Below are 144,179 nucleotides of genomic sequence, written 5' to 3'. Positions count from 1 at the left end.
CTCTCCCTGTTTCCTGTCCGTCTCCACTTTCCACTATCCCAATAAAGTCAGAAAAGCCCCAAAAATATATTTTAAAAAAAAAAAGATCTTAACGTTTTGCCAATTATTCGGGGGCCCCACTTTCAGTATCCTCTCGTCCCACCATGTGGGCCCTGGCCCACAGGTTGGGAAACCCCTTTCCTATAGACCGAACCTCCTGGAATCCATGCACTCACAGACACACATACAGGGCATACAGTACAGACACAGGCTGTGTTACTATAGGCCAGGTATGTGCTCTCAAATGTGTGCATTGTATAGGCCTATGTGTGTTTGTGTGTGTGAGTATGTGTGTCTGTGTGAGCATGTGTGCATCTGCATGCGTGTGCGTGCCTACTGTATATGCAGTGGTGGAAAAATTACTCAAATGTTTTACTTAAGTAAAAGTATCAATACTGCAATGTAGAAGTACTCTGTTACAAGTAAAAGTCCAGAATAAAAAATGTACTTGAGTAAAAGTACAAAAGTATTGGTTATCAAAATGCACTTAAAGTACCAAAAGTACTAAAATGTTTGAAAATAGCCGATCTACAAGCTCACAACGCGTTGCGATGCGACGCGTTGTGAGCTTGTAGATCGTCTATTTTCCCTATCTTATTCCTAGGTATAAGATAGGGATACAGTGGTTAATGTATGTTTTGTAATGTAATGATATTAATTAATGTAATGTAATGATATTTCAAATGATTGTAGTGGAGTAAAAGTACAATATTTGCCTCTGAGATGCAGTGGAGTAGAAGTAAAAGTACTGAAAATTGGAAATACTCAAGTAAAGTACAAATACCTAAAAATTGTACTTAAGTACAGTACTTGAGTGAATGTACTTTGTTACTTTACACCACTGCCTATATGTATTGTCTCCGCATGTGTGTGTGTGTGTGTGTGTGTGTGCGTGCGTGCGTGCGTGCGTGCGTGCGTGCGTGCGTGCGTGCGTGCGTGCGTGCGTGCGTGCGTGCGTGCGTGCGTGCGTGCGTGCGTGCGTGCGTGCGTGCGTGCGTGCGTGCGTGCGTGCGTGCGTGCGCTGGAGTGCATAGGACCACATAAGATGAGAATCGTGCTCACTTGGCTGTGGAAAGCGAGGGTCTGGAGGGGACTAAGGGTCCGTGGCATTCTAGGAGCCCCCCATCCCCACCCGGCCCCATTCTTCCCTCTTTCGGGTTCCTGACACAAATAAAAGGATTAGGAGCCCCCGTTTCCGTCAGACCCTCCATTCAGGACAAAGCTCTGACCAGCTTAGTGTCACACTTAATGATAAAAGTGCAAATCTCTGTCAGCCACTTCGGGCAGAAATACCAGTGTTTGGGAGGGATAATCTCGTTTGATGAAGAATAAAAGAGGTGGGGGTACAAAGACAGAAGGAAATGTGTTTTATGATATAACATAACAATACTTATACCATCAAGCCATGTCGAGAGGGTCGGATTTTGCTTTTGGTCTGTGTGGTATATGTCTACGGACACGACAACAAAAGGCCATTTCACAAGAAAGACACTGAAATGTGTCTGTCTTGGTCTTACAGCAAAGCATGTCGGAGAGAACAGAAAGAGACAAAGAACGACACACTGAGCAAGAGAGAGGATAATGTCTATGCACATATGCGCGCTCACACACACACACACACACACAAACAAGCGCGCACACGCACACACACACACACACACAAACAAGCGTGCTCGTGCTCGTGCTTGTGCACGCACACGAACACACACACACACACACACACACACGCGCACACACACACGCACACACACACACGATGAAACCTCGGAGCGTAGTGTAGAGATAAATACGCTCCTCTGCCCAGATTCCCATGTAGAGATAGAATGTGTGACGTGAGTGTGAGAGTGAGCCTTGGGCACACAACAGTCTGAATGCAGCACTTGCCACCGTGATGCCAGTTCTCTCTAGTGTATCTGCGAAAAGCCTACGTGTTGGAAAAACATTCCAGAGTGGGATCACATATACAGAGCTGTGGGGCCAGCAGCGATACTGTGCGCCAGCAGCAAGAGGCCATGTCTCAATTCCTCATGCACGTTCGACCAGACCCCCCCACCCCCCTGGAACAAGACGTGGCCCACTTCCAAACTAATTCCATTTTTAACAGCAAAAACGAAACGGAGCAGAATCAGACCTGAAAAATAATTAGAAAGAAGTATGTACATACGTATATGCTATTACCGTATGTTGCTTTTCTTTTTACGTATTCTTGCCAACACTCTAAATGAAGCTAATTTAAGATGAATAATTTCATCACATGGATGGGTACAGTTAAATCCAACCATTTCAAATAAAAACATTTTGATTCTCTTCTTATAAACAACGAACACTGGCTAAAACCGAGAAACTGAAAACATTCGCTGAGTGCGTTGTATTTCTCGGGCTGGCTACTTAAACAACCTCAAACCCATTACAGTATTTCACAGATTTGGGCCAGAATCTAATTTGTAAATTGCATTTAAATGGTTTTGCGGTGAGACCTTCCTTCTTGTTATGAAGAGTTGTCACGCTGTGAAAATAAACCTGAAGGCCTGAGGGGAGGTGAGGCTCGGGATGAAAATCACCGCATTGCCGCGTCCAGGCCTTCTCCCTCTACTGTCACTGATTAGCATTCCCCATTGACTGACATGTCCCACTGGCTGACTAACAGCCGGCTTTAGGAGATGAGGTTAAATTGTGGCTACCAACAAATTGCATGCTTGAGTTCCTCTGCACCCCTCTGCTATCATCCAGTGTAATGTGAGCACACCAGGCAAGACCCCACCTCCCCCGCCCCCACCTCAACACACACACACACACACACACACACACACACACACACAAAGCCACAGAGCCCTCTTTCCACATCCCTAGGCACCAGCCTAGCCTCTAAAGTGGTGATGGGGCACTGCCGTGGCTGAGCTTCTGTGGCTTCCCATAGAGTCCTGTCCCAAAGTGTTTTGTGTTCCAACTGCTGCTGCAGGAACACACTCACTCTCTCTCTCACACACACACACACACACACACTGCTCATCCACTCCTACCACTCTTTACACACACACACACACACACACACAACACTACCATTATTTTCAACGCACGTGCACACAAACATGGATACCACGCACGCACGCACACACACACACACACACACACACACACACACACACACACACACACACACACACACACACACACACACACACACACACACACACACACACACACACACACACACACACACACACACACACACACACACACACACACACACACACACACACACACACGGTGGCTTTACAAAAATCCTCGATGAAATCACGCAACATATAATGATATTATTACTTAAGATTTCATTACTTAAGATGATTTAGTGTGGTCAAAGTGGCCCACAAATTACAAATTAAATATTAAATGAAACGGCACACTGTTCCGCTACTGTTGAATCTGTAATAGCATGCTATCCATACACAAGTGTTTTGTTCAAATGAGCCGTTTAATCAAATATTAATCACTCAAAGTGGCTATAAGGGGAAAAACAGGAAGGACTAAAAGAGTGAATTAATGTAGTCTTTTCTTGAGCGGCAAATAAACGCTGCAACGTTCCAACAGGTCCTTAATGGTTCCAAATGTGCTGGAGGAGGGGACGGTTAGCAAGGCATGAGATGACAGATGATGCATCCTCGTATGCTGCTGGGACAGGCCGAGCCATGTTGACATAGAACCCAATACTTCCTTACAGAGGAACAGGCCCGAGTCCAGCCAGCTCCTTGCCGAGCAGTAAAAAAATCCTTGCAAGCTGAAGCAATATTATCCAGCTTAGTGTTGCTAACATTAGATTTGTCTCTCGGTAGAGGTCCTCCTTTATTTACCCAGGAGAAGTGGCTATAGACCTGTTTTCATGATTTTTTTAGACTGAATTAGACAAAAGATGCTAGCAGTTAGCATAGAGCATACACAACTGGATCAATATTCCATTACTCCTTAGCATGATAGACAAAAAGAAGCATCTCTGTTGTTTACAGAATGAGTGTTCTTTTTAACTCTGAGAGTGTGAACATGGACGCTGGGAGTGTGAAAATGGACACGTTACGGGGACACTCTCTGAGTTAAATTAAAACTCAGGGTTTTTACTGTGTGAGGGACGAGGCTGTGAGGACAGAAGAAAAAACGTGTCCATTTTGTGTGCATGTGTTTGTAAAGTAGCAGGCCACGCGGGAGTGTCCCGGGGTGAGGAAAAAACACACTGTGTGAGCTAACAGCGAACCCCAGTCGTCAGCATCTATCCAACACACTGGCTCACTACGGCGTCCCAAGCATGGCTAATTAAAAAACAACAATTTCACAGGAGGGCACTACTAACAGTTCTAAAACGCACCTCTCAGCACACCGGGGGATCGTCCAAACGCTGAGAATTACAAGGGAAGTGAGACAGGTTCTGGGGGCTCGGGTTTTATGACTTCATCTGGTCTGCTTTTCCAATATTCATAGAAACCATAACTTGAACCTCATTTCTGACTCCAAAAGCATGAATTACCAAATTAACCCATTCAGACCGGGAACGCATCTGTGTCATTTTACGATTACTTTGGCAATTCAAAAATAGCAGATATACAAGCTCATGAGCTTGTAGATCTGCTATTTTTGAAAAATTGTGAAAATCTTTGAATATATATATATTTTTAAGCGTTAGGATTTAGGAAAATAATGTTTTAATCGGCCTCAGGTCTTAATGGGTTAAGAAAAAGGGGAAAAAATATATAGAATAATCTGCATGCTGGTGAATTTTGATGAACTCCCTGTGAGCCAATTTAAATCAATATATTGCATAGAATGCAAAGTTATATGCTACCAGTATTTACAGTATACAGTGTGTAGTGATAGGTGTGAACTATATCAATACACCACACAAATTAGAACTATTGTTATAGTTACTCCTGAACAATATTAACCTCATAGTTACACCCCATCACTTGAGCGTGTCGTGCTCTAACAAGGCAGTCAATTAAAGGGGTGTTTTCCAACACTTTGGTCAAGTGATAGCCTTATTACACAAGCCTCCTTTCAAAGCATCTGCTCCGGTTAGGAGAAAAAAAGTCCCTCCAGGGGGAAGAAGAAAAAAAAAAAAGATCTCCCACTTTCTAATGATGTATAATTGACCTCTAAACACCAGGACACAACAAACTCTCCGGGGGTGGTGTAATTCCACTCCACTACCTCTTACACACCGTCCGTCTCGTTTAAGCTTGTTCCCCCTCACGGAGCTCTCGGCCACGGCGCCCATCCAGCTGACAGCCCCTATTTACCCATTCTCAATCTAACCCCATATGGAATACATGGAGGAAAAAAAGAACGCACCGACATCTTCATGTTTTGCCTCCTTTTTTTCAAAGTGTACAAATATAAAGGAACTGAGGATTTGATCTATGTATCTTCCTTTTCCTCTCTTTGACTTACAGACTGAAAAGTGAATCTATGTTTGTCAAAATAGTGCCAGGAAATAGTTTCATCAGCTTCTGTGCATCGGCATACAGTACTGTATCTGATTTATTGTTCTCCCTTTACTATAAAAAAAAGTCAAATCATAGCAATAACAACAACTATATTACCTTCATAGAAAGCCGGCCAACCATTTGCCATTTGTCCTTGCACTTAAGCTATAAACTATAAAATGTGTTTACCTCCAAAATCAGTAAAAACAACAGAATAAAAACATCAAGGTCAACTGTCTGACATGAACAGAGGAAATCCAACCAAAACATAGGCTGATAAATTCTCACATTTACTACCACATAATCATACTATTTGGAGGTGTGCTTAAATGTGTCGGTGAAGTATGAACACATACTGTACGCAGTGTTTTTTTTTTTTTTTTACACAGCACACCGTCAGGCTCCTTAACCTGTTCAAAAGGTGTGAAAGAAAGACTGCTTGCCAATTCCTTGATTTACGGCATGCTAGCTCGAGCTGATTACGGGGTATGAATCAGTTTGCTGTAGGAATGTAATTAGGCACGTAGACCTCTGTAAGTCTAGCAGCTCTCCTCACAGCCCAGAGCACTTTGTGGGCTGACAAATGCATCTTAAATGGGTGTCATAAAAGTCAAAAAGGTGGCAATTACATCTTTAAGTATCCCATCAGTGCAAATGAAATAAACAAAAAAGGGATACTTTTTGTCTAAGGTGAAGTGGGACCCTCCAGCAAGGTTATTTTTGATCATTAAATATATATATATATACTTTTTAACCTGGGAGGGATCAAGGGGAAATAAGGGGAGGAGATTTGAGCAATTAAAAGATGGAACGTGTGATGAATAACGCTGTGAGAGAGCATGATGGCGCCTAGCAGGTTGCTGTTTTTGGCGTGGATGTTTGGACTTGTCACATAACCTCAACATGCAAAATGCCAGAGGTAGCAAAGCGAGGGAGGGCTGCTGCATGCGGATATGCTGAGCTCATAATAATAATAATAATGTAATACGATATATTACGATATAATACTTATACCAAATATGGTGTTTCTAACACAATATTGTGTGTAAAAATATATAGTATGCAAATTGAGATATTTGCCAAGATATATTTTCTCTGGCTTTCACACACACACACACACACACACACACACACACACACACACACACACACACACACACACACACACACACACACACACACACACACACACACACACACACACACACACACACACACACACACACACACACACACAATAGATAAACAAAACAAGTAAGAAAGACAATATGAAGCAACAACAAAATGGCCAGGGTAAAATAAGCAAAAAAGAAAGAGAGATCCCTCTCGTTGCTGGACTATGGTCTCCCTTTTCCAGCCAAACTCTAAGCCGTGAAGCCGTGACACCGGTATCCCTTAGTTACTGCTATGAATTTCCCCATTGTTATCAACTGACTACACTGCTGTCACAAAGCTGGATGAATAGCACGCATGGCAATAGATGTAACTCATTGTTGGTTGCAAGGTATCTAGCAGAGAGCTATAATGTCCTGGTAATCGAAGCCGAATTGTTAAAAAGCCCCGACACAAAAAGCTGAAAATTCAATGACAAGCATGAAAAGCACTCATGCAATGAGAAACACAAGGCACCCCATGGTCTACGGGGCAACACTCCACATCTAGCCTTCAGTTGCTAGAAAATAAAACAAAACAAATAGACTTTAACTTTCTTCTGCTTATGTGTGATACATAATAATGTATTAATTTGATATTTCAATTTACTAATTTCTTCATCACATGATGTCTTTTTTTGCCTCATCAATTACATGAAGATGTTATTTTAATTTTAGGTTATATTTTTTTTAAAGAAATACAATGGACCTGAAATTGATTACTGCATAATTACATGATAAAAAAAATACAGCCACATTATTACTATTATTCTTATTATTACAGTTATCATAAATTTGACATATTGTGATCAAAATAGCAATATAATCTTTATTTTCACATTAGCCTGCAATATAGCAATACTGGCTACTAGCTAGGCCTACTGGGCATTTTACTGCTGTTTTAGTTCAATCTAGCAAGTTAAAAAAATAAAAAACACAAAAAATAATAAGAACAATTCTAACTGCAATTTTTTTTAAATTTAATATTAAATTGAGAATGTAGGCTATGTGCATGCATTATGTGTGTGTGCGTGCGTAATAGTTTGTGCGCGTGTGTGCGCACGCGCGCGTGCGTCGGTCTCTGTGCTTGAGTTTCTTTTTTTCATAATTCTCCACCGCCATTCAATATTTAGGCTATAGCACAGGGCTATCACAGAAATTGCCTACTAAATGACTGCCGGATGCGCCAAATGCAAAACTTAAATACAGGCCTAACATAAAACGCACAAACAATATTATTAAATCGCCCAAATAATTTAAATCAAATAGAATAAAAAAGTTAAAACAACTAACAAAACAACGTACAAAACGTAAAATTGGGTCGAATGACGCACATTAAATGTGTTCAAATTAGGCTTGCTTAATAGCAAGTCACTGACAGCATATACATATATCATCCAGACTCAGAGAAGGTGCGTTGTAGCCTATACGCTAATACACAGTAAAATCCTCAGTGTTCATTTATACATTTGTAACTCAGAGTTAAATGAACACTCAGGATTTGACTGCGTAGGCTACTTACAGCGTAAGTACTTTCTGGCATTTTCCTCCTTTTTGTGCTTTTGAACTCAACGTGGCCTACGATATTATTACTGTTCGTCACATACTGTAGAGACGGTGAATGGACCATCAACGAGAACTGAATTAAATGGAGAATCCTTCTCCAATTCCCGCACATATTCTTCCTCGGCCTGGTTCGTTGTGACCACATAATAAGCCCTAAACTATTATGAATGCGCTCACTGGTCCAGTGGAAATAAATATGGAAATATCGCCAACTCTATGACAATAATATAGCAATAAATATGACAATAAGATATAAACCCAGTAATGGGATCATCCGCCAGCCGTGGAGTGAGTGAGACACATTGAAAAGTATGAAGGCCTGTAGGCCGACTGTAGAGAAGGGATACAGGATTGGTGTGTGCACTAATAGGGACATCTGGGCACCTCGATGTAAAATTGGCTATTTTTGCCCAAAATGTAAAAATATTTAATATTTGAAAAATGGTCTTAAGTCATGTAAAGTATGCATGATGTGAACATGCACGGTACATCAGACTTAAATATATCCTTCAACTTCTCGTTGATGCCCCAAAATGACTGGAATATACAGGTTTTGTAGCCATTTGTAGCAATTGTAGAAATATTAGACCTTAATTGTTGAATGTCTAAGCATGTTCTAATCATGTATACTTTACTCGACTTAAAAACATTTTCCAAATATATATGTATATTTTTTACATTTTGGAAAAAAATGCCGATTTAACACAGAAGTGCCCACTCTTCCTTGGTGCCCAGTGCCCACCTATCCTGAGACACATTGAAAAGTAAAGGCCATGCACTTGGAGCATCGGTCGGGCATATAGTAGATCAGTGGTTCTCAACCAGTGGTCCGGGGACCACCAGTGGTCCTTGGGGGGCGGGGGGTTACCAGGGCAGGCTTTAGCTGGTCAAAAATAATCAGATAATTCAGATATACAAGCTCATAGCGCGGCACCGAGTACCGCACTATGAGCTTATATCTTCTATTTTTGAAAAATCTTGAAAATGTACATCTTTGAATATACATATTTTTAAAGCACATTTTTTAAAACTCCAAATATTTGCTTCTGGGGGTCCCTCCCTAGCACAAAACATTTTCAGATGGGGGTCCGCGTGGCCGAATGTATATCAATTTAGGGGTCCCCTTGGCATGGCAAAAGGTTGAAAACCACTGTAGATAGATAGATAGATGGTCAGATGCATGTGCTTACTGTTGGTAGTCATGCTTGCAGTAAAGTTTCCTCTCTCTGAAGTAACAGCTGGTGGTGAGAGGCTGTTGACACACGGTGCACTGCAAACACTCCTCATGCCACGAAGAGTCGTTGACTCTCATCAAGAAGCGGTCAGAGATGGGACGCTGGCAGCCCTCGCACACTGACGGATGGTGACAGTCAGACCCTAGAACATATTTGCTTGTGTGAGTCAATTGTATAGGCCGGTCAAACACACACACATATACATACACACACACACACTCAAAGGGGGGGCTTGTATAGTTTGTAGGCCTACAGGCCTATAGGACATATTGTCAGATAGAAGAATACACAATCACATGTAAATGTAAGTCAATAATAAACTGGCATTAATTAGAATAAAGTCGTTTGACTCGTTCTTACCAAAACGAGACACTTGTAGCTGTATAAGCTAGCCATAGGCCTATACTGGTATGTCTATACTACACCATCTGTATAACGAGTCCAGATACGATCATATATCAATCCATCATCAAGTTATTTGATGTCACAATCATTAGACTACTAATGCAAAGAGGATGCCAGCCCAGCAGGCTTTTTAGAGGGCATAACGATACACATTTTTAATTTTTTTTGGGGACGACGACGTTGTTGTTGAACACAAATCTTACTTTTCATCTTTTGTCAGCAACATAGCATCAGATGACAGAGCAAATTGGCAATTTAAGGAAGTAATCAACAAACTATAGCCTACTGTAAAATCTTTTCAAACATTGGCCAAATTGTCAAATAATATAAGAAAGAGGCAACATTCGTGAAAATAGCAGATCTACAAGCTCAATGCCATTAGTGAGCTTGTAGATCTGCTATTTTCACAATATTCATCCGTGGAACCGAGTCAAACTAAATGTAATGGAAAAACAAAAAAAGCTGCAAAGGCTAAAAAACATGCCAGGAGAAAAGGAAGGGCTGCAAGCATTCACGCGTAAGCTAATGGCATATGCGTACAGACAGGCCAGGAAACCAAGTCAAACATTCTTTTTACATTTATTTTTTAAATCCCGGACATTTTGTTAAGCTATGATGAGTGATTCCGCATTTAGTTTCGAGTGTGTAATGTCTATAAATATCAATCATCTTACCAAGCATGAGTCCAAGCGTGGCTTGTCCCGAACGCAGGGGGTGATCTTCAATTTTGATGCCGTCCAGCATGATCGAAGAAGTCTTGGACACTTTTCTGGTGGAGAGGCGCTCTAGTGACACCAGACCTGTTGCAATATCCATGATTACGATATGATGATCTGCTAGATCGTTCGTATCCCCACAAAAAAAGAGGCTCCTCGAAGATGCTGCCACTCGTCTCGTAACCGTAAAACCTGTTGAGAGAGACGGTAGGAGTCCCGATCGAGAAACAGCCTTGCTGGAAGAACAAACTTGCACTAAAACACAAGCAACAACTCGCCCTCTGATGCTCACAAATCTGTCAAAGCCACGCAGCCTAAACAAATGGTTGATCGGTCAGAGTAAAGCGATAATAAACCTGGCAAACTCTCTGAACAAGTCACCTGTTTATTCAGAACGGGAGGAAGCTGTATCTTCCTGCAGCGCCGCGCCGACGGAGAGAAGCTTATGGTTCCCTATAACTTTGTTATAGAATGTTTCTGTTTTCTAATCAAGAAGAAAAAATGACAAACAAAATCCCAGATTTGTGAGTTGAAATGTCCCGACGGTGACTCTTCAAGTATTAGAGGGCTGGTGATGTGCCCCTCGGACCCCTGTCGCTTGAAAAAGTCTGAGTTGGAGATTGAAGGGATCGACTGGGATCCTCCCACTGGCTGCTTGACTGCATGCATGAACACACTGTGTTTGAGGCTCTCTTCACTGCCATTGGGATGCTATTGGTGCAGAGTAGTGTATAGGCTACAGTGGTTCTCTAAAAAGTGGGTTCCAGTCCAGGGACTCTCAGGGTTCCTTGATGTGTGGGGTTCTAAATTGACCCTTGCGAGTCTGTAACTCTGACAGTATACAAATGGAACCAAATGGACCCTAACAGGTACATTTGGTTCCATTTGTATACTGGGAGGGGGTCCTTGAAATGTTAAAGTTTGTGAACCTCTGGCTCCACAGAGCCGCCCCAACACACATGGATAGTCAGACATAAATAACAATTTAACAATAACGAAGTAAATCGATTAATAAATAATATTATATTTGGGGGGGACATCACATAGCATAAGATATAATAATAATCATAATAATAATAAATAATAAATAATAACAATAATGCAACTATAATCGCAATAATAGCCTACTATTACGTTTGAATATATCATAGGCTATCAATATACCTTTATTAACAATAATATATATTTTGCCTCACATTATATTATAAAACGGGGCCTTGTAATATTACAGTATCCTAGGATAATTTAGCTTCATGGGGGGATGTTTGAATGATGAAATGGGCCTAGAATAAAGAATAAAAATAATACTTTCGTGTGTTATAATTAGATTAGACTATTCTTCCGTTGGATTGTCATCGCGGTTTTCGGTATGTAGCCTATAGTAAAACAGGCCTACAGTAGGGCTATATTTGAAAGGACTGTTGTTTGGACACTGAAAATTAAACGATGGTACCATTTCAGTGGACGGCTGCCAAATGTCATTTCTTTATTTTATATTGTGTTCGTTTTTGTGTAAAATAAAAAAACGAGCTCTGTGCTAAGGACTGCGTGATTAGTTATGACGTTTAGTTGTGTGTGTGTGTGTGTGTGTGTGTGTGTGTGTGTGTGTGTGTGTGTGTGTGTGTGTGTGTGTGTGTGTGTGTGTGTGTGTGTGCAGTGCGCTGAAGCATTGGTTCTCAAAGTGGGGTCCGGGGACCCCCAGGGGTCCTTGAGGGGGTACCAGGGGGTCCCCAGCAAAATGTGTTAATATAGCGTAACAATCATTTTAACCACTTAATCCATATTTTTTTATACTTTGGCTATTCAAAAATAGCAGATATACAAGCTCATAGCGCGGCACATCTGCTATTTTTGAAAAATCGTGAAATGTGTGCAAATCTTTGAATATGTATATATTTTTTAAAGCGAACATTTTAAAGTCAAATCTTTGCTTCTGTGGGGTACCCTGGCACAAAACAATTTCAGATGGGGGGGTCCGTGGCCAAATAAATATCAATCTGGGGGTCCGCGGCAGGCATGAAGAACGCTCTGACCCCACAACTGATGATGATAATGCACCTGGCGATCACAGCGGTGATAACACAGTGCTGCTGCATGTGTTCGGCAGTGAGGAGGAGGGAGCCCGAAATGGAGCCAAAAACAAACATATTTCCATCTAATCCCGGCAAGAAATGTAAAATATGCACCGGGCTTTGCAGTGAAGGCCTGGGCTGCCCCATGCATGCAGTCAGATCAGTTGTATTTGACAGGAACAGCGCGTATATATGAGAAGTAGGCTAATACTGGCCCTGTGTCTGTCTGTCTGTCTGTCTGTCTGTCTGTCTGTCTCGGAATCAACGGGAACTCCTGTCATCTGAGCTGCTTTATCGGCCGCGGGGTTGAACGCGTTCCCCGTTTAGATCAGAGTCCCCCCCCCAAAAAAAAATTAATATAGGCCTACGGACCCCCTCTGAAAATAATCTACAAGATGTGTGTTGTTAAAATGTTACAAAAAAAATTCCAAATGTTTCCACATTTAAAAAAAGAAAATGAATTGAAATTAGCCTATAGGGTTAAAGGGGTTAAACTGATTTTGATGCTATATCAACCAATTTTGCTGGGGACCACCAGGCACCCCCCTCAAGGACCCCTGGCCCCTGAGGGGGATCCCCGGACCCCACTGAAACCACTGGTTTAGATCACAACCTTGGCTCGCTGAAAATGACCACCACCCAAAATATAGGCTACATCGTTAAAACATGCAGGCAACATTGGTAGTGTTGTTCATTAATGTATATGCTAGCTATAACAGTAGCCTTAGCCTATAATAGTTCTAAAATATCAGTCGCTTTGTGTTTTTACCAATGGCTATATGCATGCGTGTGTAAAGACGAAAGGAATAAATGCTGACGGGCAACTGCTGAAATAACAATAGCCTAATTGGATTTATTTTCTGATGTTTTCCATTTCATGTTTTTTTTCCTGGATATTATTAGCGTATTTTAAATGCTATAGGCCTCGGCTAATACTTTTAAAAGGAGCTACCATCCAGACACCATCAAACATTTTAATTCCAAGATCTATCTGGAGGACAAAATTAGGTTAACCTATTCTGCTCAAATTAACGAATAGGCTGCAAATCACACGGTGCCACGTTCACGTGTCGGTGCGATTTTTTAGATTGTCTAAACCTATAGACAGGCTACTGTTTTAAAATGATCTCACTGACTGCGCACTAATGGAGACAAAGCTAAACGAGCCTATGCATTTTAAGGTCAACACACCATGATAACGAATGTGGTCATTCTGCTCAATAATAGTAATAATAATAATAATAATAATAAAAATTAAATAATAATAATAATAATAATAATAACAATTAAATAATAATAATAATAATAATACAAATAATTATAATAGTAATTAAATAATAATAATAAAAACAATAATAATAATAATAATAATAATAATAATAACAATAATAATAATAATAATATAATAAGAATGAGAATAAGAATAAGAATTAGAATAAGAATGTAATAATTTATTCCATGGCCTACTGCTGACAAAAAAATAATATATAAACTGGTTTATGTAGGCTATATTTTAAATAATTCGACACATATTGAAGAGGCAGATGAGAAAAGGTTTTTAATCATGTGCAACACCTTTGTGCTGCTATTTACCTCGTATCCATAGTGCACAGGCCTGTGTGTTTGTGACATCCTTTGTGAAGCAGCATCAAGCCTATATGACCTGTAGCCTAGATTGGAACACAGAGAATAGATTGTTGGCTGTGTTGCTCGCGTTGCCCTCTGCTGGCCCGTGGGGGGAATATAAGAAAAAGGCAAAACATTTGATCTACAAGCTCACAACACCTGGCAACGCCAGGCAATGTGATCTTGTAGATCTGCTATTTTCACAATATTTATCTGTTCAAATATTTGACCCCAGTTCAAGTATTTGAAGCATCTAAAGAAGGGGATTGAAGAATAAAACAATAACTGACTAAACAGGCTTGAACGTAGGTATGGTATGTAATCTTATAGCTGCCACACCATTCTGCAGGTTATCTTACCCTATCCAGGGGTTCTCAACCTGTGGGTCGGGACCCCCAGGGGGGTCCCCACATGATTCGGTCCCCAGATGGCAGTAAAAGTGACAATTTAAGGGTTTTAAGAACTATGTAATCCCTAAAAGAAAAGAGAGAAAAGAAAAATAGCATTGCTGCATTAAAAGTAATCAAACAAACCATACTATAAAAACTGCTAAAACATTGGCCAAATTGTCAAATAATATATGAAAGAGGCAAAAATTGTGAAAATAGCAGATCTACAAGCTCACAATGTCTCACGTGTGAGCTTGTAGATCGGCTATTTCCACAATATTTATCTGTGGTGGAACCGAGTCAAACTAAATTGCTGAGCAATTTATTCACACAAAGTGAGGCAAGTGGCCTCATTCACCAATTACAGACAAGCTCAACGGCGCGAATGAAGGGGACCGACAATCTGTAAGCCTATTGGCTTAATCAATAAATCAATCTAATAAATGTGGCCCGCGGTGTTTAATGGGCCTCTACGTGATGACCCCCCCCCACACACACACACACACACACACACACCCTCTGTAACGAAGAAAAATCATTCAGCAGGTGTGCAGTGTGGGTGTTGTTGCGCCCATAACAGGCCCAAAACATAAAGCACATACCTTTTAAGCCAATGGTTCTCAAACTTTAAAATGTCAAAGACCCCCCTTAACTCTGACAGTATACAAATGGAACCAAATGGACCCGTTACTGTCAGAGTTACAGACTTGTAGGGGTCCATTTATAACCCCCTCAAGGAACCATGGACCACACTTTGAGAACCACTGTTTATAAGCAACCATTCTTATTGCATCCAGCATAAAGGTAAGATCAGATGTCATTATAATGCAGTCAATATGTATTGTGCTGGTGAAAATCTGCTTTTAAAAAAAAAGAAAAAAGTTAATTGACCCTGAATGATGATAACGAAATAATGTGAAGGAAATAGTCATCCAAGTTTGGGATAACGATAACAATCAACCAAAAACGGCGGCAGGATATTTTCTTTTCTTTTTCAAACTTGAATGATCGGTTTAAATATTGTTTACCATATTGTATCGAAAACGTTGAGAAAATAGTTTCTCCTTTTGACGTGAAACTTATCGTAACGAGTCACGACTAATATGCACAAGTTTGAGACGTCACTGCATTAGGATAACTTTTTCTATTATTTTATTTCCGTTAGCTTATTTATTTATTTAATTAACCATAACCTCTGCATATAGATATAAGTTATTTGAATGGCAGTCACAAATAAATCGTTTGAAACTAAACCAGAATAATTATTAAATCGAATTCAGATTTCGTTTAATTAATTTTAGAGTAATCTTTTCATAAACAATAGCCTACATATTGTCATAGGTAACTTGACCAGGGAGGGGAGTAGCCTACTGTTAACTCATTATTCATGAGCATCACAGCATCATTAATTAATTAGAATTTCCTTAAGAAATGCTGTTGGCCAGGCTATAAGCCCCAGGGTTTCAAAAATAACTAATAAATAAATACATTAAATAAATACCCTAAAATGTGGTAGAATAGGCTACGACGAGAATGCCTCAAAATGGACCAGCTATTAGGACTTTGATCTTGTTGTGATGTTAATCTGATATTGGATACTGATAATGTTTCAATTATGCATAAACAAAAACGGACTAATGACCTGTATTTAACATTCTTTAATGAGGAGTAACTCAACACACCAAAGACATAATGGTGTAGTCTATTATAGTCTATAGTCTAAATTGCAGCGGTGGAGGTCGGACTTTGTCAGTTAACTCACTTTGATCTTTTAATGAGTGTTTCTAAAACGCTTTAAGCTCTCCATGATGCTTCTGTAAAAAGCGTGTACAGCAAACATACAGTCTGTCTTGTTTTCTCAGCCCGACGTGCAGTTGAACACCTTCAAAAAGCTTGCAATCGAGTAGAAATGATAGCCTATAGCACAGACATGTTATATTAAATTAAATTATTTTCAGTCAAATGGATCAAACAGGCCTAGGGAGGCTATTTGATAAAGTGGAGCTCCTTCATTCTTTTTTTCTTTCTTCTTTTTAAATTTCAAGCCTTTACATTCCCACGTGAATAGCCTAACTTAAAATAGCGTCCGAATGGCTTTTGTTTTCACGTGAAATTCCAGGCGAATCGTTTATCTGGTCAATTCAGGGTGACCCTGAGACCCTGACCAGTAGAGGAGCACCAGAGACGCTTATTGAAGGTGAGGTGAGATTTGCCCCCCCAGCATCACTATTGCAGACAAACTATACTTTATATATATATATATATAATATGTATATATATGTGGATACAGGATACAGTAGGTGCACTAAAGGGACATCTGGGCACCTCGATGTAAAATTGGCTATTTTGTCCAAAATGTTAAAAAATATATATTTGAAAAATTGTGTCATGTAAAGTATACATGACATGAACATGCACGGTAAGCCTACATCATTATCAGACTATCCTTCAACTTCTTATTTATGGCCCAAAATGACTGGATATACAGGTTTTGTAGCAATTTGTGGCAATTGTAGAAATATTAGACCTTAATTGTCGAATGTTTAAGCATGTTCAAATCATGTATACTTCACTTTACTTAAGACCATTTTTCTAATATTCTATTTTTTAACATTTTGGACAAAATAGCCAATTTTACATCGAGGTGCCCAGATGTCCCTAGTGCCCACCTATCCTGTTATATATAATCTACGTGTTGCATGCGTTAAAGTGTTTACTTTAGGCGTACTTTTTAGTCAGTACAGTACAGCAAACATGGAATGATTGCATAGTGAGAATGGGCTATAGGCTATATTTTCTGCTGGTTGATCAAAAGCTATACCATTATGTGACAAAACAAATGCTGGTCCACCCTATAGGCCTGGTGTATTAGATCAGGGCTCCCAATTGGCTTATTATGGGCCCTTAGATAACAAATATAGGAAATAAAATAAAAATAATAATGATGCAAAAACAATATTTTGACTTTAAATGAATATGTTATGTCTTAAATGTAGGCCTACGAGTACTATGTATTATTTACTATTGCAAGGGCAAACTTTCATAATGTATTGGTGCTTTCTTATAGGCTTGTACATTAATTTGAGCTCACTCCCATGCATTGATCTGAACTTTCTTGCATAGACCTCTATAGCCTTGGATCAAGACTGACTTTCTGACTTTTACTTAAACGTAAAACTCGATAAAATACATCTACGATAGTCTTGATCCAAAGCTAGCATAGACCCAATGCACTTAACACAGTGTGTACGGAGCTTTTTTACCCCCCCAACCCCCACCACACCCCACTCCTCCCCTCAAATATTCTTTTGCCTTTTCTCCCAAAAACAGTCTTTCTCATCTTACTGAGACCTCTGGGAATGTCACGGCCAAATAACTCCAGCAGCGGGATAATACCAACAGAACCCAAGGAGCCAGGTAAAGTAACACACCACTGTCTGCTCACTGCTGGCTTTGTTTATGTTTTGATGTGCTGGATTGATCGGTTTTCTTTTTTCTCCCTCTCAAATGTACTGAGTTCTTGACATAATGGCTGACAGTAGGCTTATACTGTATGTCAAAGTCTGCTGTGAAGGTGAAAATTATCTAACATAATTTGATCTGTCTGTAAACACTTGAAGTTGAAGTTATGTGGGATAGGATCTGAATTTCTAACACCAAGAAAGAAATCCAGAGTAGACTACTTCAAATTAACACTAGTCATAATTTCTCAGCAAAGACATTTAGAGAGCGTGTGTCATTATTAGTGGTATAGCCTACTATATTCTTCCAAAGGTTTCTATTGTTGGATGAAGAGAAAGAAAGAAAGATCAATTGACAGATACATTTAAATTGTCAAAATAATTTAAAGCTGGTGTTTTGTCTATTTTGCTGTTACACTGTAATCTGTATAATAATACAGAATTAATAACTTCATTTTAAATGCAATGTTTTGGTCTAAGAGTGGAATCTTGTATGATTCATAATAAGGAACAGATGCAAGCAAATTATGTGCAAATCAACTTGAGTAGTCATACTCAAGTCATATCAGTGAATGTTCAAATGAACATCGTCATGTACGTACAGTAATATAGTCAGCAAACAACTACAACAATAACGTAAAGCCATGAAAGTTGAACTATCCCATCATGAAAAATGACTAAAATTGTAGTAAACATGGCCACATTACTACAGTATCAGTCATTACATTTGACTTTATACTTTCTTTTAATAGACCAGAAGATTCAGGGTCAGGGATACTCATTTTGACAGCATTACTCATCAAGATTCCTCTTTGCAAACATAGCCAAAACGTCAATTCCTGCAGTTTAAGAAACCCAGTGAACATAGCCTGAAAATATGGAGCACTGTGGGACACGTCAGGTTATCCAGGATGCAGATATATTTACACACCTGGTCCAGTCATTCATGTTTGCAGCTCTTGGTAACCCACCACTACTCAACACTTTTATGGACTGTGTATTATACCTGAGGCTGGGATTCCTTTATCTGAATTACAATGTCATCCCCTGGTGGACGTTCACACACATTACACCCGGTTGTGCTTCTTTAAACCATAAAAAAATCCCCAAATACCATTTAGATCGCCAATGTTGTAGCGCAGGGGTCTTCAACATTTTCCAGTCCAAGGACCCCCTAAGCTGAGAGAGAGAGAGAGAGAGAAGAAGCAGGGACCCCCAACACCTAATATTGTATAAAATAATGCTGCAGATTAAACTTCTTCATAGTAGATAGCTTCATAGACTTGTTTGACAGCACTATCATGTTGTATAAATTAATGTTTGTTTATTATTTTTACACATTAGCTTCTCTGTTAATTCATGTTAATGTGTATTTTCAGACATTTAACCACTTGAAGCCTCAATACTAAACTTGACCATTGGCTCTGTACTTGGTTTGCTCTTTTTCCCCGCTACCCCAAAAACTCTTTGCCAAACTCTTTGCCACTCTTTGCCAAAAATAGCAGATCTGCAAGCACAGAACGCCTCGCAGCGTGAGGCGTTGTGTGCTTGTAGATCTGCTATTTTTGGCTAATGTTTCCCTCATTCCCCATCACACAAAAATTTGGAGGACCCCCTGTTGAAGACCCCCTGTTGTAGAGAATTAACAGTACAGATTTGAATAATTGTAACAGCATTAGTTAGATTTATCTTTCACTTAATTTCATAACTCTTGATATTTCCAAGTGATTTACAGCCAGAATGAAGTAGTATCAATGATTATGCTTTTAGTATACAGTTATACACAGTAATTCGTCTTTTTTTCTTGTGCATGTCATTGTTCTGTAACGTAATGTTTTTCATATGTACATGTGAGGCATTTCAATTGTTTCGCTCATATTCATTGTTTTATTATATTGTAGAAATTGCTTTCATGCTATATAAACAGTTGTCACTTAATATTTAACAGAAATGTTGGTATAGGGTTTACCAACAATCTCATACTTACTCGTGTGCTAGTGTAGAAACTAAAGAAAGAAAGAAAGAAAGCATACCTTTTTGCAATGGGCTACCCAGATTATAAAAATAAACCAAATTAATTATGTCACATTCTCTAAGCATTTGGATCCATATATTTATCATCATCATTATATGGAATATTTAAATCCTATCTCAAGATGATGAGAATCCATATTATACTGTAATAAAAGAATAGTATGAAAGCGTAAAGATATTGAACAAAATGAATTTAATTTGAGGCAACCAGAGGAACTTTCTACCTCACTTTTATCAGTGTGTGTCAGGCTGTGCGTGCGTGTGTGTGTGTGTGTGTGTGTGTGTGTGTGTGTGTGTGTGTGTGTGTGTGTGTGTGTGTGTGTGTGTGTGTGTGTGTGTGTGTGTGTGTGTGTGTGTGTGTGTGTGTGTGTGTGTGTGTTGAACATTTCAAAAGGAAAAGATAGTGACATCCATTTAAAACTAAAGTTTGGTTTTATATATCATGTAATAAAAAAGTGCAACGAAAACAATAACTTTCTCTTTGCAGTGCTACTTTCCTTGTTTGTATTGACAGTATTAATTTGATATGCTCTAAGATGAAACGCCTCCCCACCCACCAAGTCTTGACAAGGTTAATGTAAAATGATTTATGAAGACAAAACTAAAAATATTTTTCCTTCACAAATGCACACCTCCAAAACATTTAAAATGATCAAAGCTGGCAACAGATGAAACAGTTGAATCCAAGAATAACTGAGAAAAAAGGCTTTCATGTGGCATCTCCAGGGATCTCCCATACCCCTGTTTTACTTAACAGACACAAACACTTGGCAAAACAAGGTCTTCATTTAAATGGTTTCCAAATCCAGACACATCAGTCATTTCAAAATAAAAGTATGTCACCAATTTCCTCTTAACACACACTATGTCTATGTGTCTCTCTTCAGCTGTTGGGAGATGATTAAGATGCAATTATCGTCAGACACTTCAAGCCTTTCATAAACATATTTCTCCAGCTAAGAAATCTACATTGCACATTTCAAGGTGTCGAGTGTAGGGCGGGATGTATAGCGAGACACCATCTGGACAAAGTTGCTCACAGAGAAAAAGGGAAGTTGCGTCTGTAAGTGGAAGATGATAGGGCAGCACAGAGCATACACAGCTGAAACAATCGAGAGTTCATAAAACAAACATTTGTTCATCGGAGCACAACAAGGGGATGGGAATTATACCCTTCATGTGGCATAAATTTGCAGCAGGGACATGGAGCTATGATGTTGTATTGTATTGTACTGTAACATGTGACCTGTTTTTATCATTAGCAAAAAGCGCCTCGGCCCAGGCAAGATTTGCAGTGCCTTTCAGCGGACGATCATGTTATTCATTGGATTTGTCTTCAGAAAAATAATGTTTCCCTTGATAGAAAGCAAGGCTGCAGGAGGCCAAGTGCATGATTTTAGGATGCGTGCCATCAACAACAAGCACAGGCCCTCGCTGCCCATTCCTCATGTGGAATGGATAAATTCTCCCTCCGCTGTCTAAATTGCATGTGGCCGCAGATTTCGTGGCTAAAGTAGAGAGAGAGAAATTCTGAATAGATCTACATACTGGCTATGTCACAGAACTACAATTTAATATCTACATAACTATAGCAAAACACCAGTCTGGAGAATCATCTAGTATGTATAGTGACCAGCATTAATCCTAAGTACATATATGCAGTAATGTACACCAGAGCCATTTAAATGAGCACCATGTGGCCACTGATATACTGACCAAACATAATAATAAAGAAATTATTTGCCATAGAAGACATGTTTTAAAGAAACTTAAACAAAACAGGCAAATGGCAATAAAACGGCATCAGTTTCAGACATAACTCATTCAACTTTGGTGGTGACCATTACAAAATGCTCAGGCATACTTGTGCATGTGTGTTCCTTTCTCACACAGACACACACACACACACACACACACACACACACACACACACACACACACACACACACACACACACACACACACACACACACACACACACTATATATATATATATATACTATATATATATATACATATATATATATATATATATATATATATATATATATATACTTGTGCATGTGTGTTCCTTTCTCACACAGACACACACACACACACACACACACACACACACACACACACACACACACACACACTATATATATATATATATATATATATATATATATATATAGCGTATGCGCACGTGTGCACGCGCACTCAGCACATATATGAATGTAAGTGTGTCATTAATAGGCTGCACTTCAGAGAAAAGGTTTGAGATCCTCCAGATGTTTTGCAGCTGGATGGATCTGGTAGTGAAGATCTAGACAGCGTCTGTCACAAGCTAGCATTTCTAATCTGTCCTGAACATTAGGCAGAGAATGCTACAAGGCAAGCCCATTGCTAGCAGCAGCACATGCGGCTCTGTACACAATATGCTCAACATGCTAACCACACAGAACAATAGGTTCTGGAGTTGGGATTATTTGTCAGCTCCAAACAAAACAGGAAATGTCAAATTTGATCTTTAAATTTGACATTGAATTTGATTTTTAAATCACAAAATGGTAGATACAACACTGAAGTTATTTTATCTTCAGTAGTGTATCAGTATTTGCACTCTTGTAACTGAGAGTGCAAACATTTACCCTAAAGGTAAAAAAAAAAAAAGTAGTAAACTTAACCACTTGAACCCCAAGCATCCCTATTCTGGGGGGAACATTCACCAAAAAATAGCTGACCTACAAGCTCACAACACGTTGCAACACGATGTGTTGCAGCGGTGGAAAAAGTATTCAAATGTTTTACTTAAGTAAAAGTATCAATACTGTATTGTAGAAGTACTCTGTTTCAAGTAAAGGTCTGGAATTCAAAATTTACTTGAGTAAAAGTACAAAAGTATTGGTATCAAAATGTACTTAAAGGGATACTTCACTTTCGGCGGGGGGAAACATTTAAAAAATATATTAAAAATAAATGAAAAAAGTAATGGAAAATTCATGGCCCCCTCACGCATTAGAGTGTCCTACTAATGTGTGAGGGGGCCTTTATTTTGCCATAACTTCTTTCATTTTTTTAAAATATTTATTTTTAATGTTTATTTTATGTGAAAGTGAAATATCCCTTTAAAGTACCAAAAGAAAAGGAAAAAGGTTTGAAAATAGCAGATCTAGAATCTCACAACGTTTGTTTTATATACTGAATGAAACCTTGTATTTGTCATACAGCTGATGAACTTTCACAAAGCAAATCAAAGGCTGATGGGCTAAATGAAGTTATTAGGGTAGAATGCCTGGGGCAAAGAGAACAGGGCTTTGAACTAAGGGGTCTCAGGGTGCTTAGTGAGGTCACACACCCCAGCAGAACAAACATCACAAGAGCCCTGGTCAAGGAGGATGATTAGATTCCTAAAACCTCTCTCAAATGGAGGTCAGTTCAGTATAGTACTACTGTGCAATATTATAAGGTAAAAACATTTCCCACAATGCTGCAACCAACCCTAACGCACTATATATAAAACACAGGGGAGCCAATCTTTAAATACAATGTTGTGAATGAGTTAATCAACCAATACTGACTCAAGTTACCTACTTACATTACTACATAAACTGCGTATCAATACACTAATCATCATTTGTCAATATACTTCAAATTGTGGATATTTCATTTCTGTATCAATACTCAAATACAGTCGCTGAAGTGCCACATACACAGTCTGCTTAGTTTTTCACTGTTTCTTCAGCCACAAGTGGTACTATTTAATGTTTCTGTAATGCTAAAAAAGATATATTATGGACCAAAAACATCTCAAATGGCTACCACTGTATTAAAACATAATGCAAAAAGAAAAGTCTTTAAATGGCTATCACTGTATTCAAGAACAACAAGGTGTTTCAGTAACACTCTTGAGTTTGTATGACTATATAATGTGTAACGCTCCTCCTTCGGTGTGAGATGGGAATAACTCCCAAGTTAACCTGACCTTGATGGTCTCTAGATATTTCCCCTTCCTGGGTTCATGTAGCCTAGTAACCAGCCGGGGCCAACCCCATGCCCTGTGAACTGACCCTGTCCTCCCTCTGGAGATTTGAAAGGAAAAAGAAAACCCAATCCTCTCGGGAGCCTCTCCGACTAACAAGAAAACCCGCTCGCCCGAATCTCTCAGAACTGGCTGTGTTTTCCCAATGGACCACTTTCAGCTTAATAAACATCTTAACCAGCCAGCGGTCCCACGGGGGCTGCTGGGAAATCCTCTGGGCAGCCCAGAGCTCAGGGGCTGGCCCTTTATTGCATCCAGGTGGCTGTTAAAAAATGCTGGCCGGCCATAAATGTCCAATAAAATGCATATGGCACCTCCAAGGGTGGACAGGGTCAGCGCACCTGTCTGTGTATGAAGGCTCCCTCCCAACTTCCATGTCCTCTCACATCAGTTTGAGACCCCCCCCCCACCATGCCAGCCATGTCCCTGTACACCGACAGCTGGTAGCATGAAACCCTCCCCAAGGTGTTTGTATGTGTGTATACCGTATATATTTGTATATTTTTCATATTCAATAATTGTACACCAGATGTCTACAAGAATCAAAACACGTTCTCTTCTTCCAGCCTGACCCACTGAGAGGCTGTCCACCCACCTAGGGATTCCAAATATTCAGTATCACCCACCCAAAATCAATTTGTTAACCACAAGAGGTTAACTATATACGTGATCATTTTTAGGTTCCACAATAACTTATTGTTAGTCAATATTTGAAAGCAACACGGAATGGTATCAGATCAAGCACACCTTGAAAAAAAAAAATGCCGTTGGTACAACATGATACAACATACCAAGTTTTCTTCTTTTTATGCACATGTACATTTGAATTGATGATGCTTTTTTTTAATTCTCTTTTTGCCCTCTCTTTTCTTTAAATATTTTTACGTCATCATTATTCTATTATTGTTATTACCTATGCTGCTGCATTGTCTGAAGGAAGCCGAACCAAAATAAGTTCTTACTCTTATGTACCTGTAAACAAGATAGTACAATAAACAACAATAAAGTACAACCTTGAACCTTGGCCATTCACGATGAGAGCTGAGGTGTGTCTCAACAAATCTGCTTCCACCATTCAGAGTGTGAGGAATGTCCTGCAGGCAGGATAGATGAATAGAGTTGCTTAAAGTGCCAAACAGTTTTGTACAAAATGTAAAACAAAAAAAATAATAATGTGCAAACATCATGAGTGGTATTGTTGCCATAATACATATTCAGGGACGTTTTTTTTTACAAATGTATTTATTTTCGATATATCAAGCAGCAAGATTGCTTGTTAAGTGTCCTATCCAATCACCACAGCCTTGTTTATGGCCACTTCTCACATAGAAGACCAGTGGCAGCAAGTTCCCTTCATCTGTCCAAAAAAGTGGGTGCTAGCTGTCCTACTAGGCCCCTAGTTAATTGTCCCTCAGGTTGTGGAGAGGCCTGGATGGTGTATTGGGCCTTTGATCTGACTTGAAAGGAGTTAATTGATTTCTGTGTTGCAGGCACTTTATGTTGTAGCCTACTTTCCCAAGAGAGAGAGAAAAAAAGAAAAAGATTCTTACTGGTCATCTCACAACATGTGGAGAAAAATCCAGGAGAAAGAGAGAGAGAGAGAATGGGAGAGAGAGGGAGGGGATGAAGAAAGAGATCACCTCACACCCTGCTCCATCCTTGCTCAATTACAATAATTTGACTCACATGGCCGTGGTCGCTCGCTGCAGCATACAGAGAAGGAGAGAGAGAGAGAGAGAGAGAGAGAGAGAGAGAGAGAGAGAGAGAGAGAGAGAGAGGAGAGCCGCTCCTCTGTGGGGGAGGAGGGGGGGAGGGGGGTGTCCCAGCACTGAGAGATAACTCATCTCTACTTTCTGGCTGAGGTAAGACAAGAGCGTTTTGATGTGCTGCTGTTCCCCCACGGAGCTCAGTTGGGGCTTGTTAAGGTAGCATGGAGGGGAAGACCACACGTTCAACCTCCCACTTAAAGTCTCATTGAGACTCTCCACCATGAGATGACATCACTACACCACGAGAGAGTGTGAGAGAGAGAGAGAGAGAGAGAGAGAGAGAGAGAGAGAGGGTGGGGGGCTTCTAAAGTTCACTGATAAGCTAAGTGAGTCCGTCTCTGTCAAAATGGCTTCAGATACATCAGGGGAGAAATACAGAAATGATGCATGGCACGCATAGTTTGCCGCTGATCCCTGGTCTGCCAATAGAATCATGAATCATTCTAGAATAAGATGTAGTCGCAGTCTTCACATCCTTGTGGAATAACAGTTGCCTCCATGTGTGAAGATCAAGTAACGGATCTGTTATATCACCTGCCTGCCAGTCTATATACTATGGATCTAGGGTCTGCGCCTTGACTTTGACAGGTCCCCTGTCTTAACTCCTTCACCTCTCTCTCTCTCTCTGGTCAGCCCAGCTCATAGGGGAAGCAGGGCCTGTCAGAGGCTAGAGTGGCAGGCTAAGCCTGTCTTAACACAGCACCTCAAACCACCTCATAAATACAGGCTTCCTTTTCCAATTTCCAAGCGGCCCATCCACCTCTGTCTACATGCTTACACACCGCTCCATGTCATGCTTCAGGGGTGTGAGTTTAAAAATGACCATGAGACATCTGGCAGGGCCTCGCTTAGGGCGGGGCTTTGATGTGCTGCTTGCTGCTCGCTCTGCAGCTCAGCCCCCACTTCAGTATGAAGCCAAATCCTCCTCCCATGTAACGCTAGTAGTGACTAGAGGAATACGAAGAGAAGGCCTTCTGTGGAGGAGATAGCGAGGAGGGAGTTTAAAAAAAAAGTTGCTTGGGAACGAACGGGTCAACAATAACGTGCGACGCACAACAACGGGCCCAGAAGTCCTTCGCTAAGTACACATGTGAATAAGTCTTGCCTTAGTTAACCCATTAAGACCCGGAACGCATCTGTCATTTCTTTTTATTTCTTTGGCTATTAAAAAAATTGCTGATATACAAGCTCATAGCGCGGCACTGAGTGCTGTAGATCTGAGCTTGTAGATCTGCTATTTTAGAAAAATATTTGCAAATCGTTGAATAGAACATTTTTTACTCAAATCTTTGCTTCATGGGGGTAACTGGAACTTAATATTTTGAGATGGGGGTCGGCAGCCAAATACATATAATTTTGGGGGTCCTTGACATGAAAAGGTTTGAGCACCACTGATATAGAAACATACGTTTTTCAAAAAACTGTTAGGATTTAGAAGACATTTGTAGAATCCTCAGAAGCAAAGATTTGAGTCACAAATGTTTGCTTTAAATATATATATATTCAAAGATTTGCACACAGTTTTACAAAAAAAAGCAGATCTACAAGCTCGTAGATTGTAAATCTGCTATTTTTGAATAGCCCACAGAAATCTTAAAATGACACAGATGCATTCCCGGGCTCAATGGGTTAATGCATGGCCTTCGTGTAATAGGGACAAAATGAAGGCCTTTGCCATTTTCCATTTTTACAATGTGGTCTCTCTGAATATCATTATTATTTTCTATATCATAAAGTGGAACCGATGGGAAAGTGAAACCATGTGAGCCAGCTTTTTGATGGGCTGGGCACGGCTCCTAAGGGCGTTGTGGTTCCCAGAGCTAGATTGCACGGTGCCCATCTGGTGGGTTTGGCTAGTGCTGCAGCAGTTTGTCCAATGCAAAACTCTCTACTTGGCATTTAGCTACAGCCTAAACGGCACAACATCTGAACTGCAGAGCAACAACCACACTACCTGGAGTGAGTCCATGTCAGCTATTCATAAATAACTCGAAAAGTCTGAATTATGGAATATACTGTAGTCAGTGGTGTAAAGTAACTAAGTACATGTACTCAAGTACTGTCCTTAAGTAAAACATTTTGGTATTTACTGGAGAATTTCCAAATTTCTTTACTTTTACCTCTACTCCACTACATCTCAAGAGTCAAATATTGTACTTTTACTCAACTACAATTTTTAAAAAACTTTAGCTCTAACTTCAGCTCTATATACATTTCGGGCCATTTGAAAATAGCCGATTTACAAGCTCACAATGTGTCGCTATGTGACACATCGTGAGCTTGTAAATCGGCTATTTTCAAATGATTTCTACCGTATGCATTTTATACATTTGAAAACTTGTGAAACGGGACATTCTGCATAGTGAGTACATTCTACTTTTGGTACTTTAAGTACATTTTGATACCAATACTTTTGTACTTTTACTCAAGTCAATTTTGAATTCCGGACTTTTACTTGTAACAGAGTACTTCTACATTGCAGCATTGATACTTTTACTTAAGTAAAACATTTGAGTACTTTTTTCACCACTGTACTGTAGTCTATGTATGTACTGTATGGATGAAAGTTAACATGGGCAATACATTCCTTTACATAATGTATCTTATAAATATGTTGCAAAATATTGTGAACAGTCAAAAAACTGCATACCTGATCTACTGCTATTTTTCTAATGTTTTGTATATCTTATACAGTAATTATTTAATGTGCTTTCAGGCAATGCGTACACATTGCCTGAAACTGCATCGCCTCTATTATAATGAACCACATATGCATGCAGCAACTTGCGGTTTAAATATTACGGTATTGAATATTACTTATCGTGGTAATGAGATGTGACAACATGACTTATCTGAAAACTCCAAACGGACTTATGTGGTTCTCTGCCTGAGGGCTTCCACTGAGTGAAATGGCAAAAAAATATTTTCATGATTACTTTGAGGCTCCTCTCTTCATAATAACTTAAAGAGCAAATTAAGCCATAATTGATTTTGAAAACAGGAAGAGTTAGCGAGCCATATGTGGCAAGACAGTGTGTACTCTATGTCAGGGGTCTTCAACGTTTTTCAGCCCAAAGACCCCCTAGCTGAGAGAGAGATGAAGCAGGGACCCCCACTATTGTATAAAATTGTGTTGCCGATTAATCATTTTCATAGATTTCATAGATTGTTTCATAGACTTGTTTGACAGTGATGTGTATTGTCAGACATTTAACCACTTAAACCGTCATCAATACTTAGTAAACTGTTCTGCTCTTTCTTTCCCCCTACACCAAACCTCTTTCTTTCCCTCTACACCAAACCTCTTTCTTTCCCTCTACACCAAACCTCTTTGGCAGAAAATAGCCCACAATGCCTCGCGCTGCGAGGCGTTGTGAGCTTGTAGATCGGCTATTTTTGGCTCACGTTCTCCTCAGAATAGCGATGCTAGGGTTGAAGTGGTTAATGTAAAAAATAAATAAAAATCATTTCACACAACAAAGATACGGTGGACCCCCTGTAGTAACTCTGAGGACCCCCTAGGGGTCCCGGACCCCCTGTTGAAGACCTCTGCTCTATGTACAAAGGAAGGGAGGGCAGTATATATGGCCTGTCACTGCATGATAGGACATTACTGACATGTATGTCACATACATGAATGAACACAGAGCTGCCTCCCTCAACAGAGGATTCCTAACAATATCACTGTGACGGAAGAGTTTGTTGAAATAGTGGGAGCATTGTCATCTCTTTCTTGTGCACATTTTACAGTGGTGGAAAGTACATTTACTCAAGTACTGTACTTAAGTACATTTTTTAGGTACTATTACTTTACTGGAGTATTTCCAGTTTTCAGTACTTTTACTTCTACTCCACTACATCTCAGAGGCAAACATTGTACTTTTACTCCACTACTATTATTTGAAAACTTTAGTTACTAGTTACTTTGCAGATGTAAATCATTATATTATAAAACATACATAGGCTATTAAAAATAGCCGATCTACAAGCTCACAACGCGTCGCGATGCGATGCGTTGTGAGCTTGTAGATCTGCTATTTAAAAAAAAATTGTGTACTTTAACTTTTGGTACTTTAAGTATATTTTGATGCCAATACTTTTGTACTTTTACTCAAGTAACATTTTGACCACAGGCCTTTTACTTGTAACAAGAGTATTTTTGTATTGTGGTATTGCTACTTTTACTGAGTACTTTTTCCACCACTGACATTTTACACCTGTAAATACCAAAATCCATTACGAAAAAAAAAAGAGTAAAATAATAATATAATATTAATATAATAAATAAATAAACCCCATGCAGAGTTCATAAATTCACAAGCGTGGCAGGAAAGTCTAATTAACAATGGGGAATTAATTCATTAGGGTGTTTCTGAGGCTAATTAGACCTACAGAAATGTGCAAATAAATTCTGATGGCTTCATTAGGCTGGGTATGACACGCCTGAGCGATAGTGAAAGGAACATGATTTGACTTTGACTGGAGAACAGGTCCTTCAGGGGCTGACAAGACACTGAGTGTGTTTTACACTCATTTCAATGCGACAATCTTACCCAAAATAAGGCAATGCATTAAAATGTCATTGAAATGGTCATGAAAACACAATCTGATGTGATTTCCAGAATTATTCTGTGGCCTTAATCAGGGTAAGCAAAACATGAATAACCTCATTTAGTTTCAGTTTTGTTTGTTTGTTGTTGTTGTTTAGGGGGCAATGTTAACACATCTTTAGATTTCTGTTTAGCCATAAGTCCTTATATGATCCATGGGCAACTGGCGGCCCAGGGGCCCCCACCTTCACTTAATGCGGCCCGCAGGTTAATATCGGAATAGTGATATTATTGATTTCAGCTCGTACAATTCCAAACATGCAAAGATGACCCACTTTAATTATTTCAGCTTAATGACTAGTATTACAATTCTACTGTCTGTTTTATGTCCAATGTAATTGCATTTAAGTTCATAAAGTTAACATAAGTATAACTAAATGCATTTGAAATGAAATAAAAATGTTACTTTTCAGGATTCCAATTAAAAAATAGCAAAAAAAAAATCAGGATTTGAATTCAAAAATAGCAATAACAAAAATCAGGATTCCAATTCAAAAATAGCAAAAGTGTACGATCTACAAGCTCAAAGCGCATCGCACTCCAACTCATTTTGAGCTTGTAGATAGGCTACTTTTGCCACTTTTGTGTGACATAGAATGGCGAAGTACGGCATTAATTTACAAAAAAAGTTAAAATACGTAGATACTAGGTGTCTGATCGACAGTATATGCAATGTGGCCCTCTGGAGGGAGTGAGGAAATATAGTGGCCCTCTCCATAATCAAAGTTGCCCGCCCCTGCCTTATATAGTAAGAATTTACAAGCAACGTTGAGTAAAAAAGCAAGCCCATATTGTTGCTACTGTATGCATGTACAGTAAATAATTTAATTTAATTATTGCCGTAAGCTAATTAATCCCAGTAATCTGAGTATTAGTGTGCATGTAAATGGATTCAGTAATGTTTAGATCACTGACTATGACTCATGCTAGGCCTATATATCTTACATTACTGCTGGCCATCTTCCAAAGCATACAGCCATGTGTTAGATATTGTAATAATTCTTCCAAACTTTCAGATGATAAACCAAACTTAATATTTTCTGCTTTTCTGGCAAATATTTCTGATGACAAATTGACAACATTTTACAGTGAAAGCTGACAGAAATGTCAATGTGTTGGATTACCCTGCTGTCTCAACTCTCAAGTAAGTTTCAACTCAGCTAGTTGATTTTATTTTGTTCTGAAATTGATGAAAACAAATGGCTTCCTCAAAAATTGAAAATAAAACAATGATATGCTGTGGAAAAGTATGAGTCATGAGTTGTGGTCATAAGTCTAAACATATAATACCGTCAGGTTTTGTCCTTTAAACCAAGGGGGAAAGTGGTTGGAGAGTTTAAGAATGTTCAGACAAAAAATGGACAATATTGTGACATATCAATATTTTGTCCTAAAAACCCCTTTACACCACCAGCACAAATATATGTAGACTAGACACCGTGGACACCCGTTTCACAAGTTATCATGTGTCTAAAATGTATACAAAATATTTTGAAAATAGCAGGTCTACAAGCTCACAATTAATTGTTAGCTTGTAGATCGGCTACAAAATAACCAAAGTTTAAATAGGGCTGTAGGGGTTAATGTATACAAATCTACAAAGTAACTAGTGACTAAAGTTTTCAAATAATTGTAGTTGAGTATAAGTACAATATTTGTCTCATGGGATTTAATGCAGTAGAAGCAAAAGTATAGAAAATTGGAAATACTCCAGTAAAGTAAAAGTACCTCAAACTTGTACTTAAGTACAGTACTTGAGTAGGCCTACATGTACTTAGTTACTTTCGACCACTGCAATATAGATAGCAAGAAATCAAGACTCTAATCTATGATTTCACAGAGGAGCACTTTTATGTCGATACCAAGGACTGGGATTTCATACTCGTGCACAAACATATTAAGATACCCACAACTCATGACTTTAATCTATGATTTTATAATGGTGCACAAAGATATTTAGATACCAAACGACTCATAATAAATCTAATCTATGAGTTCATACTGGTGTACGGTTATAATCTATGATTTCATACCGGGACTAAAAACCTCTAATCTATGATTTCATATTGGAGCACATGCAGTCAAGAGCAGTTTCATGGGCGGTGAGAGACGTGACTTTATGGCTTTAGACATTCTTTCCCTCTTTTACAATCAAATGAGCTTTATATTACAGTAGTGACAGTAAAGTGTGCCTGAAAAGAGAGAAAATGTATTCTTATACCCAAGACTATCATCTGGGTTACTGTCACAGCCAACCTTTTCCATCCCTTTCAAATTCATTCTCTCTAGGCAGCTGTATATATGGGAATGATGGCAAGAGTGGAATATTTCAAGAGTGGATTTCCGTGGCGTTCTCTTTTAAGACCTGGCTCAGTAGAGGTGTTGTATTAGAGTAGGGGTGGGTGGGTGGGTGGGTGTCTGGGGTAAAAAGAACTCATTTCTCAAAGCTCTGCTGCTTTGAGCTTCTCCTGCACCACAGTGCTCATGATGAACTTTGTGATGGAAAGCTGGCATTACCTGAACACAGAGCATCAGAGGGGACTATCTGTGCGTGTCAGAGGGAGCGTGACAAGGCTGTCCCCTATTCCCTGTTGTCTCAATCACACCGCTACCCTCTGAGGCCTGAATGCTCCTGTGTTACTCTTGATGAGCAAAAACAAAACACAAATATGAGACACAGTTTATGCAATTATGTTAATTTGTTAACATACATTTATTTAAAAAATAAATTAAATAGCTTCATTAATCAAGCATAAATTAAGTGTACTTTAGAATAAGATAATCCATAGGGTGTTCTACACATGCAAAAGCTCATATGAACCGCTAATGTTATTACATTATTATAATCAGTAGTGGAAAGTAACTAAGTACATTTACTCAACTGTACTGTAATTTTGAGGTGCTTTAATGGAGTATGGAGTACTTTTACTTCTACGCCACTGCATCTCAGAGGCAAATATTTACTTTTACTCCACTACAATTATTTGAAAACGTAAGTTACTAGTTACTTTGCACAAATTATTACGTTATAAAACGTACATTAACCACTTTAAACACTTTATTTTTCATTTTTTAACTTTGTCATGTGGACATGTCCTCACATTAACCACTTTAGCCCAATATTATACCTAGGCTATTTGAAAATAGCAGATCTATAACCTCGCGACGCGTTGTGAGCTTGTAGATCTGCTATTTTCAAACATTTCACTTTTACTTTTGGTACTTTAAAGTACATTTTGATACCAATACTTTTGTACTTTTACTTGTAACAGAGTAGTTCTATATTGCAGTATTGATACTTTTACTTAAGTAAAACATTTGAGTACTTTTTCCACCACTGATTATAATTCATATGAACCACTACCATTGAAATTCAGGACTTCACTGTCAACCAGTTATTTTCATTATGAAAAGACAACAATCATCATCATCATTGTGATTTTAAAGATCAGTGTGTGTTTCAAGCTGTTTGGTTGTACTGTAAATGATCCCAACAGCTATAGTTCTGCAGACCTGGTGACTCGCTTAATGCTGGTTTTGTGCGAGCCGGGTGGGAGGAAACGGGCAGATGCTTCGCTCTGCGCTGAAGTTGTAGTGAAACTGTAGGTGCAGAAAAACACACACACAGAGAAATACAATGATAACTAAATACAAATACAAATCTCCAGCTTATGATATGTAAAATCCTATGAAAGACGCGGTAATAAGTCCAGAGATAATAATAATAATACCGGATACTATTATCCGGATATATATTATATATATATATTTTATATTATATATATTATATCCGGAATAATAATAATACCGGATCGGTACAAAATGTCAGTGGTGGAAAGTAACTAAGTAGATTTACTTAAGTACTGTACTTAAGTACAATTTTGAGGTATTTGTACTTTAGTATTTCCAATTTCCAATATATTTACTTTTACTCCACTACATCTCGGATCCAAATATTATACTTTTACCCCACTAAATGTATTTAAAAACTTAGTTACTTTGTAGATTTTGATTATTATTACAAAACATACATTAACCACTTCAGCCCTACATACATTTTGTCCATTTGAAAATAGCCGATCTACAAGCTCACAATGCGACGCATTGTGAGCTTGTAGATCTGCTATTATCTTGCCACGCATGTGAGCTTGTAGATCGGCTATTTTCAAAAGATTTTTATACATTTGAAAGCTTGAAATGGGACATTCTGCATAATGAGTACTTTTACTTTTGTCACTTTAAGTACATTTTGAGGCCAATACTTTTGTACTTTTACTTAAGTACATTTTGAATTCCGGACTTTTACTTGTAACAGAGTATTTCTATATTGCAGTATTGATACTTTTACTTAAGTAAAACATTTGAGTGTTTTTTCCACCACTGAACTTAGGTTAATAGTTGGGTGATCGACGAAAAAATAAAATTAAAAAAATCTAACAATATTGTACATATTCTACAGTCCTGTAACTTCCAATCAGAGTGGTTAGATAGTAATGTCAGGACAAAATGACCAGCATAGAAATATGAACAAACACTGCCCCCTTATGGCAAAGCATGAACATGACTCTAACATGAGAAAACCTGTAACAGGACAAAAACAAGACAAAAGAATCCTATGAGTGGAATGTAGAGAGAACACATTAGAGCAGCATTTAACCACACCTCTAGATACATGGCAAAGTGACAGTGACAGAAAAAATGCATCTGTGACTAAAAAAATGGTGCAACATATGCCTATTTTGTGCTGTTCATGGCCATTATAAGGAGATGGATGTAATTAGTGACCAAGGACCGAAATGTGTAATTCATGGAATGCAGGATCATATTCATCTGCAGGTCAGAATCCACACAGAAGTTATGCAAACCCCCAAAAGGCAGCTGTAAATATATAACGTCAATTTAAATTAATTTATGTAATTAACAGTAATTATTGTTGGTTAGGGACCACAAATTAACATTGCCTCACTAATCAACAGACAGATAGATGACTATTTACAATGTGACTGAGTTATATAACTAAATGAAATGATCATATGAAATCTATATTTTTGTTTTTGTGTATTTATACCAACGGGCAATCAAATGCTATTATAAGTAACGGTTATTGAAATATATCTTTATCAGAGGTGTAATACTTCAACACAGCACTAGGTGATGCTGCATGATCACTGAAATGAGTTTCCCCCCAAAAAAATCACCAGGAGAGAAGCAAGTGAAGCACAATGGTCGGAAAGGGGTTTCTTTCTATCTACCTCAAAAACCAACCCCATCCCCGGATTTTCATCTACTCTGAGGAAGCTGCAAGTTACACAAACGTGTCACCTATCACAAGCCAGTTAGTTGTGAAGAAATTCAAGCCCCCCTCCCTCACAAAATAACCCGTTTAGACCGGGAAAGAGTGTCATTTTTAGATTTCTTTGGCTATTCAAAAATAGCAGATATACAAGCTCTATCTGCAATACATTTTTTTTATCGTGAAAATTTGTGCAAACATTTGTAACTCAAATCTTTGCTTCTGGCAGATTCTACAAAATGTCTTCTAAATCCCACAGTTTTTCCTGAAAAACGTATGTTTCTATATCAGTGGTGCTCAAACTTTTTCTTGTCAAGAAGCCCCAAAATGATATGTATTTGGCCACGGACCCCCATCTCAAAATATGTTGTTCCAGGGACCCCCCCAGAAACAAAGATTTGAGTTACAAAAGTTTGCTTAAAATAAATATATATATATATATATATTCAAAGATTTGCAAAAAATAGATTTTTCAAAAATAGCAGATCTACAAGCTCATAGCGCGGCACTCTGTGACACGCTATGAGCTTGTAGATATGCTATTTTTGAATAGCCAAAGTATAAGTGGTTACACAGATGCGTTCCCGGTCTTGATGGGATAAGAAAGGAAAAAATATAAAATCCAGTCTCAACATCTGGCACAGTAAATAAATAATCATGTGTGTGTGTGTGTGTGTGTGTGTGTGTGTGTGTGTGTGTGTGTGCGCGTGGTGGATGATGGATGGGGGAATGGGGTGTTATCAGGGAGAGCATGTATCAATGTCTGCCACTTTTACACACGGGCTGACAGGACAGTGACACACTGGAACATGGGCGGCAGTCACCCAGACGAGCCCAGCTTCATTTCCTGTCCCTGCTCCACTGCCAAAAATATGTGACATGTTGTCTTCATTAATTCCACCTCTATTTGGAGCTCTCTCCCTCTCTCTCACCTCTCACACACACACACACACACATACACCCGCATATATATATATATGCTACTGTCCTTCCATACATTCAAATGAGAGAACGAACACACACACACACACACACACACACACACACACACACACACACACACACACACACACACACACACACACACACACACACACACACACACACACACATAGACTCAAACACACCTACATATACTGAGATGCATACATGTACATATTGTGTACACACACACACACACACAGATATAGACAAGGACACACCTACACATTCTGTGTAGATGCATGCATTATGGGGGTACACACACACACACACACACACACACACACACACACACACACACACACACACACACACACACACACACACACACAAATACATCAGTGCCCACACACACACACACACACAAATACATCAGTACACACACACACACACACACACACACACACACACACACACACACACACACACACACACACACGTAAGCAGCGACACTATTCATTGACAAACACACACACACGCGTAAGCAGCGACACTATTCATTGACACACACACACACACACACACACACACAGCGACACTATTCATCGCTAACTACAAAATGCTGTAAACTCCTCATACATAGGTGCTAATGAAAATCTTGTCATGTGCACACAGACAGTCATATACCCAGCCTAGCATACATACTCTCTTTCACGTGCGTTGGTTCCCTTCCGAAAACCATTAGCCAGCCGCCAACAAAAATCTTTCAGCGGTGCAAACTACATAAAGACGTCACTTTAAATCGCTTACTAATTAACACTTAAAAAGACACAAATTAGATATGCGTGGCTAAAAGCAATTATAATATCCGCAAGTTTTGCAAGTCATTTGGGAAATGAAAAGAATGCCTAATTGCTGGAACCAACATCATCTGAGACATGGGCTTAAGTGATGCCTGTTAGGAAATGGTCTTATCTAAAACTCCTGCCTGTGATTACAACAGTTTTCCCCAATTACATGTGCATATGTTTAGAGAGAGAGCACATCTCTTTTCACAAATGTATTTTTTTAATGGAATTAGGAATTAGTCAATTAGATTCTGTGCAGGAAAAGTGCTGTTTCTTTCCTGGGGAGAAGAGAGAGAGAAAGAGAGAGGGGAAAAAAAAGAAAGCCTCTCCCCATAGCTGAGCACTGACAGTGACCTCTTCTGGACAACAGCATACATGGAGCAGTGCTAACAAAACATCTGGGAGCTGTTTGTAGACAGAAACTGCTGTTCTTTGACTCGACTCTAGAGTACGTTACGTTTTGTTACGCTGCATTTGGAACAGAAAGAAAAGCTGTATTTAACCCATTCAGACAGGGAACGCATCTGTGTGTCATTTTTAGATTGTTTTGGCTATTCAAAAATAGCAGATATACAAGCTCATAGTGCGGCACCGAGTGCCGCGCTATGAGCTTGTAGATCTGCAATTTTTGGGGGGAAATCGTGGAAAATGTGTGCAAATCTTTGAATATGTATATTTTTTAAGCGAACATTTGTAACTCAAATATTTGCTTCTGGGGATTCTACAAATGTCTTCTAAATCCTAACAGTTTTTTGAAAAAAACGTTTGTTGCCATTATATCACTTCTCAAAAATGATATATGTTTGGCCGTGGACCCCCAGAAGTTGTAACAGATTTTTGCAAATCTTTTTTTTACATTTTTAACTCTGTTAAACAGAGTTAAAAATGTAAAAAAAGATTAGCAAAAATGTTCATGATTTTTAAAAAATAGCAGATTTAGAAGTTCATAGCGCGGCACTCTGTGCCGAGCTATGAACTTCTAAATCTGTTGTTTTTGAATAGACAAAGAAATCTAAAAATGACACAAAGATGCGATCCCGGTCTTAATGGGTTAAACTAAACCAATTTTTTTTTTACACCATAATGCAGAGTAGAAAAAAACTGCAAAAAAACTGCAACAATGTACCAATATCCCAGATGTACTGCATGTTAAGGGCACAGAAACATAACAGACAGTGTATTTTCTCCCCATAGCTCCAGAGAGGTATCATCTGCAGGGATAATAATAATAATAAGAGGGAGAGAGAAGTAAAAAATAACACAATGGTGAGGGATGTTTCCACTTGGAAACTAATTATCAACCTAAGCTGTGACTTCATCCTCATCAGCCTGGCCCCGCCATTAATCTTGTGCTGTCGTCCACTTCACTAAATCCTGTGTGTTACACTATCTCACATTTACTTCATCAGCTCCAGCGCGGCGGTAATTAATGATTTCTCGCGCCCTTCTCTTCCCTTCCCCTCTTCCTCCCCAGCTCAGCTCACCATGTGTCCTGCTGCTAATCACACGAGGAGAGGAGAGGAGAGGAGAGGAAGGAGAGAGAGAGAGAGAGGGTGGAGGAGAGGAAAAGAGGGAAAAAGGAGAGGAGAGAGAGAGAGAGGGAGAGGAGAGGAGAGGAGATCAAACCAAGAGGACAAGCTGCCAGGCTGTCTGAATGAGGAGGATACCACACTGGACACACACATACATACACACACACACACCATTAATACCTGAAGCTGACAATGAGCTCCATGTGGATGACCAAATGACAAGATGGCCGACTATGTGTGTGTGATTTGGATAGCATGTGACAGAAGACAGAGGCAGAGTGCAGAACAGACACCCAGTTTGATGAGGGAGTGTTTGCTCTGTAACACATCTCAAACCCAAACAGCACCTGTTCTTTTACAGTGGTCTGTCACATCCTGGCAGTTCTGATACCGAGATACCGTGCTAATGAGAGAGAGGGGGGTGTATCGCTGTCTTTAATACAGCACACACACACACACACACACACACACACACACCATTAACCAATTCAATCCGGGAACGCATCTCTGTCATTTTTAGATTCCTTTGGGCTATTCAAAAATAGCAGATATACAAGCTCATAGCACGGAACCGATTGCCGCGCTATGAGCTTGTAGATCTGCTATTTTTCATCTTTGAATATATATATATTTTTAAAGTGAGCATTTGTAACTCAAATCTTTGGCTTCTGTGGGTCCCTGGATCAAAATATATTACAAATGTTAAAAAAATATATATATTCAAAGATTTGCACACATTTTTCACGATTTTTCAAAAATAGTAGATCTACAAGCTCATAGCATTGGTGCCGCGCTATGAGCTTGTAGATCTGCTATTTTTGAATAGCCAAAGAAGATCCTAAAATGACAGAGATGCGTTCCCGGTCTTAATGGGTTAATACATTCACACACACACAAATAAGTGTATGTGCGCACGCACAAACACTTTCCCTTGCACACACACACACACACACACACTTTCCCTTGCACACACACACACTTTCCCTTGCACGCACACACACACACACACACACACTTTCCCTTGCACGCACACACACACACACACACACACACTTTCCCTTGCACGCACACACACACACACACACACACACACACACACACACACACACACACACACACACACACACACACACACACACACACACACACACACACACACACACACACACACACACACACACACACACACACACACACACACACACACACACACACACACGCAGCCTCATTTCTATACGGTAGGCACTTTTCTTTCTTTCTTATGAATGTGTCTACAGGCTGCAGTGTTTCATCAGAAAATCGGGTGGTATTTGTAATGCTCTGTGTTTTCTGTGTAAATTCTCTCTCTCTCTGTGCGATCTCTTGTCTTTCAATGTCACTCTGGAGGAGTAGAGGGAAGATAGGTATAGGGATAGGCTATACCGGAACGTTGGAATTATTTTTAACAGGAAAACAGTAAAAAGTTCCCGAAAAGACCAAAGCATCGACCGTGAGAGACATTCAATTGAGCTGTTTGAGAGAACAATTGGGGAATAAAAGTCAAGTGTTTTGGAACAGGACACAACGCTTTTAACTCATTTGCACCTGAGGCCGATTCTAAAAACGCCTCCTAAATCCTGACCTAGGTTTTCTGGAAAAACTTCAAATATTTATTCAAAAATTACAACAAAAATGTATGTTGCTATATACTGTACATAGCAACAGGAACCCCAAAAGAGGTTCCCGTCCTGAAAGGTATAGTTCCAAATAGGAGTTCCCGCCCAAAAGGGGTTAACAGAGAGCGGCAGCCTTAGACGGGGCCATGCTTTTATTCAATCGGGAGCTTAGTGGAGCCAACAGGGCCCTCTCGCCGTCTCAGACACTTAATTACAATCCCAAGACCCGTTTGCTTTGCATTCTGGGCCAGCGGCGTCAGTGGCAGCCGAGCGTTGCAGCCCCTCTCTCTCTCTCTCTCTCTCTACTCACTTCCTCCTCGATCTCTGCCAGGGATTTGATCGTAATGCCCATTAAATTGACTCGCTGCATCTGAAATCAAAAGCAAAGGGAGAAGAAGAAGAAGAAGAAGAGAGAGAGAGAAGAAAAAAAAAACAAGGAACATGGCGGTTAGGCTCATGGCTAAGTAAGCATGCTTAAAATCTTTAATCCTCTCCCTCGCTCTGTGTCAATACAAACGGGGCTATAGTGACAACCGCCGCCAGCCAGCCAAATGGACTGCATTGAGCCAGGCTCTGCCTGACTGCACGCATTCATCACTCACTCCACACTGGTGGAGAGGAGGAGAGGAGAGGAGAGGAGGAGAGAGGATAAGGCAGCAGGTGAGAGAGGAGAGATGGAGAGATGAAGAGAGAGAGAGGAGGGTAGTGGTGGTGGTTGTGTAGAGTCGAACTGGAGGAGAGCTGATTGAAGTTCATGACCCGGAGAGAGTAATACAGGCTACCATACTGTGAGAATAACATAGACTAGCCATCACTAGAAGAAGAGCACTGCAGCTCTTCAGTGTGAGTAATGTGTTAGCCCCGTCACCGACTGACTCAAAGCTAGCACAATAAAACACAAGGTGAATATTATGACCACTGTATAAGTTGGAAATGAAAATAGAATAATTAACTACTTGTTCCAACCTTGGCGACCCCATTTCGGGGCATGTCATTAGAATTTAAAATGTCAAGAATTTGTTTTAAATGTAAGAAATGTCAGATCTTTTTTTTCCTTAAATTTTAATCCCACAATTTTGTAACCCATTTTTTTCACCCGGTGCCAATTGTCTAAGTAATCCTGGGCGCTACACTCCCTCTGCCAGCCTAGGGAGAGCCTAGAGCCGAGCTCATGCCTCCTTCAATGCATGAGAGCTAGCAAGCCGCTTCTTATCACCCAAAATTGCAGATCTAAAAACGTGGAATACATTGTGAGCTTGTAGACCATGCTATTTTCGGAAATTTGTTGCACTCACCTCACTGGGGGGGCTGGAGAATTTGTCAGAGATCCCAAACGGCACATTATCCATGGCTGCAAAGAGATAAGAAAAAACAGGTTGTGAGTAGAAAAATGCATGGGGAGTATATTTTGACTTTTTTGTTGTTGTTGTTCTCTTAACACATTCAATCCGTGAAAGCATCTACAAATGTCTTCTAAATCCTAACAGGTTTCTGAAAAACGTATGTTGGTACATCAGTGGTTCTCAAACTTTTTCATGTCAAGGACCCCCAAAATGATATGTATTTGGCCGCCGACCCCCATCTCAAAATATGTTGTTCCAGGGACCCCCAGAAGCAAAGATTGGAGTTAAAAAATTTCGCTTTAAAAAGTATATATATTCAAAGATTTGCACACATTTTCACTTAAAAAAAAATAAATAGCAGATCTACAAGCTTGTATATCTGCTATTTTTGAATAGCCAAACGGTTTAATAGAAAAACAATAAATCTCCCTCTTTTTCATTGTGAGTATTTCAACAAGATTAAATGATGGGAGTATAAAATAGCAGAGCTATCAGCATCCTCTGCCGTCCCAGACCTCCTCCCTCCCTCCCTTCTCTCTCTCTCTGGAAAGATGATAGGCTTTTTATTCTCTGCCGTATTTTGAGCACCTCTCCACTCTCTTCTCCTCCACCCAGCTCTTCCACACACACAACCCGTCTTCCACTTTAATTACTCTTGATTATTCCTGATTCTGTCTTGTCTGAGGAGATGTTTCACCTCCAAAACAAAGACGCCATCACCCTGGCGCAGAAAGGCAGAAAGACGGGGGAAAAAAAAAACATTCACCCGGATATCAAATTTGCATGAAAATAAGCCACACTGTTGAGGCGGGGGGATGAAAAAAAAGAGAAAGAACTGGAAAAAAAAGTGGATTGAAATGAGGACTTGCCAAGAGCGTGGTGGTATAATTAGCATTTGACCAAACAAACGAGCTTCAACAGAGCTATAATTAAGCAGGCCTGTAATTAAGTGTATGCCCTTTATCATAATGATCGTGGTTAAAATGGTGTGATGGCTGCCAGTTGATTATTAATGGTGTGACCCGGTACTGCACGCGCTCCTGCTCTGGAATCAAGGTGTCACGACTGTCAGGGCTAGAGAGCAGGCCTTTGTTTATAAAATACATTAGAGCCCAAATTAACCCATTAAGACCGGGAACGCATCTGTGTCATTTTTATTTATTTCTTTGGGCTATTTTTTTGGAAAAATCGTGGAAAATGTGTGCAAATCTTTGAATATATGTATGTTCTAAAGCGAACATTTTGAACTCAAATCTTTGCTTCTGGGGGTCCGTGGAACAAAATGTTTTGAGATGGGGGTCCGCGGCCAAATACATATCATTTTGGGTGGTCCTTGACATGAAAAAGTTTTGAGAACCACTGATATATATACATAGTAACATAAGTTTTTTTTTTAAACTGCTAGGATTTAGAAGATATTTGTAGAATCCCCCCAGAAGCAAAGATTTGCGTTACAAATGTTCGCTTTTAAATACATATATAAATTCAAAGATTTGCACAAATTTCTACATTTTTCAAAAAATAGCAGATCTACAAGCTCATAGCGCGGCACTCGGTGCCGCGCTATGAGCTTGTATATCTGCTATTTTTTTAATAGCCCAACGAACACAGATGCGTTCCCGGTCTTAATGGCTTAACACAGGATGACAAGGGACACAAAGCCCTCTCGTTTCACACAGGGCTGAGGAGGGGGAACTATACAGCTGCTCAGATTCATTATGGAAGTCCAAATTTAAAGAGGAAGCACAAAACTCTTGTCGTTGTGTCGTCGCTAGCAGTTTTTGGCTCCCGACAGCCAGGAGCCCCCGGATAGCGGAGAGGCCAAGCCTTCCACAACTGGTGTTCTTTTACCTCCAGTCCATCAGGCTGCTGGCACAGGAAAGGGAACTCATAAATGTAAGCCAAAGCTGTGCATGAGTCATGGTTCTGGAACTGACACTCTCCTTAGTCTTTCCACCTCACAGCGGTATTTAACCCCTTAAGACCGGGAACGCATCTGTGGCGTTTTGGGATTTATTTGGGATATTAAAAAAATAGCAGATATATAAGCTTGTAGCGCTACGAGCTTGTATATCTGCTATTTTTGTGAAAAGTCATGAATTTTTTTAGCAAATCTTTGAATATATATATATATATTTTAAAGCGAACATTTTAAAATCAAATCTTTGCTTCTGGGGATTCTACAAATGTCTTCTAAATCCTAACAGTTTTTTGAAAAAACGTATGTTTCTATATCAGTGGTTCTCAAACTTTTTCATGTCAAGGACCCCCAAAATTATATGTATTTGGCCGCGGACCCCCATTTCAAAATACTTTGTTCCAGGGACCCCCCAGTAGTTGTAACAGAGTTAAAAATGGTCGCTTTAAAAATATATATATTCAAAGTTTTGCACAAATTTTTACGATAAAAAAAAAAAATAGCAGATCTACAAGCTCATAGCGCGGCACTCGGTGCCGCGCTATGAGCTTGCATATCTGCTATTTTTGAATAGCCAAAGTATAAAATATGAATAAAGTGGGTTACACAGATGCGTGCCCGGTCTTAATGGGTTAAAACTATGACATTTTTACATATCCTTCATTTTGACACTTATGTGACTTGCTTTCCTTTCGAGGCCATTACCCAGATCCATAGCTCTGCACTTTCCACCCGAACGCGCTACAATGTGATCTTTGTAATCAAAGCATGACCCTCCACACAACCACGTCTGGGAGGAGGAAAAAACCTATTCCGTTTCCTTGGCTCTCCCCTGAACTACCATCTCCTATACAGTAAATCTGCTGCATTAGAGAATTGCAAAAGGACTGAGAGACTACTAGCGTCCAGGCCCCCTCATTTACACTCACCCAGGGGCCATTCAATGCCCCGGCTTTGACATGGAACTCCGTTTGCAAACCACCATTTAGCAACAAGCTCTTGGGTGTGGGGCTACCTGGAGTAGTAGCAGGGCCAGGGTGATTGGGTGGATATGATGGCTTGTTTAAGCCCATAAAAACAAGTGAATAAACATGTGCTACTGTGTCGCTGGGAGCACACACAACACCAAGGCGGTGTGTGTGTGTGTGTGTGTGCGGGGGGGGGGGGGGGGGGTACATTTGAATCAATACCCACAGCAATGGGGAAGCAAGAGATTGTCGCACCCATTGATGGATCTTGCGTGGAACAGACAGATGAATGTAAGGAGCCCGAAGGCCACAGAGAGCTTCTTCTTTATTGTTCAAGGATTACATTTAAAATCAGATCTCACTTTGTATTCCAGCACCATCTATACTCCAGATAGCCCTATCTTACACCTCCCAGACAAATGGTAGAGGAGGCGCAGGAAGGAGACGACTGCTGCTGCTGCTGCACTTGGTAAGAAATGGATACCATGCTAGGGGACGAATCTGGAAGGTGCAAAGGGCAAAAATAATGTAAATCCAATCTTCTTGGGCTGTGGAGTCCTCCGGTATGAAACATGCTCTTAAGCTGCTCAAATGGGCCATGGATACAGTCCATTAAGTCATGAGTGCACCGGGAGGGTTGGGAATTGGATATACTTATTATTTCGTATTTCGTGGATTATCTTAAATGTAGCAACTATTGCAACAACATCTGCCTGCATTTTTTTGAGTTCCACAGAGGAAGCTGATGATGATGATGATGATGATGATGACGACGGTGGTGTTGATGAGCACAGAGGTGGTGTTAAGTAAGGAGGACCCTGTGGCTTGAGTGATGGTAGTGTAAAGAACGGAGTCAGCACGGCGCCCCGTGTGGATCATTGCCTTATTAATGGCTCCGTCAGGTGCGATGAGCAATGGCTGCATTGTCATCTCCAGCCCCCGGGCCCAGATGAATGGCTGTTTCAGGGCGGGAAGGGCTCCCTCGTACTCGCCGGGCTGAGCGCTAATCCCTCACTCTTCCATTGTTGGATGCACTGTCACACCCATGGACTCCAGTCAGTGGTCCCACTCGAGCCGCCACCATATACAACACACACCGCATCTCTGGGGCTCTAACGCACACATGGGCGCACACATCCTATACCCAGGTACACAACCCCACCCCTCCTAACCCTCTCCACGACACACACACACACACGCACACAGAGACACACAAAGAAACACACAGGCACACACCCCTCCACCGACACGCACGGACACACACACACATGAGCGCATGTACACAAGCACACTCATGTATGCAAGCGCTCGTGCGCACACACACACACACACACACACACACACACACACACACATATCAGGGATGCAGGCAGAAACATGCACAGACAGACAGACAGACAGACAGACACACACACATCAGGGATGCAGGCAGAAACATGCACAGACAGACAGACACACACACATCACATCAGGGATGCAGGCAGAAACATGCACAGACAGACAGACAGACAGACACACACACATCAGGGATGCAGGCAGAAACATGCACAGACAGACAGACACACACACATCAGGGATGCAGGCAGAAACATGCACAGACAGACAGACACACACACACACACGCAGAAACATGCACAGACGGACACGGACAGACACACACACACATTCACACATCAGGGACGCAGGCAGAAACATGCACAGACGGACGGACACACACACGTGAGTGTGTGTGCGCGCGTCGGTACCGAGACATTGACTGATGGAAAAATGTGCGTGGGTGATGGAGCATACCCCCATATCACCTGAACCGCGACTCGACGAGTAACACCTTTAGAATGTTGATGAACTTTTATTTTACACTTCACTAATTCAGCAGAATTGCATTGATCTCTGTCCACTATGATTACTCAGCTGAATCCGTCAGGATGCTGGAATCAAGTGAGAAAGTCACACAAAGGCCAAACAACATCTATAGTGTGGAAATCAGTTGCGTGCAGGACTATAACGTGTACATTGTCTAATACAGTGGTATCAAGGACCCCCAAAATACCCCATCTCAAAATATTTTGTGCCAGGGACCCCCAGAAGCAAAGATTTGAATACAAATTTATATACTGTATATATTTGCACAACATTTCAAGACTTTTCTAAAATAGTAGATCTACAAGCTCATAGCGCAGCACAAAGTGACGTGCTATGAGTTGTATATCTGCTATTTTTGAATAGCCAGCCATAGTATAAAATATGGTTAAAGTGGTTAAAATTATTGTGAGCTACATTAACTAATTTTGCTGGGGACCCTCTGGTAAGCCCCCAAGGACCCCTAGGGGTCCCCGGACCCCACTTTGAGAACCAATGGTCTAATAATATATATATATATATATACCACTAAACACTAATAAAGTATTCGATAGAAGAATAGCTTTTGGAAGCTTGTGGAATGCATTTTTTCCAGCGTATACCATCCCTTCCTGTGTAGCCAGCCCTGACATCACACACATGCAATACATTCTCTGTCGGCGTGACTCTCAATTTGAGATGGAATCTTAATGCAGAGCCTGGAAATGCTATTCCAGTTGCGGGCCCCTATCTCTCTCTCCCACTCTCTCTCTCTCTCTCTCTGTCACCTCCACCATATAATGGTGAGTAGATCAACAGAGAAGCTGGTATAGAGGACCCCCCCTATGCCCACTCACACAGCCCTTAGCCCGGGCTCCTCTGACATGAGAAATAGTGCCCAGGCCCTGACAGCATCTCGGAGACATATTGTAGTTTATCCCATTCAGACCTGCAACGCATCTGTGTGTCACTTTTAGATTTCTTTGGGGCTATTAAAAAATAGCAAATCTACAAGCTCATAGCGCGGCACCGAGTGCCGCGCTATGAGCTTGTAGATCTGCTATTTTTTGGGAAAAATCGTGGGTCTTTGAATATATATATATTTAAAGCGAAATTTTGTAACTAAAATCTTTGCTTCTGGGGATTCTACAAATGTCTTTTTTGAAAAAAACTTCTGTTGCTACAGTATAATATCAGTGGTTCTCAAAAAATATATGTATTTGGCCGTGGACCCCCATCTCAAAATATTTAGTTTTAGGGACCCCCAGAAGTTGTAACAAAGTAAAAAATGTTCGCTTAAAAAAATATATATTCAAAGATTTGCACGCATTTTCACAATTTAAAAACCAAAATTAAAAAATCTACAAGCTCATAGCGCGGCACTCGGTCGCGCTATGAGCTTGTATATCTGCTATTTCTGAGTAGCCAAAGACATCTAAAGTGACACAGATGCGTTCCCGGTCTTAATGGGTTATTTTGTCGCCCGGGCATGCCATCTGTGCCATTCCAATAGAGGGTGTGTGTTCAGGCGGTTGCGGGAGGAGAGGAGAGGAGGAGAGAGGCCGCCGAGCTCCGGGTCCCTCAGTAGCTCCGCAGCCCCGGCAGGTCATTAGTCAAATTGCCTAATGAGAGAGAATACAAATGGCCCCCCTACCCTGACAGGAGGAATTTTGGAGGTGTCAGAGCCCCTGACCCGTGCTATGAGAACAGATGATAGCGAGTTGCTATTTTCAGATTCTTTTAACCCATTCAGACCGGGAACGCATCTGATTGTGCCATTTTTAGAATTCTTTGGGCTATTCAAAAATAGCAGATCTGCTATTTTTTTTTTAATCTTGGAAAATGTGTAAATCTTTGAATAAATCTCTTTTTAAAGCAAACATTTGTAACTAAAATCTTTGCTTCTGGGGGATTCTACAAATGTCTTCGTTTTGAAAAAACTTAAGTTGCTATAATATCAGTGGTTCTCAAACTTTTTCATGTCAAGGACCACCCAAAATGCAACCAAAAAATATGTATTTGGTTGCGGACCCCCATCTCATAATATGTTGTTCCTGGGACCCCCAGAAGCAAAGATTTGAGTTAAAAATGTTCGCTTTAAAAATATATATATATTCAAAGATTTGCACAAATTTTCAAGATTTTTCAAAAAAGATTGCAGATCTACAAGCTCATAGTGCGGCACTTGGTGCCACACTATGAGCTTGTAGATCTGCTATTTTTGAATAGCCAAAGAAATCTTAAAATGACACAGATGCGTTCCCGGTCTTAATGGGTTAATGACTATGGCTCTGTGAAAACCCATTCTTTTTCTTTTTATCTTTCTCAAACCCTTCTGCTCAAAACCCTCCAGACAGAGCAAGTGAAGTTTGAAAGGAAACGGGGGGGAAAATAACGATTCTGAAAGATACTGATAATCTCTCCCATGGAAAAAAAGTGTAACTTTTTGAATTATTAAAATGTTTACTGAGGGATTCAATTAACATAGAACTTGAGGATACTGAATGATGTTGAGGAATTCCGAATATCTATCTTTATTTTATTTATCTCCCTGATGTGTGCAAGCCGTTTCAACAACAGTCTCTCTCTCCTGTGCATGCATGTGGTTTTTCCTCTCGCTATTCTCTTGACAGCTAGTCAGGCTATATGCAGTTATTTATTTCACACAAAAATATACCCCCCCCCCCCAACCCACTGAAAACACATGACCCAAAACAACATCAAACAACCCAAAAACGATTGAAAATTATAGTGTATTCAAAATATCAGCTTTTCCTAATTTTCCTAATACACAATGCTTACTAATGCTATCATTAGTATGGATGGATTACCCTGGATCAATGTGTAGGTTGGCTGAGGGGCAGCTATATGGAGCCATGAAGCACAGGTTTATGGAGAAGAACTGAAGGGTGGGGGGCTTGCAGAGGACTACATACAGTAGCAAGGGAGAGTGGAGTTGGGTCATTCTATGAGAGCTTACCATTATTTTCATGATCTGACAAAATTCTATCTAAGGATAGACTTTTATTTTTGAAGCAATATATGTTCCAAATATGTTCAATGTAACGGTATCAGTCATTTTAACCTAAAATAGTATACATGTGGGATGTCCATATATTCTTATTGTGAAGACTGTATATAGTGCATAAGGCATCTCCAACCAGTGCTGTGACTAATAAAAACTAGTCACAATGGAAATGAGCCTGCATGCTTTTCCATTTTTATCCCTTTGAGATGTTATGTGTATCAATATTTTACCATGCACTGTATGCCATTATCGTTTCAATAAATACCTAATCAATCAATGAATCAATTATAGCAGTGACTGGCAATCATGTCCATAATTCTCAAATCATAATCAGATATTCTTTTTTAACAACCACACAACTCTGGCACCCCTATTTTGGCTAAACTTGGGTAAACAAATATTTTACATACTGTATATAAAACATACATGTTTTTTTGTATTGATATAAAAATGTATATATATGTGATGTGTTGAGAGCTTGTATATCAGTGGCTAAAATCATTATTAAAACAGATTATTTCCTCCCCCCCACCACCCATTTGTGTTACTTTAATACAGTACAAATATGTGTCATCAAGGCTGATAGGAGGGCAAGTAAAAATGTTAACTTTTTTTTTTTGTGCTAGTATCATCATAAGGCTAACAAAATGCCCATGCTTATGTAGAACGACCCAGTTATTTTTCCATCTGTGACAAGCAGTCCTTGAAATCTGGTAGTGGGGAAGGGAGCCAGAAGGCAGTCCCAGTCGGGCGCTGGTCCATCAGTCTTCCAGAAAGTAGACAGAGCCAGCAGCACCTATGGTGAGCTGGCCACAAACACTTCAGCCTGAACACAGAATGCTTTGAGGAGGTGTACTGCTACGTGCATGCGTGTGAGAACCTCTCCAATATGTGCACAATATGGGCACTGACACTCAGAAGACAGAAATAGAAATTACATGGAGCCTACAGGCTGGGGTTTGTATGTAAATACAGCGAGCCAGAAGCAATACCACATAAGACACAGCAGAGTGCTTACTGGTTCATAATAATAAATCCTCCTACTTTTGTACAACGCGTTCCATTTTTCAAATGAACTTGGTGCGTTGCTGTTGTATATTATTATGCTGGGGAATCACAGGGAGACATTAAAATGGACAATCACCCTTTAATCAGCACCACAGTCGTCTTAACCCATTAAGACCGGGAACGCATCGGTGTGAAATGTTTTGATTTCTTTGGGCTATTCAAAAATAGCAGATATACGAGCTTGTAGATCTGCTATTTTTTGAAAAATCTTCAACATTTGTGCAAATATTTGAATATATATATTTTTAAAGGGAATATTTGTAACTCAAATCTTTGCTTCATGGGACATGGAACAAAATATTTTGAGATGGGGGTCCGCGGCCAAATACATATAATTTTGGGGGTCCTTGACATGAAAAAGTTTGAGAACCACTGATATAGAAACATACGTTTTTCAAAAAACGGTTAGGACTTAGAAGACATTTGTAGAATCTCCAGAAGCAAAGATTCGAGTTACAAATGTTCGCTTTAAAAAAAAAATATATATATATTCAAAGATCCACACAAATGTTCAAGAATTAAAAAAAAAATAGCAGATCTACAAGCTCATAGGCACTCGGTGCCGCGCTATGAGCTTGTAGATCTGCTATTTTTGAATAGCCAAAGTATAAAACAATTGCTATAGCTCAAATCTTGAAAAATGACACAGATGCGTTCCCGGATTAAATGGATTAAGACATTGCCATGGCATCGGCATCCATATCCCCAGCTGTGGCTGTGCTGGGAAAATGTGTGCAGCAGAATGTGTGTGTGTGTGTGTGTGTGTGTGTGTGTGTGTGTGTGTGTGTGTGTGTGTGTGTGTGTGTGTGTGTGTGTGTGTGTGTGTGTGTGTGTGTGTGTGTGTGTGTGTGTGTGTGTGTGTGTGTGTGTGTGTGTGTGTATAAATGGTGTGTGTAGTATGCCTCTCTCTGGACAAGTGTAAAAAGCTGGCAGAGGGCTGACAGTAAATTGCATGTGCCGGATGGGACACAGCAGAAGGCACAATTACACAAATCCCCTCTTAATTAGCGGTTCTGTGGGCAAACTAACCCGTAATGATGCAGGGGGATGTGGAGAGAGAGAAAACCCCCAGAAATCCTAACAAGAAGAACGCTTCGGCACAACAACACTGTGGAGAGAGAGGAGAGACACACCGGCGGTGGGTCGTATGGAGCTCTAGTGCTTCCTTCCTCCCCCTGAAGTACTAGTGAGTGACATGTAGATCTGTTTGGATCAGAGCAGCTGGACCGGTAGGAGATATGAGGGTCCCACGCTGGTCCTAACCCTCCCAAAACCCCTGAGCCCTCCTCTCTGAGCGTACTTGCCCTCTGGACAGTGGGCAGAAGCAGCGGGCCCTTGCGTGGTTGTGGGTGGGCATTATTAACGCTTTCAGACCGGGGGAGGGGAAACGCATCTGTTGTGTGTCGTTTTGAGATTTATTTTTGGCTATTGAAAAAACAGCAGATCTACAAGCTCATAGCGCGGCACCGAGGGCCGCGCTATGAGCTTGTAGATCAGATTTCTTTTTGACATTTTTTTTTGCAAATCTTTGAATATATATATATTTTTAAAGCAAACGTTTGTAACTTAAATCTTTGCTTCTGGGGAGATTCTACAAATGTTTTTGAAAAAAACGTATGTTTCTATATCAGTGGTTCTCCAACTTTTTCATGTCAAGGACCCCCAAAATGTTATGTATTTGGTGGCGGACCCCCATCTCAAAATATTTAGTTCCAGGGACCCCCAGAAGCAAAAAATTGAGTTACAAATGTTCCCTTTAAAAAATATATATATATATATTTACACAAATGTTGTAGATTTTTTAAAAAAAAATAGCAGATCTACAAGCTCATAGCACGGCACTCGGCGCGCTACGAGCTTGTATATCTGCTATTTTTTTTTAAATAGCCCAAAGAAACGACACAGACGCGTTCCCGGTCGTAACGGGTTAAGTTCTCCTTGCTCACAGTACCGGGCAATGTAAAGTGGCACCTCACACGGTGAGTAATGAACTGTGCCAGAGCAGGAAGCAGGAGGGATGACAGCCAAAGAGGCCTCCTTTGGCAGCCACTAACCTGGGCATCCACCAATTTATCATCCCGCTGAACCAATCCACCAATGCTGCGCTGCCATTTGTCATTAATTATGCTAATAAGGACACCATTACTCTCCTGGTGAAACAGGCGACTGATATTAGTATAATGCATTCATAGTTTTGATGCATATTCATTTTGTTACGCCGAGCCGGAATATACTGTATATGTGGATTCGTTTACAAAGCAATTTTTTCCCCCTTTGCGTATACATTAATTGCGGGTCCACGTGCCAGACGATTAGAAGACCGTTCTTTAATTAGTATACCAGAAAATACGCCATGGGATTTATTTCACACGGACTAACTGACACTAGTCCAGTCATAAAAGAACAATTTCTTAACTCATTAAGACCGGGAACGCATCTGTGTCATTTTTAGATTTCTTTGGCTATTAAAAAATAGCAAATATACAAACTCTCGGTGCGGCATCGAGTATGCTATTTATTTTTTTATTTTTTTAATTGGTGCGAATATTTGAATATATATATTTTTTAAAGGGAACATTTGTAACTCAAATCTTTGCTTCATAGGGGTCCCTGGAACAAAATATTTTGAGATGGGGGGTCCCAAATACATATCATTTTGGGTGGTCCTTGACATGAAAAAGTTTGAGAACCACTGATATTATAGCAACCTAAGTTTTTAAGAAAACTGTTCGGATTTAGAAAACATTTGTAGAATCCCCAGAAGCTTGTATATCTGCTATTTTTCGAATAGCCCAAAGAAATCTAAAACAATTTTTTACACATTCTTTCCTGGTCTAAATGGGTTAATCATGCGATTTTCTTTCACTTTGCAGAACTACAGTACAGCAAAAATAAATGGTTGCCGTCTTTGTTAACCCATTGAGACCTGAAGCCGATTCTACATGTCTCCTAAATCTCAACAGTATTCTGAAAAACCTATGTTTCTATATCAGTGGTTCTCAAACTTTTTCATGTCAAGAACCCCCAAAATTATATGTATTTGGCCGTGGACCCCACATTTTCACGATTTTTCTAAAATAGCATATCTACAAGCTCATAGCGCGGCACTCGGTGCCGCGCTATGAGCTTGTAGATCTGCTATTTTTGAATAGCCCAAAGTGTAAAATAATGCTTTTTAGCTCAAATCTAAAAATGACACAGTTCCAGGTCTTAATGGGTTAAATTGGTTGATCTGTTTGAACTTTTCCACACAGAGAGGACTTCACATGGCTCTCTCTCCTCTCGGTGAACCAAGTCTGAGCACAAACTATTTAATAGAGCTTCCGGGAGCCCCAGATGCCCTTTTCCAAAACGACTTCATTCCCAGAATCTCATTGTGCTTTTCTAAATCACAGCACCACACAGTTATGTATTAGAAGATCATTAATTACAAACTTAACAAGTCAGCAGAGCCATTAAAAGATCTTTAAGGCATATTTGACCATAAATCTCCTTAACCCATTAAGGCCGGGAACGCATCTGTGTGTCATTTTTAAGATTTCTTTGGGCTATTCAAAAATAGCAGATCGAGCTTGTATATCTGCTATTTTTGAAAAATTGTGAAAATTTTAGAAAATCTCTGAATATATATATTTTTTAAAGCGAACATTTGTAACTCAAATCTTTGCCTCTGGGTATTCTACAAATGTCTTCAAAATCCTAACAGTTTTTTGAAAAAACATATGTTGCTATAATAGGTTCTCAAACTTTTTCATGTCAAGGACCCCCAAAATGATATGTATTTGGCCGCGGACCCCCATCTCAAAATATGTTGTTCCAGGGACCCCCCCACCCCCCAGAAGCACAGATCGGACTTAAAAATGTTTGCTTTAAAACGTATATATATATATTTAAAGATTTACATTTTCACGATTTTTCAAAAAATTGCAGATCTACAAGCTCATAGCGCGGCACTCGGTGCCACGCTATGAGCTTGTATATCTGCTATTTTTTGAATAGCCCAAATAAACCTAAAAATGACACAGATGCCTCAGGCCTCAATGGGTTAAACTATATTTAATGACTAGATTTTTGTGAAATATTTTTTATCAAGTTCTAATTAGATGTGCGATAACAAACCCTGCTGTACACGGGGCAAACGAGGAAGCGTGTGACAGGCCCATCCATTGAGGCCGTCCATATCTGGACAGTGAAACTAATGGAGCACCCGCTTCTATCTCAGGGATGGATAGAACGCAATGAGGGATGAGGCTCCAGAGAGTCCAGTCTGGTCCTGCTGTAAAATGCAGAGCCATTCAAAGTCGCTTATTTGACTGTAATAGGGGTCTAAAAAAAATGCCTTAGGGCCTCATCGCCCCCTAGTCGAGAAAGATTATTTAGAAATCTCAACAGCAAGATTATATGAAACTGCTTCCTAAATATGGCATCATCGCATCAGGATCGTATTTTTGGAATTAAACCTTTAGGTTCCTGTGGGGGAAATACATTGGAGAATTATTAGATTAACATATGTGTAAGATTAAGATAAAATCATTCTACAGGTATTTGTGGAATTTATAGAAGTTTCCTGTTGGCAATGCTGTTGCAATCAGAATCAGAAAACTGATGACATTTGCCATTCGTTGGTAATCGAAATAATGTTATGAGCTGTAGACGTTTTTTGGGACCTAGGCTGTATACCAGTGGTGGGAGAAATACTCAGATATTTTACTTAAGTAAAAGTAGCAATACCACAATATAAAAATACTCTGTTACAAGTAAAAGGCCTGTGTTCAAAATGTTCCTTGAGTAAAAGTACAAAAGTATTGGCATCAAAATATACTTAAAGTACCTAAAATAAAAGTATTAATGTTTGAAAATAGCCGATCTACAAGCTCACAACGCGACGCGTTGTGAGCTTGTAGATCGGCTATTTTCAAATAGCCTAGGTATAAAATAGGGCTAAATGTTGCTGTATGTTTTATAATATAGTAATTTATATCTGCAAAGTAACTAGTAACTAAAGTTTTCAAATAATTGTAGTGGAGTGAAAGTACAATATTTGCCTCTGATATGTAGAGGAGTAGAAGTAAAAGTATAGACAATTGGAAATACTCCAGTAAAGTAAAAGTACCTCAAAATTGAACTGAAGAACAGTACTTGAGTAAATGTACTTAGTTACTTTACACCACTGCTGTATACCGTGTGTGTGCGTACACACACATGTCCGCACAGGCGTGTATGTAAAACACCACAGCTTACTGGCTGTATATGTTACAGTATGATTGGAGAACCAGTACGATTGAAGAAAGCGCGCTCGTTTTTACCACCCACCCAGCACTAGAGGGAGCCACAAGCCAGGCTTGTGCACAAACATATATGGCCACACACACACACACACACACAGTCACACACACAGTCACACACACACACACACACACACACACACACACACACACACACACACGCGCACACACACGCGCACGCGCTCATGCTTTTTTTGGTTTATTGAAAGCAGGACTGTTTAGATACTTTTATTGTGTTCTGGCTTTTGTTTTACTTTCTCCCTGACACACACACACACACACACACACACACACACACACACACACACACACACACACAGTGATCCATGAAAAGAACTATTCTGTCCCTATCGGTTTACAAATCAAACGGCGCTGAGTCGACTAGTGGAGCGTCGGCCGGTCACCGCGGGCACTCGCGCCTGGAGGCGCGAGGGCGCGCTTCCTCGGCCTCAAGCTCCACTAAGTCGGCGCGCCGTGCGTGTGAACGCGTGTTCAGCGTTCCCCTCATAGATATTATGGTTCCCCTAGCGTAGCTTCCTGGTTGCTATGTGGGGGGGAACAACAAAAGACAGGTCTCCGTCGGCGCATCAAAGCCCCGCCTCTCCGCGCTCTCCTTCTCCTCCTCCTCGGAGGAGGAGAAGGAGAGAAGGAGAGGACGGGACGGGTTATTACGCGAGGAGGAGGAGGAGGCTCCTCTTCCTCGCGAGCCTCGCGTAATAACCCCCCGCCTCGCAGCGCCGTCCTCCTCCTCCTCCTCGCGAGCCTCGCTAATAAACCCTGTCTCGAAAAGCCCCGCCTCGCCCCGAAGGAGCCCCGTGCCTAAAAACGAGCGCTCTGTCTTCAATCGTACTGGTTCTCCAAACGTACTGTGACATATATATACCTCAATTTGTGCTGACCACAGGAATACACAATCAAATTGCAAGTTTTAAGGGCTGTTCCATTCGTGTCCTGATGCAAGAGCGTTGGCTTGGCTTCAAACATCAAGACCAGTTTAAACCATCTGAAGTATAAAAGCAACAGCAGTAAATCCACCCTTATACCTCCCCCATAACACTTCTATAAATGATTCATTCGGCTCCATTTAGCTGATGCAAAACAGAAATGTTTGGGTGAGTTGTGTGTGGAATGGAACCCAAGCATGCAAGTAGAGTGTAAGACCAACCCCACCAACCACACATTTCATCAGTGGTGGAAAAAGTACTCAGATATTTTTTACTTAAGTGAAAGTAGCAATACCACAATACAAAAATACTCTGTTACAAGTAAAAGTCCTGCGTTCAAAATGTTACTTGAGTAAAAGTACACAAGTATTGGTATCAAAATGTACTTAAAGTACCAAAAGTAAAAGTACTAAAATATTTGAAAATAGCCTATGTATAAAATAGGGCTAAAGAGGTTAGTGTGTGTTTTATAATATAATAATGTATATTGCAAAGTAACTACTAACTAAAGTTGTCAAATAATTGTAGTGGAGTAAAAGTACAATATTTGCCTCTGATGTGTAGTGGAGTAGAAGTAAAAGTAGTGAAAATTGGAAATACTCCAGTAAAGTAAAAAATACCTCAAATTGTACTTAAGTACAGTACTTGAGTAAATGTACTTGGCTACTTTACACCACTGAACTTCATCAACCCTTAGGAGAGAGAGGGGGGAGAGAGAGAGAGAGAGAGAGAGAGAGAGAGAGAGAGAGAGAGAGAGAGAGAAAGAAAAACAAAAGGATGAAAAGGATAAAGTGCGAGAAAGAGAACGACGACATTTACTAATAATAACTTTTGTGTCACCATCCAGAGGTTATGTTTTTTAATCTCTCAGCCTAAAGAATTGTGTTATTCTAAAATATAGCCCCATCGGTGCAGAAGCGTGGTTCAGATCCATCATGGCTATAGAGAGATAAGCGCCGGGCGGCTGATCAGCCTCGCTCCACCACAGCCTTAGCCCACAGAACTACACTCACACACACACACACACACACACAGGGAGATACAGTAAGATGGAACTTTTGTTTGAAACCTGATGAGAAACCTCTTAACCCTTTAAGACCGGGGGAAGCATCTTTAGATTTCTTTGGCTATTCAAAAATAGCAGATCTACAAGCTCATAGCGCGGCACCGAGTGCCGCGCTACGAGCTTGTAGGTCTGCTATTTTGGAAAAATCTGGAAAATGTGTGCACATTTTTGAATATATGTATTTTTTAAAGCGAACATTTTTAACTCAAATCTTTGCTTCAGGGGGTCCCTGGAACTAAATATTTTGAGATGGGGGTCCGCAGCCAAATACATATAATTTTGGGGGCCCTTGACATGAAAAAAGTTTGAGAACCACTGATATTACAGCAACATAAGTTTAAAAAAAAAACCTGTTAGGATTTAGAAGACATTTGTAGAATCCCCAGAAGCAAAGATTTGAGTTAAAAATGTTCGCTTTAAAAAAAAATATATATATTCAAAAGATTTGCACAAACTTTCAAGTTTAAAAAAAATAGCAGATCTACAAGCTCATAGCGCGGCACTCGGTGCCGCGCTATGAGCTTGTAGATCTGCTATTTTTTAATAGCCCAAAGAAACCAATAAATGTCAAATATGCGTTCCCGGTCTTAGTGGGTTAATGAAAGTGCTGGGCCAAAAATAATCTTTTTTCTCCGTGTTAGTCAATCAAAAATTGGTGTAGTTGGGGTGGCTGGGGTGTGCGGGGAGAGTGAAAAAAAAGAAGAGAAAGAAAGTAATTTTGCATAATCAGCGAGCACCATCTGGAACAATTAACCAAATTCCACAGAACTCAGAGGATCAGTCATATTGGCTTATTAAAGATCCAGAATTATACAAGTAATAAATCCTCGGAAAAATGAAGCGTACGCCTGCCTGTCACGACTATTTTAACTTCAAATACAGTGGAATACTTGATAAGGCTGAAAAGAGGAGATTAATATATGCAAATTATATCGAGCATTTAAAAGCCCACCCCCCCCCCCCCCCCAACAACTGTCTCATATATTTTTTTTCTTCCCTTCCCTGTCTCTTATTACGGAGGCTTTATGTTTTATTCATACATCAACTCACCTGTCATTTCATAAGCTATAATATTATGAGGGGCATTATTAAACGGCATAGAGTGGCGCTTTAATTGGAAAGCTCCATTGCATTTTCCAATTATTTGCGGCAAATTAAAAAGCAGATGCAAATAGTTTAACCCGTTAAGACCGGGAACGCATCTGGGTGTCATTTTTAAGATTTCTTTGGGCTATTCAAAAATAGCAGATCTACAAGCTCGTAGCGCGGCACCGAGTGCCGCGCTACGAGCTTGTAGATCTGCTATTTTTGGAAAATTCTTGGAAATTTGTGCTTTGAATATATATATATTTTTTTACATATACATTTGTAACTTAAATCTTTGCTTCTGGGGGGTCCCTGGAACAAAACATTTTGAGATGGGGGTACGCGGGCCAAATACATATCATTTTGGGGGTCCTTGACATGAAAAAGTTTGAGAACCACTGATATAGCAACGTAGGTTTTTTCAAAAAACTGTTAGGATTTAAAATATTTTTTTTTTATAGAATCTGTCTCAGGTCTTAATGGGTTAATAAGAATTCCAATATCGTTTCCTGAAAATCAAAAATCATTGTCATCCTGCTGCCACGATATTTTGCAAACCCCGAGTTAATTTCGAGTCTCCGCAGGATTTTTTTTTGGTGTTTTTTTTTTTTTCCCCCCCACCCCTCCATCTCCCTATCTCTTCCTCTCCAAAAGGATGAACTGTCTGGCGTCTGTTAATTGAAGTTCTTTTAATGGATAGTGAAATAATTGCTCTCCATATTACGTTAGATCAGGGCCAATGTCAGGATTTATTTTTGATTAATGCGATAGATATGTAAATGTATGACTTTTTATTAGGTTTACCTTTTTATCAGGTGGATGACTGGCTGCTGAACGCTAGAAGTTGTACGCTGGGTAATAACGTGGTGTGACTGCAAGCGCCAAAAGAACGCCAGGGCTGTGTCACACATGCTGTACTTTGTATTTGTGACATTTTGAAGAAAACATAAGCTACTCGGAAGTAGATTTCAGTTGGATATTTCAGTACCTTAAATTTATTTTCATGCAAGCAATGTCTTTCTGGCATATTTAATGAATCCAAGTCTATTTTTAATTGCATGTTTAAAAAAAAAAAAAGCAAAAAAGAAACACCTATGGGAAATACACCTAATTGGCACGTAAACTTGGCATCGATCAAAAAAAAAAGGCGGAAAAAAATAAAAAAAGGGGGGTTGGGGGGGCTGTTGTGAAAACTTCATAACTTTTCAAATGAGCTTGAACTGTCAAAGCGAAAGGGCTGCAAAATAAACGTGAATTAGTTTTTAATATTGAGGTAATAAATGTCAAAGCACTTGCACATCACACGTGTGTACATAACGTGTGAGTGCCGATGACAGATCTCTCAGACAGGTACGTACCTTCTCCTCCCCACAACTCTGTGCTCTTTTTGTGTGTGTGTGTGTGTGTGTGTGTGTGTGTGTGTGTGTGTGTGTGTGTGTGTGTGTGTGTGTGTGTGTGTGTGTGTGTGTGTGTGTGTGTGTTGGAGGTTTTTGTTTTGTTGGGGAAGTGACGGAGGGTTTAATCAAGAAAGCAGGCAATTCATCAATCCTAAAGAAGGCGCCTGTACAACCCTGACAGAGCGCACATGGTTTTAGAGCAACTAGAACCTGGCCAGCTGTCAACACACACACAGCCACACGCACACACACACACACACACACACACACACACACACACACACACACACACACACACACACACACACACACACACACACACACACACACACACACACACACACACACACACACACACACACACACACACACACACACACACACACACACACACACACCACATTCACAATTAACACACAGGAGCTGTCTGCTACGACCTCACACTTGGTCTGCGGGCCATCACATTGTTAACCCCTTCAGACCGGGAACGCATCTGTGTGTCATTTTTTAGATTTCTTTGGGCTATTCATAAATAGCAGATCTACAAGCTCATAGCGCGGCACCGAGTGCCGCGCTATGAGCTTGTAGATCTGCTATTTCTGGGGGGAAATCGTGGAAAATGTTGGCAAATCTTTGAATAAGTATTTTTTAAAGTGAACATTTGCAACCCAAGTATTTGCTTCTTGTGATTCTACAAATGTCTTCTAAATCCTGACAGTTTTTGGGGAAAAAAACGTATGTTGCTATAATATCAGTGGTTATTTGAATATATATATTTTTAAAGTGAACATTTGTAACTCAAAACTTTGCTTTCTGGGGGTTCTCAAAACCGTATTTGGCCGTGGAACCCCATCTCAAAACATTTTGTTCCAGGGACCCCCAGAAGTTGTAACAAGAGTTAAAAATGTTCGCTTTAAAAATACATATATTCAAAGATTAGCAAACATTTTCACGATTTTTCAAATAAATTGCAGATCTACAAGCTCATAGCGCGGCACTCGGTGCCGCGCTATGAGCTTGTATATCTGCTATTTTTGAATAGCCCAAAGAAATCTAAAAAAAATGTCACAGATGCGTTCCCGGTCTTAATGGGTTAATGAAGGGATGTTACGCCCTCTCTCATTTTACACAGTGCTGTGAGGTTCATGAGTGAGTACACTGTCTGAGGAGATAGAGCTATAGGCTTTCCTTTTTCCCCTTTTTTTTTGCAGAACTCTATATCCTCTCTTCCCTAAAAAATTTTCCAAAGTGACTCGGTGGAGAGAGAGATAAAGGCTCGGAGGTAACGGGGGGACTCTGGTGATAAATGATGACTCCTGGCAGGAGCACTGTATCTGCATGTTCCTCACTGTCACTCACAATGCCGTCCCACTGGAGGCAGCCCAGCGCACACCCCAAAATATGCCACAAACCATTGGGCTGTGTGCGTTAATGTCTCGCTCCTTCAGGGTGTCCTTTAACCCATTAAGACCTGAGTTTTTTTGAAAGTTTTGACATTTTGAAACATTTTGAAAAAAAAAATCTAAAACATTTTCTTTCAAGATTTTTTTTCCAAGATTTTTTTCAAAAATAGCAGATCTACAAGCTCATAGCGCGGCACTCGGTGCCGCGCTATGAGCTTGTATATCTGCTATTTTTGAATAGCCAATGACATCTAAAGTGACACAGATGCGTTCCAGGTATCAATGGGTTAACACACCATCATTTGCACTATGATTATCACTGGGCGAGATAATGACGTATTAATCAACTTCCAATCAATTCTTTTTTAATACTGTCTGCTACCTTAACGTAGCCCAGAGGAGAAGCATTATGGCATATTAAAACACATTAACCCTGTGCATCACTATTTTGGGCATGTAATTATAGGCAAAGATAAAAAATATATTTTCAAACATTTACGATTTGCGTTTTTTCTCTCTCCAAAATGTTAAGATTATTTGAAAACAGCTGGTCTACGAGCACACGTCAATTCTCCAATGCATATTTTCTAATAGATAAAACATATATTAATAAAATTAAGTTGAACTTTTTTGATCCAATCAAAAAGTGGATCATATCACATAGAATAAGATTAATATAATATAATAAAATAATCATGGAGGGGAAAAAAAAACTGGTAGAATTATTCTATTCTATTCATTGCATGTTTACAGCAGTGTGGACTAGAAGAGAACAGAACAGAGATACCTGGGCTGTCTAAGCAATGGCTATGCTTCTGTTTAGCAGGAGGAAGCACCACCACATGGGGTCTCTCTCCAGCTGGATAAAGTCTGCCAGGCTGCTCACTCTCACACACCCACTCGCGCACACGCATACACACACACACCCACACACACTCTAAAGCAGTGGTTCTCAAAAGTGGGGTCTGGGGACCCCCGGGGGGTCCATAGCAAAATAAGTTAATATACTGTAGCATAAAAAAATCTGTTTTAACCACGGTAACCGTATATTATGGTTCAAATCGGAAATAGCCGATCTACAAGCTCACAATAGAAAGAAGTAGAGAGAGAGAGAGAGAGAAAGAGAAAGATCTGCTATTTTCAAACATTTAGAAAAATCGAGAAAATCTAGATAGAAAAAACAAACAAATTTTCTCTTATGGGGGTCCCTGGCACAAGATCTTTTCAAAAGGGGGTCCGCGGCCAAATACATAACAATTTGGGCATCCATGTCCTGAAAACGTTTGAGAACCGCTGCTCACTGCCCAAGTCTGTCTCAGCCGGCTCTGACTGCACACGGGCCAGGCCATGACGCTATAAGCTTTAGCTTTTTGCTTGAATTACTCTTGGCTCGTGCTCACTGTAAACAAGAGTCTATTCCATTTGAATTTGTTGTACAAAAAAAAAAAAAAAAAAGACAAGGGATATATAGTACAGTAATGCGTACAGTACAGCTGTAAGCATGGCACATGATGAATCATCTTTGACAGCTGTTAAACGTTCTCCTGAGTGTAATGTCGAGCTCCTCTGGGGAGCCGCGTTCACTCGTTCAGATAAGCACAGCTCTGTACCCATCAGTGATGAAAGATAGACATGGAGCATTTGTACATCAAGTACCGGAGGAGAAGTCTCTACATGCAGGTGGAGATTAACCCATTAATACCTGAGGCGATTCTTTAAAAAAATCTAAATCCCAACAGGTTTTTGAATAAAAATATAAAAAATATTTTTTCACGATTTTTCAAAAATAGCAGATCTACAAGTTCATAGCGCGGCACTCGGTGCCGCGCTATGAGCTTGTATATCTGCTATTTTTGAATAGCCAAAGACATCTAAAGTGACACAGAAGCGTTCCAGGTATCAATGGGTTAAATAGCGTATAAAAAGGCACAATGCAGAAGGCATGGTGTTGTAGAATTACCTGTATGTTAGCAAAGAATGAACAGCATGCTGCTTTACTCACTTGTGACCTAGCGTCACTATTTCCGGGGCTAATATTCAGCGGGAAAATACAAGCTCACAACGAGCTGCCATGAGCTTGTAGATCGGCTATTTTCAGCGCAGATATTTTAGTGTAGACTGAAAGCAGGACAGAGACCTAATATAGAGCCATATAGGGAATCTAGACAACAAAGTATAGGGTTTAGGTGGGAGGGCATTTCTTAATGTATGGTGTTGGCTTAAAACAGGAGAACTGTAATTAAATGATGCTGTTAACCCATTAAGACCTGGAACTGTGTCATTTTCAGATTTGAGCTAAAAGCATTATTTTACAATTTGGGCTATTCAAAAATAGCAGATATACAAGCTCATAGCGCGGCACCGAGTGCCGCGCTACGAGCTTGTAGATCTGCTATTTTTGAAAAATCGAGAAAATTTGTGCAAATCTTTGAATATATATATTTTTAAAGCGAACATTTTTAACTCAAATCTTTGCTTCTGGGGGTCCCTGGAACAAAATATTTTGATGGGGGTCCGCGGCCAAAAACATATAATTTTGGGGGTCCTTGACATGAAAAAGATTGAGCACCACTGATATAGAAACACGTTTTTCAGAATACTGTTGAGATTTAGGAGACATGTAGAATCGGCTTCAGGTCTCAATGGGTTGTAAGCTATGAAATGGATATCATGGTGTTGAGTTATATTGAAATAATCTGAATATATTTATTGGCCAGGTATGTTGAGATATCTTGTCGTCTTCTCTAGGACTACAGGTCGGGAGGCGAAGACAATATTTTCGCCCGTTAGTCAGTCTGTCTGTCTTGTCTGTCTGTCTGTGAGCAGCTAATCTTGGACACAGCCGGACCGATCGGAATGAAACTTTGCACACGCACTCCCGGTAGGCAGTGGTGGAAAAAGTACTCAAATTCTTTACTTAAGTAAAAGTACCAATACTGCAATATAAAAATACTTTGTTACAAGTAAAAGTCCAGAATAAAAAAAATACTTGAGTAAAAGTACAAAAGTATTGGCATCAAAATGTACTTAAAGTACCAAAAGTAAAAGTACTAAATATTTGAAAATAGCCGATCTACAAGCTCACAACGCGTCGCGACGCGTTGTGAGCTTGTAGATCTGCTATTTTCAAATAGCATAGGTTTAAAATAGGTTTAAAGTAGTTAATGTATGTTTCATTATATCATAATTTATATCTGAAAAGTAACTAGTAACTAAAGTTTTCAAATAATTGTAGTGGAGTAAAAGTACAATATTTGCCTCTGAGATGTAGTGGAGTAGAAGTAAAAGTATTGGAAATTGGAAATACTCAAGTAAAGTACAAATACCTCAAAATTGTACTTAAGTACAGTACTTAAGTAAATGTACTTAGTTACTTTCCACCACTGCCGGTAGGCCAATGAAGAACCTCAACCCCTGATTTTTCATATCGGCCGCATGGTGGCGCTATACCAGAGTGCTTCACATTTTCGCCTGTAACTCTTGAACCATAGGTCACACAATCCAAAATGTTGCTCGACCATTTTGTCTAAAACTTGCAAATTGGTAGACAATTCTCTCTGTAATCATGTGCTTAAGATGTACTATATCGGCCTGGGCCGCTGGCGTAGCGGTCCAGGCACCTAGGCTCAGTGTAGCCCGACAGCGTGTCGCGGGTTCGAGTCCCGATCCCGACGGCCATTGCTGCATGTCACTCCCCATCTCTCTCCCCCATTTCCTGTCAGCCTACTGTCCTATCAATAGGGCATAAAAAAAAAAGGCAAAAAAACCCCAACTATATCAGTACTATCAGTATCAATTTCACTTCAACCCATAGGGGAAGCCACAAATGCTACAAAGTCACTGTTTGTTGCACCAAATATCCTACTATAAAATGAGGGAAACGGGCTCTGTCATGGTTCCATACGTTCCCCACAGGCTATAGGATCTGCTCTGGTGTCGTGGGTTACGGTCCCCGCAGGCTATAGGCTTTGTAGCCAGGCTCACCTACCTTTAGGGCTGCAGTATACACACACAACGGCACACAGGGCGGCAGACACACAGAACCAGCGCTACAAAGTAGCTCGATTTAGGGGCCGTGTCCTAAGACACCGTTTTATGAGCGGTGCATATCATGTCCATAGCACTCGCATGCGCATAATGTTAGAATGAACGTCGCGTTATTAGCTCAAATAGCTGAAACAACGTAAACATCAGCTTTTCATGGTTGTGGGTGGCAACTAGGGCATTCACAGAATAGTCGAATATTCGAATATTCGAATATCAAACCGACTATTCGACTATCAAACCACTATTCGACTATTCAAAAAAAAAAAAAAAAAAAAAAAAAAGCATTTTTTTTTTTTTTTTTTTAGATTCTTTTTTTTAGTGGCTTTTCTAGAGCAGACACGCAGCTGTGAGCTCTGGTGTGACGTCAACTCGCATTCCTTGAGTCGAGTCATCAATGTAATTAAAAAAAAAAAAAAAAAAAAATATTTTTTTTATTTTTTTATTTTTTATAATCAAACCGAATAATCGACTATTCGAATACTTTTGGGTCGAATAATTCGAATACCATAAATCACTATTCGTTAATGCCCTAGTGGCAACGATTTGACGTCGGGTCGTAAATGACCGGATGGGCTGTCTTCACCACACCACACCACACACCACACACCAACAGGATAAAATGAGCAGCGATCCCCTCCAACTATGCAGAGCGAGCACACAACCCAAAAGTCTGCATATAGTTTGGGTGTGCACATCACCGGGTATGTACTAGTACTGTATGTAAGTCTTGAAGTGTGTAACAGCTTACCTGAAATGGTGTAGATACCACTGGCCTGATGTTCATACTCAGGTCTACTGTTGCTTCTGCTGGTGAGGCTACTGGACAGAGACAAAGTAACAATGATAAGACTAAGAATTAAAAAAAATATATATATGTAATCATAGCTGGCTCAATTTGCCTACCACAAACGGAGATTTATGTAATCGTAACCATTTTCCGTCTTATATGTTGTACTTCATGCTTTTAAAGGAGAGATAGATATAGATGTCCAAAAGGTACTGCCCCTCACAACATGGCGGCTACCATTCACTGAGTTCAATGGACAGGTGGCGCCATATATGAAATGAGAAAATAGCCACACTACATGGGGGTGCTACAATCCACATAAAGTGTGGCTAGTTTTTGTCACAACTGATTTTCTCACAGCACAATATTCAGCTTATAAAGAACTATGGCTAGTCTCCACAATAAAGTGTTACAGTACATTAGAAACATGGTTCTCAAGTTTGATGTAGTAACAGTAACATATCTTTGTTAACAGGTGTGGGTGTGTGTGTGTGAGAGAGAGAGAGAGAGAGAGAGAGAGAGAGAGAGAGAGAGAGAAAATAATAGGAAAATGTCCACATTCACATGTAAAGTCAACAAAGACCTGACCACATACAGTCATTTTACTACTGTTTACCAGTGTAGGATTAGGGTCTTCTTAATTCTTTGTGAACAAAGATATTCCATTACTCAGGGGGAAGTCCGTTTTAACACTCCCATGGCCTTGTATTACAGAAAACAGCATGCAATGCACTTCATGGGCAGTTGAGGTTAACAAACCATATAAGATTGAAATCCTCATCAATCAAGCTATCATGAATTACACCCGGTGACTCACCCCCACTGATCGATAAATCCACACAGCAAGCGCTAGAAATGCCTAGGCTTCAGGAGAACCACATAATGTGACAAACATTGAAGGCAAAATAAGCTAAAAACTGATATTATGAAACACGCCGATGACCAATTGACCATGCAAAACTAAGTAAAAAGTGGTGGAAAAAGTACTCAAATGTTTAAAAAAAAGTATCAATACTGCAATGTAGAAGTGCTCTGTTACAAGTATAGTGCTAAAAATTTACTTCTACTAGTATTGGTATCCAAATGTACTTAGTACCAAAAGGAAAAGTACTAAAATGTTTGAAAATAGCAGACTCACAACGTGTCGCGATGTGAAGCGTTGTGAGCTTGTAGATCGGCTATTTTCAAATAGCCTCGGTATAAAATAGGGCTAAAGTGGTAAATGTATGTTTTATAATATAATAATTTATATCTGCTAGTAACTAAGTTTTCAAATAATTGTAGTGGAGTAAAAGTACAATATTTGCCTCTTAGATGTAGTGGAGACGGAGTAGAAGTAAAACTATAGACAATTGGAAATGCTCCGGTAAAGTAAAAGTACCTCAAAATTGTACTTAAGTACAGGTACTTGAGTAAATATACTCAGTTACTTCACACCACTGACGTTGACCAATTGACCATGCAAAACTAGGTACTTGTTAACAGCATTACAATGGTGCACAATTACCCTTGAGTAGGAGACATGTGGACTCTAGCTGTAAAAATGCATAAATAATAGGTTGAGAAAGTTAAAGAAAGATCATGGGGGGGGAGGGGGGGGCGGGGAAAAAAATAAGAAATATTTTGCAAGTTGGGGCGAATTTAAAGCTGTAAACAATAAAGCGTGTTTTCTGCATCCATGCATTTTTAGGTGGGTCTGTTTATGAATATCATAATCAATCTCAGCTTGAGCGGGGGTTAACCCATTGATACCTGGAACGCATCTGTGTCACTTTTAGATTTCTTTAGGCTATTCAAAAATAGCAGATATACAAGCTCATAGCGCGGCACCGAGTGCCGCGCTACGAGCTTGTATATCTGCTATTTTTGAAAAATCTCGAAAATATTTTTTTTAGATTTTTTTCAAAAAACTGTTAGGATTTAGAAGACATTTCTAGAATCTTCTCAGGTCTTAATGGGTTAACGTATAAATTCTTGAAATTTAAGACTAATGGCGTTACGGCGTATTCTGAGGGCGAAGCCGCCGCCGTGCAATGAGTTGTGGCTTCCATAGCCTTATCTCTTTGGATGAGATAAATAAATGCAATAATTTCCATCAACAGCAATAAAACAAGACTCCTGGCAGGTGGTGGTATTTATGAGGATGAAGTCTGCGACTCAGATTTATTTGCAAAGACGGGGTCGACTTTTCCCCCTCCTTGTTTACATCAGCATTTGGCCATGTTAAATCCAGGCCAGTGGTGCATTTTTAAAAGGTTGGCATCAATCTTGTGGGAATGATTGTCACGTTCGGTGAAGAATTCTCTTACCTTTTTGCAAAAGGTTGAACTCCGCCAAGAAAGAAAGGTACATACCTCTCTCTGAGCACTGAGACATTTCCCAAGCACCGATAAACTGAAGGGAAATTGTTTTGGTTGATGTTGTTTTTTTGTTTTTCTATTTAACCCATTGAGACCTGAAGCCGATTCTACACGTCTCCTAAATCCCAACAGTTTTCTGAAAAACCTATGTTTCTATATCAGTGGTGCTCAATCTTTTTCATGTCAAGGACCCCCAAAATTATATGTATTTGGCCGCGGACCCCATCAAAATATTTTGTTCCATCGACCCCCAGAAGCAAAGATTTGAGTTAAAAATGTTCGCTTTAAAAATATAAGTATTCAAAGATTTGCACACATTTTCACGATTTTTCAAAAATAGCAGATCTACAAGCTCGTAGCGCGGCACTCGGTGCCGCGCTATGAGCTTGTATATCTGCTATTTTTGAATAGCCCAAAGTGTCAAATAATGCTTTTTTAGCTCAAATCTAAAAATGACACAGTTCCAGGTCTTAATGGGTTAAAGCATAACATTTAATAGAAAGGCAATAATCATATCCTTTGAGATTATGTCAAATATTCAAATGAAACATTTTGAGAAAACCTACTTTGAGGCGTCCAGGTCATTTGCTGACCTGGCATCCTATAAGTTTGTATAGTTTCAATGTACATATTATTATTTTTTGGATATTATACTGTTTAGACTGATGATAGGTTCTTGGTTTAGCTATGATCCTAGATTATTGAGGCACTACGATGTCTCTATGCATTTGCTGTATTATCTTGTGTTTACCTTGCTTACTGTAATTCTCTCTGGATTAAGAGTGTCTGCTAAATGCCTAAATTGTACATTATGTTGGGTAAAAACAAAGGAAGAATTTGAAAACTCTTCATCAAAAATGATCAGCTATAAATGTTATGCGAACAAAAAAGAGGAATATCAAGAACAAATTATAAGAACTGCTGTGTGTTGAACTCCATGTAATAAGCAAAAGAAGCATTTAAATAAGAGAATCAGAACAGCGTGCATAATGTATACAATCCTTTTCTGTAGTCGACCACTAGGGTTACCATACCCATCTGTTTGATGCAGAGAACCCAAACTCTGTGATTTCTAAATACAATTTCAGGTGCGCTCGGTGAGCGTAACATATGGCAAATCAATTAAACCACTAATTGATAAAACAAAAACATGGCAAAGTGGATTCATAATAAACGAACAGTGCTTGAGCTCATATTACGTTGGCCACTGGAGTTTTGACAACAATTAATCCTCATTTCAGAGCAAAGGGAGCCATATTGACAGACATTCCTAATTTGAATATTCAATTATAGTTGTTGTTCCTCATCAAATTACCGAAACTGGGAACACGGCCTAAAAGATTTACACAATTACACCTTCCGATCAAAAGCTTTCTGGTCCCATGAAATCTGTGTAAGTTAAAATCACATTAGTACAACTATGTACACTGAGGCACCAAGGATTGCTTGATGACACTGATAAGTGATTACATGTGTTTTTGAATAGTTTTCTATGCATATGTATGTTTATGTTGTTCCTTGTGGAATAAGCAAATAAAAGCCATGATTTGAACAAAATAATCTAATCTATAAGAGAACGTTGGTGAGACCGTCTGGATAGACAAGAGTTAGTCAGCAGAGAGGCAATGCAAGGATGAGAGTGAAGACTGATCGCTACAATGGCATCACACGCTGAGAATAGCTTATCTACAAGCTTGTTGTGAGCTTGTCGATCTGCTATTTTCAGCACACAACACATTCTAAAACAGCTAGTCCCATTCCTTGATTCTGATTGGCTGGTTTCCGTTTAGTAGATGTGATAAAACAGACTATAATCTACTCCTTAGATCAGTTTATATCAATCACAGGTGCGTTATTTGTTTATACAGTGATCCAGAGTATCTGTAGCTGAACAAGGGAAGGGGAGCGCTTGTTTTCCTTACAAACCCGGCCGTGCGGGGCTTCTAAGCACCGCACCGTGTGGGACAGCGAGTGACTGAGGGGCTTCGGGTGAGGCTTGTAAGGAAAACAAGCGCTCCCGATCCCTCGCCAAAACATCTGTGCTGGATTCTCGGCTGCAAGGCTATAAGTAGCTATAGGCTAGCAGTTTACATGGGAAGTTCACAGACGTAGCAGCTAAATATGGCTTAACATTTTTGGGGAATTTCTATCGAATATCTTAGTTATAATGAGATTGAACAGTTACATTTTGTGTCTCTTGGTGTTTGTTTGGTGGACTGACCGGGAACGACTTTCTTGCAGAAGTTTTTCCTGAAATGAATTATTAAGAACCGTTTTAACAAGGACATGTCTATGATTTTTATGTTGCCATATTTGTAACGGTTTTAGAAAAGCAATAAGCCACATGAGGTCTCAGTTTCTCTCTATTTTATAATGGCTGAGATGGAAACCTTGCGAGTCCAAAACCGTTCCTTTTTTTTATCATTATAATGTTTTGTGTGAGACACTTTTATGATGAAGTAGGGCTTTAATTTGCACAAAAAAAAAGTTGGAATTTAGAGATACAAGTTTTCTGCCCGACTGCAACGATACCAGCGAAGAGCCAGAGCCATGCGACACAGAGAGTTGGGAGCTCTTGTTTTGACACACATCCAGCCTTCCCCGTGACAACATCTCCACACCTTCCTCCATGTGCAGACAGTGCTGCTTTCTCACCCATCATTATCCTCCTTTAACCCGTTCAATCCGGGAACGCGTCTACATACAAATGTCTTCTAAATCCTAACAGGTTTCTGAAAAAAACGTATGTTTCTATATCGGTGGTGCTCAAACCTTTTCATGTCAAGGACCCCCAAAATGATATGTATTTGGCCACAGACCCTCATCTCTAAATATTTTTGTTCCAGAGACCCCCCAGAAGCAAAGATTTGAGTTACAAATGTTCGCTTTTAAAAAAACACTTTCACACATTTTCACGATTTTTCAAAACATAGCAGATCTACAAGCTCATAGCGCGGCACTCGGTGCCACGCTATGAGCTTGTATATCTGCTATTTTTGAATAGCCAACGTAAAAAATTATGGTTATAGCTCAAATCTTCCCGGTTTTAATGGGTTAAGCTCAGTGTCAGGTGTTGAAAAGAGGATCTCTCTTGAATTCACTGGCAAAATCTTTTGAGCACATAGTCCCCGAGCCCCATCAGATCTGGGGCTGATCACTATCGTTTGTGGCACCGCTTCTGCATCCGTTTGGTTTTGAATTGAGACGCTTTAAAATACAAAATATAGATATATTTATATATTATTGCAACTTTTCAGAATACTTTGAAATAATAAAATGGGAGCATTCTAAAAAATTATTATGTATTCTAACATTTTTTGATGGGAGATCTGTCACAGAGCACAGTGAGAGTGACAGTGTGTCTTTCTATTCAAGAGTCGTATGTGCAGTGAGAAGACCTGGTTAAAGCAGTGATACAATGGCAGTGTAGAACTACAGCGCTGTGTGCGTGCACGTGTCAAAAAGCAGAAGACGGGGGAAATACAAGGTGTATTGATATGCATGTCATTCCTGACACTGATGACTTTCTGCAATGACAAAAAAAAAGACACGTTGGCCTCGACATTTTTGTCATTTGGTCGTTTGATCTAAAAAAGAAAAAGAAGTGTCTACAGGCTGTGAACTATAGGGCTATTAGAAGTGTCAGAAACCTTGATTCTGAGGGGGGAAAGAAATAGCGATATTAGGACAAGGCTAATTTACTGTATGCTAGCCTACCACCAGTCACTAGTACAGTAGAGGTCAGATATCAGCTCTCAGCAATGACAGTTTTATCAGGAGAACAAATGGCAGTGTTGGCCAGGATGAGGGGGTTGGTGGGGCTAACAGTGGACGGGGGGAAAAAGGCTGACCGGATGGTACAGGTTTTTACACATTATGAAGTCTGGAAGTGGCGATATGGCCTTTTCTTGACAGAGAGCAAAGCCAAAGTGGTCGACATCAGACTGAGGCCATGAATAAATGTAGGGGTCACTGTAGCCGTTTGGAATACTTAGACAAACCTGATAAAAAGAGCCTTTACAGGGGCTCAAAGATTTGAAGATCAGTCGCCTGTAACCTATAGCCGCTTTTATAGTACTGTATTAATACAGAGGGAACTGCAAAAATGCATGGACAATGAATAGCAGTACCCTTAAAAAGGTCTTGTAGGTGATATTTGTTTTTACAGGATACAGCACAAACAAGTGAAATTAGAAGTGATGAAACAAAAAATCTGGCGCAAAATTGGAACTGGAACACTGTAATTGAAGCTGATAAATGGGTTCTCTCTCTTGATTGGATGAATTTGGTGTCCCACCTGAAAATGTATTTTCTGTTTACTAGAGAGCTGGAGAGACAGGGAGACCGCCTGCTATTGAACAACCACTCTATAGCAATGATTACTATCAGATTATAGAGCTTATATACTGTAGAACTTTTAATGTAGAACAAAAACAAAGAAGAAAAAAACAAAAATATCACTTTCAGCACCTTTTAAGTAAAACATTTTAACTGTAGGCTGGATTGCAATGAAATTTGTGCACCTTCTTGCTCCTCTGAGAATGGACCCTACTAATATTGGTGACCTCATGGCATTTCCTAGTCTAGCGTCATCCTTAGGCCAACATTTTCACTTGCACACAAAATATTGCAAACTCTAATGGGCGGATTGCACAAGAGGACCAGTGCTACAAAATGAGGTGTCACCATGAATAGATTGACCGACTGATTTTGGAAATTAGTTTATAGAAGTGTTTTTCTGATCAGGAAACGATTTTCAAACTTTTTCGGTTCGAAATACATATTTGGAAAAATCTATTAATGCTTTGACTTAATATATTTTGTTAATACTTTATCCAACACATAAATAATAGTGGCTTTGCTCCACCAAAGATTACACTTGAATCACACAATTAGGAAAACATTAAAACTAATACTGTACTTGTACTATTACTGTTATGCCAATTCTGATTTGGGGGTACGTTTTAACTTTTTATTTTAATTAAACACATGAACAACAATCAATGTTCCTTAATCAGTTTGAAACTTTAAAGGCTTGAACAAAACAAGGGGTTGTCGGGACTTCGGTCAGTCGAGAAGCAAATGTGCTCGATAAACGGTTGTATTTTGTCGGCAGAGATCGTCGGGAACTTTGGGAAGGGAGAGCATTTCACTCACATTTACCCCTAAAAATAGATATGTGTGAACCGAAAAAATAGCATGCAGAGAGCACGGACAGCACACAGAGAGGGAGAAAGAGAGTGAGAGAAAGAGAGAGACTTGAAGGTACTTCATGACATGAACGCACTTTGTTTATGGAACACACTAATTTCTTGCAAAATAACATCATGATTGATAAGATGATAAACACCCTGTAACAAGTTCTGTGCCCGGTAATAATCTGGGTTGAAAGTGACACACCAGAAACAAACAGAAAGACATACTCGTCTACTGGCAGTGGGAAAGGAAAGGAGTCATTTTGGGGGGGGATTTCTCACATAAAAAAAAGCATACCGGTATATAAAGTCATTTTGGTGGAAAATGGGTATAACGTTATTCATTATTCATTATGGTGAGAAGAGTTGTGTCCTCTCACGCAGGCACAGAACAGTGCCATGGGCTAACCGTCAGCTGTAGTCAGTGCAGTGCATTTTGAGCTACTTTTATCTCAGCGTCACCTGATGTGATCTCCAGATGCAGTTGCAGTTTCTTAGGACAAGATGGCCTGTTCAGGCCAAACATGCATAGCTTCTCTCCCTGTTGTTTTTGAACACAAATAGTAACAAACTGTAACAAAAGATGGTTTAAATATGTAACTAGGTTGGAGTGGCTTATTGTCTGTATCAACCGAGCAATGAGGACGTCTATCCACTTTACAATGCTATACCAATGGGTGCTCAGTTCTTAGTACTTATGCAAGTCTTAGTTAACCAGGCCATGCGACACAGTCCCATGGACTGAACCCAGAAGGTTGCGATTAGCCAGACCCCGATCCCAAAACTCTTTGCTTGTGAATAGGTGGAAAGTGACAAAAATCAGCCTTTAGTGCGCAAAGAGTGGCTGGCCGATGTGACAATGGAAGAGAGAGACTATTGTTGCGGTTTCATTATGATTCTCCCTACACAACTTAGTGATACAACAAAAAAGTAAGTTGAATTGTTAGTTGAATTGGACAAACATACTGTATCTAATTCAATTTCATGGTTAATGCCTTTTTATTTGAACTTGACATGACAGAAGGAGTGAGGGATTGATCTTATAATGTTACTTCATGATCGTATGAAAGATGGACTTCACACCAGAGGTCTTCAGGGATCCACCCGAACACAAACACAGGAGACCCTACCCCATATTCAATTATTTAATCTTTGGTTTTAAAATGAGACATATTTAACCTACAGTACTAGTCATTTGTGTTGGAATAATTTATACATTTTCCTGATAGGATTTCTGCAGATTTTGGACTTTGAAATAGGCTTGACCTACAGTCAAATTTGATGAAAATGCAAGGGAGAATCCATCCATATTTATGAAGGGAGGCAAGGTCTGTTAACTGAACTGTGAGAGGAGCACTGTTTTACGAAGCATTGCTGAAAATATAATTAGCCTATGTAATAATTTGTATGAACAAATTATGGATTGAAATATAACAAATGACTGACCATCTATTTGCAGCACTGGGTCACAGTCAACCTTTCACACAATACATCTCATCATCTATAATCAGTGGTTCTCAACCAGTGGTCAGGGGACCACCAGTGGTCCTTGAGGGGGTTCCAGGTGGTCCCCAGCTAAATGTAGAGTTGGTAACCAAATGGACCCTTATTAGATCTTTAACTCTTGAGAGAGTAAAATGAAACCAAATGACCTTATGGGTCCATTTGGTTTCATTTTACTCTCTCAAGAGTTAAATTATTGTTTAATATCTGAATTACATAATTTAAAGTAAACAATTAGAGAATGTAGAAGAATTGTTATTTTGATCAACATTTGCCTGTTATCTCTCCTATGGTACCAACATCAATACAGCATGGAATTGTGGACAAAATCTTATCCAACGACAACAAAATATTCAAAGTTTTGGGTCTGAGAGTCTAAATCTCATCAAATGGTGGTCCGTGGCTCAAATGCCGAATAAATAATGGACCTTGATATGAAAATGGTTAAAAACCACTGATCTATTTCATTAGCATATTACATATTAAACCCCATGGATTTAGGTGACCAAATAGCACTTCCTTTAGGGGCCATACTTACACCAAAATGTCTACTTTCTGTTTTATCAGTTCAAACCAGTTTAGTCTAGTTGGATGTAAGGAGCAGCATGACTTCAAGGGGTCACTAGCAGGACTTTGAGACTCTTGTTTCTTCTCATCAGTGATATAGGATTTAACCACTGGATACATCATACACTGAACGTACAGTACAGTAACTCTCATAATACCACATTGAACAGTTTATAATTACGGCTTATATAACACAGCTTCATACAAACTGCAAGACCTGAGACTTAAGTTAAGTGCACACTAACAAGCTCCTTGCTGCCCGAGGCAACTTAACATTTGAGAGGGATCACTGACGCTTTCAAAATTATAAGGGTCATTAAAAATGTACACATTATTGACTGTATTTAAAACATCTTTTGCACTGACTGTAAAGGGCACTTAAATTTAAAGAGGTGCCATTCTCCAAAGGCCATAAAGTTGTTATACTGTAGATAGCTCCAAGGAAGGAGGGACGGGGAGGGAATTTTCCACATGCAGAATATGAATAAAGTACAGCCAAACGATGCTACACAAGGACAGTAACACATTGACTACTACTGTACGGGTATTTTTAATCAATCTGTGACTGTGACCAACGGTCATGAATCACTGCTGTGCCAAAAAAACTCTCATTTGTGATTCTGAAAAGACAGACAAATATGTATGGTGATGTGTTTGTGTAAAGTACAAGTACGCAGAACGGATGCCAGTTTTCTAAAGATAAATTGCCAAAGACCTGGCACCGTCTAAATTGGCATAGAGCGCCAACTGCCCACAGTACCGCCGTCCTTATGTGTCTGTGCATTATGGATGGAAAGAAATGCACTAAAAAAAGAAGACTTGCACACTGTGGCATGAATTTTAATGTTAATACAAAAACAGGAGCCTGTGATCTCAGCAGGCAGCAGGAGGGGCGTGCGAGTTGCTTCGAGGTGCAATTTATTCCAACCCCAGTGCCTCACCAACATGAAAGCAGGCTTCAAAAGAAACGGGAGGATTACCGGTAACATTTTGCAAAGTCGGGGAGTGTACTAGCCGAGCGGCTCTCTCTCTCTCGCCGTCGTTTTCGAAGACATCAAAGATTATACTATACTGACCATCTTCAAGCTGAAAAATACGGATGATTCTACCAAAAAATCTAGCTCACAGTTGTAGAGTATTAAAAAAATAAAAAATCATAGTTTTCCCTTTGAACAAACTTTCTGCATTTCAGCACTCTCTCTCTTCTTATTCCACGGAGTTGCCATCTGAGCTGAGCAGTCAGTGGACCCTGTTGGCATTCACCCACTCTGGCCTAGGTTTTGTGAACTGGTTTCGACTCAAGACCCAGCGCTCAATGCCAACTAAGCCAACACATTTTAACCCATTAAGACCGGGAAAGCATCTGTTTCGTTATTAGATTTATTTGGTTATTCAAAAATAGCAGATATACAAGTTCAAGAAATTTCACGATATAAAAGATCGTGAAAATGACGTGCAAATCTTTCAATATAAATATTTTTTAAAGCGAACATTTGTAACTAAAATCTTATTGCTTCTGGGGATTCTACAAATGTCTGCTATATCCTAACACATTGAATGCCAAAAACGGTCCGGACCGTTTTTGAGGGTCCAAACGAGAAGTGCCGAAAACGGTCCGGACCGTTTTTGACCCAATTCTATTTTTATACATGTGGGCCACGTGGGGCGCTAAAACGAAACTTTGACATCACCCAAGCAGTTTCTGAGAAGAAGAGGCTGGATGTGGCTCCATGTCAAAAATCCTTCCGGTCGGCGTTTTCAATGTTATCTCCTTGATTAAAAGCTTAATATCTCCATTTCTTTTTAATGTGGTGGAAACGAGCCGTTTTCGATCGGCGATCACGCTGCAATGGAGGGTCGCGTTGGAAATATTATTGTTCCAGGCGTTAGTCGGGACCCTCCGCCGTCTCGCACGCACGCTTTGTTTACATGCATTTCCGCGTCGGGGCTTCTCACAGCACGAAATGTATAACGCAAGTGGATGGAAGAAATGCTGGCACTCAACGTATAATATTTTAATAAACCTCTGGCACCCAATGTGTTAAAAAAAAAACTTATGTTGCTATATATCAGTGGTGCTCAAACTTTTTCATGTGAAGGACCCCCAAGATGATATGTATTTGGCTGCAGACCCCCATCTCAACATATGTTGCTCCAGGGACCCCCAGAAGCAAAGATTTGAGTTAAAAATGTTCGCTTTAAAAATATATATATTCAAAGATTTGCACACATTTTCTCAAAAATAGCAGATCTACAAGCTCATAGCGCAGCACTCACGCTATGAGCTTGTATATCTGCTATTTATGAATAGCCAAAGTACTAAAATAATGGCTAAAGCGGTTACACAGATGCGTTCCCGGTCTTAATGGGTTAAAAGCTGGCAAAGCCAGCGCGTGCCCCAGCCAAGTCGAGTCTCTCCACCCATGCTGCCATTCCTGCAAAGGAGTAACTTGATTGTTTATTTACATTTTGCATGTTGGAAATCCCCAGCTCTTTGGTTGCGATAAATAATTGAGCTGTTTGATCTGGACGCGGTACAAAGACCTAGCCTTCCTTCTTCCTCCTCGCTGGGGCCCGAGGCAGAGGAAGGGTGCGCAGCTGAGAGGGTTGGGGTTGGAAGGGAGGAGGGGGGGGGTGTGCGCTCCAGGATGGCGGAGGCTCTTGGAGCTCTCCTCCCTTCCTCTCTGCAGCTGTCTCCCTCCCTCTCTCTCTCTCTCTCTCTCTCCGGGCTACAGCTCTTCCTCTTTTGTCTGCACAGTACAACACTCCTGTCACCACCGTCAGAGAGCGACCTGCCTGAGCCTCCTGGGACACAGCACAAATAGCAGGAGTTTAGCCCTCATTGAACTCATGTTCTCGTTCTGAGGATCCTGTCTAGTTAGCCTGTCTCTCCGGTGAACCCTCTACTATAGCTTCTCCTCTATGTCCAGCCCGCGCAACCTTTTCTCTGCAGTTTGCTCAGGAGAGATCAATTACCGAGGACTTTATTGCTTTACACGCAGGAGCATGGAAGAGAGGAAATTAGCTCTCTCTCTTGACACTGAACTTCCCAAGAATTTTCACTGAATATTTCTGTATAGGATTATGACAAGGACAGTACGGTACCTTGCTATGCTGGGTTGTGGTTCACTTGAAGCTTTAGTGGATCCGGTTGGTGATGCTTGCTGCGTCTGAGGAACGTCTCCCATTCGATACCATATCCCCATGTTGTTGACTTCACTAGGAAAAGATTAATGAACTTCATTATTAAGACAAATCATAATTGTTGGTATGCTAAAAAAGTGATGCGAATGATGATGGCACAATAATGTCTAATTACCTACTATTGAATCACAAAATCATATACATTCCTTTACAAAATACTGTCTAATGGAAAGGTATCTTTCTTTTGTTAATAGTTTTAATGATAATAATAATGATAATAGTAATAACTAGAAAAAGTGCTCCTCGGAGCACAGGTCTCCGCCAGGTCAGGTAGGTTATTGTGGCCTCCTGGTGGCGCTATAATAGGCCAATGTGAAAAGGGTGCTATTTCTTCTCAGGCCTTGCACGGCAATTGGACACTGCATTCATGATTTGAGGCATTTTGTTCAAAAAAAATGTTTTTCTAAATGAGACCTGCTGGTGGCGCTATAACAGGCATTTGCTCCTCAACATAGTGTGAATGTGCGTGCAAAGTTTGACCGCAATCGGACGCTGCGTTCATGATTTGCGGCATTTTGTTCAAAACAAGCCAATCTTAGCCAATCAGGATGGAATATGAAAAATCAAACACATCCGTCTTGATCACATGACTATAGAGATCATGTGTATCGATTTGCGTGAAATTTTGATAAAATCGGAAGGAGTAATATAATTTTTTTTTTTTTTTACATAAGTCAGCCTCCTGGTAGCGCTATAAAAGGCAGATGTGAAAAATGCAGGGCAAAGGTTTTTCCTTGACCTGGAGTGCGCTTACAAAGTTTTACACAGATCGGTGCAGTTATAGGTAAAAACACGAATTATAGCACGAGTTATAGCGCCACCATGAGGCTGATTTGAAAATTTTCAAGTGGCATTTCTTCCTCGGCATAGTGGAAATATGTGTGTACAATTTCAAGGAAATTGCATGCTGTGTTCATGATTTGAGGCATTTTGTTCAAAACGGAGCACTCCTGCAAACTTTGGAAGCCATTTTTTGCCATTTTTTGCCAATCAGGAGAGGTTCTGCTGTGGCATCCAGGGGGTGTGTGTGCACAGTTTCACTGCAAGCAAGCCAACGGTGCCGGAGATTAGCTGTACACAGACAGAATGACGGACGGACGGACGGACAGGGGGCAAAACATACTCTCTCGCCATGCCTTTCGGCCTGGTGGAGACAATAACTCAAACTTAAAGTGCCATTCACACCAAACACTATAACAATGTATATTTAAAAAATGGTCAATTAGATGGCAGAGTCCACTCACACCACAACTATAACAAATAAAACAACAGTGAACGATTATAGTTATAGTTATCATTATAGTTTGCACACATTCATATATCTCAGTCAGCACACATATTTAAATACTGACAGTATGGAAAGGTTTCTAATGGAAGTACATTTCAGCAGAGGTGGCTTCAGAAAAGATCGCTTGATAATTTCCCAAAACACATGAATGTATGTAGCTGTGGATTTGAACTCACCCTATACAGGTGTAGTTAACAGGGTGATGTTTGAACTCACCCTATACAGGTGTACAGTAGTTAACAGGGTGATGTTTGAACTCACCCTATACAAGTGTAGTTAACAGGGTGATGTTTGGACTCACCCTATACAAGTGTAGTTAACAGGGTGATGTTTGAACTCACCCTATACAAGTGTAGTTAACAGGGTGATGTTTGGACTCACCCTATACAAGTGTAGTTAACAGGGTGATGTTTGAACTCACCCTATACAAATGTAGTTAACAGGGTGATGTTTGGACTCACCCTATACAAGTGTAGTTAACAGGGTGATGTTTGAACTCACCCTATACAAGTGTAGTTAACAGGGTGATGTTTGGACTCACCCTATACAAGTGTAGTTAACAGGGTGATGTTTGGACTCACCCTATACAAGTGTAGTTAACAGGGTGATGTTTGGACTCACCCTATACAAGTGTAGTTAACAGGGTGATGTTTGGACTCACCCTATACAAGTGTAGTTAACAGGGTGATGTTTGAACTCACCCTATACAAGTGTAGTTAACAGGGTGATGTTTGGACTCACCCTATACAAGTGTAGTTAACAGGGTGATGTTTGGACTCACCCTATACAAGTGTAGTTAACAGGGTGGTGTTTGGACTTCCCAGTGATCACAATGTCACAGACAGCAGTGGTTGCAGCAGCCCGAGGGCTGAGCTTCACACACAGCCTCCTCTTCCTCATGGCAGGTTCCTCTGATGAGGCGGGTACACACAGTTACACACAGGTACACACAGGGCCATCAGACAGATACAGTAAAGACCGAGAGCATCATCAGGACAACTCAAGCCTCTGGGTTTCAAGCGCTATAATGTCCTTTAACCCATTCAAATCCGGGAACGCATCTGTGTCATTTCAAGATTTCTTTGCCTATCCATATAGCAGATATACAAGCTCATATGGCTCATATGAGCCTGTATATCTACAATTTTTTGAATAGCCAAATAAATCTATAAAATGACAGAGATGCATTCCCGGTCTTAATGGGCTAATTCAGTGCCTCTCAAACCTTTTCATTTCAAGGACCCCCCCAGTTTACTATGCATTAGGCCAAGGTCCCCCATAACTCTGCCAGTGTACAAATGGAACCAAATGGACTCGAAAGGGTCCATTTGGTTCCATTTGTACACTCTCAAGAGTTACCCAACATTTAGATGGGGACCCCGCCTGGAACCTCCTCAGGACCCCCTGAGGGCCCCCGAACCCCACTTTTGAGAACCACAGCTCAAATTCAAACATTCACAAATACCATGAACACTTTCTAAAGTTTTTACTTTTTCTTTTTTTTGCCATTTAGTCTTTACTGATCTCTAGATAAGGGATAAACTTAAAAAACATTGTTTCCACTGGGACACATTCTGTGTTACAAGAAAACGGCTGGACAGCATGAAGTCACAGAATACCCAGCATGTTATTGTTATAATTTTCATCATTTTAGTAGGTATAAAATGATAGAAGCAAGCAAACCCTCCATCAGCTATAGTGCACAACAGGGATTTAACCCATTAAAACCGGGGGACGCATCTCTGTCATTTTAGGTTTCTTTGGGCTATTCAAAAATAGCAGATATACAAGCTCATAGCGCGGCACCGAGTGCCGCGCTATGAGCTTGTAGATCTGCTATTTTTTTTAAATAGCAGAAAAATGTGTGCAAATCTTTGAATATATATTATTTTTAAAGGGAACATTTGTCAAATATTGTGTTCCAGGGACCCCCCAGAAGCAAAGATTTGAGTTGCAAATGTTCGCTTTAAAAATAAATATATTCAAAGATAAAAAAAAAAAATCTGCTATATTTTTCAAAAATAGCAGATATACACGAGCTTGTAGATCTGCTACTTTTGAACAGCCAAAGAAATCTAAAAATGACAGAGACGCGTTCCCCGGATTGAATGGGTTAAACTGGGATATTCACAACGTAGCATCTCATCCATAATGTCAGATGTATACATTAAACATGGATTCACATAACGTAATAAAACATTAAATTACACCACAAGCCCAAACAAACATAATCTCTTTCCCTTCATTCTGGTAAAGAAAGAAAGAAAGAAAAAAAGGGAGAGAAGAAAAAAAACAGCCCATGCTTTCCTCCTATATTGCATCTGTGTGCCTCGCTCATTCTTTCCCCTAGCAGCATTGTGGAAAGTGCAGTGTAAATGCAATGATAATAAAAATAATAAACAAGCTGTCCTCACTCCCCACACCAAAATATTATTACATTTCCGAGGCATGGATAGTGAGGGGAGGGAAATACATAGCACTCAAAAAGCACTAAAGCATTGGGGAATGCATTTCATTAATATTAGATAACCCCCCCCCCATCTACTCGTCCTCTCCCCAAATAAATACATAAATAAATAAGGCCGCTCATAAAGAAAAGCACAGCTCCAGCTGAGATAAACAATGACTCATGATTCTCTTCTTGTGTACCTCCAGGGCAAAATGTTTATTTTATTCCCACAGACTACCATAAATTAAGCTAACCTGCACCCATAAAACATTCACTATCTCAAGCAAAGCTGCCCCAGAGGACCTGGCTGGCATACATAGGGTTTGAAGAGTCAGAGCAACAAGGAGGAGAAGAGGGGCAGACGCAGCAAAGCTTGTGGTTTTGTACCGACTGTTTACTTACTCGTGTCCACTGTTTCTTGTATAGGTGTGAAGCCCTCTGGCAGTATGTCTCTCACGTCAATCAGCTTCAATTCCACCACCACGCTACCTTCCTGGCCAAAAAAAAGAGAGGCAACTCAAAAGTTGAGCACAACATGAGCATATCATATCGCTGCTGTCAGGCAGCAACCTTGTATCTCCACATTTCATCTTTTTTATGTTTTCTTCATAAGCTTTCTTCATGAGCTTGTGTCTAAATAATAAATACAATGGGATCCACTGAAACGCAGGTTCTTTTCTCCATTTCCAGACAACTTTGTAGGGATGCACCGATATGGACATTCTTGGCCGATACTGATGACACCGATGTTTAAAATAACAATTTAGCCGATAGCCGATACCGATATTTGTTTATTTAGTTTTTGGTGTTATACAAATAAATCTTCACATAAGAAATAACTGTTCAGAATCTGCAGAAACACAACACAATTCTCCTGTAACTTTAACCAGCAAAAAAAAAGCAAAGGAAAAAGATATATATATATATATTTCTCTTTTTTCTTTTTTTGCCGATACCGATGTTGACTGAAAGTGGCATGGCCGATATATCGGTGCATCCCTACTGACAAGTAACGCTCTTGGTCATACAAGGTTTCCACCCGACAACGATGATATTCAACTTGTTAATGGACAGAGATTACAAGACAAAATAAATTCCGTACCCATTTTTTGGGGGGGTTGGTTTCGGAAAAGAGAATGTAAAGATAATTGACTCAATGATTTACTAAAAGCCCAGGAAGTCTGGGAAAAGAGAAGGGTTGACACAATAGCGGAAGTAATTACAACCTAATAGCTTTTTTTTTCTTTCTTTCTCTCTTTCTTTTTTTTAATGAGAATCCATGTGTGAACTTGTAATCATTCTCAACCCTTGGAGAGGAACAGTAGGGTGATGTGAGACAGGCCAGGCAGCTTGATCATCAGAACAGGACTGGTTAAAAACAATCAGCCTAGTGTGTAGTTGACATTTTCAAGCATGACTCTTCTCAGTCTCCCTCAACCTCCCAGCCATTACGTTTTCATTTTTTTTTGCCCATAATAAATTGCAATAATACACACAGCGGTGGCGGAGAGACTGGTGGCGAACGAGCCGTGACTCGATGCGTCCGAAAAAGCCGGATTCCACGGCGGCTGCTGTTGCCCAGCAGTCATTACCATTAGAGACATTTTTTATTCATAGTTTTTATTCTGACTTTAGCCCATTAAGACCGGGAAAGCATCTGACTGTGTCATTTTTAGAGTTCTTTGGCTATTCAAAAATAGCAGATACAAGCTCATAGCGCCGCACTCGGTGAACTTGTAGATCTGCTATTTTTTGAAAAATCAAGAACATTTCTGCAAATCTTTCAATATATATTTTTTAAAACATTTTTTTTAAACTCAAAGTGTTTTTTTTTAAACGTATGTTGCTATAATCAGTGGTTCTCAAACTCAAAATGTCAAGGACCCCCAAAATGATATGTATTTGGCCGCAGACCCCCATCTCAAAATATGTTGTTCCAGGGACCCCCAGAAGCAAAGATTTGAGTAAAAAAAAATTCGCTTTAAAAAAATATATAAATATATGTATGATATATATATACGTGACATTTTTTAACATTTTTCAAAAATAGCAGATCTACAAGCTCATAGCACGGCACTTGGTGCTATTTTTGAATAGCCAAAGAAATCAAAAAATGACACACAGATGCGTTCCGGGTCTTAATGGGTTAGGGGGGGTGAATGTGGATGAATGTTATTACTATGCATGGAACCTTTTTTTTAGGTTTTCCTTTTTCCTTCCTTTCTTTCTGCTGAAGGAGATTTTTTTTCCCCCATCAGGACCTGACAAAAAAGGCCATCTACCTCCAACCTAGAGTATGATAAATCACAAACTATTTACTTCCCCTCCCCAACATAATTCAAGGGGCTAATTTTGCAGAATCTGTTTTTGTCATTGACAATTACAGTGGGGGCTACAGTGACTGGCAGACAAAATAGCCTTTGTTGATGGCTCTGCCATGTTTAATCTGTGTCAAAGCCTTTAAAACAATGCAGACAACACATTTTAAGATAATATACAGGAACTAGGGGAAGGCTATTTGTGTGCTTTATACTAAACTGAGAACCAGATTGAGCTCAGTTCAAGATGCAGCCGGCACGAAACTGCATGTTCATCATGAGAGGACCTAACTGAACTCTTGGGGGGGAAAAAAGGATCAGAAAGAAATACCTTGCTTAAACAGTCAACACAGTATTCTTTACAGTATATCGTTGCAACTAAAATAGCATATATTAATAAGCTAATAATCCTACTTAGTAAATAGTTGTCTGTATGAGCAAAGCTTAAAGAGGCTGGTTGGGCGATAATTTAGCACATTAGCATGAGATATACAGTACAGTGCTTGGTAGATACAACCTGTTTGTAGACCGCCTACTGTGTCTAGGTACAGAGTATCGACACAGTTGGACACAGTCAAATATGGACTGTTAATTTAACTGTGATACTGTAATAATGGACCCTTAATGCAGTGGTTCTCAAACTTTTTCATGTCAAGGACCCCCAAATTGACTTATTAGCCTGCGGCCCCCATTTGAAAACATATACCAGGGACCCCCATAAGAGAAGATTTTTACGGCTCTGAGCATGGATTCTTAACCATTTTAATTTCAAGGACCCCCAGTTTGACATGCATTAGGCTATGGACCTCCATTTAATGGCATTTCTATCTCTGGGACCCCAATTTATATTGTAAAATCAATGTTAATTTAACTCTGAGGGTTACAGACCCATAAGAGTCCATTTGGTTCTAACTATCCATCATTTAGCTGGAGACCCCCTGGAACTCCCTCAAGGACCCCTGGGGGTCCCCGGACCCCACTTTGAGAACCAATGCCTTAATGGAGCCTTAATTAAAAAGTAAATGGGTAAAAAAATACCCATGGGTCAATCCACAGTTCAAGGACTAGTGTATGCAAGTTTGCAAGAGAAAATCTACTGGTCGTTGCTAAACTGCCGATTGCAATACAGCACACTGGGGAACATAATGTTGTACACAGAGCATTCAACTCACAGAGGACTCGTCACAGCGTTTCAAAATATAGATCCTCTATTCTCAACCACAGTGAAAAAAAAGGCCTTTTGATGTTTCATTCCTTGTGAAAGAGGATTTTCATATTCAGACTTTATGCATGCTGGAATGCGTAGGCTACAGTATATCACCTTTGAAGAATCCCTAGTTAGTACCCACATTCTCATGGGGACATGGCTAATTGAATAAATTGGAATAGTTAAGGTAGACTTCTTAGTCATTTGTCATGAATAACCATAAATGATACTCTCCGGAGAACCGAAAACATGAGAAATATAGTCCTGGGATCCCACACTGAAAGCTTTTATTCATCAACAATATGCATGCACATATATAATACAAAATTAATATTGACACTGACACTTATTTCAAAACACTAAATATACGGAAAATTATGAGAGTTTCAATGATCAAGGCGACACATTGACGGTAAAATACCTTATGGGACCACTTTTAAATATCCAGGGTTAAATTAAAGCTACAATCCAGGACTTATTTTAATGATTAAAAAGTTATTTTAACCAATCTAAATTGTAAAGAGAGACCCTGGTGTCAGCTACTTGGGTTGGCTGTTAGTACTGCCTGGAGCTCATAAGCCCAATATCTGACCTGGCCAAGTGTGCTTGCCCTCTTGCATTAGCGGCAGATGATTGGTTTCCCCACAAGGGAGACCTGGGTTCAAATCCCAAGATGTTACAGTTGCAATTAACTTTCTCTCCATTGGGAGGTAGAGGACATAAAACTTACGGGATGTAGCTTTAAAGGACGACTTCACCCATTTTCAACCTATCTTCATATAATAGATCCTCACTAATGCTCCTGATAAAATTGTGTCATTTTTTTCTACTCAGTCTGTGTCTCATAGGAGGGCTGTGGACACTTCAGAAACCCGTCTACCAGTGACATCATCGATGGGGAATCCAAGCTAATAGAGACTAAAGGCTTTCCATTCCTGGATAGTTAGCATGCTATAATGGAAGCCATTGTTCTCGCGTAAAAAAAGACAACTTCCAAATGATGATGTCACTGGTAGACGGGTTTCTGAAGTGTCCACAGCCCTCCTATGAGACACAGACCGAGTAGAAAAAAATTACACCATTTTATCAGGAGCATAGGAGGTTGAAAATGGGTGAAGTAGTCCTTTAACACTCAGGATTGTATTGTGTCAAAAATTGTTGAAGACGGGAAAACCTAGCCAACCGTGAGAGTCGGGGAAAAACAGGGTTATGGATGCAGTGCCTACTGGAAGATACATGGGGAAAGGAGAAAAAGTTAGTTTACATTTCCACTTACATGCTTTCTTGTGAAACAGAGGTAGCGGGTGACCTTGGATTTGAATAAGCCGTCCTTCCACAGGTCGGCATCAGAGCCATCTGTTGTTTGTGCAACCTACGTGAAAAAAGGAGAGAGGAGAAAGAAAAAAAAAACACAAGGAGAGAGAGAGAGAGAAAAAACATGCACGAGGTGGGATAAAGTTAATGTATGTATGCCATGAGCGTGTTGCTTTTTGCCTCTTCCCTTGCATACTAGCCTTAATTAACGCTTGCCTGCACTGGCGCTCCATCTCATTAGTGCTCTGTGTGGGTAAAGGAGTCTTAGCCTCCAAAAAAAAGGTGGCTAAAAATACCATCTCCAGGGACCCGGGCTGATTAAAGACGCCCTGACAAAGATCTGCTGCTCTAATAAGGAGAAAAATAAACTTCATTGTGTTTCACTATGGGAATGCACATATCTTTTATTTTTGTTGAAATGCAGAATATGTAAGAAGCCTATATATATATACATACACTGTGTGTGTGTGTGTGTGTGTGTGTGTGTGTGTGTGTGTGTGTGTGTGTGTGTGTGTGTGTGTGTGTGTGTGTGTGTGTGTGTGTGTGTGTGTGTGTGTGTGTGTGTGTGTGTGTACAACACTATATTATATTACATATCTATAGATTCTTTATTCTTTTCACATACCGTCCGTTATGTTTTTTTGTTGAGGTTTTGTTTGAATTTCAAGGCCATTTCAGAGTCACACTGCATCTTGTTTTAATTCACTAGCGGTGTTTGGGGATTCAGTCCATTATCCAAAGAGACAATTCACCTCATAATCAATGACTATTAAAGACCAATTCTTGATACAATACTGTATGTGGGCTTGAATCAATCTACATCCTTAACAAAAGAGCAGTTTTCCATGATGTAATAACAAGGCGATTCATTGTTCATTTATTCGTTGTAAACACACAATCAGTAGTCAGGTAAAAAAAATACAGACTTGCCCTTAAACCATATACTTCAGTCCCCCAGGGGTCTTTACTTGGTACCCTCCTTTTTTTCCTCCCCTCTACACCAAATCGCTTCGTCAAAAACAGCCGATCTACAAGCTCACAACGTGTCGCAATACAACGAGCTGTGAGCTTATAGATAGGACATGCCCAGAACAGGGACACTAGGGTTCATGTGGTTAACAGTGTGAGGCTACCATGAGTCAAGCTCAAGGTTTTACGGAGCATCTCTATGTAAATGTCAGTATCAGGGTTAGAATGATAAAGCAAAAACACAACCTACACACACACACAGCACAGAACAGAGCCTCCTCCATGGTTCCTAGCAAATACGCTCGGCTTAAAACGTCATGTTCCATTGACTATCATGTGAGAATCACCTAAATAACTGCCAGACTTGTTTTCTGAAAGGATCCTTTACCAAAGAGGAGTCAATCTAATGAGGGTTCATTCAAACGAAGAAGTCATAGATCTCTGCACCCACCCACACACATTACCCCCCCTGACAATAATGATGAATGACCCCGCTGACTGGGGGGGGGGGGGGGGGGGGCACGGCATGGAGAGATTCATGCAAAACCACCACTCACTACATGGGATGGGATGGGGGGAGGGGATTAGAGAGAGAGAGAGGGATAGAGTAGAGTGAGTGTGCGTGTTAGAGAGGGGGGGAGAGAGAGAGAGAGAGAGAGAGAGAGAGAGAGAGAGAGAGAGAGAGATAGAGTAGAGTGAGTGTTAGAGAGGGGGGGAGAGAGAGAGAGAGAGAGAGAGAGAGAGAGAGAGGGAAGTGGTGGAAAAAGTACTCAAATGATTTACTTCAGTAAAAGTATCAATACTGCAATGTAGAAGTACTCTGTTACGAGTAAAAGTCTGGTGTTCAAAATTTGCTTGAGTAAAAGTACAAATATATTGGCATCAAAATGTGCTTAAAGCACCGAAAGTAAAAGTACTGAAATGTTAGAAAATAGCAGATCTACTTGTAGATCGGCTATTTTCAAATAGCCTATGTATGAAATAGGGCTAAAGTGGTTAATGTACGTTTTGTAATGTAATGATTTATATCGGTAAATTAACTAGTAACTAAAGTTTTCAAATGAATGTAGTGGAGAAAAGTACAATATTTGGATCCAAGATGCAGTGGAGTAGAAGTAAAAGCATTGGAAGGTGGAAATACTCAAGTAAAGTACAAATTCCTCAAAATTGCACTTGAGTACACTACTTAAGTAAATGTACTTAGTTACTTTCCACCAGAGAGAGAGAGAGAGAGAGAGAGATAGAGAGAGAGAGAGAGAGACGAGAGAGAGAGAGAGAGATGAGAGAGAGAGAGAGAGAGAGAGAGGAGAGAGAGAGAGAGAGAGAGATGAGAGAGGAGAGAGAGAGAGAGAGAGAGAGAGATAGAGAGAAGAGAGAGAGAGAGAGATGAGAGAGAGAGAGAGAGAGAGAGAGAGAGAGAGAGAGAGAGAGAGCATATGATGAGAAAGAAGTGAGAGAGAGAGAGAGAGGGAGGGAGGGAGTGCTGTGAGTCCCAGAAGGTAGCCTATACATCAGCCTCTCTCTCTCTCTCTCTCTCTCCCTTACAAGACAAGCCGTCTTGACCACTTTTTCCAGGTCAGTAGCCAGCGCATCCTGTCAGCGTAAACAATAGGCGAGGCTTTGTTGAAAAAAAAAGAAACCCAAAGTCAAGTTGAAGGAGTAACGAGGGCACCGTCCTCCTCCTCCTCCTAGGGAGAGAGAGAGAGGCACCTCAGGCATCATCCTGGCTGCCACAGCGGCACCGGCACCGTCAGCCAGGCTCCAACGCGGCCAGAATGCCAAAACGTTGCCGTTCTGCTGAGCCACAGCAGAGAGGGAGAGGGAGAGGGAGGCAAATCTTACTGTGTGCGTGGCTCGCCTCCATTGCTACTTTTAACCCATTCAATCCGGGAACGCATTTGTGTCATGTATTTGGCTATTCAAAAATAGCAGATCTACAGCTCACGCTACGAGCTTGTAGATCTGCTATTTTTTGAAAAATCGTGAACATTTTGTGCAAATCTTTGAATATGTATATTTTTTTGAAGCACACATTTTTAACTCAAAACTTTGCTTCTGGGGGGTCACTGGAACAACATGTTTTGAGATGTGGGTCCGCGGCCAAATACATATCATTTTGGGGGTCCTTGACATGAAAAAGTTTGAGAACCACTGGCCTAAAATGTATAAATAGAGTGTCGAGCACCTGCACTTCTCCTGCTTGTCTCTGTCTGGTCCGTTGCTGGACATTTTTTTACTCAGATCTTTGCTTTAGTGGGGTCCCTGGACATATTGGAAAATATTTTTAGATGGGGGGGGGGGGGTGTCAGTGGACGAATACATATCATTTTGGGGGTCCTTGACATGAAAGACTCACTGATATTATAGCAACAACTGTTAGGATTTAGAAGACATTTGTAGAATCCCCAGAAGCAAGATTTGAGTTAAAAAATATATATATATAATTCAAAGATTTGCACAAATTTTCATGATTATTCAAAGAAATAGCAGATCTACAAGCTCATAGCACGGCTATGAGCTTATAGATCTACTATCGTTGAATAGCCAAAGAAATAAAAAAATGACACCGATGCGTTACCAGTCTTAACGGGTTAAGTGTGCTGCCGTCTGGCTGGCTCCGTGGCCCAGACACCGGGCCTAGTCAGTCAGTCGTCACATCAGCAGAAGAAGAGTTACCCCACGTCTGTCTGACAAAGAGAGATATCACAGCTGTGACCTGAAATCAATCTTTTGAAACAAAGCCGACCGACAGATCCACCTGCCAGTTACAAAGATCGTAGGCTTTGTGGTGATCTAAGGGACTGCAGTGAAACATGTCTTTTTTTCCTTCGTTACCGGGGGGGCTGAATATTCCTATGAAGGATATCTCAGGAGACCAACACCAGTGAGTTAATATAAACCACTGTGTGAAGCACTACTGAAACAAACACACAAAAAAAAGATAAAGGCATGAAATCATGGCTCTCTGGGGAGTGAGAGACCAGCTGGAGAAAATATATTAAATATAAAACTCATTATTAGAGTCACAACAACAAACCACTGCTTCCAAAAGAACAACAAACAGCAATGATACTTTGGATCTCGTCTCTCTTGTGAGGATACAACGACAACTATGATTACTGAGCTACGTTGACGTTACATTGTAATATTTGTTCAAGCTTAGGCCCCTACCTACATTACCTTACTGTTGGGCTGCTGTTCTTCTAAAATTGTAGAATCTATGGCAACTATTTCACATCTTATTTGAATATTATATTTATATATAATATTAATAATATATACATTTTTTTTCTTACATTTTTATCCCACGATTTTGTAACTCCCCGATTTTCACCCAGTGCCAATTGCCTATGTAATCCTGGGCGCTACTCTCCCTCTGCCAGCCTAGGGAGAGCCCAAGCTGAAGCTCATGCCTCCTTCAATGCATGAGGAGCAAGCAAGCAGATAAATACTATATTTGAATGAAAATAAGCATCCTTGTGTGAGGTACTGTAGCCTGCAACTAAACACTATCACTTTCAAGCATGCTCATTGCCTTTCCATCCACTGATGGCAATGGTGGAAAAAGTACTCAAATGTTTTATTTAAGTAAAAGTATCAATCAATACTGCAATGTAGAAATACTCTGTTACAAGTAAAAGTCTGGTAATCAAAATTCACTTGAGTAAAAATACAAAAGTGTTGATATCAAAAGTACTTAAAGTACCAAAAGTAGAAAGTACTTATTACGCAGAATGTCCCATTTCACAAGTTTTCAAAGAATTTTAACCAAATCTTTTGAAAATAGCTGATCTACAAGCTCGAGCTTGTAGATCGGCTATTTTCAAATAGCCGAAATACAGAGCTGAAGTAGGTAATGTATGTTTTGTAATAATCATCAAAATCTATAAAGTAACTAGTAGCTAAATCAAACAATTGTAGTGGAATAAAAGTACAATATTTGCTTCTGAGAAGTAGAAGTAAGAGTATAGAAAATTGGAAATACTCCAGTAAAGTAAAAAATACTTCAAAATTGTACTTAAGTACAGTACTCGAGTAAATGTACTTAAGTTATTTTACACAACTGACTGATGGTATGAATAAGCCGAACGACGATGCCTCCAACACAAGCAAGAAGATCCGGGAGCCTAGATCTATGGTTTGTAAAATCGGTTCACTGAACTTCCTGGCCAATTACAGAGAACTCAGATCTCAAGGTAGTACTATCTTTCTTCAAATAATCTTAATGTGTTAATGCAGTTCAAGGGGGTAACGCGCTAAAAGCTCAGGTGAATTTGAATTACACACAACGCCCCGTTGCGGCGCATGAGTGCACGAGTGCATGGTTTGTGTGAGAGTGCTTAAGTGTTTGATGTGGGGTGGCTTGGCTGGTGCTGGAGCAAAGCTCCCGATCCCTGTGGGACGCCGTTTGATCTGGGCCTGTGCTCGCTCTCTCTCTCTCTCTCTCTCTCGTGCTGAACAACATGGTGAAGTTCAGACATGTAAGTGCCCAATGCTGGAGAGCAAAAGAGTAAATCAGCTCCTTGATCGAGGGCATGAATAAAGTACAAGCACTCACTAATGAGGATGAATTCAAAAACACTAATATCTCGAGGCACACCCTCGATATTTGTACGGGTGCGTCAAGGCCAGGTACAGTATCAATACCCAAAACCCACGAATGAAAGACCACTGACGTTCAGTCAAATAATGTTCTTCGATATGGGAAAAGGTGCCCTTTTCAATAGTGTTTGAGTGTATATGGATTTCATCCTGTGGGTTTACTGATCCCAGGCTTTTTATTCATAAGAATAATTTTGACCTTTAACAGTCTAGAGTCTAGACTGTAAAGACAAGTATATAAGTTCACTATACGGCAAAAGGCTCTAAACATACAAAAGGAGAGCTGTTGAACACCCACCCCCACGCCCCCACCCAAAAAAAAGAAGAAAAAAAGTTGGAAAGAGATGTTTAACAGGCTGACCCACTGTACAGTATGTTGTCATCCACTGGGAATACCTGCTGATTTATAAAGCAAGTAAAAGGGCTTCTTAGAGGGGAACTTTGCCAGTATTTTACGAGCCAGCCTACTGTATAATAAGAAATACTAGCTGCGCACTAGCTGTAATAAGTTATATTACATGGAGCTGGCGATGACTTTCCAGTGCAGAGAGAGTGAGCTCTCAACACATTGGAAAATGTTAAGTCAGATTTTCACTTGTCCTCCTCCAAGCAGAAGGACAGGATTGAGCTTAAATCTTTTTTTCTCCCCCTTTTGCTTGTTTTCACCCAATTTAGTTGTTATGCCAATTCTCCATTTTGAAAAACCTTTACTCTCTGTACTGCAGCTGCTAGCAGTGGAGGAAAAAGTAAGTAAAAGTATCGATACTGCAATACATAAATACTCTGTTACAAGTAAACGTCAGGAATTAAAAATGTACTTGAGTAAAAGCACAAAAGTATTGGCATCAAAATGTACTATGTGTATTATGCAGAATGTCCCATTTCAGGTTTTCAAATGTATAACAGTCTTTTGAAAATAGCAGATCTACAAGCTCACAATGCGACGCATTGTGAGCTTGTAGATCTGCTATTTTCAAACGGACAAAATGTGAAGTGGTTAATGTACATTTTGTAATAATAATCAAAATCTACAAAGTAACTAAAGTTTTCAAATAATTGTAGTGGAGTAAAAGTACAATATTTGCCTCTGAGATGTAGTGGAGTAGAAGTAAAAGTACCGAAAATTGGAAATACTCCATTAAAGTAAAAATACCTCAAAATTGTAGTTAAGTACAGTACTTGAGTAAATATACTTAGTTACTTTACACCACTGCTCTGTGGGAGGGTGTAACGAACACGTCTCTTTCCCCATGGACAAGTCGCCAGCCGATTCTTTTCTGAATTGATACCACCAGTATCGATGCTAGTCAACGGCGCTAAATGCCATATATGTGGTGGCGTGTCAAAGGTTGTCCAAGATTCTGAGTGACAGCCCGTCACCGTGAGTCAATGTGTGTGTCTGCTATACCGAGGGTAAGAAACGGACCGTACCAAAGTAGAGAATTCTAAAAAGAAAGAAAGCTAGCAGCTGTAAGATGTTAAATTAATTAAGATTGAGCAGCACCTACATAACATATTTAGTGCCTAAAATGAATAGGTTGTTTACAAATAAGCTTCCAGAGAGAGACGAGCAATGATATAGGCCTCTGTGCCTTTCAGCCTCACTGGCAGAGCAGCTGGCCTGGGCTGCTCAGAGCACCGGAGCTCTGGTATCCCTGCTCCCACCATACAGGGGATGGGTTGTTTATGTACAGTATGTTGTGTAGCTGTCAATATTCACTATGTCCACAAAGCAGTAGGTTTCTGTCCATTTCAAGTGGTGTCGAGTGTGTGACAAGTCTACGGCCAGCGAAAGGCTCCAGTGCTGAGCCCGGTGCTGAGCGGATCAAAGCCACCACCTGCACCCAGCAACGGACCAGACACAGACAAGCAGGAGAAGTGCAGACGCTCGACACTCTGTTTGTACAGTATAAACACTATTTATAGATTTTAGGCATCAAATATGCCATGTAGTTGATCAATATTGATTAATTTCACACAGACAACTGCTAATAAAATTTCTGCCAATAAAATTAGCTACTTCTGTTCCGTACAGTAGTCCTTTTCAAGTGCATTATGCCTACTCCACGCCTATTCACAGCAAAGTGTGCTCTGATTGGTTACACACGCTGTGCACTAGCGTCGACATTGAGGTTTTCTCAACTTTGATATTATGCTTTTGCTGTCGAGCATCCCAACGCTGTGGAAAAGGGTCGAGACGCACGACTTTGCATTGAAACTCAATGCTCAATCAGAACGTGCCAGCATTGTGATGCTGCTGGTGTAAATTCAGCGTTCCGACCTAGTTCTTCTCCCTGCTGAATAGGGGACCGACCGACCAACCTGTAGGAGTCGCTAGAGTGACTACCCACCCATGAACGCTAACACAGCCAAATTGTGTTCATTGGAGTGTCCAGTCAAACCAGATCCACCATGGCCGATTCAAAGGTTATTGGCAAAGTCTCTCTTTAAGGATAACCTGAATAAATATGGGTTTGTATCTAAAGGTTGTGTACATAAAAGGGACAAACTAATTTCCAATCAAAACTAAAAGACAGAGTTGTGCAGCGTTTATGTCATATTTGAATAACCACAGGTATGACTTTTATGTGTGGAAGATTTGTCAGCGTTCACCCACTTGTTCTGTTCCCAGACTTTCCTTTATGCTAATGATCAAACAGCTATCCTTCAATTCAATTTTTTTCTTTGCTGATAGCCTATTTCAAATGTCAACCTAAAATGAGAAAGTACTGGAGCTTAGTAAACATTAGCTGTCATGGTGTTGAAAAAATTCTATTCAATTCTATTCAAAAATAAATGCCTTTCTCTGTAGACGTGTACAGTTTTTACGTTGTATGTACTACAACTTGGAAATTGATGAGCAGCATTACAAGTCATCTGAAATCCATTCCTAAATAAATCTGATGCCAATACCAGCCTCTGCTCTGACTAAGTTTAAACCCTACAAAACATGCATTGTTTTCACACATCAACAGAAATGTAATGCAGCAACCGAAAGCAGTAGAGCAGGAAGCCTGATGGGCCTTTCTCTCTGTTTGTCACAACAACTACGTGTGTGTGCGTACACTGGTTCACTGCCAGCAGGCTCCACTTCCATGCCAGAAGCTCCCATTCAATGCCAACTCACAATTATCTACCAGACTTGACAATAATCAGGCTGTGTTGGGTGAGGCAGGAAGTCTGGTGGTGAAAAAAAGAAAGAAAGGAGGGGCTGAAAAAAACGATGAAATGAAAGCAGAGAGGAAGAGAGAAAGGAAGAGAGAACTGCCCCAGAGCTTGTTTTGTGCTTTGTTAAAATCCCAGACATCTTCTCGCTCTCCATCTCTTTCACACGTACATATGGGTCCCATAAGCCAGTAGATCCGCTGTCCTACTTTCCATCCTAACAACCAAATTAATGCTGAAGTTGTAAGGGGTACCAACCAACCTGCTGGCAGCAACCCCCTCTTCTCTGGAGTGTTAAACAAACATCGGGCACAAAGTTCCATACCGCCGCGGCTTGGTATCCGCCAAACATTGTTAAACCATAGCCTCTGGTGAGTCTGGAGGACTGGTGGTGGCAACACATGACAATGTTGGGCAAAGCATTCCCCCTAATCATCCAAGTAAACTCTATGAATAAGTCATGCAAACAGCTCTAACAACAGAAAGCCCAGCAAGCTGCTTCCAAGCCTGACAACCTCATGGCTGTTGTGTTATATCCGTTTTATAGTGTGTTATGGCATTTACAGCCATAGTGTTGTTTTTCATTAAATGACCCTAACAGAAAGCAAAAGATAAAAGCTTAGCACAAACAAAACAAAACAAAACTAACTAAATAAAGAATTCTTTAGTATGCAAGTAATTTCCTCAATGATTCACTTGTAATTTCATAATAATTGCTGGTAAAAAAGTATGTTTAGTTGTGAAGTTTTACGGGATGGTTTCCTCAAAAGTGAATTAACACGTACAACACTGTACTTAAAGGAATAGTTCACCCCAAAAAATACTTTTTTTCTATTGATTAGTCACCCCATGGAAACTTGAATTCATAGATATTTTTTTTGTTTTTGTCGCATTCCTAAGCCAATAGCGGTGCCGGTAGGAGACACAAAGAGTCTCCTTTGTGTCTCCTACCGGAACCGCTGCCAGTCATCAAATTATTGGCTTAGGAATGCGACAAAAACAAAAAAATATCCATGAATTCAAGTCTCCATGGGGTGACTAATCGATTGAAAAAAGGTCTTTTTGGGGGTGAACTATCCCTTTAACACTTTCAAAGGGAAGGCTTCAAATAACCAGAGCAAAATCCATGTCCAAACTAATACGTTTCAAGAATTGAATCCCAAGTTCAGAAACATGACTCACAACTTGGTAATCATCAGGGACCTTGCTCCGCGATGCAGCCACTCCAACTGCACTGATGGGCTCTGTGGGCAGCTGTTCCAGGGCACAGCATTGATCTGGCACTTCAGACATATCGGATCTCTGTAAACAAAGCACAAAGTCCCTCAGCATATCCCTCTGCAATATGATCAATGATCATTTGATACGTTAAATAAATAGTGCGCTGAAATATTGTACAGCTTTGATAATCCAATTTGAATGGCTGAATCACGACCTGAAAACATATAGTGGTCAAATACTTTTGACTCTTGTTGTGCCTCTTTATGTTAGTTTGAGACCTTTTTAAAGCAATAGGATGGCTACACAATAAATAGCCTACCCGCACAGACACTGTGCACCACATGCTGTATGTTAAGAACTTCAACATGGAACCCTGCTTAAACACTGTGTTCGTCTGTACTGTGTTGCATTGTATACTCAATATTTTCTGCTCTACTAATCTAATCTGTAATGTATAATCTAAACTGTAGATAGATTACATGTTAAAGCTAGACCTGTGTTACATTGAGGCAGTAAAATCATTGGAGAAACGCATACTTTAATTTGGATGGGTTATGAAAATGTGAGGGAAAATTATTCTATATTCTACAACTTGTCTCTTTGTAATTGTAATATGTGACTGACAATATCCTCATATTTTAGAAGAAATACCTTCTGGATTGCACATTTCAGGACAACACAGTGAGCCTGAGATGGGTTTCTCTCAACTCTAATGATTTCGAACACACTATTGACTTTCGCTGGCTTATTAGCATCTGGAAGAAAAAGTGGTCCCCTAATCCAGGATCGAATGACAAGTGAGACCAATGACAAAAAAGCACTTGGAGACCACCCAATGAGTTCGCCAAATCACAAATTAGACGGAGCGATCGCATATTTTCAGGGAAGTCCCAATCAATTGCTATCTATTCCTGTCTTAGGGAATTTTACCCTAATGGGTATGCAAGCCTTTTAAGGGGTAAGTGGCTTTGCAAAGGTTCCTTTACAGTTTTATTAGATTACGTTTAAAGCATTCTTGTACTAACTGACAAAGTTAGTGCTTTCAATCTTGATGTTTACAGAATCTATTACAATTAAGCTGATCAAATTAGGGGATTTACTCCAGAAACAGCCGTCTCTTTAACAAATGTTAGATAGCTGTACTTATTCAAATGAAACAGGATAGCAAATTGGCTAATAGAATGAATGATTCCTTTCTAACATTAATTTGTTCCCCATCAATTGTGCTGGCGGCCCCTCAACTGCAGGACCCTCAGCTAGCCGACCTCTCTCTCCAAAATCACCTTTGCCATTTTGACAAAAGGCGTCTGTGAGACAGTGGTACAGCTGTGCACTCGACTAGGGCAGAGACTGGGCAGTGGTTCTCAACCTTTTCAAGCCGTTAACCCCCAAATAATAATCATATTTGAACTGGGGACCCCCCACCCTGACAAGCACTTGTGGGAGTTGTGGGAGTTGAGGCATCACATTTAGTTTGACTCACAAATACATTTCACAATTTTCACAAATAAATATTGTGAAAATAGCAGATCTACAAGCTCACTTGAGGTGTTGTGAGCTTGTAGATCAGCTATTTTCAAAAAAGGTTGCCTCTTTCTTATATTATTTGATAATTTGGCCAATGTTTGACCAATTTTTATAGGAGCCTAGTTTGTTGATTTATTTTCTCTCTTTCTTTTATTCCTTATTTTTTGTAGGTATTAAAAATGTCTTGAAAGTCCTTAAACTGTATTTGCTGTCATGTGGACCTCCCCCCCCCCAAAAAAAAAAATCATGACCCACAGGTTGAGAACCACTGGACATTGATTCCAGTCAACGTTGAGTTTGCATTGTGTTGCAATAGGGCAGAGGTCTTCAACAGGGGTCCGGGACCCCTAGGGGGTCCTCACAGTTACTACAGGGAGGCCACCAAATCTTTGAACCCTAGCATCCCTATTCTGAGGAGAACTTTAGCCAAAAATAGCAGATCTACAGGCTCTCAACGCCTGCGAGGCGTTGAGAGCTTGTAGATCGGCTATTTTTGGCAAAGAGGTGTAGAGGGAAAAAAGAGCAGACCAAGTAAAGAAAAAAAAGTTCATCTGAAACACAACTGTATACAATATAGAGGGGGTCCCTGCTTCATCTCTCTCTCAGCTAGGGGGTCCTTAGCCTGAAAACGTTGAAGACCCCTGCAATAGGGTCTGGATGCAGACCGCAAGGGGGCGGTTCCGACCCATCTCTTGTGTTGTGTTGTTGTAGGACTACACGCTTTTCTAAACACTACACACAATAGAGCGTCGCAGTTCCCGCCCACTTCCTGTTTTTTTTGGTGCCGGAAGAAAAAACTCAATGCATTTTTCCATTGACATTTCCAAAAATATTTATATCTATTAATTTAAGCCTCGAATCAAGCCATCATGACATGACATGAATCATTTTTTCTGTGATTTTTTTTAATTTTATATTTAATTATATGATATACTATATTTAATAAATACCCTTTGTTTTTCACAGAATCAAACGTTTATGGTCATGATTCATGTCATGTCATGATGGCTTGATTCGAGGCTTAAATTAATAGATATAAATATTTTTGGAAATGTCAATGGAAAAATGCATTGAGTTTTTTCTTCCGGCACCAAAAAAAACAGGAAGTGGGCGGGAACTGCGACGCTCTATTGCTGCTCGCGTTAAACGCGTTCATATTTCAGTTACAAGCTTTTGGAGTTTGTTTGGTAAGTAAGTAGGCTACCACTGTGCCTCTGGCAATTTACACAGTCATCTAATACTACTTTCAGTGGTGTAAAGTAACTACATTTACTTAAAGGGATACTTCACTTTCCGCCGGGGGACACATTTAAAAAAAATATTAAAAATAAATGAAAAAAGTTATGGAAAATTCATGGCCCCCTCACACATTAGTAGGACACTGTGTGTCGTGAGGGGGCCATGAATTTTCCATAACTTTTTTCATTTATTTTTAATATTTTTTTTAAATGTGTCCCCGGCCCGAAAGTGAAGTATCCCTTTAAGTGCAGTACAATTCTGAGGTGTATTTACTTTCCAATTTTCAATACTTTTACTTCTACTCCATCTCTGAGGAAAATATTGTACTTTTACTCCACTACAATTATTTGAAAATTTTAGTTACGTTATTTTTTTTTACTAAACAAATAGGCGACGCATTGTAAAGATCGGTTATTTTCAAAAGATCTTTTAATACATATTGAAAACTTGAAATGGGACATTCAAGTATATTTTGATGCCAATACTTTTGCACTTTAGTCTTTTACTAAAGTAAATTCTGAATATGCCTACCAGACTTTTACTTGTAAGAGAGTATTTCTACATTGTGGTATTGATACTTTTACGCGAGTAAAAAATGTGCGTACTTTTTCCACCACTGACTACTTTACACATGATCTGTTCTCTGATGTCTGGATAATAGGCGTGTTGACCCGAGTGACCAGAAGTGGATGGATGAGTGCCTACCGGGGAATACCGCAGATGTTGCTCTTAAATCCAGGTAAAACAAACAGGTGTCTCGATTATTGAATAATCATATAGATTCATACCTTATTGTATTATGCCTTGCTTTCTGGTGCACTGTGCAGTCAACTTTTCAGTCTTGTACCGTCGGGTAGCGACGCGACTTTGTGCTTCCGGGGTGTTATGTTACAATGTTGTGTATTTAGGAGATTATTAACTTAAACCATAACATATCCGTTTGTTTGGCAGGTGCGTCACATGAATAGCGCCACTATGCCCCGCCCCCGCCCGTCGAGTTCTCAGGCCTGCGCGTGAGCGTGGACCTTGGATTTAGAGCAGTGGTTCTCAACCTGTGGGTCGGGACCCCCAGGGGGGTCCCCACATGATTTTTTTTCTTTTTTGGTGGGTGTCCCCAGATGACAGTGAAGTGACAATTTAAGGACTTGACCTTTTAATACCCAAGTAAAGATATACCTAAAAAAAAATAATAATAATAATAAAAAATAATAAATTTCTATAAAAACTGGTCAAACATTGGCCAAATTGTCAAATAATATAAGAAAGAGTCCAAAATTGTATCTGTGGAACCCAGTCAAACTATGTAATGCCTCAACTCCTACATTCCAAGTACTTGAACTGGGGTGGGGTCCCCAGTTCAAATATGATTCTTTTGGGGGGTTGCTGCCTGAAAAGGTGTAGAACCCCTGATTTAGAGCATTAGGATCACTGAGATTCAACATGCACAATTGCAGCATCACCTTGCATGAACTTGTTCATGGTTCTCCAGTCTAGCAGGTGTACTGCTGTGGAACTTGTGGAATAAAGGCTTAATCACATGCTAGCAAAAGTTAGACTATACGAACACTAGATTGAAGTATTTCATTCACAAAATGAACAAGCTTGTGAAAGTAGAGGCCTGTACATTTTATATGTAGCCCGAAATGTCAAGAATCAATGGCAGAAGGGGATTTCTCTCTGGTTGTCACATTTATAGGCTGTAATGTATTGTCTACGCAATGAGTTTTGAGATTAAATTCAGCCATAACAAAATTAAGGTTGCGCCTAAACTGTTGTAATTATCTTTTTATATAGGGGTCGCCCTTTTGTGACATTGACTGACTCTGTAATAATCACATGATAATCAGATAAAAGTATGATAAGCAGCAACGTGTTAGCCTAAATAACATTAGGCGGAACATCTCCCAGAATGCAAAAAAAAATCCAGCAAAGAGAAAACCCACACAGCAAACTTGTCACGAGGCAACAGATGCTACCCCCCTTGCCAAGTTTATTTATGCAGTCCCTACACTCAGAATAGCCATCAAATGAATGATTTAATTTGCAACTATTACCCTAAATTATTCAAATTGTAGTCTTATAGCTCTATTTTGTAGCGGCGCTGCATCCTTGGACCAGGTGTCTTCATTGTCGCCCTACGTACATAAACAGGTTTGCATTTATTGGTTTGTCATCTCGTCACCTGTTGTTTTGATGTGTCAACTTTCCAATAGTCTCTCTTCTTTGTTTTATTACTAATAGGATACATAAACACTAAGCCTGGCTGACACTTTTATTTCTTATAAGGAAAATATGCGTATAACGTTATATTTCCAAATTTTTTCAGTACTTTTACTTCTACTCCACTACATCTCAGAGGCAAATATTGTACTTTTACTCCACTACAATTATTTGAAACCTGTAGTTACTAGTTACTTTGTAGATTTTGATTATTATTAAAAAAAAATTATTAACCCTATTTAGACTTTGGCTATTTGAAAATAGCCGATCTACAAGCTCACAATGCGTCGCGATGCGACGCATTGGGAGCTTGTAGATCTGCTATTTTCAAAAGATTTTTGTACATTTGAAAACTTGAAATGGGACATTCTGCATAATGAGTACTTTCTACTTTTGGTACTTTAAGTACATTTTGAATTCCGGACTTTTACTTGTAACAGAGTATTTCTATATTGCAGTATTGATACTTTTACTTAAGTACAATATCTGAGTACTTCTTCCACCACTGCATAATAAGTACACCATGCCAGGTGTGGTTAGTTAGAATGACCCGTTTGTGGTTGGAACGAAGGTCATATCTCCTAGTGTGTCCATCCCTGTCAATGTGTCCTTTGAGAAAGTCACCGCTGAGTCCTTGCAGTGCACCTCCAGGCTATAGACCTGTGCTCTAACCCCTCTCATTAAAGCTGTTCATATGCTGTACGTGTCTCAGAGGTACAAGAGATTAGACAATGTTATAATTGGTCAATATGGCAATGGAGTGTTTGTGGTATAAAGGATGCATGATTCAGCTCCTCTGCTGTCTGTCAATTCTAGGAAAAACTCCATTGTGTAAGGTAAGGTGCAGTGCTGGATAGCAACTAAGTACATTTAGGCTACTCAAGTACTTATGTACAATGTTGAGGTACTTTTAATTTACATGAGCATTTCCATTTTTAGATACTTTATTTTCTACTGCACTACATCTCAGAAGCAAATATTGTACTTTTAACTCCACTACAAATGTTTGAAAACTTTATTTACAAGTTATTTTGTATATTTAGATTACTATTACAAAGAATTACATTAACACGTTAAAACAAGTTCATGATTTGTGGCATTTTGTGCAAAACGTGGAGCAGAGTTTCTGCCGGGGCCTATACTGGGAGTGTGCGTGCCAAGTTTCACGCCGATCAGTCCAACGGTGCCGGAGATTAGCTGTTCATGGATGGATGGACAGACAGACAGACAGACAGACAGACAGACAGACAGACAGACAGACAGACTCACAGCAGTGAAAACATAATCCTCGCCTTTGGCCATTCCGGCCTCCTGGTGGGGATAAAAAAAAGATATATATATATGTACAGTATATATGGTGCATGCACTAAAAATAAATGAGGCAGAATATCTGCTTGTGCAAATAAGAGACATCATTTAGCAGCAGATATCCATCATGTGTATACAGAAGTGATATTGCCAGTGCAACAGCAATGCAGTGTATTCATAATCATACACATAAAGTGATAATACCTGTGTTGTGGCCTATGTCGCCAAGACTGACATAGCAACAGGGCTCAGTACTCGTTTAGCAGCCTGATGGTTAACAGTGGAAACAAACAATCGTGGCTGGGGTGGTTACTGGTGAGTGTCCATGTTGGTCTGTTCAGCCTTGGCCATGCACCAAGATATCAACTGCTCACGCCGGTATTCTAGCAACTACCTTGCATTTCGAAGTCCAGACGAGCAGTAAGCGGAGATCTCAAATCATCTGGCATCGTGAGACTACATTATTGTTAGTAGTAAGGCTATTAGTTGTATTTGATTTCATGATGCGAAAATGAAATCACCTTCCTATGGACTACTAGTTTAATGAACATAATAACAAACAATGAGGCCACTTACGCTCATCATTATTAGTAACAAAGTGACAGTAAGTCGGTGCCCATAACTCATAGTGGTAGAGAATTGCTGTACATAGCTTTTATGTGTGTCAATGAGAGTGATGGAGGTAGTCATCGAGACTGAACATTACTGTGTACGGTTGGCAGAACACCAACTATAAAGAGAGCTAAGATGCAGCCAGACAATCATACCGGGCCAACCCCCCTTGTACACAGCATCTTTATCTTCAATGACAAAGGATCTTGGATGAGAAATGTACATAGTTGCAGATATTTCTAAAACACAAGCTTCTTTGTTGTAGTCTCGGTCTAGTAGATGTTTTTATTTTCCTCCCCCTACCCCACCACTGACTTCGAGGTGTTGACAAGGTACTAAAATAGGCATGAACACTCTTTTTTCTAGAATTCACGGTAATGCTGAAGTTGATACTATCTCAGGCGTCAAAGTGAAAAAAGAAGACGAAAAAACGAGAGAGAGAGAAAGAGAGAGAAAAAAAATGCTCTGGCTGAGAAGAGGTGCACCTGTTAAAGTAATGGTCTAATTATGGAATAGGTGATGAAACACTCATTGCGCGAGTCTGGAGATATCAGCAACACATGCTAACTGTGAAAGCCATCAGCTATTACAGTGTTTTAATGTGCGGCACATCACACGCTGAGGATTGTGGGGTAAGATGAATGATGGCCTTGGCAGGTTTCTGTGGGGGAGCAGCTTATGTAGGAAGTGTGTGCATAGCATTACAGCTGGCATTGGGGAGAGGTTCATTAAAACAGCTACATTCCTTTGTTCATGCTTTATAGTGACGCTCAATTAAAGTCAACACTTAGGCCATTTGATAACTATAGCGTGTACAAAAATATTCTCCTCCGTGTTATTGTTATGGTAAACGTTCACGTTCCACTCAGTAGTTGACACAAGCGTGCCCGGTAAAACAAAATTATGCCTTTGGTGAATCACGTTGCACTTTCCCTTATATGATGCAAACAGCAAAGGTCGCTCTCTCATGTGTAAAGGTCATTCAGTGTGTTTTGTAATTTGCTGACACTAGTCTGGGGAGTCTGGAAGATGGAGATTTCCGTGTTGCCGCCACCCCGAGAGTAATAATATCCCCTATCTCAACTTGGGAAATCTACCGCGCCCCCAAATGTCCCCATCACCCGTGTGAACCCATTACAGGCTGTGTAAGAAATCTGCAGGTCTCGTTTCAAATATGACCCCCCCCAACATTTCTGTCTGCACATAAAGAACCCCTGTGTCTCCTGAATAGCTTATAATAACATGCTTTAAGAAGCCTACCCTTAGTACCCCCATAGGATATACATGCCTTGCAAGGTTTTATAATATCCATGCTGTTTGGTAATTAAAGGTCAGTTTGGGCTATAGTCTTATTGTTGCCTTGGCTGACAAATCCCTAAAAAATGATGGCTTTGCCAAGCGTGATTAAAGATTTCCCTATTTTTTTGCCATCCATTTTCTTGACTGAGCACTGAAGTACAGAATTTGAAAATGTTAATGCCCTACAGGACTGTACTGTACCTCGTTCCCGTTAACTGAACTGTTCCATTTTGATGTTGCTCACAGTTGTTGCCACAGTATAACACTACAGTAGTTTTTTTAACTCATTTTTTATTGGAACAAAGGATTTTCAAAAGACAAACACACATACAAGGATACAAGACAGAACAAAAAAAAAAATAAGGAAAAAAAAGGAAAGGAAGAAAAAAAAGGACAAGACAATACAAAAAAAGAAAGGCTGCATTCTACAATTGTTACAGTTATTACTCTAGTAAAGATTTGTTATACATTGTCCATGGGCTGAAAGAAGAAAGACCACTTTTCTAAGTATGAAAGTTCGTTTTTCCATAGCCTAGATTACATTTTCATGCCTCCATTTCTCTGAGATGTAACGTTGTCTTGGCTCAAGTCATATCTTCTGTGATGATGCGTTGTATGCTCTCACTTATGATCTCTAGGACAATATGAGACTTTTTCACCTACTGTAACACAACATCAAAAGCACACACGCATGTACACAAGCATGCATTATATTTCTCTGTATACACACATATTCTGGCCCTCTCCATCTTGCACACACACATGTGTGTGTGTGTGTTTGTGTGTGCGCGCACTCTCTCTCACACACACACACACACACACACACACACACACACACACACACACACACACACACACACACACACACACACACACACACACACACACACACACACACACACACACACACACACACACACACACACACACACACACACACACACACACACTTTTTCCCCCCGTCTGGTGGGGAGTCTGGACTGCTCCGACTGACTGCGCCTCACTGCCCTTGTGCAGTGGTGTGCCAGTTGTGCCTTCCCCCATCGCTGTGAATGCCACCATCTGGTGTGCCACGTGGACATCATAATCTCCCCTTAATTACATTAGCAGTGCAATCAGTTACTGCATTACAAGGCCGGGCGAAGAGCTTTTAAATCTTGGAGGAAATCATAAATAATTGCACTAAGTACCCAACGCCAGATGTGCGTGCCAACTTGGCTGGCATGAGATAAATAGTAACCTCAACCAACGGTGTTCAATATCGACTCTGCAAACACTTTTTTGGACAGTATCATCCCCATGTCCTTTGGTCTCCTTTTACTGTCCTCATCCGCTGCTCTCGGAGTCTCTCACCTTGTGTGTAGTGAAAAACAAAAACAAACACAAAAACAAGCAAGGGCTCGGTGTCCATATTGTAACAGGTAGCCAACTCGGTGTACAGTTGCCTACCTGTTGCTGGACTATTTTCCTCTCAGCACTGTCTACGACTGATGGCATCTAGAAAACAATTCATCTCTTACAACGTTCAGTCATTTTTCAGTCATGAAAAATGCTGTTTAATTGCATCTTGGCATAGCTTGCAAAGGTTGGCCGCCATGAAAGGCAAATTGAAATACTTTTATGGATTTTGAATAGCTGGGTTTGATCGTGTGTGTGTGTGTGCGTGGTCGTGTGCATGTGTGTAACATTCAGTTCACATTATAAGCCAGCATCATCATGTGTTGGAGTGGATGTTAGGTTGTAGTTGCATATCCTCTTGTCACTCATCTCTCAGTCATGTTCTCAGTCCCAGGGGCTGCTCTCACTGACACACATCTCACTCCATCACCAGCTCAGCTCAACCCCCTACATGGTGCCAGTCAAATGCTGCTTTGTCAATAAAAACTGAGCAAAAAAAAAAACATTTTGTTTGTCATTGTTTGTAGCTTAGTGGCATCACTTTTAATTTAAAAGCTGTCGTACATATTTTTACGTGGTGGCTCTGCGGGAGACTAGCCATCTATTAGGGTCGGTCTGTGTGTCTGTCTGTTTCAGAGCTAATCTCTTACAAACCGCTACTGATTAGTGCCAAATTTATTGTGCAAAACAATAGCCAATTGCGGTCGGATCGGGCTGAAAGCTTGCCCAAATTTCGAGTCACGTCATGGATATGTCATATAGACGACTGACGTCACGAGGCTATCCGCATCAAGTCCAATATTCACATTGGAGCCACGTCATTCCCATATGAGATACACAAAACGATTACATTTATTTTTTTTACTAAACATAAGCCAATAATAAATGCAGTATGACATGTATTGAAATGTCATTGTACAAAACGCATTTTGTTTGTTTTGATTATATTTTCTTTTTTTGCGTTGCGTTTTGCGTTGCGTTTTTCTGATAATAAGATGACAAACTAAGTTGCTTAGCGTTACCTTGGAAACTGATTAAAACAACTACCACATACTGCAATGTACTTCCCCTTAACTGGGTAAATAAGATGCAAAATTGGCAAAAAGGACATCTTGACAATCTGTCTCCTTGATGGAGATATTCATATTAACATGTATGATGCTCATTTCAATTTCATCACAATCTGGCCTGCGGTGGGCTTCATTTAAATGAATGGTTGTCATTTCAACCAAACAATATGACCATTAAAACTAGAGCTATGTGAAGAAAAGAGGATCGCAGGTATTGACTAAATACATCTTATCATTTATCATAATTTCTCCATCCACTTTGTCACGGCTTCAGCGTTTAAGGAAGATAGATGATACAAGATGTTGTCCTCTCTTTCATACTTTCCTTGCTCTGGGAAGTGTGTCCAACACAGTCCCATTTTACCTATTTACTATTCCGTAGTACGCATTTGTCTCTACCTAGACGTATCCATCTTTTTCTACCGAGCGTCTTTGTAGGACATATACCGTAATAGCTATAACATTCTGACTTTCTGACTAATTTTAAACACGATCACTTTCATTGACACTAATTGTACACCATGTTTGCCTCTTAAAGCAGCATGCTCTGTGTTCCTACAGCAGTCTCATATACTGCCAATAACTTATAGTTAGAGGACAGCATGTCAAACTCAAAACCGCCACCGTGTTTTTTAGCTGGCTAAGCGCTTGATATACTTTATCAAGGGAGTTCTGGGAGGCACCGGAACATTAGCGTGTAGTGCCATTAAGAAGCCAAGACTTTGAAGGGTGTGGCATTTGCTATGCTAGGCCCCCGTGGGCATTATGCTGAGGTGGTCTGTTCGACAAGGGCGGCCATTAATATCTCAGTGGGAATATTCCCATGGCGAGGGTGACTGGTTGGAGCAGGTCCTGCTCTCTCGGTAACACAGACACCTATGAACATGAAAGTAAAAAAGAAAAAAAAAAAGTGCTGACATCCTCATAAGCCGTGGACAGTACACACAGCCAACCATCTGGTCTCTCCCGCCCAATAACTAATGCAAGGCAACTTCTGAGAATGTATTACCTCCATGGAAATGATGCACCACTCCAGAGGCTTTAACCCAGTAAGACCGGGAACGCATCTGTGTGTCATTTTTTAGATTTCTTTGGCTATTCAAAAATAGCAGATATACAAGCTTGTAGCGCGGCACCGAGTGCCACGCTACAAGCTTGTAGATCTGCTATTTTTGAAAAATCTTGAACTTTTGTGCAAAATCTTTGAAAATATATATTTTTTAAGCGAACGTTTGTAACTCAAATTTGAGTTTGCTTCTGGGGGTCCCTGGAACCAAATATTTTTGAGATGGGGGTCCGCGGCCAAATACACATCATTTTGGGGGTCCTTGACATGGAAAAGTTTGAGAACCACTGATTATAGCAACATAGGTTTAAAAAAATAAAACTGTTAGGATTTAGAAGACATTTTGTAGAATCGGCCTCAGGCCTTAATGGGTTAAGTTTTCCATCAAATCAAATCACAGTATACATTTAAAAAAGATGAACTACAAGGACACAGGGAATATAAAAGAGTTATTAGTTTAATAAGAGCCAGTGATCGTGTTTTAAGGTACCACAAAGCACAGAGATATCTTGGTACTGTATGCTCTTGATATTCACGGCTATTATACACACAGGACCGTGTCACTCACTCTCTTATGTATTTGAATGTGTTGTTTGCCCCCAGTGTGGTGATTTAAGGGGAACATTTTATCAGAGCCAGCCAAGCAAAGCCCACAGACCACCAGGGAGCCTAGCATTTTATAAGGGTATAAATAATCAATGACACTGCATCTGTAATGGCCTGTAATGCAGTTTGTTAAACCCCCCACCACAATGGTGGCACGTTTGTTGCACAAACAATACAAAGGGATTTTTGTTGGTGCATGGGGTCAGAAGAATTTTTCTGTTTCTGTCTGTCTGTGTTTCTGTCCATCTCTAACCCCCTTCCCCCCCCCCCCCCCCATCCCTCTCTCTCTCTCTCTCTCTCTCTCTCTTTCTCTCTCTCTTGGTGGTAAGATCAAGTACTCGTCTTCTATCATGAAACTATACACAGCTTCAAAAACGTCTGGCTTTGCACCATACTTGGCATCTGTGGCGTAAAGTAACTAAGTACATTTACTCAAGTACTGTACTTAAGCACAATTTTGAGGTACTTTTACTTAACTGGAGTATTTCCAATTGTCTATACTTTTACTTCTACTCCACTACATCTCAGAGACAAATATTGTACTTTTACTCCACTACAATTATTTGAAACTTTGTTACTTTGCAGATATAAATTATTACATTATAAAATATATACATTAACCACTTTAGCCCTATTTTATACCTAGGCTTTATACCTAGCAGATCTACAAGCTCATGCGACGCGTTGTGAGCTTGTGGATCTGCTATTTTCAAACATTTTAGTACTTTTATTTTTGGTACCAATTTTGATACCAATACTTTTGTACTTTTACTCAAGTAAAATTTTCATTCCGGACTTTTACTTGTAACAGAGTACTTCTACATTGCAGTATTAAAACATTTGAGTACTTTTTCTACCACTGCTTGGCATACTATAATTTAACTCTGAGAGTCCTGAGTTTTGCCATGGGCATTGACAAAGGCCCGGGTCTGTTTTCACATCTGTAAATATACAGTAACATGGATGGAACAGTAAAGGTCGTAATGGTATCATTGACACATCTGTCACAAAAACTTAGATCTCGTTTCCCTCCACAAATTCAATCGTTTTCTTGCGTCATCTGATCGGCCCTTATTATAAGAATCCATCTTTAAAGCGCTTTTATTGACCATTAATGAGCCCAACACAGTGGTTCAAAACACACACGCACGCACGCACACACACACACACACACACACACACACACACACACACACACACACACACACACACACACACACCCATCACAGGATCTCCATATATGGGCGGAATTTGGGCACCCACGGCTATGTCCATATTTAGGCTGATAATACAGCGCTTTGCAATGTTATCAGCCTTCCCGCCATTGGCGAAGTTATTGCGTGACAACGCGAGGCAATCCATAAATAGACATAATGTGCGTGCCTGCCACAGACACACAGACGCGCAGTCACGCAACTTTTAGGCAAAAATCTTGCCGTCTGTGGCTCGCATGTTTCGAGAACCATCTGACCGATCAACTTCAAACTTGTCATGTGTATCGCCAGGGACCCGAGGGAGTGCATTGATAAACATTGCAAAACAATGAGCAACTGTCAAAACACATGCCGCCATCAATCACGATTCCGATTGTTAACTATTCTGATCGTCTGATGATTCTAGTTCCTGATTCCCTATTCTTCACTATGCTGTATCATATATCTTGAAAGGCAGTCCCACCATGTAATTGGACATTCTACAGTATCATCACTGCAGTATTCATACTCCCGTACTGCACTTATGTTCAGAGAAGAAAGCCAAAACACTCCCTGTACAGTATGCACACAACCAACCCCACTGCCACCTACTGTAGGAGTCCTAGCCCTCCACCCCACCCCCCCCCCCAACGGACAGACAGACAGACAGAGACACACACACACACACACACACACACACACGCCGCAGAACATGATACATATTTTTAGTTTCAGCCCCCCCTCTACCCCCACCAACACGATCTCACCCATGAGCCTCTGATTTCCATTATTATTAATATCTGCCCGTTTAATTTTCGGCTCTGTCATAATGTGTCGGCCTAAACTACAAGAGACAATCCCTTATTGATTACTTTCCCAGCAGCCCCGGCGCACGCCCCGGCTGATCACGCCTCTCATGCGCAGACATCTCATGCATTCCAGATAATAACCCAGTCAATCCGGGGAAACGCATCTGTCATTTTTTAGATGTCTTTGGGCTATTCAAAATTAGAATATATATGCAAATATTTGAATATATATATATTTTTAAACCAAACATTTTTAACTCCAATCTTTGATTCATGGGGGTCCCTGGAACTAAATATTTTGAGATGGGGGTCCGCGGCCAAATACATATAATTTCGGGGGTCCTTGACATGAAAAAGTTTGAGAACCACTGATAAAGATACATGTTTTTTCAAAAAAATGTAGGATTTAGAAGACATTTGTAGAATCCCTAGAAGCAAAGATTTGAGTTACAAATGTTTGCTTTCAAAAAATATATATAAAGATTTGCACACATTTTCACAATTTTTCAAAAAGCAGATCTACAAGCTCGTAGCGCGGCACCAGCTTGTAGATCTGCTATTTTTGAATAGCCCAAAGAAAAAAAAAAAAATTACACACAGATGCGTTCCCGGTCGTAAAGGGATAAGCCCCTGCTCTGGAGTTGAAACAAATTGGATGTGCAGTCAGTCACTGTCCAAGTGAATCATGTTGCAGTCTGTCAGTGGACTAGGCTTGGATTATCATCTTACCCAACTGAGGCACAAAAAAATAAAAAATAATACACAGGCACCTGACATCATGGCGAGGTGGTATAGTAGTACATATCGTTTTGCTGTCGAGCAGAAACCTTGTATCTCCACATTTCAACTTTTTTATGTTTTTGTTTTTTTATTAATGCTCTACTACTTTGTTGTACGATAGTGTTGCGCAAAAGTAGCTACTGTTTGAAAAGAAAATGTAAGGTTAAGTCTGTGTCTGTGAGTTTTATACTGTAAATATTTAGCCAATGAAAAGTATTAACAAGAGCTTGTGAATACATTATATCTACATTGGATCCATTGGAGCATCAATTGGAGCATTGAAAAGTAACACTTTTAGACTTACAAGGTTTCCACACGACAGACAGCGATGATATGTGAACATGATGCCAAAACTGTTGCACAGCTGAATAGAGGGATTATTGATCATCATGTGTTCACTTTACACCCCTAATGCATTAGTATATTTGGAAAGTGCTGCTCATAGCCTACTTGAAATGGACTATAGCTGCAAAATGATACAAGAACAGGGAATGATATTTGGCAGCTTAACCAGGGCTTTAGCAGGTGTAAAGATAGAGAGACAGCATTCTAAATTGGTGTAGGTGTCTTAGTAAATTAAACTGTACTATCTTTATTAAAATCAATTCTGTGAAGAAAGTGTTTTTTGAGCAATACATTTCTGGACTAATTACATTTATCTGTTAAGATTATGTGTAATTTTGCCAGCAGGTCAGCACGTAGAAAAATATGGTGCCAACTTTTTACAATTTGTAATTTGGGCATTTAGCCTCTCTTTTCCAGAGGCTGAGCCATACAAAGTGCAAGTAAATGGCATGAACACTAGTCAGCCAACAGCAGGGTATGCGGTCAAGTAAATAGAGTGACAAGAAAATAATTTAGTGCTATAAACTAACTAGAATCCCAGGTAAACATCAGACCTACCATCTGTCTGAATAACATTCTGTGGACAAGCAAACAGCACCTGCCCTCTTTTTGATTTCTATCCAGCAAATGTCTAAGCGGCTGGCAGCCTACACCAGTGTTTCTCAAACATTTTCATGTCAAGGACCCCCAAATTCATATATGTATTAGCCTGAAGCTAGACAAATATTATATTTAGTTACACACAGTCTATACTTATAGAGAGAGTATGGAGATACAGTGGAGTGAGTGAAACCTATGATCTGAATAGTAAAGGCGGTTACACACCGGCGAATATGCGAATATACGCAAAATTCGGACTCGTTCCGAATAATTAAAAGACGCTTTTTGCGCTCCGCGAAACTGGTGTGGAAGCTTGCATTGACTTTATAAGGTTTTTTAAAAAAACGTATTATTCGCATGAAAAAAATCGCCCCGATGTGTAAGGACCTTTATTCTTATACTTCTGTCGGTATTCTGTCATTGGGCTAAGTTCTAGCATGTGAAATTTAAATTGTTTCAATTTTTTTCTGAGAACCCCCTGGAACCCCCTCAAGGATTCTTGGGTGTCCTCGGATCCCACTTTGAGGACTACTGACCTACTGTTTATCATCTATGACAAGGACTGCTCCTGTAAACCCTAACTGGTAGAAAATTACCTGTCCACACAATAAGAATCAGAAACTTTATTGTCACATCACAGGTTTACAGGTGTACAGAAGTGGGTGAAATTTTTTTACTGTATTTTTTTGTGCAAGCTCCATAGTTGTTGTTCTTTTCAGAAAGAGAAAAGAAAAGAAGAAAGAGGGGGGGGGGGGGGGCAGGGAGAGCAAGGAGAGAAATCAAACGGTTAAGAAAAACATGTCAAGGAGAGGCACAAATCTAAGATATCTACATAGCATAAACGAGTCAGTAGTACAATATGTGCTTGAGGTTAGACATAAGGTGCAAGGTGGAAACACTTATACAGTTATGGTACAGTAGGTCCACATTAGCAGCAGTTATGTACAGATTAGAAATTAATTGTTGGGTTGGCCCCGACCGCTGGCGTAGTGGTCCGGGCACCTAGGTTCAGTGTAGACTGACAGCACGTCGTGGGTTCGACTCCCGATCCCGACGGCCTTTGTTGGGTGTCACTCCCCATGTCTCTCTCCCCATTTCCTGTCAGCCTACTGTGTGATCAATAAAGGCATAAAAATCCCCAAAATACATCTTAATTATTTTAAAAAATTCAATAAATTAATTGTTGCATACCCGGTGGGAGATTGTGTGAGGTAATGTGAAACATGTTTTGACATATTGTACAATGTATGTGTACACTTAAAATTGCTTTAGCAAGATTTTTATCATGACTTGTTTAATGCTATTTGTTGTTGCTCGTGCAATATGACTTCTATAAAGAGGCATTGCAGAGTTGTTCAGAGTGTAGTTGAAACTAACAGTACAGAGGAGATCAAGGTCGGTGTGCTTCAAGCTTTGCCGGTATACATGCCAAAGGAAAGTCAATTCTGTATACGCTGATCTAAGTTGTCAATACGTTTTTGTTCTCTCTCTCTCCCCATCATCCATTATTCTCTGGCTTTTCTGCTGAGAGGCTCCTGTCTCCCCATTCTCTCGCTCAGGAAACTCATACGGGTTTCCTGAATAGCAGAGACACCTGAATGTGATCAACTCAACTCCTCAGCTCCTCTGGTATAACAGAGAGAAGGGAATACATCAGTGCCTTGTTTATTTACTTTTTCCACATGCCAGAAAAGGTCAGAGTCAGAGGATTATGCCGCATGGCCCGAATAGAACTCAATAAAAGCACACGGCAATGAAAACAATATCATCCATATTTTAAACAGCTGGCACCAAACAGGGGGAGTCGTACACCGGGGTGCCAATTATTTCATTTCTCAGGGTTTTTTTGCAGCAAAAACACACGCCGCAACTGAGCTGCACTTCCCCTAACCCTACTGGTCCATTGATACGGTAGCACAGCAACATCTGAGACGAACAACAACAGAATAAGGAGAGTTATCACAAACATTTGGCTGTACTTTGAACAGCGCTTCACTAACTAAGGCTTTTTTATTATTGCTGAGGGAAATAAAGAAAAAAACCCAAACAGATTCATCAGTGCCTAAATGCAGATGTTTTTCAAAACATTGGTTGTGGTTGTTTTCTTTAGTCTGGTGCTTGTTGTTCCTCTGTGGACTTATTAAGTCAATGCAGCACAGCCTGTGCTCCATAATCCTGATGTATTATTAATCATTTCTTTCCTGTGCAACTCAAAAATACTCCAAAAGAAAAGGAGAAAAAAAAACTTCCTGTTTTTGATTTTTATATTTTATTTCTGGATGTGATACTAAACCAGGTCCAGGGTATACAGTATTTTCCTCACAGTATTCCAGGTGATTACGGTGTACTATTGGAAATGGTTTTGGCACGGTCATCAACCTCATCTACCTACAGTATCCCGTCTTTATGTACACTTTGCAGGGGCGGCCTTAGTGATCTGGGGGCCCGTTTCAAGAGCTAATATGAGCCCCCCCCACAGTTTTTTATTTTTCTTATTTTATATATAAAAAAAGTTGTTGACTGAAGTTGGTTTGCTTCCATAAACCATAATGATGCATTTTCTAACTAAATTAATTAGACTATTTGCACTTCCACCATGGACAGACGGCTAAAACAACTCACTCACATTAAATTAACAAAAGTAATATTGTTTTGCCATTGTCATTACATGATTCACTTGAGCTGAGCCCTGATTTAATCAGATCTACATCCTGCTTACTCCACATATTAGACTAAATATAGATATTAACGGGTGAAACACACTGTAGCAAAGGCCGCCACTGACACTTTGTACAGTATAACATGAGCCTATAGTGCATGGTGACTGGAATACCACAGTAGTGCATTTATGGTTACAGTATATGTTAAATAGAGTGAGGGACGATTAACTTTCACAATCCTGTTGAATGCCTAGCAAAGACACCAACAATCATGTTAACTTTAGTTTTGTGTGATTGTGTCACAGTAAAACCGGCAAACTGAAAACACATAAAAAACATTACGTGAATGAGTGGGCACTGGGGCAGAATTTTTGGTTTTCCAAATTGTTAGTGTCTGAATTGAAGTATAATTTACTCTTTTAAATTGAAGATAATGTATACACTAAACTTGAATAATCTCCTATCATAAAACAACAAAAAACCATTTAGAGCCAAGAGCAGATTTGTCCTCAGAACTCCAGTATTAACCACATTAACCCTGGCAAAGGCTGGCATACCTATTTTGAGCAGATTTTAATAAAAAAAAAGAAAATTAGCCGATCTACAAGCTCACAACACGTCACAGTGCAAACTGCAAAGCACTGTGAGCTCGTATAGATCAGCTATTTTCGCTATTCATCGACGACACGGCATGTAGGGCTCAAGTAGTTAAATATGATTGTACAGTCAGTGCATGCATGGACATTACAGCCGTCCCCGTGTCATTGCTTTATTCCACTCATGGCCAGCCATTGTTAACTCTTGCATAAATACATAGATAAGAAAATTATTAAATTAAAGGCAAGTCACTCCCGTTGCACACTGTCGCCTTAAATCATGCATAAATGTGATAATTACCCAGGCTAGGCCAAAAGGGCCCATCACTCCCACTTTAACCCATTAAGACCGGGAACGCATCTGTATCATTTTTACATTTCTTTGGGCTATTCAAAAATAGCAGATCTACAAGCTCGTAGCGCGGCAGCCTGTAGATCTGTTTTTTTTTTTTTATCGTTATTTTTATCATTTTTAACTCAAATGTTTGCTTCTGGGGATTCTACAAATGTCTTCTAAATCCTAACAGTTTTCTGAAAAAAACGTAGGTTTCTATGTCAGTGGACTTTTTCATGTCAAGGACCCCCAAAATGATATGTATTTGGCCACGGACCCCCATCTCAAAATATTTTGTTCCAGGGACCCCCAGAAGCTTATATACAATATATATGTATTCACAGCTTTGCACCAATTTTCACTATTTTTCAAAAATAGCAGATCTACAAGCTCAAAGCGCTATGAGCTTGTAGATCTGCTATTTTTGAATAGCCCAAAGAAATCTTAAAATGACACACAGATGCGTTCCCGGCTTCAATGGGTTAAATCCAATAAACGCCACGACCTGATCATTATAATTGACCATCTATCAGGGTCATTGAGGAGTCCAATGTTGTTAACCACTGCTTATACTTCCTCTTGATCATTGCTAATTACAGATACTGGGAGAAACCAATATTGCAGATATCTTATGCTGATGATGGCAGGGCCACTACCTTGTGTTCTACTGAGAGATATGGAATAACCTGCTCAAATAATGGTTCATTTTAATAGTGACAGGCATTGTAGTACACACTATATAAAATGACGACTCATTGTGTCGTTAGATTATGTGTCAGTGGTGGAAAAAGTACTCACATTTTGTACTATATAAAAGTATCAATACTGCAATATAGAAATACTCTGTTGCAAGTGAAAGTCTGGAATTCAACATGTTACTTGAGTAAAAGTACAAAGGTATTGGCTTCAAAATGTACTTAAAGTGCCAAAAGTAAAAGTACTAATTAAGCAAAATGTCCCATTTCAAGTTCTCAAAATGAATGACAATCTTTTGAAAATAGCCTAAGTATGCATAGGGCTGAAGTGGTCATGTATGTTTTGTAATAATAATCTAAATCTACAAAGTAACTAAAGTTTTCAAATAATGGTAGTGAAGTAAAAGTACAATATTTGCCTCTGAGATGTAGTGGAGTAGAAGTAAAAGTATTGCAAATTGGAAATACTCAAGTAAAGTACAAATACTTCAAAACTGTACTTAAGTACAGTAACTTGAGTACATTTACTTGGAGTTATTCTCCACCACTGGACTGTGGCTTACCAGCACCACTTTCCCTCAAAGAAAATTATGATGGAGTCTAAACTCTTTGACTTGGCACAACCAACCACATCATTACACTTCTTATACAGTAGTGATATTATTATAGGTATTAAATATTATTTTAGAGAGAATTCAAGCAAACTATATGGTTATCCTGTGGTACTGTATATAGAGTAGCCGAGGTTTTTTCAGTTAAAAGCCGGTCGCTGCAATATCATAAAGGATAAAGGTTGCCTGGTCATGAATTTTATTAAATCATGTTCATGTTCCATTAATAAGAGTTGTACTTAGCAGTCATTCTTTTATGAATGCCAGACTTAAAAGTGCTCTAGATGACCGCTAATGACACTGGAAGTGATTTTTTTTAATACTGAAGTCAAACACACTAAATGCCATGAAACATTTTTCCCCCAGTAGCGTTCTGACCAACATCACAATCACATCTCCAAAACGATGATGCTTTTGCCAGTGTTTGCACCCCATTTCCCTCTTAATCTGGTATAGTCTTGGGGTCTGGTCTGTGCCAACACAAGTCACTGAGAGAGACTGCAACAATTTATTGAAATTTTATGGGAGGACCCTTACCCCCTTTCACCACCACACAATTACGTAAAAGCCATCTAGCCCTTCAGTTACCCTCTTTATAGTAATTCATTTATGAGTCTGGTCACAGAGGGGATGCCTCTCTCTGCCACAAACACCCTAAAACATGTGTGGGTGGCATGAGGATGAAATCCACACGGCACACTGAAGGGCAAACCTAACCCCCCCCCTCCCTCCTCCTCCTCCCTGTTTCATAAGCACATCATAAAAACGTATCGCGCCAGACTTTTCCATCGACTTGTTTCATTACAAACTTCTTTTACGTTTGATTTCCTTTGAGCGGGAGGAATGACATAAGCAAAACGAATCTTGGGTTATTTCACAACGAAATCGGCCAAGACAAGAAAAACATGTTGTCGTCCCCGAATACACATGTCACGCTGTATTGAAGTGGAGGGGGAGGCGATGGGAAGACGGGCAAACCAACCAGCGGTGTAAAGTAACTAAGTACATTTACTCAAGTACTGTACTTAAAGGTTTTCGTTAAAAAGGTTAAAGTACTATATTCTGATAGTAATCATTGCTACAGAGCGTTTGTTCGGTCACAGGGGTCTCTCCAGCTCTTTAGTAAACAGAATATAGTACATTTTCAGGTAGGTGACAACATTTAAGTCAATCAGGAGAGAGCACTGAAAATGAATTTTCTGTTTAATAAAGAGCTGGAGAGACATGGGAGACTCCTTTTACTGAACAAACACTCTATAGCAACTTACCCTACCTTAAGTAAAATGTTTTACTTTACTGGAGTATTTACAATTTTCTGAACTTCTACTCCACTATATCTCAGAGGCAAATATTATACTTTTACTACACTACAATTATTTTTATTTGAAAACTTTAGTTACTAGCTACGTTGTAAAGCATACACTAACCACTTGAACATTTATTTGAAAAAGTTTATTTGAAAATAGTCGATCTAGATCTTGTAGATCTGCTATTTTCAAATGATTTTTAAACATTTGGAAACATGTGAAATGGGATATTGTGCATAATGAGTATTTTTATTTTTAGTAATTAAGTATATTTTGACGCCAATACTTTTGTACTTTTACTTTTAGTAAATTCTGAATTCCGGAATTTTACTCGTAACAGAGTACTTCTACATTGCAGTATTGGTACTTTTACTTAAGTAAAACATGCGAGTACTTTTTCCACCACTGATACCGATGCATAGTGAAATAAAAGGAAAGAAGAGACAAAGAGATTGAGTGAGCGGTGGAGAGACCTCTGTAGTCTCTCCTGAGATGAGGATGATGATTGCACCCATATTGTTGCCGCAGAGCTAAAAACCCTCGGAGGCTTTGGGTTCGGAATGTGAAAACCTACTTCTTCTCTCTTTATCCCATTAAGACCGGGAACGCATCTGTGTCACTTTTAGATTTCTTTGGCGATTCAAAAATAGCAGATCTACAAGCTCAGCAGAGCTTGTAGATCTGCTATTTTTTGGGGGGGAAATCGTGAAAATGTGTGCAAAATAAATCTTTGAATATATATACAGGTATACACATATATATATATATATATATATATATATATATATATATATATACACATATATATATATATATATATATATATATATATATATATATATATATATATATATATATATACATATATATACATATATATACATATACATATATATATATATACATATATATATATATACATATATATATATATACATTTGTAGAATCCCCAGAAGCAAAGATTTGAGTAAAAAAATATCGCTTTAAAAAAGAATATATATTCAAAGATTTCCACAAACTTTCACGCTTTCTCCCAAAAAATAGCAGATCTACAAGCTCGTAGCGCGGCACTCGGTGCCGCGCTATGAGCTTGAATATCTGCTATTTTTTGAATAGCCAAAAGTATAAAATAATGCTTAAAGTGGTTACACAGATAGCGTTCCCGGTCTTCATGGGTTATAGTACCAACACTTAGGCAGAGCCAACCACTCTTTTTTTCCCTCCCCTCCACCCTGAACATTGCTCACATCGCTGTTCCCCCAAGCTTGAAAGCACAACATTTCTCGGCCAGCCAACTCCCACTGGGACCCGTGAAGCCTCGAGATGGAGATGCAAAGGATATGTTTTATTGGACAGTTGCAGACAAATAAATCTAAATATGTATTTTGGTCATGTTTGTGGTGTATGCCCGACCAGGCATCCTGAGGGGGTTGGAATGATTATGTGACATAAATAACAACACTGTTGCATGATATTAGGTCACATGTTTACATATGTGGACCTGAGGTCAAGGAGTAGAAGGAGGAAAAAAAGAGAGGGAAAAAAAATGATTCAAACGCTGTTTTTCTTCTTTTGAGGTGAACATACAGTAATGTATGCTACAGCTATGGCGCCGCAGAAGTCATACATACTGTATAGCAGAGTACAGGCTACCACATACAACCAGTGGTGGAACAAGTACTCAAATGTTTTACTTAAGTAAAAGTATCAATGCTACAATGTAGAAGTACTCTGTTACAAGTAAAAGTCGGGTATTCAAAATGTACTTGAGTAAAAGTAGAAAAGTGTTGGTATCAAAATGTACTTAAAGTACCAAAAGTAAAAGTACTAAAATGTTTGAAAATAGCAGATCTACAAGCTCATAGCGCGCCACTCGCTGCCATGCTATGAGCTTGTAAATCTGCTATTTTTTCATAGCTGCAGATGCGTTCCTGGATTGAATGTGGTAATCCATAATACAGAAGCCTACATGCCATTCTCTGCTCTATAGCGGCGATATGACCCCAGTTGAGCAGTCATTGGAGTTTCTGGAAACGCCATTTGAAATCACATCTTCCATCAGCACCACCAAAAAGTGGGAGGGGACAGAAAATCAATCGGAATCTATACGTCAATAATAGTAATAAGCATTGATATAGTCCACTGAGAGATTATTATAGTAAAAAAAGAGGATCCCACGTCACTGGAAATCTTTAGGAGAGGTAATGTTTTGTTGTAAAAAATATCCCTTGTGCAGGATTTTAAATGTAAACTTTTGAGACGGTATTTCAACTGTATAGAGAATGAGACATGATAGATCACATATCACGTACTGTAGTGCCAGGTTGGCCAACAGCATCTGTCCATAACTCACTTTGGCCCTATGTGGCAGTGTCAGTCGAGGCCATATTAAGGGGGTGGGGGGGGGGGGGGGGGGGGGCGTGCTATGCTGACATCTCACACAGCCCCCCAGGTTAGGGCATGTCAATTACGGGGCATGTGATTGCGGTAGTCCCCGCCTGCCTTCTCATTGACACCTCCCATTGACTTTCCATCAAGCAGATCAGTGGGCCTAAACCATTCCATTCTGGGTGACCCGTGCGCTCTCCCCTCTCCCCCCGCCATGGACAGGTTGATTTGTTCCCTGGATGGCAGGCCTCAATACAGCCATGACTGCCATCCACTTCATTATGTATATCTTACCTCGCTGTCTGGTTTCATCTCTCTCTCTCTCTCTCTCATGGTGTTGTATGTGGTATAGCCTATGTACTCTGGTACAGTATATTATATGACTTCTGCGGTGCCATAGCTGTAGCATACGACACGTTATGTTCACCTCAAACGTAGTGGTGTAAAGTAACTAAGTACATTTATTCAAGTACTGTACTTAAGTACAATTTTGAGGTATTTTTTACTTCACTGGAGTATTTCCAATATTCAGTACTTTTGCTTAGGCTCCACTACATCTCGGAGGCAAATATTGTACTTTTACTCCACTACAATTATTTGAAAACTTTAGTTACTAGTTACTTTGCAGATGTAAATTATTATAAAACATACATTAACCACTTTAGCCCTATTTTATACCTAGGATATTTGAAAGTAGCCGATCTACAAGCTCACAATGCGTCGAATATATGTTTTTTTAAAGCAAAGATTTTTAACTCAAATCTTTTTTTTTTTTTTGCAATAATATCAGTGGTTCTCAAACTTTTTCATGTCAAGGACCCCCAAAGTGATATGTATTTGGCCGCAGAGCCCCCCATCTCCAGTTCCAGGGACCCCAAGAAGCAAAGATTGGGTTAAAAATGTATATATATATTCAAAGATTTGCACACATTTTCACAATTTATTTTCAAAAATACGTGCTATGAGCTTGTATATCTGCTATTTTTTAATAGCCAAATAAATCTAAAATGACACAGATACGTTACCGGATTGAATGGGATAACAACATTATCACACTGATCAAACTGTGTGACTGACTACTATAGTGAGGTTCATACAATGTTGTCATCCTGGAACACCTTGCTGCTACTGGGTGATAATTGCATTAGTGCATATTAGAATCTCCTAATTGGCTTTTAGAAGACTCCTATTGTAGGTTTATCAGAGGTTTAGATTTGAAATAAATGCATAAAACTGCATATTATTAAACAAGGAAATGCATATTACCATACTGAATTTCAGAATCATTAATGTTTTTATTTGACCACAGTTTACAAAAATGTTATCTGCATGTTTTAGAGGTGCACATGTTTAAATGTGAATTGTATTATACTGTGACAAAGGTCATATAATCGTCACATTGTAATTGCAAACCCCTTGCATTGTGCTTAATAGACATTTTAATTGATTATCAAATGAAACAATAATATTCATGATTTATTTTCCTTGCACAGCATCCTGAGACTGCTCTGTAATAACTATGAAAGAAAAGACAAAAATAAAACATATTGCTCCCAACTTTTCTACCCAGCATTGTTGCTTTGAAGGTAGAGAGCAAACTTGGGAAATAAAAGCATGGCGGCCTATGGCAAACTGCACTTCAGAGAATCCAGCCCCCTTTTCTCCTTCTGCCACTCCTTGACAAGTGAGCCACGCGGCTGTACAGAATTATATATCCCTGTGTCTAATTATTTCTTTTCAACTCCTCACAATAAAAGACTTTACATGCCTTTCGTCTTGCCGAAAGGACGGGGGACAGCAGGAGAAGTGCCCTCCAAAATATTCCCTCTCATGCGGTTGACACGCACATCCGTCTGCGTGTCAACATAGCAACTTTCTAGACATCTCTCGTTTTTTAATGAAAGAGATCTGAGTGCCACGATTGCGATAGGGGCTGTGATGTCATATTTCAATTGTATTGTGCAAACAGAATTTATTTCTCCGTCTCCCCTTTTAGCTTTGATATTCACCGCTTTGGTATTCATCACACCACATGGAGGGTTTCTGACAATTACCATACAAAACAAAACATACCACATACACGCTCTGCAACTTTACTAAAGTAACGAGGTGGTGCATAGAGTAGCTTTTTTATATATTAATTGATTAGCTTTTAGGGACACAATAATATCTTCAGTATTAATTGAACTCTTAGGGCATACATCCTAATAGAGGACATTTGGTGACATTTGCACGCTCTCACAGAGTTACAAATGGATAAATTACACTGTTTATAATAGTAACAGTGTTACAGTTGTGTTATGTCAGACATGTGCTAACATTTCATATATACCAGTGGTCTTCAACCAGTGGTCCTGGGACCACCAGTGGTCCTTGGGGGGGTACCAAGGGGTCCCCAGCGAAATTAGTTAACATAGCGTTTTTAGCTTTGACTATTCAAAAATAGCAGCTCTACAAGCTCATAGCGCGGCACCGAGTGCTGCGCTATGAGCTTGTAGATCTGCTATTTTTGAAAAATCTTGAAAATGGGTGCAAATCTGAATATATATATTTTTTTAAGCGAACATTTCTAACTCAAATCTTTGCTTCTGGGGGTCCCTGGCACAAAACATTTTCAGATGGGGGGTCCGCAGTCAATAAATGTATATCAATTTAGGGGTCTTTGGCATGAAAAAGGTTGAAAAAGGTTTTCCGACACATACTCGGAAACCAAAATGCCTTAAATTGTCTATGCCATTATTTAAAAACGGGAGAAAATGTCCTGCAGTCTACATCCATGTAATAAAAAGTCATTTCCTGAGCTATAGAACAGAAAAGACCTCTGCTGCGGTGCGGTCACAAGGGGGTAGCATTGACACAGTTTGTTCAAGGCTTTTAGCTCGCAGCCCGAGCTAGCAGGACAAACTGCCTTTGATGTAATTGAGGTCTTAGACCTTTTAGAAAAGCATATATTGGTTTGTATGGGGAAATGTTCAAGGAACAATGGATTTCCATAAGTGGATGTAAAATTGTATTTGGAGCATCCACCGGCATGCTAACCACTCTCTAAACAATAAGAAAAAGGACTGCTTGCGGGATGAGACGGGGTAATTCCGAGGCACTTACAGGCTGGAAACGTAATGGAATGTAGCATTAGGATTAAATGTGTGACTAAAAGACATAGACTTGACTAGTTCTGGGCCCCTTCCTAGGTGATTCATTCAAATACATTTGTAGATTTCCTCAGCTCTGCATAGCGTTAGCATACATCCTAATAGAGGATATGAAGCAGTATAAAACACATAGGCCTGGTGGTGTTGTTGAATTATTTCTTTCTTCTCCATCTCAGCAAAATGATTAAGTGGGGATTTTTTTTTACCATTGTTTTGAATTACAAATTTGATCATTTGTTTAGAGCCGTGAAGAAGTAGACAAAGAGAGATTTTGTCAGAGAGCAAGAAACATGGCACGGTAGAATTATGACCTCCACATCATATAGATTAAGCTGTTAATTATCAATCATCCCCCGGCCACACAAATAGACCCCTAATAACTATTTGTATCTATCCATCTTATCACCCCAAAGTAATACTTAAGAGTAAGAGTCTGGCAGGGACTCATAAATAAAGGTTACCTATTTACATATTCAGTTTATCATGAATATTGCATACTCTGTACATAAAAATTCAAATGTGTGTGTTTATGAAATATGATCGTGCCCCGCAAACGTGAAAAGACACACAGCCCAAAGTCCATTCATACACAGAGAAGATTTAGAACATCCCCCAGTGATTAATAAAGAATGAAAAAGACATCTGACCCAGAGTAATCATCTCTCTTTCAAAAGTCTGTGCTCATTAATGCACTTATCAATTCATAAACTAAAATAGACACGGGCTTGTTCTTATATTTCAAGTACATGTACGGTGTATAAATAAATAAAAAAACGACTAAAATTGGGACTTGATGGCTAAGACAGATTACAGATGTGCTAATATTCCATTAAGTCGCTGACATATTCAGATCTTCACCTATCTGTAACTCAACACAACCCAATAATTCAGTAGGAAAATAACGATAGCTATAAAACAACTATGGTTTACTGACTTGTCCCTCAGTGGTCAGCTCTAATACAGCGTTTGATTTAACATGGACACATCTACTTTGTAAAGCACACAACAAATCATGCCTTTCTCCAACGTCCATGCTTTTAGAACGCTTGGGGGGAAATGTTTTTGGTATGCTCCTCTGTGATTCAAACATGCAGAGAAAAAAACTAAGAAAAACATGAACATGTGGGGAAAAAAACATGTCTGCCATTATGATCTGGCTATTTCATGAGACCTAGAAATATGAGTGGAACCTTTAGTATGCATCCCTGCATCCAGATAAACTGTGCAGGCATGCATGCAAACGCACACAAGCACGAATAAGAATGCTCACACCTTGACTCACAAGACGATACATGTGTGTGTGCTCACATGCACACGTACGTGCACAGGGTACTAGTACATGCCCACAGTGCACTCACTCACAGACGGCATACAGCAGTATACGAGCACATGAAAGAAAAGGCGTTTTTTTTTTTTTGGCGATACCGTTCATTGTTCAACTTAAGTTTACGGTACGGCGGTATAGCATGAGGGAGCAAAACATGGTGCGACCGACCGAGTGTCTCGGCTCCTCTTATGAACTAGTTAACCTGGGTAAGAATACGTTCTACAAACGTGTTTCAGGCAAAAGCAAATTACCTGGAGGTTTTGTGGAGAGGAACTAATCTCTCCCAAGCATGACACTGGACAGGAAGGGCCTCTTACTGTTATTATGATGTGTCGGGTTGTGTTAGATGGCGGGGCCTTGATGGCAGCATCGAAACCCCTTCCACCATGACAGCCCTCCTCTGATGGATGCGCGTGGGGGGTGGTGGGTGGGTGGTGGGTGGGTGGGTGGGGGGGGGGGGTTGGACTTGGGGTTGAGATGAGAGAAGACGGAAGGAAGAATCAAGGTGGGGGGTTATGAATTAGTATATGCCCCCACACCTACGGTTGCATTAAAGTAACCACGTTTACATTAGCATGCATGACGAGAGGTTTCAACATGGAACAAAATATAAAAAAGTCCCTCCTCTCCTCCGTGCTGAATATTCATAGCCTCTGTTTTCTGTTTGATTTGTTCCTGGTTAACCTATTAAGACCGGGAACGCATATGTGTGTCATTTTTAGATTTCTTTGGGCTATTTTTTTAAAATCGTGAACGTTCGTGCAAATCTTTGAATATATATTGTTTAAAGTGAACATTTTTAAATCTATTCTTTGCTTCTGGGGGTCCCTGGAACAAAACATTTTGAGATGGGGGTCCGCGGCCAAATACATATCATTTTGGGGGTCCTTGACATGAAAAAGTTTGAGAACCACTGATATAGAAACATAGTTTTTTCGAAAAGACGTTAGGATCTAGAAGACATTTTGTAGAATCGGAACCTCAGGCCTTAAAGGGTTAAACAGTGTGATAACAGCCCATTTTAAAATACTGCATCAACAAATCATAAAATCAAACATCAGTCCATGAAACGTTACATGCAGTAAGTAGTATATCATGAAAAGTCCTGCGTGTAAATGCTTCTTGGCAATACGGTGCTATAATCACCTACTGTATACGTGTGTAAATAACTGCCTGACCAAGAACTGAAATTCTCTGTGGCAAGAAGCTACGGATGTATAAATGATTCCTATAACTTCTTCTTTTTAACATGAACCACTTTAAACCTGGTGCCCCCATTGTCAAAATTATTACAAAAAAATAAAGTAGCCTATCTACAAGCTCTCAAGTCACATCTCAACATGTTGTGAGCTTCTTGTGACCTTTGTAGCTTCTTGTAGATCTATTTTATACTTTCACTGAAAGTATAAAATAGGGGTAAGTGGTTAACCCATTAAGACCTGAAGCCGATTCTACAAATGTCTTCTAAATCCCAACAGTATTCTAAAAATCACACCCTGTGTGAAGTGGGCGGTGTCTTGCTAGCTAATCACAATACAATACTGAATGGAGTCAACCAATCATGTACAAAAAATAAATACATTTATTGAAACACTCTTTATGATGGAAGAAACCATAACTTTAAAAAAAACAATTTATGTTTTTTTTAAAGTTATGGTTTCTTATATAGGGCTATGCACATGTGTCATGTGACACTGGCCAATCACAGTCCTGAATAGACTGTGATTGGCCAATCACGGTGCAGGGTTAGGCGGGGTCCATTTTTGGCCAATCACAGCGCAGGATTTGTTGTACAAATATCCAAACCTCACTTATAGGGGCGGTTTCACCGCCCAAAAAAAAATCACACCCAGTGTGAAGTGGGCGGTGTGGTCATCACAGTGGTCATCATAGTGATGGAAGCTCACTTTAAAAAAAAATGATTTTTTTGAAGTGCATAATCCTATTTATAGGTTATTAATGTCATCATGTGTCTCGCTAGCCAATCACAGTGCTGAATAGAGTCAGCCAATAGAGTCAGCCAATCACAGTACAGCTAATGAGGTGTCCCAACCCCACTTATAGGGGCGGCTACACCGCCCAAAAAAAACGTATGTTTCTATATCAGTGGTGCTCAATCTTTTTCATGTCAAGGACCCCTAAAAATTATATGTATTTGGGCCGCGGACCCCCATCTCAAAATATTTTGTTCCAGGGACGTCCCAGAAGCAAAGATTTTAGTTAAGAATGTTCGCTTTAAAAATATATATATTCAAAGAAAGCACACATTTTCACGATTTTTCAAAAATAGCAGATCTACAAGCTTGTAGATGTAGATCTGCTATTTTTGAATAGCCAAAGTGTAAAATAATGCTTTTTAGCTCAAATCTAAAAAATGACACAGATGCGTTCCAGGTCTTGCATTTCATGACAGTTTTTTCCCCTCCCAATAGAAGTGCACCTGAATTACAAACATACCCCCCCCCCCCCCCCCCAACTAAAATGCACTTCACCACCCACGGCATAATCATATCTTGCGACGCTGAATACTAGTCATTGATATGCAATTGTACAACAATCAAGGCCCTGTACTCCCTATAGGCAACTTTACACGAGAGTTAAACTGCCTTCTGTGTAAATTCCAGTGTAAAGCGTTTGCATGAGGATCATTAGCACTGTGTTCTTCTCTGGTGGGCTACGGTGTCAGCATGGTCGTTTTGCTAGATTATGCCAGCGTGGTAGCAGCATTGTCGACAGGGCACTTGTTGGTGTATCATCGCAAATCCCTCCTTTTCTTACACAGTAAGTTCTCTCTGTACTCTGGGGCGAGGGAGCTTAGCGAGGCTCCACACACACACACACACACACACACAGCAGCGGTATCCATACTAAAATATTAATGGGCAGTTTTTCCCCCGACGTCAGCAGGCTGTAATTTGATTTCTGGTTAAGAAATGCAGTTTTGGGCGGCAGATCTCCCAGTTGAACACTTGGTCCCTGGGTCCCTTCCCCATCTTGCTCCTTTGTGGCTCCCACGAGACGACGGGTGGGTGGGGTGGGAGTGGGGGGGGGGGGGGGGTGGAGGAGGAGGGATGGTTGGTGCTCCTCCTTGGCCTGGTAAAGATTGGGGGTTCCCGACGCACAGCGGGACAGGTGTTCCGAGCAGGCGCACGGGGGAGTCTCTCAACCAGGCTGCAGTCAGTACAGCCTGCCTGGCCTACATCCATCTCTGTACCTGGGGGAGATAAATGGGAAAGTGTGCCCCAAACAGTCTAACATCACACAGCCATGGCAAGGCAAGGGTGTGTATAGGAACAATGCGGAGGGGGGGGGGGGGGGTACCCCATATCATTACTAAAAATGAGGCACACTCTGCAATTAATAATTCCCACCCAAAAATGAATGTCCATAGCTCGAAGCTCTCTCTTTCGTTTTCTCTCTCTCTCTCTCTCTCTCTCTCCCTCTCCCTCTCTCTCTCTGTCTGTGGTGCAGATGAGAAATAGATTAATAGTCCAGAATGGAGAAAATAATATTACACAGAAGAACCCCATACAGCACTGATATATAATGGGCTTCAAAACTTGGGCTCATTTCTTGATCAACATTTTTTGTCATCTTGCAAACCCTTACTTTTTCGCCCTTTATTGTATAAAATGGTGTGATCTTTCCACTGCCCTTTGTCTTGGAAGAAAAATTAATTCTCATTTGCATTACCACGTCTAAATGTCAGCCACCGATATTTTGTTAGACATTAGTAAAGCTGGCAGCGAGAGGCGCTGGATAATTGCACTCAGGCTTGCAGAGGGATTTACATAATTTCAGATAGCAATTAAAGAATCCTTGGGAATTTTCTTCTTGGCCCCTCTCTCTCTCTCTCTCTCTCTTGCTCTCTCCCTCTCTCTCTTGCTCTCTCCCTCTCTCTCTTGCTCTCTCTCTCTCTCTCTCTCTCTCTCTCTAGCCCACTCCTACAGCAGCACAAAAGCAGCATTCGTTTACATTAAGCTCCATGCTCCGTGCTGTTCATTTGCATGAAATTAAAGGTTTTCATGATCTCGAACAGCAGGGTAACATTTAAAATGCTGTTTTAAAGCCCTCACCTTGGAATATAATGAAATGCTTCTATATTATTATTTTTTCTCTGAGACAGTGGGAGATCATTGAGTGCCTGTCCGCAGCAAAACTTTCACATTTTCCATTCACTCACACAGTACAATAATAGCAGCTAATTAGAAACAAAATGAGAAAAACATAATTATGACCTTTTCTTTCTCTGTCCCAAGGTCCCTGTTCTGTTTGATCTGACCATGCCTAATGTCACCTCAGCCCCCCACCTGCTCACCCAGCCCAGTCCCTTAGACCAGTGGTTCTCAACCAGTGGTCCGGGGCCCACCAGTGGTCCTTGAAGGGATTCCAGGTGGTCCCCAGCTAAATGATAGATAGTTAGGAACCAAATGGACCCTTATGGGTCTGTAACTCTGAGAGTGTACACATGGAACCATTACGGGTCCATTTGGTTCCATGTGTACACTCTCAGAGTTAAATTAACATTGATTCTACAATATAAATTGGGGTCCCAGAGATAGAAATGTTATTCAATGGGGGTCCGTAGCCCTAATGCATGTCAAACTGGGGGTCCTTGAAATTAAAATGGTTCAAAAATCACTGCTAGAGCTGTAAAAAATCTTCTCTTATCTTCCTTGGCATATCTTTTCAAATGGGGGTCCGTGGGCTACTAAGTGTCAATTTGGGGGTCCTTGACAAGGTTGAAAACCACTGCCTTATACTATGACTGTATGAAAGGCAGACTTTTGGAGGGTGGAATATGAAAAAAGGCAAGTATACATGCAAAACAGTGCCAATAAAATGCGTACAAACTCATCCCTGAAAAAAGGACATAAATGGTTTTGAGCCTAGGCCCATGTTGAAACACTTTTCCTCTGTCTTTGCCAGGACAAAGCCATACGGCGACTACTGCTAGTGCTGTGAAGATAAACCTCTCATGTACAGTATCTTTAATTAGGTCCCAGTGGGTCCCAGCATTATCCACCACGCTGATTAGAATGAACATTAACTTGTCTTAGCGCTGCATCTGATAATAAGCATCGGTACTGTATACAGAGGGAGTACAAAATCACATTTTTGGGGGTGGGGTGGGGGGGGGTATAGTCCAGCTTACTTTTCTATATTTTTAAAATAAGAATATGCTATCTTTGAGACGTCTGTGAGCTTATAGAAATCTTACTTTTCACGCTGTCAGAAAGGCAAAGCCACCTGGCTTAAAAATCCCGCATGGCTGTTTTGTTGGCGTGGTCCGGATGGATGACACATTTGATATGGGCATGGATCATATGGATTAGTAAAACCCAAAGCCCTTCCCTGGGGAGCCTCATGGCTCAGCAGGCCTTTCATTATTGGCCATATACTGTATAGTCACACGGGCAGCCATTTTGGTCTTACTTCATACTCAGTGGGTGGGAACACCCTCCCGCCCCCCCCTGAGTATTAAGTGTAAATATAGCACTTGCAGTGTGTGAGTTCAAATTTGGCTGCCATACAACATTAGCTTGGATTTTGGAGATTCCACGAAAATATATTATTTTGGAGGAAAAAGATCTCTATAAATAAGGAAGCATAGTTAACCCAATAAAGCGTCGTCAGTGTGCTTCTTCGGGGATAAATACAAAGCCTCGTCAGAACAATATACCCTTCCCCATTTCCCCCCTTGATTCCCCCCGTCCGTCCGTCCGTCCGTCCTCAAAGGCATCACAGAACATTTTCACACTAGTCGTCCCACCGCTGTGGAATAAATTGTGACAGTAACTCAATATGAAGTGAAATAGCTGAGAAAGCCTTGAGTTCACTTGCGCTGACAGTGCTGTTTAATTCCATCTTGTGCCAGCCTGACATTTCTGCTGCCACTAAATATTAAACATGTGTACCCGTTTCATTTGCATCCGGTAATGAGGTGGGAGACAGCGCTCAACTGGTCAATCCTCTCTCTCTCTCTCGATTGATACTTTGTCGTAACCATGGCACCGCACACCGAAAATAGGCGATCTACAAGCTCACGATGCATCACGGAAGTGGCACGTTAGTGAGCTTGTAGATCGGCTATTTTTTGGCACGCGACACCGTCGTACCGAGGGGGCCAGGGTAAACCAACAGAAATATTTAGAGAGGGAAGGAGACAGGAAGAATGGAGTAGAGGAAGAAAAGAAAAAGGAGGGGGAGGGGCAAAGTGAAGGATAGAGCAACCTTATGTGTGCTCCCCAGAATTCTGAAAGCGCTACCGAAATGACCCTGGCTCTCCCCGAGCCTTGTCGGGCTTCTGGCTGACATTTCTCCCTGAATCTTTTAAGATGCATCCCTTGCTGCAAAATGCATTAGAGAAGAGAAGGAGAAACAGAGGCACAAGAGAAGAGGGTTAAATGTGATTGCTCTAAATGTCATCACATCTTCATAATGCAATATATATTCATGATCCGAGCGGTTCGGAGAGGGCAGACGTCACAGTTGTGTTCTGTAATTCAAAATATTTTATCCCAATTCTGATCCGCCGCGCCATTCTTTGCAGACATTTCCAGGCCACGATATTCGGGTATCAATTTTATAGGCATTACTACTAGGCTTTGCTGAAGTGATGGGATCTGTGATGCATGCAATACTGTAGGTCAAAAAAACATTTTTGGGGAATGTAGATTTGTAATTCAGTCTATAGGCTCAATGCCATCAATGCCCAAATATTATTAACTTATTTTTTTTTGTCATAGCCAAAAATGCCAGCTTTTCTCTATGCCATCCAGACCCTCAGAAAATATTATTTACTTAGGGAAGCAAATCTATATTTAGGATGACCATACTATGTAGTATAAATCCTACCTTTAATCTTTACAATGAGTCCTCCTGGCCTCCTGACAGTTATCTCTGTCAAGCAGGTAGAGATTGCAATCGGTTGTGTCTGTGTGTGTTTGTCCACAGCTGATCTCTCAAACTACTAGGCTGATCAGCATCATATAAATATATTGTGTTGTGCATACTGCCAGAAGGCCAAGGACCCCAATTCCTGAATATACTTCAAATCGGTCAATGACAAGTTGACAATTTTTGTGAATATAATCGCAGGGCAATCATCCCTTCGGGCTATGGGATACGCGTCCAGTGAGGCTGTGGACCCTAACTATCCAATTGGGCACCATCTGATACAAACCAATTAAAACGCTCGTGTCCAGACAGACAGAGAGACAGACAGACAGACAGACAGAGAGAGAGAGAGACAGAGAGAGAGACACAGAGAGAGAGAGAGAGACAGAGAGAGAGAGACACACACACACACACACACACACACACACACACACACACACACACACACACACACACACACACACACACACACACACACACACACACACACACACACACACACACACACACACACACACACACACACACACACACACACACACACACACACACACCCCAACATGCCCAAACCACCAAATTATGTGTGGGTCTATACCTTCTACACCAAATGTCTTCACCAAAATATTTGGCTATTTTCGCAGAATGTTTGCATATTATGACATGCCCACAATAGGGATGCTAGGGTTCATGTGCTTAATGTACACGCACATTGAACTCAATCTGAGATGTCATATGGTGTATGAAGACAGTACAGACCAATGCTGTTACAAACAGGTTTACACTTAAAACCTCTATGCTTAGTTAACTTGAACGGGGTCTGCTTTGTACTTGGGTCTGCTCTTCTTCCCCCAAATATCTTCTTCGCTGAAAATGGCTGATCTACAAGCTCACAACGCATCACGTGAGCTTATATCTGCTATTTCCGCCGAATGTTCCCCACAGAATACGGATGCTATGGTTCAAGTTAAAAGATGTTCTATGTTGTTTTATTGACATGTCGGACCTTCACAGACGTATAAAACTGATGGCTTTTTATGGCATAGCTCTGCAGGAGTGTAGCCATCTAGAAGAGGGTCTGTGTGTTGTTCCCAGTCTGCCCTTGTACAAACATAATTGTTTGCCATGCCGGTGAACAGAAACTAAAAAAAATAAAAAAACAGAGCACACTATCCTGTTAAAAAAAGGCTTTTATGGCATGCTGGTTTGTTAATATCAAGTAGCCATGGTAACCCAAAACACGAGTGATACAAGGTTGCTATGGTTACCACCCTGCAGCAGGGTCTGATCCCAGTCAATTCATTATGTTTTCCTAATATATTCATTCCACTAAGATGGTGTACTGTACTGTACTGTACTGTACTACAGTCGTTCTCAAACTTTTTCATGTCAAGGACCCCCAACTTGACACTTATTAGCCCGCAGACCCCCATTTGAAAAGATATGCCAAGGACCCCCATTTAATGGCATTTCTATTGCTGGGACCCCAATGTATATTGTAAAATCAATGTTAATTTAACTCTGAGAGTGTACAAATGGAACCAAATGGACCCGTTTGGTTCCATTTGTACACTCTCAAGGGTCCATATGGTTCCTAACTATCCATCATTTAGCTGGGGACCCCCTGGAACTCCCACAAGGACCCCTGGGGGTCCCCAGACCCCACTTTGAGAACCAATGCTGTACTATACTGTACTGTCCTGTAATGACTTTCAAAGGAAATCATGGTCCAGTAGTATGCGGTAAACCGTACTCATTAATAACACTTTTATGACTTCTTAGCACCAATTTAGCCTCTTTTCAGCCACGGTGGATATATGAAAGGTTGTGCTGTCATCCCACAGGAAACAGGAAAAAGTTTGGAGACACCTTATCATCACTATGAGGGGCTTGTATTTCTTTCTTAATGGGTATCAGGTGTGTCACGGTGAATCAAACCGTGATCAAAACCACGGCTGACTGTGTAAGAGATACAAGGAAACATCAAAGAGCATACGGTACTAGGGGAAGACAGACGTTAGTTGAGGCGTGTTTGGGTGGTGGAGGTGGAAAATAAGCACCGTTAATCAGCGGTCGTTGAGAATAGCGTCCACTCCCCCGGGTCTCCACTGGGACTACTGGGTGTCCTGAGGTTTTTATACTGTTGCTAGCTTGTCATGTCCACGTCAACAGCACTTATCGCCTTCTGTCTGAGCAGCCCAGACATTTCCCAGGCATTTAGCTGCCTGTTTGTCTTCTCTTGATTTTCCTCTCCAAATCTGTCACATATAGTCTTCACCTGACACCTCACAGAGTGTTCCTCTCTCTCAAAACACTGTCAAAACAGAGAGATCCTAACATGGAGGAGAGAGCAGCAGGGAACCACAGATTGGCAAATGTTATATGCCTAATTTCTACCTTGTGGCATGGCAGTGTCACTCGATGAAAATAACAGATTTTCAAGCTAACGTCGCAACACACATGGTGGTGATACGCAGTGGTGGAAAAAGTACTTAAATGTTTTACTTAAGTAAATTTGTAGCAATACTGCAATGTAGAAGTACTCTGTTACAGGTAAAAGTCCGGAATTAAAAATGTACTTGAGTGAAAGTACAAAAGTATTGGCATCAAAATGTACTTAAAGCACCAAAAGTAAAAGTACTAAAAAAAAATTAAATAGCCTAGGTATAAAATAGGGCTGAAGTGGTTAGTGTATGTTTTATAATGTAATAATTTATATCTGCAAAGTATCTAGTAGCTAACTAAAGTTTTCAAATAATTGTAGTGGAATAAAATACAATATTTGGCTTTGAGATGTAGTGGAGTAGAGTATAGACAATTGAAAATCCTCCAGTAAAGTAAAAGTACCTCAAAATTGTACTTAAGTACAGTACTTGAGTAAATGTACTTGTGTGACAGATTATACAGTATCTCCACCAGGAGGTGTGGCCAGTCTATTACTATTATTATATTTTTATTTGTCAAATTGGCAAGGAACTAAACCTTCCAGATACTCACCAACAGAGTGGTTAGTCATGTGGTATAATACCTCCTTAATTATGCAGGAATGTGAAACCGCACCTGATCCTGATGGCCCATCACAGGGACATGGCCCATTAGAACCCGTGTCCTCCAAGTTCATTTGTGATTGGTTGTATTTCTCTTAGGCACCATATTTAAGTGTCACTTGAATGTTGCTTTGCATATACCCTGAAGAAGGCATTTGTGCCGAAACGTTGGTAACTCTGTACTCTGCGTCCTATAATAAATTTGCACTTTGGTTATAACGGTGTGTGCGGCCACTTTTTGTCTTCTGACAATTTATCTTTAGATTTTTCTGCCGTGAGCCAGCACCACTACAAGGACCTGGTGTGCGTAGCATCTTTTTGCACAGTCTATTACTGTAACATCAGTCATCTATTCTTTGAAACACACATCCGGGTATTTTGGGGGCGTGGCCGAGTCCGCCATTGTCATGGAGGTGCAAATTGATTGATTGATTGATTTTATTTGGCGATGGCACATGAACGAGCACATTAGCACTTCCCGACATACTTCACAGAGGTTAAAAACACAATAAAGTCAGAGGGCGTATTTCCATTGTGGTCCTCTGTACATAGACATACATACTGTACATAGAACAAACACATAAAAACGGTATCAGCATTGAGTTTGTTCAACTATTTTCTCTCTGTCCGACTCTGAGTGCAAAACTATGGTTAAGTATCGTAGTACAGGGACCTTGCAACATAAAAAATTAAGAAAGGACATCCAGAAATCATTTTTTTAAGCTCCCGAAGCCACAAAAAGGAGACAAATCCACACAAGAAACACCTTTGATTGCACCTCCAACACGCTCACGTGACATTGATTCTCTTCCCCTATTCGCACGCACCAGGGCGTGACATCACAGAATGGCGTATCCTGGCGAATGACTCCATATTTGGGCAAGGATTCAGCCTGGTTTGACTGCCTTTGATTTCCGTAAAAATTTGGCAGTGATTGGTCCAGCGGTTTGCGAGATTAGCCTCAGTCAGACACACACAGACACACACACAGGGGCAAAACTGAATTACCACTTTGCCATTCGGCCTGGTGGTGGGGACAATTAGACTTTAGGGGTGCCTGCATGGTGGCTCAACTAAGTTGTGCACAGATCATCTTGTTGTTGTCGGGCAGAAACCTTGTATATCCATATTATTTAACTTTTTATGTTAAATGAATGCCCTACTTATTCATACAAGAGTGTCACACAAAAGCAGTGAAAATAGCTGATCTACAGGCTCACAGCGCGTCACAATGCGACACGTTGTGAGCTTGTAGAACGTCGATTTTCTCCATTTTAAAATGTTTTTTAAACAATAATAAAAAAGGAATGGTTTTGGACGTACAAGGTTTCCACCCGACAGCAAGGATAAAATCTATGATCTGCGCACAACTTAAGCATATAATATGCTCATTATGAGTGCCAGAACCCGGGTTTTGATTCACCCCCTGTTTAGTTCAACATCTCTTCCCTCTTTGCTCTTGGTTTCCTGTCTCACTAGTACTACACTGACCCATTTGAAATAAAGCATAAAAATGCTTTAATATAAAAATAGGCTTAGTTGCATCAAATTATGACCAACTTCCTGGGATGATTTTTGGTTAATCAACAAAAAAGTGTTCTTCAGTTCATACAGTAGTCGTTGATTCGCAGGTGATGTGTGTTCACAATCATCAAGCAGCCCTTAATATTCTTCACGTATTATGCAGCACATCAATATCGACATTTTCCATCGTTAAGATTTTTCTTATTTTTTAAAGTTCACGGCCACGAAAACACAAGCACTTCATAGTGAAGGCCTAGCGGAGAATCAGACTTCTCTTCAGCACATTTTTCTCTCTCCCTTGCCTTTCTTCTTCCAGCAAAACCCTTCTATTATTTCAATAAGCACTTGGTTTTAATACATTATTGATCTCTAGGTTGAACTAAGGGCCACTGCATTAGGGCCAGGATTCTAAAGCCCATCATCCCCATGACACTCATGTACTCGTGAAAAATTATACCAATTATGAAATCAACCAGCAACTACCTCAAAAAGCAATCAATTGTCACATTGGAAAGCATTTTGTCCCACAACGCTATTGGCTTTGTGGTTACACAGAAAGAGTGGGTGTTGGATGTTTAATGACTTCCAAACACCGATTTCTCTTTTCTCTTTTTTTTCTTTAACACCTATTACTATTCACCACGGGCTGGAGATGGTTTTTACTCGGCACTAAAGCAAGCCTTCGATTATACCTGATGCTGCTGTACGTCGGAGCCACCAGTGTGCCAATAGGACAATAGCATTTTCCATTGATTAGTCTTTATGAGCACCCAAGGCTCAACACCATGTGCACTTAAAAGCCTGCATTAGGGTTGTGAATTATGTTTAGTATGGCGCACACATCATTGCATTAGGCGGGGGAAATATATTCATTTTTAGCCCACGAATGCCACAAGAGAAAGCCATTTCTTGGATCCCAGCGTCCCACTAAAGGGGGGTGGGGGGGTGTGGGGGGGGCAAGGGGCTGAGTGCTCGTGGGGGTCAAGTGCAAGCATCTTGTTGACAATGGCTGCCTTGCCTTGTGTTTCCATATCACAACGTTCAATCATGCGGTCCCCTCATGCAGAAACCTTTAACTCAATGCTCATAAATGCAGGGAAGCAAAGCTTATACTGTCTGTTTTGAGGACCAGCAGTAACCTCTGTTGGTAGTATTTGGTTGTGATCAATGACCATTTTTCATTCCTTCGCTTGTAGGCTAATGTATTATCTAAAAAGCGAGAAAGATATTGGAGGGATTTCCATGTGGCACAAGGCATCAAGCAGCCAACACTGTACAGTAACAGTAGAGCTGTAAGCCATGGCCTCAAAAATTACAACACATTTAAACCTTATTATTGAGCCGTGAAGTTTAACGCATTCACTGCCAAGGGGCGACTTTGACGACTTTTTTTCCAAAAGCCCAGACTAGTGGTTTTATAAAAGATCGCGCTGTTCTCTATCACCCATGTGATCACTTTCACTTTCGACTCACAAGGATCCGGAAACAACATCATCCAAAGATTTCCGCCTCCGTCCACTTCCTGTTTAGATTTTTCATGGAAACGGCTGTATCTTGAGTTGCCTTTTTTGCCCTGGATTTCGCGAGACATGTTATTTTCAACGTGCTGCAAGAAGGGGCCGTCGCGGTTGAAAAGATTTTTCTCAGGGCGACGCACATGGATACCGCGTGTTTTTACTGATGGCCAGATGAGTGATAATAATGGATCTAAATTATCTGTGGCCAGGTGAAAAGGTGAGAAAAGCGTGCATTTTTGGCTAGAGATGGTATACTGTATACACATGCTGCTACAAGAGAAGGGGCCATCGCGGGTGGAATATTTTTTCTCTGGGCGACGTACACGGATACCGTGTGTGTTTACAAACGGTCAGACAAACGATCATAACGGATATTAATTTTCTGTGACCAGTTGAAAAGGTATAACAAACAAAAATGTCTGACAGTGGGCAAACACAGCCAGAAACTAGAAAAAGTGCTCCTCGGAGCACAGGTCTCCGCCAGGTCAGGTAGGTTATTGTGGCCTCCTGGTGGCGCTATAATATAGGCCAATGTGAAAAGGGTGGCATTTCTTCCTCGGCCTAGTGGGAATGTGCGTGCATTCATGATTTGAGGCATTTTGTTGCAAAAATGTGTTTTGCTAAATTAGACCTGCTGGTGGCGCTGTAACAGGCCAATGTGAAAACGGTGGCATTTCTTCCTCGGCCTAGTGGGAATGTGCGTGCAAATTTTCACGGAAAGCGCACACGTTCATGATTTGAGACATTTTGTTCAAAACGGACCAATCCTGCAAACTTTGGAAGCCAACCTTAGCCAATCATGATGAAATATGAAATATCAGATAGATCCGTCGTGATCACATGACTATAAAGATACTGTGTAACGATTTGCGTGATGTTTGGATAAAATCTGTAGGAGTAATATCCAAAAATGGGTTTTGCAAAAATCAGCCTCATGGTGGCGCTATAACAGGCCCATGTGAAAAATTTGGGGCAGAAGTTCTGAATTGGCACCTAGGGAGTGTGTGTGCACAGTTTCGCAGCGACCGGGCCAACGGTGCCGGAGATTAGCCGCTCGCAGACAGATGGACGGATACACGGACGGATACACGGACGGACGGACGGATACACGGACGGACGGACGGACGGACGGACGGACGGAGAGACAGGGGGTAAAACGTAAAACATACTCTCTCGCCATGCTTTTCGGCCAGGCGGAGACAATAAATCTGGCAGTGAATGAGTTAATGAGTCTGTCTGTCTGTCAGTCAGTCAGTCAGTCACTCTGTCCACAAATTTGTCCACACCAGAGGATGCTGAACTCAACTATGCACACGTCTAGGTGGCCTATTTTTTCTTATTGTTTTATATCCAAATAATCTGTTATATCTAAATGACATTTAAATGGAAATCCAGACAGCTCATTTTAGAGAGCTCCCCCGAAAGATGCAACTGAGGGAACACAGCGGCTGGTTGAAGAGCAAGTGTCTTTGGGGAGGTGAGCGGGTGCTTGACAGGCATACGAAATCTGAGCCAAATAAATGAAGTGGAGATGGTAATACAGTGTGTTATAGCAAAGAGTGACAACCCTGTTCCTCCCATGAAGCAGCTGAGCTGGCATTAAACAGACAAGACATCCCGTTCAGTCAGTTATCAGCCCAGGAATAATGAAGGAACAGGCCGGCAGACCAGGACAAGTCACCCTACTCAGCCAAGTGGAGAATTTAATTTCGTGCAGGTTTCTCCGCAGCCGAGCATTTCCCCCATCGGAGGTCCACTGGTGCTTGGGTGAGCAGGGACAACCCACTGCACCCGACTCCCCCAGTCTCTCTGTCAGTGACAGAGATGTGTGGTGATGGATGAGAGAGAGAGAGAGAGGGAGAGGGAGAGAGAGAGAGACAGAGAGAGACAGAGAGAGACAGAGAGAGAGAGGTTGGACATTAGTTTGTGGTATGGCCGTTAAAAAAGAGAGAGCGATGACAATTGGGGTTTGCAATGGTTAATCAAACTATAATTGATTTAATCCAGTGGTTTTCAACCTTTTTCATGCCAAGGACCCCTACATTGATATACATTTGGCTGCAGACCCCCCATCTGAAAATGTTTTGTGCCAGGGACCCCCAGAAGAGAAGATTTGTGTTAAAAAATGCAAAATTCGACAAAATTATTCAAACACTTTTGAAGATTTTCGAAAATGTTCAAAAATATCAGATCTACAAGCTCGCAGCGCGGCACGAAGTGACGCGCTGTGAGCTTGTAGATCTGCTATTTTTGAATAGCCAACGTATACAATATGGATAAAGGGGTGAAAATATATTAACACCTTTTGCTGGGGGGCCCCTGGAACATCCGGTCATAAACCGGATGTGACGTTTTCGACAATCGCTGATCGGGCTAAATTACGATGTGATACACGACTACGATGACTGTTAGTCACCCAGACCAAAGAGAATAGAACCTCTCCGTTCGTTTTTCATACCGTGTGAAAAACCGTGACTTTCCCTATTCTGGCCGAAAATGACCGCGGAAAAAAAAAGAGAACCGGAAACGGAATCTGCGTCATGAAACCGGAACCCAATGAGTCTGAAGGAATCAGAAAGTGAAAGTGATCATGAAAAATAAACAGAATAGCGCGACCACAGTAAAAAGTAAAAACTCGGGATTTCTCGTTCTGGCAGGGAGGGTATTCAGAGAAAACTCGGGATAACTCGGGGCTTGGCACTGAGAGAGTTAAACATGTTTTTCTTCAAACTAGATTGATCGCATGCAGACGTGTGTAGCTTCTACAGGAACATATGGCACCATTTTACTACCATAACCCATGTGGTATAAGTCTACAGTGGATTGTTATGACATTATACCTGATAATACAATTCTCTATGGAAGAAATGAATGGGACGTTTACTTCCGGAATTTCACTGTTAAGCTCTATCGTTGTGCGATTGTGTTCCACTTGCAATGCAAATACATACAGTAGCCTTGCAAGAGTAGTAAGTAATATAATATCTGCCTTGTGCCTAATTTAATTAGGCATTTTTATTTATTTTGAAAATCATTTTAAAATAGTGAAAATAGCCGATCTAGAAGCTCTCAACGCGTCGATGTAGGTCGGCTATTTTCACTACTAGAGGTTCAGGCCACTACGAGGCCCGGTGAGACGTAGGTGTGTTTATGGTTATGTTTATGGTTATGTTATGTCTGAGTCATAATGACATGCCTATATACTGTATGGGTGTATCCTGTTTGTTTATGGTTATGTCTGACTGAGTAACCACAACCACCCGGTCTGCCCGCCGGCCCACCCTCCCAATTTTAAGATTTGTTTTTCTTTTCTTAATAATCAAAAATGCCTAATAATATATAAGGCATTTTTGTATTGGAAGATCGGGCCAGAGTGTCTTTAACCTGTGCTATATCAGTGAAACCACTGTATATTGCATGTGAATGTTGCTTTTTTATCTCTTTTCTTCAGAAGGATGTCAACTGAATCTGCCATCTTCACATTTCCATTCCTCGCAGTGATACAATGTGTTCTGGCCATGTGCATTCTTGCAGATGTGTTATGGTCTACACACAACAAGATGGACACACGTACAGGCATGCTGAATACACGGGAAATGTCACAACCTCTTTTGTTACGGCATGCCTTGTCGAGAAAAATCTAAGTTTCTGATTCATTTCCTTTAACAGTGCAAAAACATTCCAGGAGCAAACCATA

The 144,179-nt window shown here is 40.2% G+C and overlaps 2 protein-coding genes across 4 annotated transcripts in view; both read right to left on the bottom strand.

Annotated features, from left to right (window-relative positions):
* The window catches only part of lmx1bb (LIM homeobox transcription factor 1, beta b), a gene marked incomplete at both ends in the record, with an annotated part of 70,668 nt that extends 59,988 nt beyond the window's left edge, over positions 1-10,680 (bottom strand). Inside the window, 2 exons of one of the 2 annotated variants that reach the window (XM_080432119.1) lie at positions 9,415-9,601; positions 10,539-10,680. In XM_080432119.1, the coding sequence (XP_080288245.1) occupies positions 9,415-9,601; positions 10,539-10,680 (329 nt within the window). The remainder of the gene's footprint in view (positions 1-9,414; positions 9,602-10,538) is intronic. The other variant, XM_080432120.1, reaches the window with a different exon arrangement.
* A 22,686-nt stretch (positions 10,681-33,366) lies between these two features.
* On the bottom strand, positions 33,367-102,030 carry mvb12bb (multivesicular body subunit 12Bb). 2 transcript variants are annotated; one of them, XM_080432122.1, is made up of 10 exons: positions 101,910-102,030; positions 98,317-98,436; positions 88,361-88,456; positions 83,962-84,052; positions 81,892-82,021; positions 79,724-79,837; positions 66,955-67,025; positions 42,110-42,165; positions 41,125-41,184; positions 33,367-34,165 (listed from the first exon to the last, which is right to left on the bottom strand). In XM_080432122.1, exons 2-10 carry the CDS (start codon positions 98,425-98,427, stop codon positions 34,091-34,093), a joined length of 804 nt encoding a protein of 267 aa, XP_080288248.1. In that variant the 5' UTR covers positions 98,428-98,436; positions 101,910-102,030; the 3' UTR covers positions 33,367-34,090. The 2 variants fall into 2 exon arrangements, with proteins under 2 accessions (XP_080288248.1, XP_080288249.1); XM_080432123.1 differs by having other exon boundaries at positions 66,955-67,022.
* Between the last annotated feature and the right edge of the window lie 42,149 nt (positions 102,031-144,179).

This window comes from Gymnoscopelus braueri (assembly GCF_963280865.1).
Source record: "Gymnoscopelus braueri genome assembly, chromosome: 7".
In the NCBI taxonomy this organism is placed as follows: domain Eukaryota; kingdom Metazoa; phylum Chordata; class Actinopteri; order Myctophiformes; family Myctophidae; genus Gymnoscopelus; species Gymnoscopelus braueri.
This window is presented reverse-complemented; position numbering and strand designations above follow the sequence as displayed.

Coding starts and splice junctions, on each gene's coding strand:
- mvb12bb (XM_080432122.1), bottom strand. CDS start 98,427: ATGTCTGAAGTGCCAGATCAATGCTGTGCCCTGGAACAGCTGCCCACA. Junction 79,838..81,891: donor GTTAACTACACTTGTATAGG/GTGAGTCCAAAC, acceptor ATCTTTTCCTAG/TGAAGTCAACAACATGGGGA. Junction 42,166..66,954: donor TGGTATCTACACCATTTCAG/GTAAGCTGTTAC, acceptor ATCTCTTTGCAG/CCATGGATAATGTGCCGTTT.